General features: G+C 35.6%; 9 protein-coding genes, 1 non-coding gene and 14 pseudogenes across 15 annotated transcripts; 21 read left to right on the plus strand and 3 right to left on the minus strand.

The window, feature by feature from the left end:
* Positions 1-822: 822 nt before the first annotated feature.
* Positions 823-3,052, minus strand: LOC132607473 (heat stress transcription factor B-3-like). Its single transcript, XM_060321449.1, has 2 exons — positions 2,514-3,052; positions 823-1,366 (listed from the first exon to the last, which is right to left on the minus strand). The coding sequence occupies exons 1-2, from the start codon at positions 2,757-2,759 to the stop codon at positions 887-889; spliced, it is 726 nt and encodes a 241-aa protein (XP_060177432.1). The 5' UTR covers positions 2,760-3,052; the 3' UTR covers positions 823-886.
* A 4,129-nt stretch (positions 3,053-7,181) lies between these two features.
* On the plus strand, positions 7,182-7,368 carry LOC132608569 (small nucleolar RNA U3; annotated as a pseudogene).
* Positions 7,369-8,889: 1,521 nt separating this feature from the next.
* Positions 8,890-9,104, plus strand: LOC132608552 (small nucleolar RNA U3). The gene has a single exon (XR_009570460.1). It is a non-coding gene; the product is annotated as a small nucleolar RNA U3 (small nucleolar RNA).
* A 12,964-nt stretch (positions 9,105-22,068) lies between these two features.
* LOC132608567 (small nucleolar RNA U3) lies at positions 22,069-22,266 on the plus strand (annotated as a pseudogene).
* Positions 22,267-22,394: 128 nt separating this feature from the next.
* LOC132608565 (small nucleolar RNA U3) lies at positions 22,395-22,589 on the plus strand (annotated as a pseudogene).
* A 128-nt stretch (positions 22,590-22,717) lies between these two features.
* Positions 22,718-22,915, plus strand: LOC132608571 (small nucleolar RNA U3; annotated as a pseudogene).
* A 128-nt stretch (positions 22,916-23,043) lies between these two features.
* Positions 23,044-23,241, plus strand: LOC132608572 (small nucleolar RNA U3; annotated as a pseudogene).
* A 128-nt stretch (positions 23,242-23,369) lies between these two features.
* Positions 23,370-23,564, plus strand: LOC132608560 (small nucleolar RNA U3; annotated as a pseudogene).
* A 128-nt stretch (positions 23,565-23,692) lies between these two features.
* On the plus strand, positions 23,693-23,887 carry LOC132608561 (small nucleolar RNA U3; annotated as a pseudogene).
* A 128-nt stretch (positions 23,888-24,015) lies between these two features.
* LOC132608566 (small nucleolar RNA U3) lies at positions 24,016-24,210 on the plus strand (annotated as a pseudogene).
* A 128-nt stretch (positions 24,211-24,338) lies between these two features.
* LOC132608568 (small nucleolar RNA U3) lies at positions 24,339-24,536 on the plus strand (annotated as a pseudogene).
* A 128-nt stretch (positions 24,537-24,664) lies between these two features.
* LOC132608562 (small nucleolar RNA U3) lies at positions 24,665-24,859 on the plus strand (annotated as a pseudogene).
* Positions 24,860-24,987: 128 nt separating this feature from the next.
* LOC132608563 (small nucleolar RNA U3) lies at positions 24,988-25,182 on the plus strand (annotated as a pseudogene).
* Positions 25,183-25,310: 128 nt separating this feature from the next.
* LOC132608564 (small nucleolar RNA U3) lies at positions 25,311-25,508 on the plus strand (annotated as a pseudogene).
* A 136-nt stretch (positions 25,509-25,644) lies between these two features.
* On the plus strand, positions 25,645-25,831 carry LOC132608570 (small nucleolar RNA U3; annotated as a pseudogene).
* An 18,589-nt stretch (positions 25,832-44,420) lies between these two features.
* On the plus strand, positions 44,421-48,766 carry LOC132607474 (transcription initiation factor IIB-2-like). 2 transcript variants are annotated; one of them, XM_060321450.1, is made up of 7 exons: positions 44,421-44,894; positions 46,248-46,272; positions 46,859-46,988; positions 47,067-47,197; positions 47,301-47,389; positions 47,979-48,058; positions 48,282-48,766. In XM_060321450.1, exons 1-7 carry the CDS (start codon positions 44,551-44,553, stop codon positions 48,422-48,424), a joined length of 942 nt encoding a protein of 313 aa, XP_060177433.1. In that variant the 5' UTR covers positions 44,421-44,550; the 3' UTR covers positions 48,425-48,766. The 2 variants fall into 2 exon arrangements, with proteins under 2 accessions (XP_060177433.1, XP_060177434.1); XM_060321451.1 differs by having other exon boundaries at positions 48,285-48,766.
* Positions 48,767-50,931: 2,165 nt separating this feature from the next.
* Positions 50,932-58,226, plus strand: LOC132607475 (transcription initiation factor IIB-2). 2 transcript variants are annotated; one of them, XM_060321453.1, is made up of 8 exons: positions 50,932-51,221; positions 51,673-51,961; positions 54,719-54,743; positions 55,480-55,609; positions 55,697-55,827; positions 56,217-56,305; positions 57,417-57,493; positions 57,783-57,841. In XM_060321453.1, the coding sequence occupies exons 1-8, from the start codon at positions 51,161-51,163 to the stop codon at positions 57,809-57,811; spliced, it is 831 nt and encodes a 276-aa protein (XP_060177436.1). In that variant the 5' UTR covers positions 50,932-51,160; the 3' UTR covers positions 57,812-57,841. The 2 variants fall into 2 exon arrangements, with proteins under 2 accessions (XP_060177436.1, XP_060177435.1); XM_060321452.1 differs by having other exon boundaries at positions 50,941-51,221; positions 57,830-58,226.
* A 3,795-nt stretch (positions 58,227-62,021) lies between these two features.
* Positions 62,022-63,661, plus strand: LOC132607476 (zeatin O-glucosyltransferase-like). Its single transcript, XM_060321454.1, has one exon. The coding sequence runs from the start codon at positions 62,098-62,100 to the stop codon at positions 63,520-63,522; it is 1,425 nt and encodes a 474-aa protein (XP_060177437.1). The 5' UTR covers positions 62,022-62,097; the 3' UTR covers positions 63,523-63,661.
* Positions 63,662-64,266: 605 nt separating this feature from the next.
* Positions 64,267-65,061, plus strand: LOC132608362 (zeatin O-xylosyltransferase-like). The gene is made up of 3 exons (XM_060322393.1): positions 64,267-64,679; positions 64,787-64,879; positions 64,929-65,061. The coding sequence occupies exons 1-3, from the start codon at positions 64,267-64,269 to the stop codon at positions 65,059-65,061; spliced, it is 639 nt and encodes a 212-aa protein (XP_060178376.1).
* A 2,061-nt stretch (positions 65,062-67,122) lies between these two features.
* LOC132607477 (zeatin O-glucosyltransferase-like) lies at positions 67,123-74,261 on the plus strand (annotated as a pseudogene).
* Positions 74,262-85,378: 11,117 nt separating this feature from the next.
* Positions 85,379-87,748, minus strand: LOC132608363 (uncharacterized). Its single transcript, XM_060322394.1, has one exon. It carries the CDS (start codon positions 87,746-87,748, stop codon positions 85,379-85,381), a length of 2,370 nt encoding a protein of 789 aa, XP_060178377.1.
* A 14,041-nt stretch (positions 87,749-101,789) lies between these two features.
* LOC132607479 (zeatin O-glucosyltransferase-like) lies at positions 101,790-112,014 on the plus strand. 2 transcript variants are annotated; one of them, XM_060321455.1, is made up of 2 exons: positions 101,790-102,603; positions 103,372-104,460. In XM_060321455.1, exons 1-2 carry the CDS (start codon positions 102,072-102,074, stop codon positions 104,232-104,234), a joined length of 1,395 nt encoding a protein of 464 aa, XP_060177438.1. In that variant the 5' UTR covers positions 101,790-102,071; the 3' UTR covers positions 104,235-104,460. The 2 variants fall into 2 exon arrangements, with proteins under 2 accessions (XP_060177438.1, XP_060177439.1); XM_060321456.1 differs by lacking the exon at positions 103,372-104,460 and adding an exon at positions 110,984-112,014 and having other exon boundaries at positions 101,880-102,603.
* Positions 112,015-122,047: 10,033 nt separating this feature from the next.
* LOC132607480 (uncharacterized) lies at positions 122,048-129,988 on the minus strand. Of its 2 annotated transcripts, none has more exons than XM_060321458.1 (5): positions 129,883-129,988; positions 124,231-124,354; positions 124,007-124,138; positions 123,019-123,414; positions 122,048-122,348 (listed from the first exon to the last, which is right to left on the minus strand). In XM_060321458.1, exons 2-5 carry the CDS (start codon positions 124,350-124,352, stop codon positions 122,210-122,212), a joined length of 789 nt encoding a protein of 262 aa, XP_060177441.1. In that variant the 5' UTR covers positions 124,353-124,354; positions 129,883-129,988; the 3' UTR covers positions 122,048-122,209. The 2 variants fall into 2 exon arrangements, with proteins under 2 accessions (XP_060177441.1, XP_060177440.1); XM_060321457.1 differs by having other exon boundaries at positions 124,225-124,354; positions 129,883-129,987.
* An 8,250-nt stretch (positions 129,989-138,238) lies between these two features.
* LOC132607481 (putative calcium-transporting ATPase 11, plasma membrane-type) lies at positions 138,239-143,641 on the plus strand. 2 transcript variants are annotated; one of them, XM_060321460.1, is made up of 5 exons: positions 138,239-138,730; positions 139,545-141,531; positions 141,618-141,776; positions 142,240-142,411; positions 142,505-143,641. In XM_060321460.1, exons 2-5 carry the CDS (start codon positions 139,591-139,593, stop codon positions 143,104-143,106), a joined length of 2,874 nt encoding a protein of 957 aa, XP_060177443.1. In that variant the 5' UTR covers positions 138,239-138,730; positions 139,545-139,590; the 3' UTR covers positions 143,107-143,641. The 2 variants fall into 2 exon arrangements, with proteins under 2 accessions (XP_060177443.1, XP_060177444.1); XM_060321461.1 differs by lacking the exon at positions 138,239-138,730 and adding an exon at positions 138,817-139,457.
* The last annotated feature ends 538 nt before the right edge of the window (positions 143,642-144,179 follow it).

Consider the following 144,179-nt stretch of genomic DNA (forward strand, 5'->3'; position numbering starts at 1 on the left):
ATCCAAGGGGGAGTGTTATGAAATATATTATGAATGTCCAATACACAAATATAATTCTTCTCCTCCACCATCTTAATGGTTCCTCCATTTTCTCATATATTGAATGCATATGTAACACTATAAATAGAGGCATAAGTTTTCATATGAAATATACTTGTAACACATTTTAGAAGAATAGTAAAAATCTCTCCTCTTTTGTCATTCTATTTCTATGGTTTTCATCCTTTAATATTGTGACTCTTTTAGCTTCATTTTATAACAGATTTAACTTTTAATTAACTCTACTACTTAAGGTCCTGTATTAAGATTTTGACCCTCTTCAGTTCTAAAATTCATGTTCCGTGAGTTTAACTTTTTAAGGTAATATATCATAAAGACATAGAGTGTAACTTAAATACATCCATGACCATAAAAGTAGATTTATAGTCTCGAAATTGTAGGGATCTAGTAGCTCAGTTGGTTGGCTACTTGAACTTTCACCTTATTGGTGAGGGTTCGAATTCCCACGTTGTAATCTCTTTCCCTTATCCCCTATGTAATAATAATAATAAAAAAAAACTCAAAAATAAGACAGATAATTACTATACTTAATTATTACATTACATAAATATGACATTGACATTATAGGTGTATATAAGTTAAACTCATAATTCATTTTTTTTTTAAAGTAAAGAAGAAAGACTTGCAATTAAATTACATACAATTCTTTGTTTTCAATCTAATGGTGATGTTAGGACTAACTTATGTCCAATTCACCAGAAATATCGAATAATTCTGTCATCTTAAGATTTGACTAATGAAATTAAAGAAAATCACAATACATATTTTTAATACTCGAACTCTATTATTCCTTTCCTTTCCTTTTGTTACCCTCTTTTTTCCTGTTTCATTTGCATAGTTGGGAGAGAAAAACACTCACCATTTCATTAAATTCAACTCTTTTTCTCTTCCTTTCCGTCTCTTCTTCAACTTCTAGCCTCACCCCAAACAACATTGGCCTCTTACCTTTTTGCCCTTCCTTTTCTTCTTCTTCCTCTGAATTTTCAGCCAACATGGCCACTATATCAATAAGTTCTTTGCATTTCTTATTCATTAATGAAAGCTCAGAGCTTAATACTCCATTTTCCATTTTTAGCCTTTTGTTCTCATCAACAAGGCTATTGTACTCTGATGATGATGAAGAAGAAGTTGATGATGATGACCTTTGATCTTCATCTGTACTTTCTTTCTTATTATTTTTATTATTAGGTTGTTGTTTGTTTGTCCATGCTTTCTTCCGACGAATATCACATAGTAAATCCTTGTCTCCCTTGCGAAATAAGTCGTTGCTAAATTCCCACCGGCTTGTTGCAATTTTGCGAAAACCCTAATCATATGAAATAGTTTAGAATTTAATAAAGGAGTTGCAAGAATTATATTCAACCAAAAGACATGGTTGATCTGGACTAAGAAACGCATCATTATATGTTATTTGTCTTTTTTTTCTTTTTTTTTTTCTTCCCATCCGGTGTTCGGTACCCGCATTGGGGCCCGACTAATCCGGATTTGTGCCGGGTAGTCCCACATTGGGGGGCAAAGCACTCCGTAACAAGAGTGACTCCATACCCAAGGGGGCTCGAACTCGAGACCTCTTGGTTAAGGATGGAGTAGTACAACCACTACACCACAACCCTTGTTGGTATGTTATTTGTCTTAGACTTGGTGCACGGGGTGAAAAACTTAAAAGTTTTGATAAATGTACCTAAAGAGTTACTACTAATTGTGAGAAATTTTTCATGTCTGAAAAATTGCACACTAGTTAATCTTCGTATAATATGAGAAATGAGATGACTTATATATCCGTCATTATTTGTTAAAAGATATATATAGTAGTACTATTTTGTTGTCTTCCATGCATAATGAATGATGTTGCTATTGTTGTTCTTTTGATTAAGACAACCATACTATGTACGTAACGGTGAAACTACAATTACCATCCATATAATTGAAATCTAAAGACATTCATTAGAATTTGTGATGTATAAGTTAGGCATTATTAGTACTTTCAAGTTTCAAGTGTGCTCCTTGACGATTAAGGAAAATTGTATTATATCAAGTAACTTAAAGAATATGTACACTTAAGTCTCCTTAAAATGTAGGATAATTTGTAATAAAAAATAAGATATAACCAGATGGTATACACATTTCTTACACTGACGATATATATAACCTATAAATCTACCTATTTGCTATTCAGAGGTAGATGGAGCACTATAACTTGGGGTTCAATTGAACCCCAAATTTTTGATGCGGGGTATAAATTTATGTGTAAAAATTTAATAAAATTACAATAAATAGTAACTATGAATCCATAACTTTAAAATATAATGATTCAATGCTAAAAAATTTAAAAGGTTAAACCTCTAGAGATTAAATCCTAGATCCGCTCTGTTGCTATTGTTAGACGTGCACAACAATACTATTACTTTAATAAAACGACTTGATTGTATAGAGAGATAAGAAGGAAAACATACATAGGTATTGAGCTGCCGGACAAAGCTGGAAAAGTTGCTATGTTTGAAGAGCGTTGGAAGCAAATCTCTGGCAAACTCTGCGGGCTGCCTGACTATAAACGCCGATCCATCGGCGTTCCAAGAAATGACATCGTCCGTCTCCGGATCCTCCACCAACATGTAAGTTTTCAGCAAGAAAGGTGCTGTTGATGCCTTCCTCACATACTCTAACAAAGTCCTTTCACTTTGATCCTCTAACTCCCCCATTAAGAAATATAACCAAAAAAAAAAAGAGGCTAGAAAATAGATTGAACCCTTTTCTATTTTTGGGATTTCAAATGCTTAAATAAAAAGGAGAAAAGGTGACTAATTATGATGTAGTGGAGAAGAGAAGAAGGGCAGTTAAGAAACCCCAATCCCAGCAGTAGAAACCTAATACAAATCCGAAGTTCATGAGAAATGCAAGAGAGATTTTGGGGACATGAGTTGTGAAAGAGGAAGCAATATTTTCTTGAAACCTATGTTGTATGCTTACCTCTTCTTATATAGTAGTTGTAGAAGGACAACTATAGGAAGAAAACTTCTTTTCATATACTATGGCATTTATGTCGATGTAATTTGAATATATACGAAATTTTAAAAAGAAAAGAAGACGGCTGAAGCATGTAATTTTATATATGGCATAATTTAATTTTATGGCTATAATTAAGACTTTTGAAATTTATCGATTTAACATGTTATAATAGTTGTGTAGTTATAAAACTTGTCATTAAGGATAAAATGGAGAGCTCAAGTTATGTTTCTAAATTTAAAAAAGTGTCAATCTTTCTGAAACGGACTAATAAGAAAATTGTAATCTTACTTTTTAAACTGAGGGAATATTTGATATGTACTCTTTTTGGGTTCATATATCTGAATATTAAGGTTCTTGTACGCTCCTAATTAAGAAAAATCGTTAGTAATTAAAAACATGAATTATTGAAGGAATTCCCACCGAAATCTATGCGAAAATAGCCAGTCAAAAAAGTGTCTGAACATCCTTTAGAACTCCAAATAAATTTATGAGAAATTAGTATATGAAGGAGTTTAACTTATTGTCTTTCTGCCGGAAATTCCGTTATTCATTGTGAATGTTTAATAAACTTAATCATAAGAATATTTTTCTAATTACCCTTTATTCATTTTCAAATTTCTCATTTGATTAACACTCTGCGAATTAAAATAATAGGAATTAATTTGAGAAAGAAGATGTTTAAGAATATTTATTAGAACGTCAAATACTCGGAATCAAATTGAGTCGACTAATTATACTAGACGCTGTATATGTCAAAATACGTGTAGAATATACAGAAAGAGATGTAAAATATGTCAACTTAAAGTAGAGACAAGAAGTTAAGCTGAGGTTGTTTCAAATTGTAAATACATGTGTTGATCATGATCATGTGCATCTTCTAGACGAACTATATATCAAATTAATTAGTCCTCTTCTAGAGAATGTGTTTTATTTCTTATTTTGTTAGCTTTGGTGGAATTTGGTGACCATATCCTAGAAAAATTATAAAATAAAATCAGTGTTTCAATTATTAATTCATCTTATTAATGCGACGAGGAGGTTTTCAAATTCTACATGATCATGCTAAAGCTAGTATTTGTGATGTGACAAGAATTGATCAACTCAAACTCAATGATAAATGTGAAAGTGCGGGAGTAATATTTTACTTTTCTTCTTCTTCTTTCATTTTTTTTTAATAATCTTTTTTTGGGAGAAATTGATTAAGAATTTAAGCGCTTCTAGATGAGCATCCATCTAGATATATCCACAAAATTAGCCTGGTCTAGATAAATAAACTTATGATATGGTTTCCTATTAGTCCGTTTAAAAAAAAATTATTAGAAAATAACTAATATTAAGTTTACACTTCCTTTTTATCTTTAATGTTAAGTTTTTAGAGTCACACAAATTCTTTATGACATACTTAAAGCCATAAGTTTCAAAAAATTTACAGCCACATAAATATTTTAAAACGTTTAAACTCACTTTTTTTGTGTAAAAAAAAAAAACTATATCAATCTAAATCATGTCACATAAATTGAAAATAATTAAGTAATAATCTAATTGCGTGTAGGGCCTCTATGAACATTTCTTCCCAGACAAGGAAGAAAATGAATGTCAAAGGTATGAATATGATTGGTGGCAATCAATTTAGCACAGTAAAGGTAAGTGCTATTATTATAAGTATATAGTATATACTTTTACAAGATTGACCAGTCAACACTAGGAAAAAGAAGCAAAAACACTTTTAACGTCCGTGTAGATATCGATGGCTGAAGTCATTCACTATATTTTGTCTGCTACTGACAATTGGTATTGCCTTTATATCAGAAAAAAAGAGAGATAGGCAAAGTCATTACTGTATTTATATTGAGTGTGATAAAAAATTGATATTAAATTAAATTCATTGTCTCAAAATTCTTCTGAGAGCTAATTATCCACTTACTTGAAACCGAGACCTTATTGTTTCAAAATTCTTTTGGGTATTACCGGGAATTTTGTATTTCTACTCATACAAGTTTTCCTTAACTAATTTTTGCTTAGCCTAACTAAGGAAATTAAAGTGTAATCATGCAGAAGAACCAACTGTTGTTTGTACTGGATAATTAAAGGGGTCCAAAAATTCATTCATTGTACTTGGACATATTGGAAGCTTCTATTATAGTTCAACCAGCTGATTCAGCTTGAACCCCACCTCATAAAACAGTACAGATACTAACCCTTTAAGTTCCTCCTTTCTAATCATTCGATAGTTCATTAATCATTATATCGTAAAGAAATGGATCATGGGCCTAACTCAACCTCAAAAGCTAGCTTATGAGGGGAGGATTGCCCAAGTCCATATAAAGAGACCACCCATCTCATTAACCACCGATGAGGGACTTTTTTTCATTCTTCAACACCCCACCTCACATCCAGGGCTGGACATCTGGAGCGTGGGCAATTTAATTTGGGGCCTAACATCTGGTGAGATGGGTCCTGCTCTGATACCATGTAAAGAAATGGATCATGGGCCTAACTCAACCTCAAAAGCTAGCTTTTGAGGTTAGAAAGCCCGGTGCACTCCCGCTATGCGCGGTGTCATTAATCATTATATATTGAAAATATAACTAATGAGGACATCATATAATCCTCCTGTTTGCTGTTTCTTCGTTTTGTATTTCCTCATTTCCAATTTATGTATATAATTTGAACCCGCATGAAATTTAAGAGAAAATAAAGATTTATAAAATTATCTCTAAAACATAATATTTGGAGTAGGGCCAGAGTTAGAATATCGGCTACGAGTTTAAGTAGCTTTAGTTTAGTCCCTGTTTTTATTTTAAAATTCTATGAATGTGTACAAATTATTAATTTAAAACCCACTAACTTAAAAAGATTAGAATTCAAAACCCATAACTTTCGCAACTTCTGAATTTGATATATCTTAACATTTATTTGGCTATAAAAGCTTCCATTAAAGTCAAAATGAGAAATGCAAAGTTAATACTTTCCGAATTTAAAAGTATACTATTTTTTTTTTTTAACGGATTAAAAAAACATTATCACGTAAATTGAAACGGAGAGTTCCGACCCTTACCTCTTTCACCGATCACGACCTTTCACTTATCCATTTGAACACTTTCTTTGAAAGAGACGTTCATGTGTGAATGGAGTTCATGGATTATAGCTTCTTATCTGGACAAAGAAGTTCTAGAAATAGAGAAACTAAGACCATTTTGTCCCATCACTTCTCAATTTCAAATACATCGTGCCTCAATTCCTTCATGATTTTTCTTGTCGTATTGAAGCAACATCCAGAATGATACGTCCTATATACACGTCATATACGAGTTTTAAGTACTCCCTTTGTCTTAATTTATGTGATATCATTTGGATCTCGAAAGTTAGATTTTCTTAATTTTGATTGTGAATCAGACAGAATCGGACATATATAGAAGCTTTAAGTTTTTTAAAATAAAATTCATACATTTGAAATTACGTAAAAAAAAAACTATAAATCACAATAATTAACAATTGAAAATATTTAAAAGGCATATGAAAAATTGTGGTGGAAAAAAAAACTAGTTTGACTCTCGAAATCCGAAAGGTGCCACATAAATTGGGATGGAGAAATAATATTCATTAGCAGTCAAAATTTTATAGGCCATCCGGTCATTTTTAATGTTGTAGCAGATATTTTAAGTCCGATACTTTGAGGAGATTTACTTATAAATTAGCAGTATATTCTTTGTATGATATGATTGTGCAATAACATATTTAAACGGACGGTGCATAAAATTTAAGTTCTATTAGATACATATTACGTTATTAGAATTACTAGTAGTTATTGGCCGGAGTGACAGATAATAAAAAGTACTATCACAAGAACTGAATACTTTTTTCACTTTATCCCGAAGGCTAAACTTCCAACTTCCAGACAAATATATTCTTCTTCTTTCAGGAAAGCGTTGAGTTGCATGTTTTGCTCAGAAGTGTAGAGAAAGAAAGACTTAATCAAAAGTACATATTGTTTCAATATTATTCACGCATCTAACACATAGTAAAAGAATAACAAAGGCTGTCCAGTTGTACCACATCAGTGAAACAACACAAAGGAAAAGTCTTTTTAATATTGAGCAGTGATAGTACTCGTCACGACCTTACTTGAACAGGATCTGTTCTATAGGCTCGTTACCACCTTATCCTTGAGTTCTAAGGAGACTAGAAATCAAGTCTAGTAGAGCGTGATTAACAGCTTTCATGGCCTTCGGGTCATAGTGCCGTAGATGATCGTAGCTCCTAACTTGGTGCTGGGGATGAGTGTTGCCATGGCGGTAGAGTTCAGAGTGTCGAGTCATTTTTCTTTGCAACTTATATGGTTACAAGTTCACAATGTACAACCGACAAAACGCAACAAATGAACTTTTATATTTGGGAGTAGGGGCAGAGTTAGAATATCAGCTACGAGTTCAAGTAGCTTTAGTTTAATCTCTGTTTTTGTATTAAAATCCCATGAATATGTACAAATTATTAACTTAAAACTCACTAGCTTAAAAATTTAGAATTCAGAACTCATAACTTTCAAATCCTTGCTCCGTCTCTGTAATTCTTAGATTATAAAACTTTCATTCTTGTGAGCTTGATATATCTTACCATTTATTTGGCTATAAAAGCTTATCATTAAAGGGAAAATGAGAAATACAAAGTTGATTGTTTTTAAATTTAAAAATATATTACTGTATTCTTTTCTGAACGTATTACAAAAAGTGTGTCACATAAATTGAAATGGAGAGTAAGTGGCTTTCGACCCTTAGCTCTTTCACCAATCACGGCCTTTTTCTTTTTTCCATTTGAACACTTTCTTTGAAAGAGACGTGCACGTGTGAATGGAGTTCATGGATTATGGCTTCTTATCTACACAAAGAAGTTCTAGAAATAGAGAAATTAAGACCATTTTGTCCCATCACTTCACAATTTCAAATACATCGTGCCTCAATTCCTTCATGATTTTTCTTGTCGTATTGAAGCAACATCCAGAATGATACGTTCTATATACAAATCATATACGAGTTTTAAGTACTTCCTTTGTCTTAATTTATGTGATATCATTTGGATCTCGAAAGTTAGATTTTCTTATTTTGATCGTGAATCGAACATATATTGAAGCTTTAAGTTTTTAAAATAAAATTCATACATTTGAAATTACGTTAAAAAAAAAAACTATAAATCACAATAATTAACAATTGAAAATATTTAAAAGGCATATGAAAAACTGTGGTGGAAAAAAAACTAGTTTGACTCTCGAAATCCGAAAGGTACCATATAAATTGGGATGGAGGAATCATATTCATTAACAGTCAAAAGTTTATAGGCCATCTGGTCATTTTTACATGTTGTAGTAGATATTTTAAGTTCCATACTTTGAGGAGATTTACTTATAAATTAGTAATATATCCTTTGTATGATGTGATTGTGTAATAACATATTTACACGGACGGTGCATAAAATTTAAGTTCTATTAGATACATATTAATATTAAGTTGTTAGAATTACTAGTAGTTATTGGGCAGAGTGATAGATAATAAAAATTACTGTCACAAGAACTGGATACCTACTTCACTTTATCCCGAAGGCTAAACTTCCGGACAAATATATTCTTCTTCTTTCAGGAAAGCGTTGAGTTGCATGTTTTGCTCAGAAGTGTAGAGAAAGAAAGACTTAATCAAAAGTACATATTGTTTCAATATTATTCACGCATCTAACACATAGTAAAAGAATAACAAAGGCTGTCCAGTTGTACCACATCGGTGAAACAACAGAAAGGAAAAGTCTTTTTAATATTGAGCAGTGATAGAACCAGACACGACCTTACTTGAACAGGATCTGTTCTATAGGCTCGTACCACTGTATCCTCTCTTCTAAAGAGTCAGGGAACTAAGTCTAGTTGTGATGAATCATGGCCATTGGACCAGAGCGTGATTAACAGATTCAATGGCTTGTCGGGTCATGGGGACGTGTATGATCGTTCTTAGCACCTAACTTGGTGCTGGGATGGTCTAATGGTTGTCTGATAGACTCTTCGATTTTTTTTTTGCCCCATTTTTTCTTACGTGATTAACAGATTCAATGGCTTGTCGGGTCATGGGGACGTGTATGATCGTTCTTAGCACCTAACTTGGTGCTGGGATGGTCTAATGGTTGTCTGATAGACTCTTCGATTTTTTTTTTGCCCCATTTTTTCTTACGTGATTAACAGATTCAATGGCTCGTCGGGTCATGGGGACGTGGATGATCGTTCTTAGCACCTAACTTGGTGCTGGGATGGTCTAATGGTTGTTTGATAGACTCTTCGATTTTTTTTTGCCCCATTTTTTCTTACGTCATGGGGACGTGGATGATCGTTCTTAGCACCTAACTTGGTGCTGGGATGGTCTAATGGTTATTTGATAGACTCTTCGATTTTTTTTTGCCCCATTTTTTCTTACGTGAATAACAGATTCAATGGCTCATCGGGTCATGGGGACGTGGATGATCGTTCTTAGCACCTAACTTGGTGCTGCGATGGTCTAATGGTTGTTTGATAGACTCTTCGATTTTTTTTTGCCCCATTTTTTCTTACGTCATGGGGACGTGGATGATCGTTCTTAGCACCTAACTTGGTGCTGGGATGGTCTAATGGTTGTTTGATAGACTCTTCGATTTTTTTTTGCCCCATTTTTTCTTACGTGATTAACAGATTCAATGGCTCATCGGGTCATGGGGACGTGGATGATCGTTCTTAGCACCTAACTTGGTGCTGGGATGGTCTAATGGTTGTCTGATAGACTCTTCGATTTTTTTTTGCCCCATTTTTTCTTACGTGATTAACAGATTCAATGGCTCGTCGGGTCATGGGGACGTGGATGATCGTTCTTAGCACCTAACTTGGTGCTGGGATGGTCTAATGGTTGTTTGATAGACTCTTCGATTTTTTTTTGCCCCATTTTTTCTTACGTCATGGGGACGTGGATGATCGTTCTTAGCACCTAACTTGGTGTTGGGATGGTCTAATGGTTGTTTGATAGACTCTTCGATTTTTTTTTGCCCCATTTTTTCTTACGTGATTAACAGATTCAATGGCTCATCGGGTCATGGGGACGTGGATGATCGTTCTTAGCACCTAACTTGGTGCTGGGATGGTCTAATGGTTGTCTGATAGACTCTTCGATTTTTTTTTGCCCCATTTTTTCTTACGTGATTAACAGATTCAATGGCTCGTCGGGTCATGGGGACGTGGATGATCGTTCTTAGCACCTAACTTGGTGCTGGGATGGTCTAATGGTTGTTTGATAGACTCTTCGATTTTTTTTTGCCCCATTTTTTCTTACGTGATTAACAGATTCAATGGCTCGTCGGGTCATGGGGACGTGGATGATCGTTCTTAGCACCTAACTTGGTGTTGGGATGGTCTAATGGTTGTTTGATAGACTCTTCGATTTTTTTTTGCCCCATTTTTTCTTACGTCATGGGGACGTGGATGATCGTTCTTAGCACCTAACTTGGTGCTGGGATGGTCTAATGGTTGTTTGATAGACTCTTCGATTTTTTTTTGCCCCATTTTTTCTTACGTGATTAACAGATTCAATGGCTCATCGGGTCATGGGGACGTGGATGATCGTTCGTAGCACCTAACTTGGTGCTGGGATGGTCTAATGGTTGTCTGATAGACACTTCGATTTTTTTTTGCCCCATTTTTTCTTACGTGATTAACAGATTCAATGGCTCGTCGGGTCATGGGGACGTGGATGATCGTTCTTAGCACCTAACTTGGTGCTGGGATGGTCTAATGGTTGTTTGATAGACTCTTCGATTTTTTTTTGCCCCATTTTTTCTTACGTGATTAACAGATTCAATGGCTCGTCGGGTCATGGGGACGTGTATGATCGTTCTTAGCACCTAACTTGGTGCTGGGATGGTCTAATGGTTGTCTGATAGACTCTTCGATTTTTTTTTGCCCCATTTTTTCTTACGTGATTAACAGATTCAATGGCTCGTCGGGTCATGGGGACGTGGATGATCGTTCTTAGCACCTAACTTGGTGCTGGGATGGTCTAATGGTTGTTTGATAGACTCTTCGATTTTTTTTTGCCCCATTTTTTCTTACGTCATGGGGACGTGGATGATCGTTCTTAGCACCTAACTTGGTGCTGGGATGGTCTAATGGTTGTTTGATAGACTCTTCGATTTTTTTTTGCCCCATTTTTTCTTACGTGATTAACAGATTCAATGGCTCGTCGGGTCATGGGGACGTGGATGATCGTTCTTAGCACCTAACTTGGTGCTGGGATGGTCTAATGGTTGTTTGATAGACTCTTCGATTTTTTTTTTGCCCCATTTTTTCTTACGTGATTAACAGATTCAATGGCTCGTCGGGTCATGGGGACGTGGATGATCGTTCTTAGCACCTAACTTGGTGCTGGGATGGTCTAATGGTTGTTTGATAGACTCTTCGATTTTTTTTTGCCCCATTTTTTCTTACGTCATGGGGACGTGGATGATCGTTCTTAGCACCTAACTTGGTGCTGGGATGGTCTAATGGTTGTTTGATAGACTCTTCGATTTTTTTTTGCCCCATTTTTTCTTACGTGAATAACAGATTCAATGGCTCATCGGGTCATGGGGACGTGGATGATCGTTCTTAGCACCTAAATTGGTGCTGGGATGGTCTAATGGTTGTTTGATAGACTCTTCGATGTTTTTTTGCCCCATTTTTTCTTACGTCATGGGGACGTGGATGATCGTTCTTAGCACCTAACTTGGTGCTGGGATGGTCTAATGGTTGTTTGATAGACTCTTCGATTTTTTTTTGCCCCATTTTTTCTTACGTGATTAACAGATTCAATGGCTCATCGGGTCATGGGGACGTGGATGATCGTTCTTAGCACCTAACTTGGTGCTGGGATGGTCTAATGGTTGTCTGATAGACTCTTCGATTTTTTTTTGCCCCATTTTTTCTTACGTGATTAACAGATTCAATGGCTCGTCGGGTCATGGGGACGTGGATGATCGTTCTTAGCACCTAACTTGGTGCTGGGATGGTCTAATGGTTGTTTGATAGACTCTTCGATTTTTTTTTGCCCCATTTTTTCTTACGTCATGGGGACGTGGATGATCGTTCTTAGCACCTAACTTGGTGCTGGGATGGTCTAATGGTTGTTTGATAGACTCTTCGATTTTTTTTTGCCCCATTTTTTCTTACGTGATTAACAGATTCAATGGCTCATCGGGTCATGGGGACGTGGATGATCGTTCTTAGCACCTAACTTGGTGCTGGGATGGTCTAATGGTTGTCTGATAGACTCTTCGATTTTTTTTTGCCCCATTTTTTCTTACGTGATTAACAGATTCAATGGCTCGTCGGGTCATGGGGACGTGGATGATCGTTCTTAGCACCTAACTTGGTGCTGGGATGGTCTAATGGTTGTTTGATAGACTCTTCGATTTTTTTTTGCCCCATTTTTTCTTATGTGATTAACAGATTCAATGGCTCGTCGGGTCATGGGGACGTGGATGATCGTTCTTAGCACCTAACTTGGTGTTGGGATGGTCTAATGGTTGTTTGATAGACTCTTCGATTTTTTTTTGCCCCATTTTTTCTTACGTCATGGGGACGTGGATGATCGTTCTTAGCACCTAACTTGGTGCTGGGATGGTCTAATGGTTGTTTGATAGACTCTTCGATTTTTTTTTGCCCCATTTTTTCTTACGTGATTAACAGATTCAATGGCTCATCGGGTCATGGGGACGTGGATGATCGTTCTTAGCACCTAACTTGGTGCTGGGATGGTCTAATGGTTGTCTGATAGACACTTCGATTTTTTATTGCCCCATTTTTTCTTACGTGATTAACAGATTCAATGGCTCGTCGGGTCATGGGGACGTGGATGATCGTTCTTAGCACCTAACTTGGTGCTGGGATGGTCTAATGGTTGTTTGATAGACTCTTCGATTTTTTTTTGCCCCATTTTTTCTTACGTGATTAACAGATTCAATGGCTCGTCGGGTCATGGGGACGTGTATGATCGTTCTTAGCACCTAACTTGGTGCTGGGATGGTCTAATGGTTGTCTGATAGACTCTTCGATTTTTTTTTGCCCCATTTTTTCTTACGTGATTAACAGATTCAATGGCTCGTCGGGTCATGGGGACGTGGATGATCGTTCTTAGCACCTAACTTGGTGCTGGGATGGTCTAATGGTTGTTTGATAGACTCTTCGATTTTTTTTTGCCCCATTTTTTCTTACGTCATGGGGACGTGGATGATCGTTCTTAGCACCTAACTTGGTGCTGGGATGGTCTAATGGTTGTTTGATAGACTCTTCGATTTTTTTTTGCCCCATTTTTTCTTACGTGATTAACAGATTCAATGGCTCATCGGGTCATGGGGACGTGGATGATCGTTCTTAGCACCTAACTTGGTGCTGGGATGGTCTAATGGTTGTCTGATAGACACTTCGATTTTTTTTTGCCCCATTTTTTCTTACGTGATTAACAGATTCAATGGCTCATCGGGTCATGGGGACGTGGATGATCGTTCTTAGCACCTAACTTGGTGCTGGGATGGTCTAATGGTTGTTTGATAGACTCTTCGATTTTTTTTTGCCCCATTTTTTCTTACGTGATTAACAGATTCAATGGCTCGTCGGGTCATGGGGACGTGTATGATCGTTCTTAGCACCTAACTTGGTGCTGGGATGGTCTAATGGTTGTTTGATAGACTCTTCGATTTTTTTTTGCCCCATTTTTTCTTACGTCATGGGGACGTGGATTATCGTTCTTAGCACCTAACTTGGTGCTGGGATGGTCTAATGGTTGTTTGATAGACTCTTCGATTTTTTTTTGCCCCATTTTTTCTTACGTGATTAACAGATTCAATGGCTCATCGGGTCATGGGGACGTGGATGATCGTTCTTAGCACCTAACTTGGTGCTGGGATGGTCTAATGGTTGTTTGATAGAATCTTCGATTTTTTTTTGCCCCATTTTTTCTTACGTGATTAACAGATTCAATGGCTCGTCGGGTCATGGGGACGTGTATGATCGTTCTTAGCACCTAACTTGGTGTTGGGATGGTCTAATGGTTGTTTGATAGACTCTTCGATTTTTTTTTGCCCCATTTTTTCTTACGTCATGGGGACGTGGATGATCGTTCTTAGCACCTAACTTGGTGCTGGGATGGTCTAATGGTTGTTTGATAGACTCTTCGATTTTTTTTTGCCCCATTTTTTCTTACGTGATTAACAGATTCAATGGCTCATCGGGTCATGGGGACGTGGATGATCGTTCTTAGCACCTAACTTGGTGCTGGGATGGTCTAATGGTTGTCTGATAGACACTTCGATTTTTTATTGCCCCATTTTTTCTTACGTGATTAACAGATTCAATGGCTCGTCGGGTCATGGGGACGTGGATGATCGTTCTTAGCACCTAACTTGGTGCTGGGATGGTCTAATGGTTGTTTGATAGACTCTTCGATTTTTTTTTGCCCCATTTTTTCTTACGTGATTAACAGATTCAATGGCTCGTCGGGTCATGGGGACGTGTATGATCGTTCTTAGCACCTAACTTGGTGCTGGGATGGTCTAATGGTTGTCTGATAGACTCTTCGATTTTTTTTTGCCCCATTTTTTCTTACGTGATTAACAGATTCAATGGCTCGTCGGGTCATGGGGACGTGGATGATCGTTCTTAGCACCTAACTTGGTGCTGCGATGGTCTAATGGTTGTTTGATAGACTCTTCGATTTTTTTTTGCCCCATTTTTTCTTACGTCATGGGGACGTGGATGATCGTTCTTAGCACCTAACTTGGTGCTGGGATGGTCTAATGGTTGTTTGATAGACTCTTCGATTTTTTTTTGCCCCATTTTTTCTTACGTGATTAACAGATTCAATGGCTCATCGGGTCATGGGGACGTGGATGATCGTTCTTAGCACCTAACTTGGTGCTGGGATGGTCTAATGGTTGTTTGATAGACTCTTCGATTTTTTTTTGCCCCATTTTTTCTTACGTGAATAACAGATTCAATGGCTCATCGGGTCATGGGGACGTGGATGATCGTTCTTAGCACCTAAATTGGTGCTGGGATGGTCTAATGGTTGTTTGATAGACTCTTCGATGTTTTTTTGCCCCATTTTTTCTTACGTCATGGGGACGTGGATGATCGTTCTTAGCACCTAACTTGGTGCTGGGATGGTCTAATGGTTGTTTGATAGACTCTTCGATTTTTTTTTGCCCCATTTTTTCTTACGTGATTAACAGATTCAATGGCTCATCGGGTCATGGGGACGTGGATGATCGTTCTTAGCACCTAACTTGGTGCTGGGATGGTCTAATGGTTGTCTGATAGACTCTTCGATTTTTTTTTGCCCCATTTTTTCTTACGTGATTAACAGATTCAATGGCTCGTCGGGTCATGGGGACGTGGATGATCGTTCTTAGCACCTAACTTGGTGCTGGGATGGTCTAATGGTTGTTTGATAGACTCTTCGATTTTTTTTTGCCCCATTTTTTCTTACGTCATGGGGACGTGGATGATCGTTCTTAGCACCTAACTTGGTGCTGGGATGGTCTAATGGTTGTTTGATAGACTCTTCGATTTTTTTTTGCCCCATTTTTTCTTACGTGATTAACAGATTCAATGGCTCATCGGGTCATGGGGACGTGGATGATCGTTCTTAGCACCTAACTTGGTGCTGGGATGGTCTAATGGTTGTCTGATAGACTCTTCGATTTTTTTTTGCCCCATTTTTTCTTACGTGATTAACAGATTCAATGGCTCGTCGGGTCATGGGGACGTGGATGATCGTTCTTAGCACCTAACTTGGTGCTGGGATGGTCTAATGGTTGTTTGATAGACTCTTCGATTTTTTTTTGCCCCATTTTTTCTTATGTGATTAACAGATTCAATGGCTCGTCGGGTCATGGGGACGTGGATGATCGTTCTTAGCACCTAACTTGGTGTTGGGATGGTCTAATGGTTGTTTGATAGACTCTTCGATTTTTTTTTGCCCCATTTTTTCTTACGTCATGGGGACGTGGATGATCGTTCTTAGCACCTAACTTGGTGCTGGGATGGTCTAATGGTTGTTTGATAGACTCTTCGATTTTTTTTTGCCCCATTTTTTCTTACGTGATTAACAGATTCAATGGCTCATCGGGTCATAGGGACGTGGATGATCGTTCTTAGCACCTAACTTGGTGCTGGGATGGTCTAATGGTTGTCTGATAGACACTTCGATTTTTTATTGCCCCATTTTTTCTTACGTGATTAACAGATTCAATGGCTCGTCGGGTCATGGGGACGTGGATGATCGTTCTTAGCACCTAACTTGGTGCTGGGATGGTCTAATGGTTGTTTGATAGACTCTTCGATTTTTTTTTGCCCCATTTTTTCTTACGTGATTAACAGATTCAATGGCTCGTCGGGTCATGGGGACGTGTATGATCGTTCTTAGCACCTAACTTGGTGCTGGGATGGTCTAATGGTTGTCTGATAGACTCTTCGATTTTTTTTTGCCCCATTTTTTCTTACGTGATTAACAGATTCAATGGCTCGTCGGGTCATGGGGACGTGGATGATCGTTCTTAGCACCTAACTTGGTGCTGGGATGGTCTAATGGTTGTTTGATAGACTCTTCGATTTTTTTTTGCCCCATTTTTTCTTACGTCATGGGGACGTGGATGATCGTTCTTAGCACCTAACTTGGTGCTGGGATGGTCTAATGGTTGTTTGATAGACTCTTCGATTTTTTTTTGCCCCATTTTTTCTTACGTGATTAACAGATTCAATGGCTCATCGGGTCATGGGGACGTGGATGATCGTTCTTAGCACCTAACTTGGTGCTGGGATGGTCTAATGGTTGTCTGATAGACACTTCGATTTTTTTTTGCCCCATTTTTTCTTACGTGATTAACAGATTCAATGGCTCATCGGGTCATGGGGACGTGGATGATCGTTCTTAGCACCTAACTTGGTGCTGGGATGGTCTAATGGTTGTTTGATAGACTCTTCGATTTTTTTTTGCCCCATTTTTTCTTACGTGATTAACAGATTCAATGGCTCGTCGGGTCATGGGGACGTGTATGATCGTTCTTAGCACCTAACTTGGTGCTGGGATGGTCTAATGGTTGTCTGATAGACTCTTCGATTTTTTTTTGCCCCATTTTTTCTTACGTGATTAACAGATTCAATGGCTCGTCGGGTCATGGGGACGTGGATGATCGTTCTTAGCACCTAACTTGGTGCTGGGATGGTCTAATGGTTGTTTGATAGACTCTTCGATTTTTTTTTGCCCCATTTTTTCTTACGTCATGGGGACGTGGATGATCGTTCTTAGCACCTAACTTGGTGCTGGGATGGTCTAATGGTTGTTTGATAGACTCTTCGATTTTTTTTTGCCCCATTTTTTCTTACGTCATGGGGACGTGGATGATCGTTCTTAGCACCTAACTTGGTGCTGGGATGGTCTAATGGTTGTTTGATAGACTCTTCGATTTTTTTTTGCCCCATTTTTTCTTACGTGATTAACAGATTCAATGGCTCATCGGGTCATGGGGACGTGGATGATCGTTCTTAGCACCTAACTTGGTGCTGGGATGGTCTAATGGTTGTCTGATAGACACTTCGATTTTTTTTTGCCCCATTTTTTCTTACGTGATTAACAGATTCAATGGCTCGTCGGGTCATGGGGACGTGGATGATCGTTCTTAGCACCTAACTTGGTGCTGGGATGGTCTAATGGTTGTTTGATAGACTCTTCGATTTTTTTTTGCCCCATTTTTTCTTACGTGATTAACAGATTCAATGGCTCGTCGGGTCATGGGGACGTGGATGATCGTTCTTAGCACCTAACTTGGTGCTGGGATGGTCTAATGGTTGTCTGATAGACACTTCGATTTTTTTTTGCCCCATTTTTTCTTACGTGATTAACAGATTCAATGGCTCATCGGGTCATGGGGACGTGGATGATCGTTCTTAGCACCTAACTTGGTGCTGGGATGGTCTAATGGTTGTTTGATAGACTCTTCGATTTTTTTTTGCCCCATTTTTTCTTACGTGATTAACAGATTCAATGGCTCGTCGGGTCATGGGGACGTGTATGATCGTTCTTAGCACCTAACTTGGTGCTGGGATGGTCTAATGGTTGTCTGATAGACTCTTCGATTTTTTTTTGCCCCATTTTTTCTTACGTGATTAACAGATTCAATGGCTCGTCGGGTCATGGGGACGTGGATGATCGTTCTTAGCACCTAACTTGGTGCTGGGATGGTCTAATGGTTGTTTGATAGACTCTTCGATTTTTTTTTGCCCCATTTTTTCTTACGTCATGGGGACGTGGATGATCGTTCTTAGCACCTAACTTGGTGCTGGGATGGTCTAATGGTTGTTTGATAGACTCTTCGATTTTTTTTTGCCCCATTTTTTCTTACGTCATGGGGACGTGGATGATCGTTCTTAGCACCTAACTTGGTGCTGGGATGGTCTAATGGTTGTTTGATAGACTCTTCGATTTTTTTTTGCCCCATTTTTTCTTACGTGATTAACAGATTCAATGGCTCATCGGGTCATGGGGACGTGGATGATCGTTCTTAGCACCTAACTTGGTGCTGGGATGGTCTAATGGTTGTCTGATAGACACTTCGATTTTTTTTTGCCCCATTTTTTCTTACGTGATTAACAGATTCAATGGCTCGTCGGGTCATGGGGACGTGGATGATCGTTCTTAGCACCTAACTTGGTGCTGGGATGGTCTAATGGTTGTTTGATAGACTCTTCGATTTTTTTTTGCCCCATTTTTTCTTACGTGATTAACAGATTCAATGGCTCGTCGGGTCATGGGGACGTGTATGATCGTTCTTAGCACCTAACTTGGTGCTGGGATGGTCTAATGGTTGTCTGATAGACTCTTCGATTTTTTTTTGCCCCATTGTTTCTTACGTGATTAACAGATTCAATGGCTCGTCGGGTCATGGGGACGTGGATGATCGTTCTTAGCACCTAACTTGGTGCTGGGATGGTCTAATGGTTGTTTGATAGACTCTTCGATTTTTTTTTGCCCCATTTTTTCTTACGTCATGGGGACGTGGATGATCGTTCTTAGCACCTAACTTGGTGCTGGGATGGTCTAATGGTTGTTTGATAGACTCTTCGATTTTTTTTTGCCCCATTTTTTCTTACGTGATTAACAGATTCAATGGCTCATCGGGTCATGGGGACGTGGATGATCGTTCTTAGCACCTAACTTGGTGCTGGGATGGTCTAATGGTTGTCTGATAGACTCTTCGATTTTTTTTTGCCCCATTTTTTCTTACGTGATTAACAGATTCAATGGCTCGTCGGGTCATGGGGACGTGGATGATCGTTCTTAGCACCTAACTTGCTGCTGGGATGGTCTAATGGTTGTTTGATAGACTCTTCGATTTTTTTTTGCCCCATTTTTTCTTACGTCATGGGGACGTGGATGATCGTTCTTAGCACCTAACTTGGTGCTGGGATGGTCTAATGGTTGTTTGATAGACTCTTCGATTTTTTTTTGCCCCATTTTTTCTTACGTGATTAACAGATTCAATGGCTCATCGGGTCATGGGGACGTGGATGATCGTTCTTAGCACCTAACTTGGTGCTGGGATGGTCTAATGGTTGTCTGATAGACTCTTCGATTTTTTTTTGCCCCATTTTTTCTTACGTGATTAACAGATTCAATGGCTCGTCGGGTCATGGGGACGTGGATGATCGTTCTTAGCACCTAACTTGGTGCTGGGATGGTCTAATGGTTGTTTGATAGACTCTTCGATTTTTTTTTGCCCCATTTTTCTTACGTGATTAACAGATTCAATGGCTCGTCGGGTCATGGGGACGTGGATGATCGTTCTTAGCACCTAACTTGGTGCTGGGATGGTCTAATGGTTGTTTGATAGACTCTTCGATTTTTTTTTGCCCCATTTTTTCTTACGTCATGGGGACGTGGATGATCGTTCTTAGCACCTAACTTGGTGCTGGGATGGTCTAATGGTTGTTTGATAGACTCTTCGATTTTTTTTTGCCCCATTTTTTCTTACGTGATTAACAGATTCAATGGCTCATCGGGTCATGGGGACGTGGATGATCGTTCTTAGCACCTAACTTGGTGCTGGGATGGTGTAATGGTTGTCTGATAGACTCTTCGATTTTTTTTTGCCCCATTTTTTCTTACGTGATTAACAGATTCAATGGCTCGTCGGGTCATGGGGACGTGGATGATCGTTCTTAGCACCTAACTTGGTGCTGGGATGGTCTAATGGTTGTTTGATAGACTCTTCGATTTTTTTTGCCCCATTTTTTCTTACGTGATTAACAGATTCAATGGCTCATCGGGTCATGGGGACGTGGATGATCGTTCTTAGCACCTAACTTGGTGCTGGGATGGTCTAATGGTTGTCTGATAGACTCTTCGATTTTTTTTTGCCCCATTTTTTCTTACGTGATTAACAGATTCAATGGCTCGTCGGGTCATGGGGACGTGGATGATCGTTCTTAGCACCTAACTTGGTGCTGGGATGGTCTAATGGTTGTTTGATAAACTCTTCGATTTTTTTTTGCCCCATTTTTTCTTACGTCATGGGGACGTGGATGATCGTTCTTAGCACCTAACTTGGTGCTGGGATGGTCTAATGGTTGTTTGATAGACTCTTCGATTTTTTTTTGCCCCATTTTTTCTTACGTGATTAACAGATTCAATGGCTCATCGGGTCATGGGGACGTGGATGATCGTTCTTAGCACCTAACTTGGTGCTGGGATGGTGTAATGGTTGTCTGATAGACTCTTCAATTTTTTTTTGCCCCATTTTTTCTTACGTGATTAACAGATTCAATGGCTCGTCGGGTCATGGGGACGTGGATGATCGTTCTTAGCACCTAACTTGGTGCTGGGATGGTCTAATGGTTGTTTGATAGACTCTTCGATTTTTTTTTGCCCCATTTTTTCTTACGTGATTAACATATTCAATGGCTCATCGGGTCATGGAGACGTGGATGATCGTTCTTAGCACCTAACTTGGTGCTGGGATGGTCTAATGGTTGTCTGATAGACTCTTCGGTTTTTTTTTGCCCCATTTTTTCTTACGTGATTAACAGATTCAATGGCTCGTCGGGTCATGGGGACGTGGATGATCGTTCTTAGCACCTAACTTGGTGCTGGGATGGTCTAATGGTTGTTTGATAGACTCTTCGATTTTTTTTGCCCCATTTTTTCTTACGTGATTAACAGATTCAATGGCTCATCGGGTCATGGGGACGTGGATGATCGTTCTTAGCACCTAACTTGGTGCTGGGATGGTCTAATGGTTGTCTGATAGACTCTTCGATTTTTTTTTGCCCCATTTTTTCTTACGTGATTAACAGATTCAATGGCTCGTCGGGTCATGGGGACGTGGATGATCGTTCTTAGCACCTAACTTGGTGCTGGGATGGTCTAATGGTTGTTTGATAGACTCTTCGATATTTTTTTGCCCCATTTTTTATTACGTGATTAATAGATTCAATGGCTCATCGGGTCATGGGGACGTGGATGATCGTTCTTAGCACCTAACTTGGTGCTGGGATGGTCTAATGGTTGTCTGATAGACTCTTCGATTTTTTTTTTGCCCCATTTTTTCTTACGTGATTAACAGATTCAATGGCTCATCGGGTCATGGGGATGTGGATGATCGTTCTTAGCACCTAACTTGGTGCTGGGATGGTCTAATGGTTGTCTGATAGACTCTTCGATTTTTTTTTGCCCTATTTTTTCTTACGTGATTAACAGATTCAATGGCTCATCGGGTCATGGGGACGTGGATGATCGTTCTTAGCACCTAACTTGGTGCTGGGATGGTCTAATGGTTGTCTGATAGACTCTTCGATTTTTTTTTGCCCCATTTTTTCTTACTTGCTGGAGCCCTCTGGGAAGATTCACCATTGATGAGTGTTGCCATGGCTGTAGAGTTCAGAGTGCCGAGACACTTTTCTTTGCAACTTATATGGTTACAAGTTCACACTGTACAACCGATAAAAGGCTTGAGTTCTAAGGAGACAGGGAACTAAGTCTAGTTGATGAATCATGGCCATTGGACCAGAGCGTGATTAACAGCTTCCATGATGGCTCATTGGGTCATGGGGACGTGGATGATCGTTCTTAGCACCTAACTTGGTGCTGGGATGGTCTAATGGTTGTCTGATAGAATCTTCGATTTTTTTTGCCCCATTTTTTCTTACTTGCTGGAGCCCTCTGGGAAGATTCACCATTGATGAGTGTTGCCATGGCTGTAGAGTTCAGAGTGCCGAGACACTTTTCTTTGCAACTTATATGGTTACAAGTTCACACTGTACAACCGACAAAAGGCTTGAGTTCTAAGGAGACAGGGAACTAAGTCTAGTTGATGAATCATGGCCATTGGACCAGAGCGTGATTAACAGCTTCCATGGCTCATCGGGTCATGGGGACGTGGATGATAGTTCTTAGCACCTAACTTGGTGCTGGGATGGTCTAATGGTTGTCTGATAGACTCTTCGATTTTTTTTGCCCCATTTTTTTTTACTTGCTGGAGCCCTCTGGGAAGATTCACCATTGATGAGTGTTGCCATGGCTGTAGAGTTCAGAGTGCCGAGACACTTTTCTTTGCAACTTATATGGTTACAAGTTCACACTGTACAACCGATAAAAGGCTTGAGTTCTAAGGAGACAGGGAACTAAGTCTAGTTGATGAATCATGGCCATTGGTCCAGAGCGTGATTAACAGCTTCCATGATGGCTCATTGGGTCATGGGGACGTGGATGATCGTTCTTAGCACCTAACTTGGTGCTGGGATGGTCTAATGGTTGTCTGATAGAATCTTCGATTTTTTTTGCCCCATTTTTTTTTACTTGCTGGAGCCCTCTGGGAAGATTCACCATTGATGAGTGTTGCCATGGCTGTAGAGTTCAGAGTGCCGAGACACTTTTCTTTGCAACTTATATGGTTACAAGTTCACACTGTACAACCGATAAAAGGCTTGAGTTCTAAGGAGACAGGGAACTAAGTCTAGTTGATGAATCATGGCCATTGGTCCAGAGCGTGATTAACAGCTTCCATGATGGCTCATTGGGTCATGGGGACGTGGATGATCGTTCTTAGCACCTAACTTGGTGCTGGGATGGTCTAATGGTTGTCTGATAGAATCTTCGATTTTTTTTGCCCCATTTTTTCTTACTTGCTGGAGCCCTCTGGGAAGATTCACCATTGATGAGTGTTGCCATGGCTGTAGAGTTCAGAGTGCCGAGACACTTTTCTTTGCAACTTATATGGTTACAAGTTCACACTGTACAACCGACAAAAGGCTTGAGTTCTAAGGAGACAGGGAACTAAGTCTAGTTGATGAATCATGGCCATTGGACCAGAGCGTGATTAACAGCTTCCATGGCTCATCGGGTCATGGGGACGTGGATGATCGTTCTTAGCACCTAACTTGGTGCTGGGATGGTCTAATGGTTGTCTGATAGACTCTTCGATTTTTTTTGCCCCATTTTTTTTTACTTGCTGGAGCCCTCTGGGAAGATTCACCATTGATGAGTGTTGCCATGGCTGTAGAGTTCAGAGTGCCGAGACACTTTTCTTTGCAACTTATATGGTTACAAGTTCACACTGTACAACCGACAAAAGGCTTGAGTTCTAAGGAGACAGGGAACTAAGTCTAGTTGATGAATCATGGCCATTGGACCAGAGCGTGATTAACAGCTTCCATGGCTCATCGGGTCATGGGGACGTGGATGATCGTTCTTAGCACCTAACTTGGTGCTGGGATGGTCTAATGGTTGTCTGATAGACTCTTCGATTTTTTTTGCCCCATTTTTTCTTACTTGCTGGAGCCCTCTGGGAAGATTCACCATTGATGAGTGTTGCCATGGCTGTAGAGTTCAGAGTGCCGAGACACTTTTCTTTGCAACTTATATGGTTACAAGTTCACACTGTACAACCGACAAAAGGCTTGAGTTCTAAGGAGACAGGGAACTAAGTCTAGTTGATGAATCATGGCCATTGGACCAGAGCGTGATTAACAGCTTCCATGGCTCATCGGGTCATGGGGACGTGGATGATCGTTCTTAGCACCTAACTTGGTGCTGGGATAGTCTAATGGTTGTCTGATAGACTCTTCGATTTTTTTTGCCCCATTTTTTTTTACTTGCTGGAGCCCTCTGGGAAGATTCACCATTGATGAGTGTTGCCATGGCTGTAGAGTTCAGAGTGCCGAGACACTTTTCTTTGCAACTTATATGGTTACAAGTTCACACTGTACAACCGATAAAAGGCTTGAGTTCTAAGGAGACAGGGAACTAAGTCTAGTTGATGAATCATGGCCATTGGACCAGAGCGTGATTAACAGCTTCCATGATGGCTCATTGGGTCATGGGGACGTGGATGATCGTTCTTAGCACCTAACTTGGTGCTGGGATGGTCTAATGGTTGTCTGATAGAATCTTCGATTTTTTTTGCCCCATTTTTTCTTACTTGCTGGAGCCCTCTGGGAAGATTCACCATTGATGAGTGTTGCCATGGCTGTAGAGTTCAGAGTGCCGAGACACTTTTCTTTGCAACTTATATGGTTACAAGTTCACACTGTACAACCGACAAAAGGCTTGAGTTCTAAGGAGACAGGGAACTAAGTCTAGTTGATGAATCATGGCCATTGGACCAGAGCGTGATTAACAGCTTCCATGGCTCATCGGGTCATGGGGACGTGGATGATCGTTCTTAGCACCTAACTTGGTGCTGGGATGGTCTAATGGTTGTCTGATAGACTCTTCGATTTTTTTTGCCCCATTTTTTTTTACTTGCTGGAGCCCTCTGGGAAGATTCACCATTGATGAGTGTTGCCATGGCTGTAGAGTTCAGAGTGCCGAGACACTTTTCTTTGCAACTTATATGGTTACAAGTTCACACTGTACAACCGACAAAAGGCTTGAGTTCTAAGGAGACAGGGAACTAAGTCTAGTTGATGAATCATGGCCATTGGACCAGAGCGTGATTAACAGCTTCCATGGCTCATCGGGTCATGGGGACGTGGATGATCGTTCTTAGCACCTAACTTGGTGCTGGGATGGTCTAATGGTTGTCTGATAGACTCTTCGATTTTTTTTGCCCCATTTTTTCTTACTTGCTGGAGCCCTCTGGGAAGATTCACCATTGATGAGTGTTGCCATGGCTGTAGAGTTCAGAGTGCCGAGACACTTTTCTTTGCAACTTATATGGTTACAAGTTCACACTGTACAACCGATAAAAGGCTTGAGTTCTAAGGAGACAGGGAACTAAGTCTAGTTGATGAATCATGGCCATTGGACCAGAGCGTGATTAACAGATTCCATGATGGCTCATTGGGTCATGGGGACGTGGATGATCGTTCTTAGCACCTAACTTGGTGCTGGGATGGTCTAATGGTTGTCTGATAGACTCTTCGATTTTTTTTGCCCCATTTTTTCTTACTTGCTGGAGCCCTCAGGGAAGATTCACCATTGATGAGTGTTGCCATGGCTGTTGAGTTCAGAGTGGCGAGACACTTTTCTTTGCAACTTATATGGTTAAAAGTTCACACTGTACAACCGACAAAAGGCTTGAGTTCTAAGGAGACAGGGAACTAAGTCTAGTTAATGAATCATGGCCATTGGACCAGAGCATGATTAACAACTTCCATGGCTCATCGGGTCATGGGGACGTGGATGATCGTTCTTAGCACCTAACTTGGTGCTGGGATGGTCTAATGGTTGTCTGATAGACTCTTCGATTTTTTTTGCCCCATTTTTTTTTACTTGCTGGAGCCCTCAGGGAAGATTCACCATTGATGAGTGTTGCCATGACTGTAGAGTTCAGAGTGCCGAGACACTTTTCTTTGCAACTTATATGGTTACAAGTTCACACTGTACAACCGACAAAAGGCAACAAATGAACTTTTATCCTTCCAAAATAGACTATGCTCTTATTCAGAGTTTGGGATAATAAATAGAAACTTTTGAACTTGAGCACCAATCGTGGCCATTGGACCAGAGCGTGATTAACAGCTTCCATGGCTCATCGGGTCATGGGGACGTGGAAGATCGTTCTTAGCACCTAACTTGGTGCTGGGATGGTCTAATGGTTGTCTGATAGACTCTTCGATTTTTTTTGCCCCATTTTTTCTTACTTGCTGGAGCCCTCTGGGAAGATTCACCATTGATGAGTGTTGCCATGGCTGTAGAGTTCAGAGTGCCGAGACACTTTTCTTTGCAACTTATATGGTTACAAGTTCACACTGTACAACCGACAAAAGGCAACAAATGAACTTTTATCCTTCCAAAATAGACTATGCTCTTATTCAGAGTTTGGGATAATAAATAGAAACTTTTGAACTTGAGCACCAATCGTGGCCATTGGACCAGAGTGTGATTAACAGCTTCCATGGCTCATCGGGTCATGGGGCCGTGGATGATCGTTCTTAGCACCTAACTTGGTGTTGGGATGGTCTAATGGTTGTCTAATAGACTCTTCGATTTTTTTTTGCCCCATTTTTTCTTACTTGCTGGAGCCCTCTGGGAAGATTCACCATTGATGAGTGTTGCCATGGCTGTAGAGTTCAGAGTGCCGAGACACTTTTCTTTGCAACTTATATGGTTACAAGTTTACAATGTACAACAGCTTCCATGGCCATCGGGTCATGGGGTCGTAGATGATCGTTCTTAGCACCTAACTTGGTGCTGGGATGGTCTAATGGTTGTCTGATAGACTCTTCGATTTTGTTTTGCCCCATTTTTTTTTACTTGCTGGAGCCCTCTGGGAAGATTCACCATTGATGAGTGTTGCCATGGCTGTAGAGTTTAGAGTGCCGAGACACTTTTCTTTGCAACTTATATGGTTACAAGTTCACACTGTACAACCGACAAAAGGCAACAAATGAACTTGTATCCTTCCAAAATAGACTATGCTCTTATTCAGAGTTTGGGATAATAAATAGAAACTTTTGAACTTGAGCACCAATCGGGTTGACATTTAAATAAGATACACGGATTTAAAAAATTGCATATGTAATAATGTTATCAACTATCAACCACAAATGTTCTGAATCAGAATGTTAAAAAGAAGGATTAGCGGTTAATTGAGATTCCGTTTGACTAATTTCAAACAAAGTGTAAATGAAGGGAGGCATTACAGACTAGCTACAAGAAAAGCAAAGCTTCATAGACTCGGTCAAGTCGCTTATAGAATGCTGATTAGTATTTTCCACTTAATAAGTAAAGGGCAGAGGAAAGTGAGGCTTAGCAAGCTTTATAAGGCCGATCACTCCGTAAGTCGCTGAAAAAGAAACCTCAAAGAACTTCCGTTCATTCATTATTAAGTCAAGGTCTCAGGTCTCCGAGTTAGCCCTCGCTTTTTTCGAAGAATCCTGTATCCATGGCATATGGCTTGGAGGTTCCCTTTCCGCTCCATTAGAAAAGAGATCAAATGCAACGCCCTTTGGCCGTTTAGCTCCTCAGGGCGTATAGCTCACATCCAAATATTTGATTGGGGAACGAGGCAACTCCCTTTATGGGTTTGAGCTCCATTCTGTGAGGAGATAAACGGGTGAATGGCGTTGCATTTGACCTCTTTTCTCAATGGAGTTAAAAACTAAAGGTGGGTTGGAACTTATTCATTGCAATTTTAAGTGTTAAACATTACATCAAAAACTGGAAACATACATATCAATCTCTATCTAGAAAGGTAAACTTCCAATTTTAAAAAAAAAAATTGTTTTTGCAAGCAGTTATCAAACTACTGGGTTGCATTTAACACCAGCTTTCTTCCATTTTTCACCCTTGAGCATATCCCAATTAATCTTCTAATCTTCAATAATCAAGTAAAAAAAAAAACGTTATTGCAAGACTCAGACTTAATTTATTGCACCCCTTCAAAAGCATTGATTTGAAAAAGAAAGAAAAAGGAGCACGGAAAATTTTACAAAGGTGCTAGCTAACCAAGGTAAACACAGCCGAGATTATAGTTTCAAGTTAATGATTGTAATTTCAACATTATTTTGTGTCTTTATCCCACATCGGTGAAATAACACAATAGAAAGTCTTTTTAACGTTGAGCAATGAGGCCACATTCCAAGACCTTCCTTGAATAGATCCGTTGCTGGGATGGTCTAATGATGCTCTGACAGACTCCTCAAACTGTTTTGCGGTATTTTTTACTTCTTCGTTGTTGGTTGGTCTAATGGCTTTCCGTGAAGATAAAGCTCTTGGAGCTATAATAAGCACCATTTGAAACAGCTCAAAATAATGTTTTGCACCATCAAGGAAACAATGAACGATATTTTCATTTATTGTTGATTATCAATAATTTTATTTGTTGATTATCTGTAATTTTATTAGTCAACCATATGATTATTAGTCATTTTTTCTTGCATGTTAGCCATCCAAAAGCTTAATAGGTACATATTTTACCTCTCCAGAGTAAAAAGTTCTGGACATGTAACTTTTCCTGTCCCTTTTCGTCTGGAGTACTTGTGCAGAAGGTGCACCACCATAATCGGGCTTGAAGCTCTCATCTTACCATCAAGTCGAGGTTGATGTTATTAGAGTTTGTTTTGAAGCTAACAAATTAAAAGCTCGTACAAAGAAGATTTATAAGGGAGAAGACGCACACTTTAACTCTGCGAACATCTTTTTGCACGCCTCATCTATCTTGAACTAATAATGTGAGGAGAAGAGGCACCGTTTCATCACTAAACTATTCAAAATAATTAGGTTGAATATGGTTGTAAACATGTGAAAAGCAAAAAATCAGCTCCCCTTTTTAGATAAATAAGCCATTGGTAATCATCAAAAAAATTAATTTATTCATCGATTCTAATCTATCTATCTATATTATTTTCAAAGAATGAATATAAATGTTGGTTGACCAAAATAGCCTTCAAATATTGAACGATTTTATAACCTTAATAAACTCTAATCCTATTTCTTATTAAACTACCTAACAGAACTAAGGATTATCCTATTACCACTAACATTACTAATCCTAAGCATATTAATGTCGTTAATTATAAGGTTAACATTATTGATATATCCTAAATACCAAAAGCTTCTTCTCCTTCTTATAGTGCACAATCAAAGGGAAGCAAGTATTGATGGTCCAATCTGCCAATATTCCATATGCTCACAAGAGTCTTCCTTACCACTACCAGTGGCGGATCCAGAATTTTCACTTAGGGTGTTCGGAAAAATAACTGGATCTAAATATACACTGTAATACATGTTCAGGGTGTTCAAAAGTTAATATATGTACATGAACACAGAAAATTTACCCTAAATATATACTGTAATTTTTTATCCAGGGTGTTCGGGTGAACACCCTGGCCTCTTACTGCATCCGCCCCTGACCACTACTAGAAAAACGAGAATTAGCGATGGACAAATTTTATAGTTAAACAACAAAATTTATAGCTAATCCTATTTAGCGATAGATTATCAAAAAATATTCTAATAGCTATGAGCAATTTAGAGGCGGATTAGCAACATAGTTCATAGCAAATTTCAGGTCAATTAGAGGTTATGTTGGATAGTATTGTTAATGTTAGGTTTTGACTATTAGAGGTTACGTTGAACAATGTCAATTAATTGTTTGGAAAATAAATTCTATTCACTATTTTCTAAAATTTTAGTCAATATATTAAGTTAGTTGTTTAATTAAACGAAGACCTGCTGACCATGTGGTGCGAGAACTCATTCAGGACATTTGTTTTAGAGGAAGGCTAAAGGATAAGCTCGTGAGGAAACATGGATAGTATGAACTTCTATCCTTGAGATGATGTTGAATTGATGCTATGATTATTTTGTGCATTACTTTGTTAGATGGAGAACTGTTGACCAGAAAGAGTGAGATGCATATATATAGGAAGAGTGCTGAGGCTGGGTGTGTCCAGTAACAGTGCATTGTTATGTTTTCCTTGCTTCGTTTTTTTTTTTTTTTTTTTTAGCTGTAACTATCTACTCTTTCATAATAACATCCGTTTATTGGCCAAAAAAAATTATAAAAAGGAATTATGATGACCGATGAGCTAATTAATGTGTCATCGAATACACCTTCGTCCTCTAAATTCGTCTTTCCCCACTAAAAGATGAAAGATATCATTTTGAGTTCGATTGAAAGAATTATTTGGATAAAAGTAATTTTATAATTTATTTAAATAAATTAAACTTATATGAGGCTGTAGAGAATATATTAATAGAGAAACTAAAACTTTTATACCTTTAATCAAGAAAGTAAAATAAATAAATAAAGAAAAAGACCCTAAAGTACGTTCATAATCTATATATCTGTATCGGCACATAAACATAATGTTGACATGATATTAGTATCATTTTAAAAAACTGAATTATTACTTAAAATAGATGATAAATGAATTATTCGTTCTGTGATAGCTAGTAAGTAATTGGTTCATTCTGAAATATTGCTAGCACTTTACTCACAAAAGGATATGCAATTGTGGAGGGGGGGGGGGGGGGGGGGGGGAACTATTTAATATTGATCATTTGAATATTTACGTGCTATTATTAACGTGTGAGGCACGTTTATAGAGACTGATATTATTATAAAAGCATGAATATAAATGTTGATTGACCAAAATATTATTTGAATATTGAACGACTCTTATATCCTTACTATTTAATTAATTTGAAGAACAATATAGAAGAAAAGGTCATAACTGGAATAATACACATTAGGTTTAAAATTGTATCCTATTAGTATTAGGAACTTAACTCATGGTAGACATTAGGATTAAAAATTGTAGTAGACAAGAAAAACTCGCGATAATCCGATAAAAAATGAATCACGGCAATAAGCTAGCTCTAATCCAATTTTTTCTTTTACATACTTAAACCCAAAAACCTAAATTAACGTTAACATATATTCCTTTGATTATAAAATGTTCAGTTAGAACTTAGAAGCATGTGCCATGAACTTTTGTCTTTAAATTCAAGATTGAAATCTAACTCTTATTAAGATATGAAAACAAAAATGTTACTTCCTCTGTTTCAATTTACCTGCAACTTTTCATTTAAAGTCAATTTGTTTAATCTTTGTAACTAAATTGAATTAGATCAACTCAATATTTTAATAGTAAAATTTAGCTATTTAAAAACTATATGAAAAGTACTATAAGTTGCATTTCTTCTCATGCCAACATGATGAGTAATACATTTTAAAACCTTGATCAAAGTTTTCAAAGTTTGAATCTCGAAAAGCAAAAAGTGTCACATAAATCGGGATAAAGGAAATATAATGTTACCAACGCTTTGCTCATGTTATTCATCTATATAAACCGGTCATCTGAATTTTGAAAAAATTAAATTAGTTGATTTTATAACTTTAGCAATACGTATATATACAATATACAAATTCTGACGAAATATCATTCTTTAGTGTACTATTGAAAAAGGCAAAATTAGCAAAATCTTATCGCATCGAACAATGTAAACAATACCATGCTCACTCAGTATTTCATCACATGCTCAACAAATGGTGAAGAATTCCTAGAGGATTATGTTTGGACATGGACAAAAAGAAAAGAAAAAAAGATCTGTAATTGGTCAAATTGTTACCACTAAGGAATTTAATTTCACGTTCAAAGCTTCTTTTCATTAATATATTTTGATAATTTCATCTATTTATCCTCTTTTCTTGAATAATGCAGCAAATCCTAGTAAAGGTTAAAGATATTACTTAAGATTATTGTTGTATCATGTCGGAACCATTTTCATTTGAAGACTTACTCACTGTTAATGGAAGAACGTGTGACACATTCAAGAAAGCTGCAAAAGAAAGAGAATTATAAGAATCAAATAATAGTATATCTGAATGCTTATGATAGACAGTTCTTTTCCAAATGTCATTAGCTCTCCGAAATTTATTTGCAAATAATTGGTCCATTGTAATCCAATGGATGATAGAAAATTATGAGATACATACTACAATATGTCAGATGACTTTAGAAGGATACATGACAGTTCACCAGATACCCAATTGCAATGCACGCTGAAGAGTATAAATTATTTCCTAGAGAGCATCGGTAGAAGTGCTGAAAAATCCGATTTGCCTAAACTTGATCAGTTATCGAGATAATAATGTTATATCATAATATAGAGAAATTATTGAAGAAAAGGCCATACAAGTACCTCAGGAAGTTTTTAATGCACAATCAAAGCTCCTGAATAAGAGTAAGTTTTCAAGACTATATTGCAAAGAAACGACTCTGGTAGAGCGGATCGTTATTTGTAGATAGCTCTGGAGGAGCTCGGAAAATATCCATATATCTTGCATTACTTGCTAATCTCATATCAAAAGGCATGATAGTGTTAGCAACATCAAAAAGTGGTATAGCAACATCAACAAGTGGTGTAGCGACAACAATTTTACCAAAAGATCGTACGACTCACTCTAGATTCGACATACTTCTTCAAACAATAGAAACAACAATCACAGATATGTCAAAGCAGAGTGGTGGGTGCAAAATTGATAAGAAATGCAAATTTGATATTATATGAGATGAAGCGCCCATGGAAAAGTGACAGACAATCGAAATAGTTGACATGCGTTTTAGAGATAACCATTTGGTGGAAAAGTAGTAACTTCTAGAGATGATTTCCATAAAATACCACCAATAGTTCCAAAATCGACGAGAGTGGGGACTATAAACACTAGCTTGGTAAATTCATACCTATGACCTCAAATAAAAAAAATTCAGCTAACAAGAAATATGAGAGCACGAACAGACCTAGCATTCAGGGATTTCTTACTTCATGCCAAAAATGGAAAAGATCATGCAACAAAAGAGGATTTGATCCTTCTTCCAAACCAATTGGGTGGGAAGTCCAATAGTGATGGTAGTGGTGAAATCACTTAATAAGGAAATATTTTCATCATTAAATGAAAATGAAAGTTGTGCAAAGTACATGACATAAAAAGCTATCTTAGCTATCAAAAATGAATATGTTGGTAGATTAAATGAGATGTCGATTGGCAAGATCCTAGGTCAAAAGCAAAACGTTTCTCAGTTGTGACTTAGTAGAAGATGATGTCAACAATTATTATCAGGAAGAATATGTAAATACTTTAAAACCAAGTGACCTTCACCTCAAAAGTCTATTGTCAAGTTTATTATTTCTTATGTATGTTAGAGACATCTATATATATAATAGACAAAGTTAGAATTGATCTTCCCTGACATACATGTTGGTTTTGGAAGAAATGTGTTCATCATGCTACTAAGAAATTAGATCCGTCAACTGGCTTGTGCAATGGTGCAAAAAAGGTATATAGACGTTTTGGTAATAACATTATACATGCAAAATCATGACGGATCAATGCGTTTCCAAGCATCTGTTTGTCCCTAAAATTCAACTTTCACCTCCAGAAAATGAAGAATATCTTTTTAAAATTTTCCAATTTTTATAGCATGCCTGTGCTTTGTAATGACAATGACTAAACCACGAGGCCAAACAATCCCAAATGTTGGACTATATTTGTCATATCAAGTTTTCGTACATGGACAACTTTCAAAAGGAATATTAGTGTCAATAGCTATGGTCATGATGGAGCAACCAAAGCGTCCAAATGGGAATACACCCACACAAAAAAAAAAAAAAAAAAAAAAAAAAAAGCATTGTTTATAGAGAAGTCTTAGGTAATGTATGCTCATTGGTCACATTGCATATTACAAAACTATAAGCTCAAAACAATATTATCTACCTTAACTAACTTGATCATTTTTATAAGCTGATAATAATATTATCTACCTTAACTAACTTGATCATTTTTACAAGTTCAAATGATGTTCAATCATTTTGAATCAAATATTATGCTAAAGTAATAACTTTGATTTCATGCACGTTAGATGATTTTGCATTTTTTTTTTTACTGTTTATATGTATTTTTTAATAAATTAAACTTAATGTGCCTTTGTATTAATAATTGACTGAACCATTACGTGATGTTATTAACATGCAACGCACGTTCATAGGAACTAGTTAAACAAAAAAATCCCAAATTCAAATGAATCAGGTAAGTACATCAGTTTTAATAGTTGGTTTGGACTAGCCCAACGAAAAAGGCAGAGGTCCAGTCCAACTCAATAGGATGAGATCTTACTCCAATAGCCTCTTGAAAATGGGCAATTCGCACGAATGCCCCTCATTCAGGGTGGTCTTTAATTTTTGTCCCTCAAATTGTTGGTCTTTAAATTTTGCCCTTCGCGTAGAAACCCTTAGGTTCTGGGTTCGAATCCCGGTTGCGGCATAAAAATAAAAAATAATTTCGCAAGGCGAGGCTTGAGGAAAGTTATGCTGGATCCGGCATAAGCACCTTAAGACATAACTTTCCGGATCCGGCATAACTTTATGCCATAATTTCACAAAGCAAGGCTTGGGGAAAGTTATGTCGGATCTGGCATAAGCGCCGGATCTGGCATAAATTTTATGCCTTAAGGCAATTTATAAGGCAAACTTTTATGCTTTAATTTATGCCTTAAGGCAACCTCTGCCGGAGACAGCATAAGTTGCCTTAAGGCAACATATGTCGAATCTGGCATAACTTTAATTATGCCTTAAGGCAATTTATGCCGCATAAGACATATTTTTCTCAAAGTCTTGCCTTGCGAAATTATTTTTATTTTTATGCCTGAGCACGAGTTCAAACCCAGAACCTCAGTATTTTCGGCCACCTTTTCAAGCGAAGGGCAAAACTTAAAGACCACCAATTTGAGGGGCAAAATTTAGAGACCACCCCAAAAGAAGGGCAATCCGCGCAAAAAAAATGCTTGAAAATTGCAGCATTTTGGTTCTATTAAACAATTTTTATTTTTCTCTTATATGTATGGGTAAAAAACTTCTTTATATTAATGCAATTTACTGAATGCAACAGAATATTGCTCTTGTTTAGAAGAGTTACATTTGGTTACAAGTTACTTAACTTATTAGGATAAAGAATATCTATATTTTGTCGATACCTAAAACTTGGAACTCTAGTCTTTTAGATTTGTTTTCCAAAACACTACTGTATGCGGGTATGAACACCTGAGCGTACTTAGGAACGGCGAGTTCGGAGACTTTAGGTCTTGAAATATAAAGAGAAAGCATGCTCAGGGGACTCCAAGCGTAGGCGAGAAGTTTTCGCGGTCACAAGAATCTCAAACGGATCTAGATAGCTGCCTCCCACTCCCAACAACTCCCATCACATCATATCATATCAGTTGTCATCGAGCAGAGTGCCACTATGCATAGAGTCCAAGCTGCGTCGCTCGATTGATGTCACCTAGGGCAGTAACATACCAAGGGTTGGTCTATATAAATGAAGCTTAGGAGAGAAGAAAGCATGATCACTCTTTTGTACCCAAGTTCTCACTTCTTGTATTATTATTTGACTAAGAAATATACTTACTCTCGGAGATCTGATCATTATTGTGATTTTCTTACTTTCCATTTACTCTGTTAACTTAGATAAATATTATTACCTGTATCCCTTATAAGAAAAACAACCAAACCCGAGCTCGTTCGAGAGAGTCTCCAGATTGAATACGACCTACTTATTTTTAAACCCGTAAAAACAAATCTCTAACTTCATTTTTTGGTAGCTAACGATTTTACCGGAAAACAGTTTGGCGTCGCCTGTGGGGATAGACAGTTGTAGAATTGTCTCGATCTGTAGCTGATTTTCTTGAAACTGGACATTATGTGATCCTAATTTCACGGCTAGCGTCCGGAAGTGACATTCCCGGTTGGGATAAGGCAAGATAAGCTCAAACACCAAAACGCCGAAATTTAAGAAATTTAAGTTTGAACTTTCTCATTTCCAATTTATGTATATAGTTTGAACCCGCTTGAAATTTAAGTAAAAATAAAGATTTATAAAATTATCTGTAAAGCACATATCATAATATTTGGGAGTAGGGACAGAGTTAGAGTATCGACTACGAGTTCAAGTAGCTTTAGTTTAATCCCTGTTTTTGTATTAAAATCCCATGAATATGTACAAATTATTAACTTAAAATTCACTAGCTTAAAAAATTTCAGAACCCATAACTTTCAAATCCTTGCTCCGCCTCTATAATTCTTAGATTATAAAACTTTCGTTCTTGTGAGCTTGATATATCCTACCATTTGTTTGGCTATAAAAGCTTATCATTAAAGGGAAAATGAGAAATACAAAGTTGATTGTTTTTAAATTTAAAAATATATTACTGTATTCTTTTCTGAACGTATTACAAAAAGTGTGTCGCATGAATTATTTACTAAAATTGTGTCGCATAAATTGAAATGGAGAGTAAGTGGGGCTTCCGAGACCCGTAGCTCTTTCACCAATCACGACCTTTTCCTTTTTCCATTTGAACACTTTCTTTGAAAGAGACGTGCAATAATCTGCATATGATGTGATTGTGTAATAACATATTTACGCGGAAGGTGCATAAAATTTAAGTTCTATTAGATACATATTAAGTTATTAGAATTACTAGTAGTTATTGGGTGGAGAGATAGATAATAAAAAGTACTCTCACAAGAACTGGATACTTTTTTCACTTTATCCCGAAGGCTAAACTTCCAACTTCCAGACAAATATATTCTTCTTCTTTCAGGAAAGCGCTGAGCTGCATGTTTTGCTCAGAAGTGTAGATAAAGAAGGACATAATCAAAAGTACATATTGTTTCAATATTATGAACGCATCTAACACATAGTAAAAGAATAATAAGGGCTGTCCAGTTGTACCACATCGGTGAAACAACACAAAGGAAAAGTCTTTTTAATATTGAGCAGTGATAAAGCTAGGGTTTGTTCTATAGGCTTGTACCACTATATCCTGGAGTTCTAAGGAGACAGACCAGAGCGTGATTAACAGCTTCCTGGCCTTCGGGTCAGGGTGTCGTAGATGATCGTTCTAAGCACCTAACCTGGTGTTGGGATGGTCTAATGCTGGAGCCCTCTGGAAGACTCACCATTGATGAGTGTTGCCATGGTTGTAGAGTTCAGAGTGCCGAGACACTTTTCTTTGCAACTTATATGGTTACAAGTTCACAATGTACAACCGACAAAAGGCATAGAGGGCGCAAGATTCACCACTGATGAGTGTTGCCATGATTGTAGAACTTTTATCCTTCCAAAATAGACTATGTTTCTTATTCAGATTTTAGGATAATAAATAGAAACTTTTGAACTTGAGCACCAATTGGGTTGACATTTAAATAAGATATACGGATTTAAAAAATTGCATATGTAATAATGTTATCAACTATCAACCACAAATGTTCTGAATCAGAATGTTAAAAAGAAGGATTAGCGGTTAATTGAGATTCTGTTTGACTAATTTCAAACAAAGTGTAAATGAAGGGAGGCATTGCAAGCCTACTACAAGAAAAGCAACGCTTCATAGACTCGGTCAAGTCGCTTATAGAATGTTGATTAGTATTTTCCACTTAATAAGTAAAGGGGAGAGGAAAGCAAGGCTTAGCAAGCTTTATAAGGCCGATCATGCCATAAGTCGCTGGCAAAGAAAACTCAAAGAACTTCCGTTTATTCATTATTAAGTCAAGGTCTCAGGTCTCCGAGTTAGCCCGTGCTTTTTTCGAAGAATCCCGTATCCATTGCATACGGCTCGGAAGTTCCCTTTCCGCTCCATTGAGAAAAGAGGTCAAATGCAACGCCCTTTGCCCGTTTAGCTCCTCAGGTGTATAGCTCACATCCAAATATTTGATTGGTGAACAGGGAAACTCCCTTTATGGGTGTGAGCTATACTCCGTGAGGAGATAAACGGGCAAATGGCGTTGCATTTGACCTCTTTTCTCAATGGAGTTAAAAACTGAAGGTGTGTTGGAGCTTATTCATTGCAATTTTAAGTGTTAAACGTTAAATCAAAAACTGAAAACATATATCCATCTATATCTATAAAGGAAAACTTCCAACTTTAAAAAAATATATTTTGTTTTTGCAGGAATTTATCAAACTACTGGGCTGCATTTAACACCACCTTTCTTCCATTTTTCTCCCTTGAGCATATCCCAATTAATCTTCTAATCTTCAATAATCAAGTAAAAAAAAAAAAACGTTATTGCAAGACTCAGAGTTAATTTATTGCACCCCTTCAAAAGCATTGATTTGCAAAAGAAAGAAAACGGAGCACGGAAAAATTTACAAAGGTGCTAGTTAACCAAGGTAAACGCAGCCGAGATTATAATTTCAAGTTAATGATTGTAAAGCTGTTGGAGCTATAATATTCACCATTTGAAACAGCTCAAAATAATGGTTAGCACCATCAAGGAAACAAATAATATTTTCATTTGTTGTTGATTATCTATGATTTTATTTGCTGATAATCTATAATTTTATTAGTCAACCATATGATTATTAGTCAATTTTTCGTACACGTTAGACATCCAAACAAAAGCTTAATAGGTACATAATTTACCTCTCCGGAATAAAAAGTTTTGGACATGTAACTTTTCCTGTCCCTCTTCGTCTGGAGTACTTGCGTAGAAGGTGCACCACTAGAATCGGGTTTGAAACTCTCATCTTGCCATCAAGTCGAGGTTGATGTTATTAGAGTTTGTTTGGAGCTAACAAATTAAAAGCTCGTACCAAGAAGATTTATAAGGGAGAAGATGCACACTTTAACTTTGCGAACATCTTTTGGCTCGCCTCATCTATCTTGAACTAATAATGTGAGGAGGAGAGGCAAAATTTTATCAATAAACTATTCAGAATAATTAGGTTGAATATGGTTGTCATGTGAAAATGCAAAAATCAGCTCCCTTTTTTTTTTAGATAAATAAGCCATTGGTAATCATCAAAAAATTTAATTTATTCATCGATTATAATTAAACAAAAAATCCCAAATTCAAATGAATCAGGTAAGTACATCAATTTTAGGCAAACTTACTCAAATGACTACCTTATTGTAGCTTCCTACCATTTGTAGCTATCCTTTTAAATATTACCATTTGTAGCTACATTTTGACAAAATAGTGTATGTTTTCACGTGTATTTATTGCCAACAAATACATGAAAATAAGGTAAAAAAAAAAAACATGATCCTTGATTTAGCCTTTAATGATGGACCTATTAATTAGATATTAATATATATATTTTTGATGTATTTTAGTGATTTTTCTTTGATGTATTTCAATGATTTTTTTTTTTGCCATAATGTATTTCCGTGTCTTTTTTTTTTTTTTTTATGTATTTCAGTGATTTTTTTTTATGTATTTTACTGATTTTTTTTTATGTATTTCAAATACATTATGTACATTCCAACTACTATGAAGCCAAATATATTCAAATTTTCGTGTATTTGAATGGATTTCAACATATACATTCAGATACAAGACCAAAAAATTCAAATACATGACAAATACATTCAAAAAATAATGTGTTTGGCTATTAACAAAATACACTAAAAAATGCACTCAAAAATACAAAGACAAATACATTAAAAAACAATCTCCAACACCACTAAAAGCCTAATCTGAGACACCACCACCACCAAAAACCCAAATCTGAGACACCACCACCACCAAAAAACCCTAATCTTTCCATCACCAACAAAACTCTAATCTCTCCACTTTTATGTCATCTTCTCCGTCGCCATTTCAAAATCAGTCCATCACCGCCGCCACCAACAATGCACACGGCCAGATCTGCAGAGTGAAGAGAGAGAGAGAGGGGTGTTAAATTTTACACCACAACAAAGATTGTCTTTTTCTTTCAGAACATAATGTGCAACAGAATCCCTTAAATATAATACATTGGAGCTGACTGCTTATGTGAAAGCTTTTTCTTTTTTGTTGTGTTTTTATAATATTATTTTACTTTGGTTTGCTAAGAGCAAGTTCCAACGTGTTTTCATTAGGGCATGAGGAACTACATAATTTCGTCTCATATATTCGTCTCATATATTGTCACATTAATGTTAAATAGAAATCGTAAGGGAGACGGAGAAGAGAGAGAGGGGCGGCGGAGAGAGAGAGGGGTGAGCACAGAGGAAGAGGGAGAAGAGAGAGGGGGGCGGTGCTGCCATGGTGGTGGTGGTTGAGAGAAGGGGAGAGAGATTTTTTAGGGTTTTGAGAAATGAAAAATCTGAAATGGATAGTGATTGAGAAAAAAAGAAAGATATATGTGTTTTGATATGTATTTTTTGATATAGCTACCATTTGTAATTTTAAAAAGTCAATTAGCTACTAAATATAATTAAATAAAAGGATAGTTAATATTAATAATTAGGTCTTAAAAGAAGCTACAATGAGTAAAAATTCCTCAATTTTAATAGGTGGTTTGGACTAGCCCAACAAAAAAGGCAGAGGCCCAGCCCAACTCAACTAGGACGAGATCTTACTCCAATAGCCTCTTGAAAATTGCAGCATTTTGGTTCTATTAAACAATTTTTATTTTTCTCTTATATATACGTGTAAAAAACTTCTATGTATTAATGCAATTTACTGAATGCAACAGATTATTGCTCTTTGTTTAGAAGAGTTAAATGTGGTTACAAGTTACTAAACTTATTAGGATAAAGAATCTATATTTTATTTTGTCGGTACCTAAAACTTGGGAACTCTATAGTTTTTTAGATTTGTTTTACAAAACACTACACTTCTTTGGGCGTGAAGTGATCATAAAGAAAATGAAGATACTATGTGAAACTAGTAATATGCCATGCATGTATCTATTTTATGTCATACGGGGAGTCAAAGTATTGCCTTTTCTTACAATTTCCTTCTACGATACTAGTTATAGATAGTGATTGATCAAATACAATTTATACAATCAGTATCAAATTCTATGGGTCAGCATTGTACACCAAATAGTTTAATTAATAAAGAAGTAAGGAAAACAAAAAAGATCGACAATCGGTGCAATATCGTTCATTTTCCACCTTGAATAGGTATTTGGCCCCATTTACGCTTGACTCAAATATTAGATGTCAACGGGTGATATAATCATCACCGATTTATGCAATATTTGCACTTACGATTTTTTTTTATCACAAACTTATTACCAATTTACTCGTTTAGTCATCTCTACTTATGCAATATTTAGGGGCTTTTCCTCCTTTTTAACACGTAACTAACAAAAAGAGTATGATCATGTTAGCATCGAGAAAATGTCACGATCCAAATCCATTGCATGTAGTTACCCGCTTTCAACCTCCACTATCAACGAGCTCATACGTGTGCGTACCATGTGAACTTGTATTATGTCTTATAAAATCCTTCATTTTTTTTCTCTCCCATTCCGATGTGAATTCTCACCTAAGGTATCATGTTCATCCCTTAGCTTCTTCAGAAAATTTCCAACCTAAATCTGTGAACCTTCCCCTCTCTCAACCCACCTTCCTTCATGGGTGTCAAATACACCCACACTTAAGGACTCATTGTCCTCCCGAAGTTTGCCCCGCCACCAAAATGAGGAAGCATGCCTCATAGATTTGTCCCTCGAGCTAACGCCATATTGAGCTCAGAAACACAGCGTACCATGTGTGAACTTGTATTATGTCTTATAAAGCTCTTCACTTTCCTCTCTCATTCGGATGTGTCGTTCGCCTAAGATATCATGCGTAACCCTTTTTCAAAAGCTTGACAATTCTTTTCTGTGACCTACTCTCGTATGCGGGCACTCCATCATGGGCGTCACAGAAAATCACTATAGTTTAAACTTGTAGCACTATGACTTAAATTATCTTATGGATTTTAGATTATTGTCAACTGATCTATGTGTTTATTTAGTCAGAATTGCTAATAAAGTAATGGTTCCCTAAAGCAATTAATCCAATTCAACTAATAGTTCTGGTGGGCCAACATTTTTAGCCCCACATCATGGGACTAGTTTATAGCAAGCCCAAGTCAAATAGGGCTGGCGGCCAATGGATCTAAAACACCAACCCTAAGGCCCACACAAACCACTCTTTCTCTGTCTCTTTTCTCTATTTATGTATTACTCCTATTATTTTTTTCTTTTTCATTTTTCTTTTTTTTTTCTTTCTGTTAATATCTGTATTTTAAAGCTTTAAAGCAACGTGATATTATTCTGTGGAACGCCGAGCTGTGTTCAATTGAATAAGTTACAGCTTGTATTAAAAGAAAAGTAACATGTTGTGTTGGCAATTAATTAAGGTTGTAAGTTACAAATACATAATTAATATAATTATAGTATGAGTTTCAAAATTGTACATTTCTAATAGTTTTAATTCTTAATTTTAAATATTAAGATAATATTTGTATGTTTTATGCGTTTCTATATCATTTGAAAGAACCGAATAATAAAATTAGTAGACTGTCATTTAAAAAGATATTCGTTAAAAAATTGAAATATACTGTAAACTGCATAAAAGATCGAGTAAGACAAGGATTATTCCTTCTCTTATTGCCACTTATGAAAACCAATTATTTGTTAGAACCTCAAATTACACCCTTTCTTTTATTCTCATGTTTGATAAGGGAAATTGCTATGAAGCTTCTTTTTGTACATACTAACTATAGGGTTTTTTCCTTAAAACAATTTCATTCTTGTAATCGTGAATATTGCATACGCATTGCAGCCATAAATTTGTCGGGAATCATATTTTATGTAGTTTTCAGTTCCATGCTTTGGGACAATAAAATGGATATATGAAAATGGAAGAACATAAAGTTTTACCATTTGAATAAAAGAAAATGATCTTAAACAAATTTCTTGAGTGCAATTTTTACAATTTTTTTATTTTGTGTATAAAAATATAAATTTCTTATAAATAGACGTACTAAAAACGTATTTATAAATTAAAGAACCTACAAAACTAATTGACCCGTAAAAATTGATTATAATACCGACATGAGATTTCTAATAGTCTAATAAAAGACTATCACAGCTTTGATGTTATATGGCACGTTTCAATTGTTTAAAATCAATTTGGCAACAACTTTTCATTTATCAAATTTTTATGTCCTTATATAGTGCGTTTCAATTGTCGAAATTGTCAAGTAAATGACCTTCCATTATTTGATTTATCAGATTTTGATGTCTTGATGGTATATTTTCACTTGTAGATAATATTTGAGATTAATCAAACGGCATCCTTCCATTATTCGATTCATCAAATTTTGATAATTTTACTATATTTGTCAAATGTTGAAAATAATCAAGCAACAAACTTTCATGCTCTGATTCATCAACCAAATTTTGATACCTTTATTCTATGTTTAAATTTATGAAAATTAATCAAGTAACAACGTTCCCATCCTTGGTGTAGTACCATTATATGCTGATTTGAAAAATACCAAAGAGACAAATTACTATTCCTCCTATTCTTAGAGTAGAGATTGTAAACAAAAAAAATGGACAAGTGAAAAAAAAAAAAGTTACTACTAATAATTTTGAATGCCCAATAAACATAAGAACTAAGGAGAGATCCATTTTAATTTCTTGCTTTAAACCAAATAATGGACTATTAAACTTATAATTTAGTGATATCGATGATAACTCAAGTTTTGTGCACCAATAATGTTATATTTTTGGTTTCGACCACGGATGGTATTCAAATTAATTTATGCGCATTTAATTGTTTAATCAGATACTGGCTATTTTATTTGAGATATCTTTTATCGAATATTTGCTACCTTCCATCAGGACAAAATATTGAATAACTTCGTTCTCCAAAATTTAAACTATTACATATAAATTGTTAGTTTCATCAGATTAAGTTAATCTACAACAACATATACCTCATCATCAGCGTTCCTAACAAATTTAATAATATTACCTAACAAAGATTTTAACAACCTATTAGTGTAAGTTAAAATACATTAGCAATGTAAAAGTTCAATAATAAATTTTCTTTTTCTTTCCCCTTCTTTTAAGGAAATTTCATCAGACCTCAGCTACCTTCTCCTAAATATCTTTTATTGAATACTGGCTACCTTCCGTCACAACAGATACAAATAACTCAGTTCATCAAAACGCAAACTTTTACCTATAAATTTGTTATTTCATCAGCTTAATTTAATGTACAACAACATATACCTCATCAACGTTCCTAACAAATTTAATATTGGCAAGACAACCCAATCTTACCCTGTATTTCTGCAAGAGGCTATTTTCACGGCTTAAATTCGTAACCTCCTGATCACATGACAACAACTTTGTCATTTACTCCAAAGCTTCCCATTCAACAAATTTAATATTATTACCTAAAAAAGATATTTGCAATATGTAAATATCTTTAATAAATTCCTTTTTTCCCATTCTTTCAAACAAAAAAATAAAGCAGTAGGCCCTACCGAATACACACTTTTACCGACCCGCATTCAGAATTTAGGTCTATATATAACCCTTTGACCCCTTAATCACTCCTATCTTTGGAGAGAGAGAGAGAGAAAAGCGAAAACCCACAAAAAACACCATTGTAATTCGTAACTACTCCTCTTCTCTCTCTCTTCCGATCCTTAATCGGGTCGGGTCGGGTCGAGAATGGATACGTACTGTTCGGACTGTAAGCGTAATACGGAGGTTGTATTCGACCACGCGGCAGGTGATACGGTATGTTCGGAGTGTGGGTTAGTGTTGGAATCGCGGTCGATTGATGAGACATCTGAGTGGCGTACATTTGCTGATGAATCGGGTGGTGATGACCCGAATCGTGTTGGTGGACCCGTTAACCCGTTGTTAGCAGATGCGGGTCTAAGTACTGTGATATCAAAAGGACCAAATGGGAGCAATGGTGATGGTTCTTTAGCTAGGTTGCAGAATCGGGGTGGTGATCCTGATAGAGCTATTGTTTTGGCTTTTAAAGCTATTGCTACCATGGCTGATAGGTACCATTACCTGTTAGTTATGAATTTGTTTAGATATTTTTTTATGTCTGTGCAATTTAGAGGACTTGTACTTTAATTAATGGATAGATATTGCCTACTGAAATGAATTGGGGTAACGTCTGCGTACATCCTACCCTCTCCTCAGACTCCACTTGTGGGATTAAATTGGTTAGTGAAATAGATTGGGATCGAATGGATCAGATTGGATATGGAGGATTTATAAGTAGTTTTTGATTGAGGTGTAATAATTGTAGTAGGAGGGGGAGGGGGGTTAGGAGATGAAAATGAGGTTATTAGTATGATCGTTGATCGGATTTCAGGGCTTGTGTGATGTTGGCTATTGGGATCAAATGGGGAGACTTTTTTTTTTTTTTTTTTTTTTTTTTTTTTTAAGGTTATGAGTTTTCGGATTTTAGTTTGTGTAGATATTTGTATGTCAGTACTTTTGTAGATATTTGTATGCTGAGGTGGTCTATCGGAAACAACCTTTCTACCCCCCACAAAGGTAGGAGTAAGGTCTGCGTACATCCTACCGTCCTCAGACCCCACTTTGTGAGATTACATTGGGTGTGTGTTGTTGTTGCGAGTCAAAGTGTGAAATTTGGAGAAGCTCTACAAAAGTTAGTGGGTTGAGAAATGAATTGGGATCGAGTGGATCCGATATAGCTGATAACTAGCTTCTGATCGAGGTGAAGTAGTAGAAGGAGGAAAGGTTTAGTGGGGAAAAAAGGGGTGGTGGTTAGAACATGAAAATGAGCTTATTTTTGTGATCATTGATTGGATTTCAGGGCTTGTATGATATTGGCTATTGGGAACAAATAGGTTTATCTTAGAGAATCTGGTAATGAAATTGAATATGTAAGAATATGGTTGTTTTAAAGAGTAGAAGTGAATGAGAGGGTTAGAAGATGAAAAAAAGAGAGCTTATTTTTATGGTTATCAAGCCTATCTCAGGGCTTGTGTGATAGGGGATCAAATAGGTTAATCTTAGAGAATCAGATAATGAAATTGAATATGTAAGAAAATGGCTACTTTGAAGAGTAAAACCATATCGGTTTTCTTCCTTCCTCCATTATGCTTTTTGGAGGGAAAACATTTGTGGGATGATATGTGGGTTTACAATTTGATTGGTTTGGTGCTGTAATTATGCAAATTAGTCCATCTGCTTTTGTCCTTCCCATGCTTCTTGAGATGGCATTGAGTTAACCTTTTGTTATGACTATATGTGACGTGATAATCCTGGTTTAAGGGACAAGTTATTGAGATTGTTGTAGCATTTCTTTTAATTCTTGAAAGCTTGGAAATTTTGTATGCATTGATTGAGCTGAGTTTTTTTCTCTCTGTGTTTTGCAGGTTGAGCCTTGTTTCCACTATAAGGGTATGTTCGTTAGTATTCTCTTAAATTTATTGGGCATCACATAACTATCTGACTACTTTCTGGCTTCTCTTGCACCTTTTCAGTTGAAGCATACGACAGTGCCTTTTTTTTTTTTTGACAAGAACGACAGTGCGACTTTCTTTTCATTGGCATCTTCATAATTTCATTATATGCGTTTTTAAATCTTTTGAAGTGTTTTCTTTTTGTTTTCTAGAGTCTTCTGCTGCTTAGTGCTGCTGTCTATTTGTCCATCTTATTTTGCTTTAGTAAACAGAAACATTAGTCTTCTCTGCCTAAGTAGGTTGTGTGTCTGTGAAAGCGCCAAAGTTTGATAGTCCTTATTGCTGCAGAGATATTCCCTTGATATGTCAAGGAATGTCATCTGATATAATCCTTTTTCCATTTTTTATGGTTGAATACCGCAGCGAGTATTTTGATATAGCCCTTTTCTCCTCTTATTGGGATTAGTCTTAGTTCTTCCATATTGAGTTATGTTGCTAGGTAAAGTTTTTTGCACTAATTGGAACACCAAGTCTTCTATCTCTTTTGTTGTTTTGAGATGTGTGTCTTCTTTGATCTCGTGCAGGATCGAGCAAGTGAGATATATAAAAGGCTGGAAGACCAGAAGTGTACAAGAGGCAGGAGTCTTGACGCTCTGGTCGCTGCTTGTATCTACATTGCTTGTCGCCAAGAAAGCAAACCACGGACTGTAAAAGGTGTGGCAATGTTATCTGATCCTGTAGATTAACGGTTTAGTCTTCTGTGTGAACTCTAAACCTTTGGGTGTTGATTAGAAATATGCTCAATTGCCAATGGAGCTAGTAAGAAGGAAATTGGCCGAGCGAAAGAATTCATTGTCAAACAATTGAAGGTTGAAATGGGAGAATCAATGGAGATGGGAACTATACACGCTGGGGACTATCTGGTGAGTGAACCAAATATTGAGGTTTCCGCCTCTTTGGGGGGGAATAAATGTGATATGATTATGCCTTTATGCTATCCTGACATGAACCATTCTTGATCTTCAGAGACGTTTTTGTTCTAACCTCGGTATGAATCATGAAGAAATTAAGGTAGTCCAAGAAACTGTTCAGAAGGCAGAGGAGTTTGATATAAGGTACATATTTTTGTTATAGTGTATGTTTATTTATGTTCTTAATATGGGTGAGCCTATACCTTGGCCACAGAATAATCCAGAGGCTGGTAAAAGTCGTTAGTTTGAGGATGTGCATGTAAACTCTCTGAGGAAACCATTTGATTCTTGCAGGGGCTTGAATGCTCTTCTTTCATATTGAGAAATTTGATTTTGGCAATTATTCAATTCTGGAACTTTGGAGGAGTTTTGAATTTTTGAAAAAAATAAAATAACAGAAGTTGAGTCAATGGATATAGTGGGTGAAGATCTTTTGTTAGCCAGGGTACCTTCTTGCTTGAACATCTTCCCTGCGACCCTCTAAGAAAAAGTTGGACAGACGACACTGGCTTGATTCTAATGGGTAATATATGCAAGTCTCACTCAAGAGATTTTTGTGGACATTTCACAACTAGATTCTAGTTTCTCTCCTAGAGTTCTAACCAGTAAATGAATTGCTAAAAGGGAACAGAAGTGGGAAATGGTCGTTATCACTCAGATCACTAGCAACGAAGTTTATTATGCACATCAGGTTGGTGGATTAGATCCTTAGTAGTTATTCCCCTTTTTGCAGGAGGAGTCCTATATCAATTGCTGCTGCAATAATATACATGGTAACTCAACTTTCAGATTCGAAGAAACCCGTTTTGCGAGGTAAGAACACCTACCTTCCTCTTTTTGCAATCTTGAGCCAAAGAGGCAATATATTCTATACATTCATGCAGTGCCTAGGTAGCTGCATGATGCTATATTTCTAGTTCTCCAGCTACTGGGTTATTGCATAAGTGAATTCTTCATGTGGGCTTGCGTAGCTGCTTTTAAATCTTGGGTTGTATATGCTAGTTCCGTATATGCGTCTGACAGTTTGTGCATGCAGCAGATATCTCAATGGCAACCACAGTTGCAGAAGGGACTATCAAGAATGCGTACAAGGATCTTTATCCTCATGCTTCCAAAATAATACCAGAATGGTATGTCAAAGATAAGGACCTTAAGAACCTGTGCAGTCCAAAGGCATAGGAGTAACTAAGTCGTTGAGCTATATGAATCTGCTATAGGGCCTCGAGTCTGTAAGAAGTCAAATTGAGAAAACATCAGCTGACGGAGTTTTGGCTACCCGTCTTCTGGATTCATATAAAGGCACCGTAGGTCATGTAGGCCCGGAGTAAACCAAAATTTATTTTCCATCTTTCTTACCCAACACAGATAGGCTATTCCATTTTTTGAATGTTATTGAGCAATCACAGATTCCATAGGCCATCTTTCGAGTTTTTTTTTTATGGCTAAACATAGTCATGCGAAGCGAAATATTCTCTTCTTCAACAAGATAATTCATTTGGTGAGAAACTTTCTTTTTCGAAACTATGTTGCTGTTCTTCGTTTCTTGTATTGAAATGTTTTCATTGGTGACATACTTGACCAATATGCTCTTATAAAGATTGAATTGATTCCTTATTAAAAGAGGGTAATATTAGCTGAGACTGAGATGGTTGGTATTTCAATATAATCGACCTTATGAAAAGGGCTAAGAACACCGCTCACTCTGATGGATAATACCCAAAAAGAGATTGATGTGACACGTTTCAAAACAAAATACTGCATCGAGCAATCTTGAGTTATTTAGTGACAAGTTCATTGGACTTGAAATACCCGCGGATATGCTATTACGTAGTTACTCCATATGTTTGGCTTTTATAGTTTTACTCCATATGTTTGGCTTTTATAGTTATCTGTCATTCTTACATGACATTAGCACAAATTTTGATTGATACTATTCCGCTAATATAGAGGAAAAATTGAGCAACATTAATTTTTTGAAGCTATGTTAAATATCGGACTGAAACGATCCTATTTATTTACTTTTGAAATACAAATAGAACAAAAGCATATTGACATTATTATAGCAATAAGTTAAACATGGAGGTCAATTATTTTGCTTGTAATATAATGTCTCCCGGCGGCCACACGCACTGATAGTGTCTTGTTATCTTTGTGAAGCAAATATTAGCAAATATCTTATCCATTTTCCCTTATCACCTTTTTTTATGATCAAAGCTTTCTCTCTAATATCTTATCCATTTGCTTGCGTCTTTTGGCACAACATATTAATGGCAACTGGCATATATGCACAACTAGGCTATAGCCCATCTCTTTTTTGTTCCTTCAAACTCACTTTTTGTTTCCTTACCATACAATCATTCTTTTCTTGGCTTCCCATCCTTTGTCTTGTTTATGTGGAAAAGACACTGTACTGTTTTTTAAGTTATAAATAAAACTAAAGAGATAATAAAAAGAAGGAAGCAGGAAAATGACTTATCAGAAAACTACTATCCTTTTAATTTTTTTAAGTTAAGGGTAGTTGCTTCCTTGATGATTTCATCTATTACTCTCTTTTTATTTTTTAGGAAGCAGGAAAATGACTTATCGAAGAAGAAAGTTACTAGAAAAATGACAGGAGACAAGCTTTTTATCAAGTAAGGAAAAGAAAAAATAAAATATGCTCATAACTATAAAAACAGTTCTACCAAGAGAGTGAACAGAGTTACCCCTATCTGCGCTAGTGAAGGTGGCAACTTATTTAGTTTAATGAAGTTTTTGAACTAAAAAGGATAGAATGATTTTCGATATTGAATTCAACTTAGCATATACCTAGAACTTAATTACAAGCCTTGACTCAAAAACATTCTCATTTCGATTGACTTATCAGACCACAAAGATATTTGCCATATTTTTATCAATTTTGTTGTGGTCTTAATGCAATAATAAAGTTGCTCCTCTGATGATATACAAGTCACGAGTTTAAGTCCTAAAAGTAATCTCATGGTAGAAATGTAATGAGCAAGCGAGAGATAATATAAGCCCTTTATTAATATTATACCAAAGTTTCCAAAATGTATCTTAAGCTGTTAGAGCAAACATTTGTCAAAAGTTGTATGTATACACAGGAGGTGATAAAACGCTATGTATAGCATTTCATATATATACTTTCCAACAATATAGTCAAAATTAGAATTTCGTTGACGAATCTGTACGATACAAACAAATATGATCACATTCATTACTTTTAAGTCGAACCACAAACACACCTTATACATGTATATATGTTGTTATATAAAATTAAGGTAGAATATATGAATAACCTCTTAAATTTGTGAGTAAATTTCACCTGGACAATCAAATTACGATTTATTCCAATTGAGCGACTGAATACATAATAAAGTGTTCATCCTATACACTTCCACCTCAAATTTTTGGAAATTAAAGCTTTTGCTTGCGCGTGTTCTCAAGCGCCTATAACATGGATAAGTTAACTACATAAAATATGTCACTACACCTCTTTTAATTATATACATCAACATCAATTGGAACATGCTTGAGATTTTACAACTTATTGAAGCTAATTTGTATAGTTAAATGAGGTAATATATTTTAAGTGGTTAACTTATCTACACACGCAAAAAATGCAGCAATTTCTTTCTTTTGCCAAATTAAAAAAAAAAAAAGAAGCACAAGACCCGCATGACTTTCCTACTCTGACACCCTTTCCCCCGCCACTTCCTTCGCCCAACTATATATTCCTCTTTTCTTCACAATAACTGAATGATAAATTCCTTCATTTTACATCCAATATCACAACTAACCACATTTCTAATTCCATATTTGTGGTAAAAAAAAATATACATTTTTTACAGAAAAAAATAATTCTTCAAAGAATTACTCCCACAACTTATACTACTATTGCACATTTTCTTGATTATGGATGCATACTGTTCAGACTGTAAAAAGAGCACAGAAGTTGTATTTGATCATTCAGCAGGTGATATGATATATTTTTTTAAAGTGAATATTGAACCACTGTTTTTTTTCTCTTGATGCCATGCTTTTTACCTTGATATTTGTGTCACATAACTGTCTTTTCTTTCGAGCCGAGTGTTTATTGAAAATAACCTCTCCTCTCCACCCGTGAGGCTTGCGTACATCTTTACCTTCCCAGACCCCACTTATGGGACCACTGGATCAGGGGCGGAGCTAGGTAGTGTTGAGGGATTCATCCACCCCTTCGGCGGAAAATTATATTATTTTTATGTATATATAGTAGATATCGAACCCCTTGACTTCTTCGTGTATTTATTTCTTCATATTCTTGAACCCTCTTGATGAAAATTCTGGCTCCGCCACTGCACTGGATATGTTGTTGTATTGGACCATTAAGGTATTTAGCAGTGGCCTTTTTTATTAATACTAAGAAAAGAACCTTAAACATGCAGGTGATATGGTATGTTCAGAGTGTGGATTAGTTTTGGAATCACATTCAATTGATGAAACATCTGAATGGAGAACATTTGCTAATGAGTCAGGTGATAATGATCCGGTTCGAGTTGGTGGACCTACTAATCCTTTGCTATCTGATGGTGGTTTATCTACTGTGATCTCTAAACCAAATGGAACTACTAGTGATTTCTTGACATCGTCTTTAGGACGATGGCAGAATCGTGGGTCGAATGCTGATCGATCTCTTATCTTGGCTTTTAAAGCCATTGGTGTCATGTCTGATAGGTACTACCTTACAATGTTCCTTCACTTCATTTTCTGTGTTCTGTGTTCTGTTTTTTTTTTTTTTTTTTTTTTGGTTTTTGGTGTAAGGGGTGGATTTTTGATATGGGTTTTCTCTGATTTTTCTGGGAATGTGGGATAAGGGGTGAAGGAAAAACCTGTCCGTATGCTATATTTGCACCGAATTAACTAAGTAACATTTGGACAGAGATTTGGTTGAAACTTGAAAAAAAAGAGTTTTTGAAGTTGTGTTGAAAAATAGTTTTTGAAAGTTGAAGTTGTGTCTGGACATGCAATTTACTGAGAAAAAAAAAATTGAAGTTTGGTGATGAAAGAAAACATTTTCACCGAACTATACATATGATATACTTATTGTATACATATAATATACATAGGAAGTGTATATGTATTGTATATTTTGACTAGCCCTCGTAATTAATTTGGGTCGACGGGCCAGAAATGAAAAAAAAAAAAAAAAACCTCTTTTTTGTTTTGTTTTTTTGGTGTAAAGGGTGGATTTTTTGGGGTTCTTCTGATTTTTTGTGGGAATGTGACTATCTGTATTTGCACCAAATTATCTAATTTTTCCTTAGGAGTCACTAGTTAACAGAGGAAGTATATTTGTTAATCATGGTTATGTGATTTAAGTTATAAAAGATGTCCTGTATTTATTGGCTTTCAAAACTATTGGTGTCATGTCTGATAGGTACCTTGCAGTCTTCCTTCTCTTTATTTTTGGGCAAGTTACACATTTGGCCCAAAATAATTACATTCACTAGCCAAATATACAAAAATATTACTACTGCACTATTAGGTAACAAAATTGTATATTTTATGTATATTATACATTAATATACAAAAGATATACAATTTCCGGCTATAATTTTGGTAGGTGGCTATTTATGTCAATTTCTCTTTATTTTTTTAATGTTTTGGTGTAAAGGGTGGATTTTGTTATGGGAAAATCATTATTTTTCGAGGCGAATGTGGGATAAGGGGTGAAGGAGTAACTTATCCATACTTTGTATTTGGAGTCATAAATTAATGAGAGAAAGTATATTTATTAGTCATGGTTATGTGAATTAAGTTATAAAAGATGTCATGTATGTATTGGCTAGTTGCAAACACCTAATGCAGGTGAGCTAGGTGAGTGGAAATTTGTTGGAGTAAAGTTACTGATTGAGTTGGTGTTCTTTTCCCTCTCTATTGCTTGTCTTGGTTTAAGTTTCTGCCTGGGAACTCAAGTGCTGAGCTGGGAGCAGTAATTGTTGACTGTCTTGGTAAAAATTGTATTTCCTCGATTGATTACTGTTGAAAATGGTGATGATAGCATAGTTAGTGTGAGCAAAGGTTGCATCTTTACTGGTTTCTCAACCTTATTGTTTTGCTACAAGTGGCTTAAGTTGTGGTACAGTGTGAATATTATAGGCTGAGGTGCTTATTTCCTTTTCTTTATTGGCCTTAGTAGAAGGGTAAGCATATGTGTAGAGTGTGCATTTATTGATCTTCTTGATGAGGTGAATGTTCATAGTGGTATATGCAATGTACTCTTGATTGCTTGAAAAATCCTTAAGGTTGACTATGGTTGTTAGCTAGGACTACCATGCCAAGTTAGCAAAAGCATGAAAATTGCAAAATTTGCATTAGTTCAGGCTGGATCATTATTGAGCAATTTACAAAGTGAAACTATAGACAAGATAATGACAGCCAGATGAAATGAAAATGAAATGTATTAAACAAAAGGGTTAGCATTTTGATTCCGAAATACTGGTAATTGAAGAAGCAAATACTGTACTTTTCAGTTGAAAGTGGAAATTGAAGTGTTAGCTTAGGACCTTTTTTTGTAGTGACTTGGGTTTTTATGCATGTGCCGTATATTCGCCTTGGTTTGAAAGTGATCTGTTTTTTGTTTTTTTGATGCCACATTGTAGTGTAGGAATTACAGATGTTTAGTCCAAAGTCATTGCATTGGCTTACAATAGTGTTATGGTCTATTAAAATAAGAAAAAAAGTTTTAGATTCATCTCTTTTAGACAAACAATTAAACTTTTTTATGCTATGGAAAAATTAGTTTAGATACCTCTGATAAGGCAAGATGCATGTGTAACCAATGAACTACAAAAAGAAAATAATTGGCTAGCTACAACAATTTTGTGATTAAAAGATTGAAGGCCTTTGAGACTTTCATATTATTGGAAAAAAAAAAACGAAAAAGATTGAAGGCCTTTGCTTGGTTTTGGAATTGTCAAGAGCTCGCATGGCTCAAGTCATACAGTGTCTCCTATCCTTACACTATTGGGGAAATTTCTGTCCACGCCTTAATGTATTGTTGCATTGCCTTATGTGGCTGGAAGCATCATCCATTTTTCACCTGAAAACTTGTTTCGGTGCACCCAGAACAATGACCATAGAGGACATGATTTTCTTGTGATTCTGTTTTTCTAGCCATTCTATTCTTCTAGGTAACTACTTTAGTCGATATAATGGATTACAGCATTCACTTTTTGCTGTCAAGTAATTGAGTAGGTCGGGAATTTCAAATTATTCTTTTCACAGTGCTCTTGGTTGTAGTATTCTTTCTATATAGGTGTTTGTTACAGTCTCTTTCTGTTACGTTATCCTATTAGAACCAAATGAACTTTTAATGTGAAACGTGTAATATCTGTTTTCAGTATGCGTGTGGTATGGTTCCTTATTCTGTTGACTTAAGCTGAACTAGTATTCGAAGAGATATGGCTGATGCAATTATATCTGTTTCAGGTTGGGCCTGGTTGCAACCATAAAGGTATGTTTCTCCTCCTGATACTCATTTTCAATCAACGACATTCTGATGTCAGGAAGTATGTACAGATACATGTAAATGTGCTAAAAAGTGGACAATTGCTTTTTCTTTCCAATTTTATTCAATTAGTATGAGGATTCATGCTCTCTCTTTTAAATAAGACTGCCTGATTCATTACCACACAGCTGGATAAGCAGTATTCGATAATGTTAATGTGTGTAGTGTGCAACCTCCTGGGCCCCCTCTATGTGCACCATTGATGAAAGAGGAGAACCTCTCCTTAATGAGTTTTTTTTTAATTTGCTAATATATATGTGGAGGTTCTCCTTTTACTAGCTACTGATTCATTTGGCCAGAGATAAAATATTGGAAGCTGTTTGTGTATCTTTTCAGAAATTTTTGCTTGTGACCTGAATGGTATTGTATGTTCGTCTAGAACTTGGAGCTTATTTTTGGTCCTGTGACTTTGTATTTGATATTCTGCCTGACTTCTCATGGTAGGAATTGACAATTTTTGTTAGTGTACTTCACAGTACTGTTTTCTCAACATTATTAGGATATTCTCTTTTAACATCTAAAAAAACAGGAACAGCCCAAGTAATCCATGTAATTTTTCTTTTGAAAGATGAACTTGAAGATGTTGCTATACTTCATGTAAAGTAATTTGATAGTTGACACTAAAAGCCACAAATAATTTTTGTTCAGTATATCATTATAATGGTTTACATTCTGTTCAAAGGACCGAGCTAATGAGATATACAAGAAGGTAGAAGATCAAAAATCTAGTAGAGGTAGGAACCAGGATGCTATATTGGCTGCTTGCCTATATATTGCTTGTCGACAAGAAGACAAGCCTCGTACTGTGAAGGGTACAGCCTAAGACTTTTTGTCATTTCGGTGTCCTGATTTAACTTCCAATATGAATGAGCTTTCTTGAAACTGTGGATTGGAAATAGAAATTTGCTCTGTTGCGAATGGAGCTACAAAGAAGGAAATTGGCCGAGCAAAGGAATACATAGTGAAACAACTAGAGCTCGAGATGGGTCAATCAGTGGAAATGGGAACTATACATGCTGGAGATTTCATGGTGAGGTTTATTGTTTTAAAAGAAGGGAAAAAGACACTATTCTCCTTCTAACTACTACTGCCTCCGGATCAAAAAAAGAGTCCACTTAGCCATTTGCACACCCCTTAAGAAAATACTAACTTCTAGATAAAAATAGGTAATTTGACTAAACTACCCCTAATTAAATAGGCATAGGGATTTGATCATATACCACTTAATTGGGGCAAATATGGAAAAATAAGGTTAATTCTTTCTTGATTTGCTGAGTGGACTCTTTTTTTGATCCAAGAAAAAAAGGTTAAGTGGACTCTTTTTTTGATCTGGAGGGAGTATTTTTCTAAATTGAATTTCCTTCAGAACTTTTGTTGTTTCTCATAACTCGGTTACTGACACATGCTTTTAAACTTTAGCGACGCTTTTGTTCAAATCTTGGGATGACAAATCAAACAGTTAAAGCCGCTCAAGAAGCAGTCAAAAAATCAGAAGAGTTTGACATAAGGTAGATCTGCTTGTATTTATGTTGATCCACAGAGGCTTATTTCAGATTTATTAAGTGTTCAAACTAAAATGCTTCACTAAAGTTGATCTCAGCTGTTCCAAATAGTGGAACATATATTTTCAAATTAGTGGGTGAATGAGGGAAGTAATCTGAAGACATGTGTCTTACCCTGCTAACTGTTTGATATCCCCTTTACAATATAAAAAGTGGGAATACTGGGGGAAATGTTATTGGTATAGTCTTCTCGGAGTCATTCTCCAATACCGATTTGACAAACGTTGAAATTATTATTATTGGAAAAGATGTACCATCGGTGTACTTTATAAGTGATTTGATTTGGTTAAACTAAGCCATGCATTATTTTTCCTTTGGGTGGTTTGGGCGAGAAGAAGAGAGGGCGGGGGGGGGGGGGGGGGGGTTGGAGGTGTTCATATAATTTTGTTGCAGTTAATTCGGTGAATGCAATAAGGTCAGAAATACTAAATATCATCAATATGATTGTGCTCTAGAATTTGGAGGCTCTTGCCGCATTGTGGACTTAGGTTAATTCTTTATCTTGGAGTTCTTTTTAGTCAAATTCTGTTGTGTAATTTCGTGAGTAGACATCTAAAGGGTCAAGAATGAGACAATTGGTTCCTTTTCTGAAGCAAAATGCCTTGTTGCTAAGATATGAATTCACAGACTTTTTTTGCGATTGATTGTTGCATGAAGCATGACATTGGATCTTGAAGTATTAAGTAAAGAATTCCTGGTGTAACTTTTATTAAGAAGTCCAGGCTTACAGAATGATTCTTCTTCCTGAGTACCAATTCTGAGACCTATGTTAGTAAGGATTCATATAGCTGAACTCAACTAGCTTGAGACTGAGGCATGGTTTTTATTATGTAGCTTCTTACAAATTACTGAATTTTTTTTTATTCTTCCACTAAAATGAGGAATTTTATGCATCTGTTTTTTCTTCTTGAGATAAATTATCACTTAACACTGCTTGACAGCTTTCACAGTGCTGGTCATGGTACTTGTTCCAGTTTCCTAAATGCTTGAACAATCTGTTGATACCAACAGGATAGATCAAATTTTTTTACTCCTCTATATGAATTCATTATTGCAGGAGAAGTCCCATTTCTATTGCCGCAGCAGTTATCTACATAGTCACTCAGCTTTCGGATGAAAAGAAGCCAGTTAAAGGTAATGAGAGACTATGATTATTCTCTTTATCCTTTATCCTGGCATGAATAATTAGAAACCAATTCCCTCCTTGATAAGAATTGCATAAAAGAATAGCTAAGATATATACAGGAAAACCTCAGTGAGACGAGATTCCCTTCGTATTTCTAGTGCTGAATGTTATCCTCAAATCCTATACATCTTTCTGTTGCTACATTATCCTAGACACTCTAGATTATCTTATGTTCTCTATGATGATTTGAATTGAACATTGGAGGTGAACACCACTCATTTGTATTATGAAGCATAGGCATATTGAGTACCCGATATGTCATGTAAAAAACTACATGAATGCAGATGTGTCACTTGCAACTGGAGTTGCTGAAGGTACGATCCGGAATTCATTCAAGGATCTATACCCACATCTCTCAAAGATTATACCAAATTGGTATGCACAGGGTCAGGACCTAAAAAACCTCAGCAGTCCTTGATGTGTTAAGCTAACCATGTCAAAGAAGTGACTAACTCTTTATAAATGGCTTCAAGAATATTCTGTATCTAACTGGAGGGGAGCTTCTTATATCCCAAACATGTGGGCTAACACACATTAAATTATTAGCTCTCATTCAACAGATAAGTGATCTTTATGTTAAAATTGCAAGTTGTAAATGCTTTTTCTTAACTGGCACTCTTTCTTCATAGATGTGTTTTTCTGGACTGAGATTGACATGAAAATGTAGTTTCCAAACTCTAACTCATCACTTGTTCATCATCTTTTTTAAACCAACTAAGCATCTTATTGAATTTGTTGAGTTGAATACTAGATAAATTCGTCACATTTTACTTTGGGGAATAGATCTGTATCTACAACATTTATTAGAAGTTATTGGATTCACTCAAAAGAATGAAACATAAACTGTCCAGTCAACCAGTCATGCTGTGTGATTTTTTAATAATGATTCGTATTTTTTGCTCAACCATAAGAAGGCATGAAATCAATTTATCATGTTCCCTATAACCTATTTTCAAATGTTTCTACTTCAAAAAAAAAAATATTGTGACATGAAATTATGGAACTTGTTATCTCTAACATATTATCATTTATGAATATTCACCACACTATTTCAATCAGAACATGACTGAATTATGCTTAATCATGTAACGAGTTCTTGAAAGTATAAGAACCACTTTTTGGTGATCATATATCCCATCAATACCTAAAGATATTGTTTTAAGGAACAAATTTGAGACATTTTAGAAAAGAATATTTTCTTTTAAAATTATGCTAATGCCATAACCATAAGATACTCACATATGAAATCTTCTTTTTTTTTCTTTTAATAACCGTGGTGCTTGGAGTCAACTTGAACAATTTCATGAGGCATCTGTTATCTTCCACCAGCACAAATATCAATTTTTTTTTTTTTAATCAAGACTTAAAGACAGATAGAAAAGAAGTATAAGAGCTCGTTTGGATTGGCTTATAAGTTGCTTATAAGCTGTTTCAGCTTTTTTGAGTGTTTGACTGGCCAGCTTAAAGTCATTTTGTGCTTAATTGAGCCCATTTGACTTAGCTTATCTAAAACAGCTTATAAGCTGAAAACAACTTATAAGCCAAAAAAATAAGTTAGACTACCCAACTTATTTTTTTAGCTTATAAGCTGCAAACAGCTTATAGGCATAAGCCCATCCAAACAGACTCTAAGTGTTTCTTCTTGAGTACATCCAGCTGTTGCCCCTCTATGTGTCACTTGTCCTTTTATTCATTGTATTATTCGTAATGGTTCTTTTTCCAACACCATTAATTTTCTTTTCATCAGCATAAAGGACAGTAAACCATTGAGAATTCCAGAATAAACAATTAATCCAAATAAGGAAATGTTGTTAAATCAGAATTAGTCTACTCAATGAGTGACAAAACTTAAAACAATTGATGGGGTCTTAAATTAATTGGCGGTGGCCTGGCCATAAATGACGCTATTCGTGGAAGACAACTATCACATGAAACAAAAGCCAACTATCATTATAGTACATGATACTTGATTTTTCCAATGTGAAAAAAAAATATGATACAAGTGGACCAATAATTATATAGGACATGATCAAAATTCCTGTTTCTAAAGGCTAAATAATCAGAAGTCTATCAAAAATCCCAATTAACAACAAAAACTTAGCCAGACAATATTTATCTACGGGTTCTATGCCATTTCGCTTGTATATATACGTACACCAGCAATTCACTATTAAAAAACTAATATTAATTGAGTGGGAAAAAAAACAATTATGTAAAACAAGAAGATTACTCCGCCTCACCAACCACCCCCACCCCCACCCCCCACCCCCCAAAAAAAAATCCCAACACACAACACACACAGAGAAAAAGAGAATTGAAGAATGAAAAGTGAAAAATGTACCCGCAGGCCGCAACACTAAACCAAACAATTAACCTTAGTTAGAATCAACGAGTCTCAGTAAAAATGTATATCACTTAACCAATGGTTAAACATTAAAAGTGTATATGCAATATATATATATATATATATATCTTACATTTATTAATTTGGTGTGTACACCTAGTAATTTTAAGTTTTTTTAATCATGAAACACATAATTAAAGAGAGTTTTGTGGATCTCCCACAAAACTTTATCTTCAAATTTTGAATCATATCGTTGAAAATGGATCATATGTGCAGTTGAAAAGGACGAGCTAAACATTATCAACTCCAATGATTTATGTTCATTTATGGGTGCATTAGAGCATTAATCTCTTGTTTAACTTGAGATAATTCTGTATGACTTAGTTGGTCTCAAAAGTCAAAAAACAAATAATTGGTGAGAACATCTAGACGTTTTTTTTGTGAAAATATCTAGATGATGCACGGGTGTCTTATACCATCAAATAATGGAGAAAGCTACGACAACTGTTCAATATGACAAAATAATAAACATGCAGTTTATTTTGACTGCTCGTGGACCATAGTTTGCTACCATAGGGTGTGTTTGGTACCGAGGAAAATGTTTTTTAGAAAATATTTTTGGATTTCTCATACTGGGTTGGTTGAAAATCTTTCTGCCAAATTTTTAAAATTCATTTTCTTTACAAAAATAAGCTCCTCAAAAGTGATGAAAATAATTTTTTATAAATGAAAGTAGGGAAAATAAATTTAATAAATGACATTCCACACTCCACACTTATTGTCTCATCCTCACCCTCTAATACACACCCCCGCCAAATCCCTACCACGGTACCACCCCAGCACCCCTACTCCCACTTTCACCACATATTGTTTGCCTACATTATATACAAATATTTTTGAGATAATATTTTCTGCTTATTTAAGAAACATCAGAAAATAAATAAAAAATCACTTATTTTCTAGAAAAACATTTTTCCTCCTACCAAACACACCCTTAGTATTTTGTCTTAAGGTAGAAGATTCCAAAGATAGCTATACTAAAGGCCACAAAAATAATAATGATACTGCTTTGATTCCCAGGCTTGTCACGTGGGAACTTAGACCTGTAAATCCCAATAATATACGTTTGACTTTTACTTATCACTTTTAGCATATTAAAAAAAGATAATTTTTTTCCTGTTTTATCCATAATATTAATTATTCACTTTAAATCATTTTTCAAATCTAATAAAAATATGCATTAATTAATATGAGTACATTGGTAAATTATGCACTTTATTTATTATTTCTTAAGGAGTGTGTAAAATTAAAAGTTGACAAGTAAAAATGAACTTAGAGTATTTGACTAAGAACATAGTCATAAATAACATAACACTTGTGTTTTAATGATGACCACTGTGAAGAGCCTGCCGCACAAGTATGATATGTAGTTTATAGGTTCTGAAGTTTATTATATGTACATATTCAGTGAACTTCCCAATAAATATACATAATTTGGATCAAAGTTTACTTTGGATCAAAGTTTACTTTTCATGCTAGCTCCGCCCGGCAACAATATGAGGAAAAAGTTTGTAATCAATTCAATATTGACTCTTCAGTCTCCTTTAGCACAAAACTCAGACTGAAAATAAAGAAGCTACAGGCCAAATATATAGTATTTGAATTGTGAACATACAACACCTTTTTACTACATATATTCATAGCATAGAGAATTGAGGATATAACTCTTAACTGATATATTTTGCATCAACATATCAAATAAGAGAAGCTAAACTATTTAGATATCCTAATTAGCAATACATGTATTTCATGAACCATTAATGACAGTTTTTAGCAGCCCACCAGAAAGTACTAGTTGTCATTGGAAATTTGGAATCATGTACTCCCTCCGTTTTAATTTATATGAACTCATTTGACTGGACACGACATTTAACAAAGAGGGAAAACTTTTAAAACTTGTGGTTCAAAATAAGCATTGAAAATTTGTGTGGCTGTAAATTATTCATAAAGTGAATTTATTTTTAAATTAGGAAAGAAGTCATTCGTTTTGGTACGGATTAAAAAGAAAATAGGTTCAAACAAATTGAACCAGAGGGAGTATTATAAATAATCCTTATAAGAGCATATATGTTTCACCAACATATAAATCAAGACACTTCAGAAGCTGCAGATACTCATAAAACTGCATTTTTTTCTAGACATTTCCCAATGGCTGAGAACTACACAACAAAAAGCAATGGCCAAAAAAGTGTTCAAGCTGCACAAGTGGCTGTGGTTATGGTGCCCCTTTCAGCACAAGGCCATCTCAACCAGCTTCTCCACCTCTCGAGGCTGATCACCTCGTGTAATATCCCAGTACACTATGTTGGAGCAACCACTCATATTCGCCAGGCTAAGTTTCGCGTCCATGGTTTTGACCCTGTCACAGTTAAAAACCTCCATTTTCATGAATTCCCTACACCACCTTTTGAAAATCCCCCTCCAAATCCTAATGCTTCTAATAAATTTCCTAACCACTTAATCCCTTCATTTTATGCAACAATCCATCTCCGTGAGCCAGTGTGCTCTCTTGTACGCCAACTCTTAGGCGCGAACAATCGGAGAGTGATTGTTATTTATGATTCTATGATGACTTGGGTAGTAGAGGATGTACCGGCAATTCCAAATGCTGAGTGCTACCGTTTTAATAGTGTCTCAGCTTTCCATACGTTTTCAATGATCTGGGACACTAAAGGAAAGCCTTCTCAACCTGGAACTGAAATATTCGAGGACATTCCATCAGTCGAAAACGTTGCTTCTCCAGAGTTATGGGAATTGTGGAGTAAACAAGTATCCCTTGAAGGGAAAATTAGCTCTGGAGAACTTTACAACTCATCCAGAGTAATAGAAGGTTTATACCTTGATTTAGCAGCCAAAGAAATTAATGGCTTAAACCTATGGGCTATTGGTCCATTCAATCCGTTGTTGCTGACTGAGCATAACAAAGACTCAAATAAACGTCACCAAACCTTGGATTGGCTTGACAAACAAGAACCAGACTCTGTGATATATGTGTCTTTTGGAACATCTACTTCATTATTGACTGAAGAAATTGAACAACTCGCCATTGGGTTAGAGAAAAGTCTGCAAAAGTTCATTTGGGTTATCAGAGATGCTGACAAAGGAGATGTTTTTGCAGGTGAAGAAAGGAGAGCTCAGGTGCCTAAAGGTTATGAAGAAAGAATAAAAGGAAGAGGAATTATTGTAAGAGATTGGGCACCTCAGTTGGAAATTTTGGCACATCCTTCCACAGGTGGTTTTATGAGTCATTGTGGATGGAATTCATGCATGGAAAGTATTTCCATGGGAGTTCCTATAGCAGCCTGGCCAATGCATTCAGATCAACCAAGGAACTCCCAGCTGGTAACTAAGTTCCTAAAAATTGGCCTAATTGTGAGGCATTGGGCACGTCGAGATGAATTGGTTACATCAGAAATAGTTGAAAATGCTGTAAGAACTTTGATGGCTTCATCTGATGGAGATGAGATGAGGAAGAGAGCATCAGAGTTAAGTGTTGCTATCAAAAAAACAGTCACGGATGGGGGAGGTAACGGTGTGGAGATGGATTCTTTTATCGCTCACATTACTCGATAATTTTCTCTTTTAAATTGGACAATTGGTTGCACCAGTTGTTGTTGGTTTTATTGTGAGAAAACAACGGAACTGATTGTGACTACTTAAAGTAATATATTTTGCAGCATAATGTCAAATAAGAGATGTTAAACTTTCTCGATATCTTTTTAGCTACAGTACATGTACATGAACCATTAACAATTAAGCTTCTTAGCAGCCGGCCGGCTAATACTAGTTGTTGTTGGATTCATGCATTAGACATAATCCTTATAAGAGCATCTATGTTTTTCACCTACATATAACTCAAGGCACTCCATAAACTGCAGATACTCATCAAACAGCAAAATTTCTGAACATTTCCCAATGGCCCCCACGAAAAGCGATGGCAATAACGGTGTTCATGATGCAAAAGTGGCTGTAGTTATGGTGCCACTTCCAGCACAAGGCCATCTTAACCAACTACTCCACCTCTCTAGGCTTATCTCCTCGTATAATATCCCAGTACACTACGTAGGAGCAACCACTCATATTCGCCAGGCTAAGTTTCGTGTCCATGGATTCGACCCTCTTGCAGCTACAAAACCTACATTTTCATGAATTCCCTCTCCGGTTTTTGAAAATCCCCCTCCAAATCCTAATGCTTATAATAAATTTCCTAACCAATTAGTTCCTTCATTTTATGCAACAATCCATCTCCGTGAGCCAGTGTGCTCTCTTGTACGCCAACTCTTAGACGCGAATCATCAGAGAGTGATTTATGATTCAATGAAGACTTGGGTAGTACAGGATGTGCCAGACATCCTAAATGCTGAGTGCTACTTTTTTAATAGTATCTCAGCTTTCCATATGTATTCGTCGTTCTGGGAAATCAAAGGTAAGCCTTTCCAAGCAGGAACTGAATTGTACGAGGACATCCCATCACTCGAAGGCTGCTCTACTCCAGAGATATGGGAATTGTGGACGAAACAGGAATCCCTCATGGGGAAATTTAGGTCCGGAGAACTTCACAATTCATCCAGAGTAATAGAAAGTTTATACCTTGATTTAGTAGCCAAAGAAAATGATGGACGTAACCTATGGGCTCTTGGTCAATTCAGTCCATTGTTGCCTGAACAGAACAAAGACTCAAATAAAACCATCAAACCCTGTATTGGTTTGACAAACAAGAAACAAACTCGGTAATAAATGCGTCTTTTGGAACAACTACTTCCTTGTCTAATGGAGAAATCGAACAACTCGCTGTCGGGTTGGAGAAAAGTCTGTAAAAGTTCATTTGGGTCCTCAGAGATGCTGACAAAGGAAATGTTTTTGCAGGTGAAGAAAGGAGAGCTCAGCTGCCTGAAGGTTCTGAAGAAAGAAAAAAGGAAGAGGAATTATTGTAAGAGATTGGGCACCTCAGTTGGAAATTTTGGCACATCCTTCCACAGGTGGTTTTATGAGTCATTGTGGATGGAATTCGTGCATGGAAAGCATTTCCATGGGAGTTCCTATAGCAGCCTGGCAAATTCATTCAGATCAGCCAAAGAATTCTCAGCTAGTAATAAAGTTTCTGAAAATTAGGCTAAATGTGAGACATTGGACACGTTAAGATGAATTGATTACATCAGAAATAGTTGAAAATGCTGTGATAACTTTGATGGCTTCACCTGATTGAGATGAGATGAGGAAGAGAGCATCAGAATTAAGTGTAGCTGTCAAACAATCAGTGATGGATGGGGGAGTTAATGGTGGGGAGATGGATTCTTTCATCGCACACATTACTCGATAACTTTCTCTTGAATTGAACAATTGGTTGCACACTTCCATCTAATTAGCATAAGTGGTACAACATATGAGACTATGAGCCTGTTTGGATGGGCTTAAAAAAAAGCAGTTTATAAGCTGAAAACAGCTTATAAGCCAAAAAAAAAAAAAGTTGGGGTAGTCCAACTTTTTTTTTTTGGGTCAGCTTATAATCTGCTTTAGATAAGCTAAGCCAAACGGGCTCAATTAATTTTTTGGACTTATTTTAAGCACAAAATGGCTTTAAGCTGGCCAGCCAAACACTCAAAAAGGCTGAAAACGGCTTATAGGCAACTTATAAGTCAATCCAAACGGGCTCTATATCGATGCTCTATCATCATCCGATTGGGTTTGGTGTCCACCAAACTGGCCCCTCTATCCGCACCATGGAATGTATGATGACGGATAAAGACCTTTCCTTTATGAGTTCTTTGTATTTGCTAATATAAAAGTGGAGGTCCTCCTTTACTAGAAACTAGTTCATTATGCTAGAGAAATAAAATATTCGAAGCTGTTTGTGTATTCTTTCAAGAACTTTTTACTTGTGACCTGAATGATACTGTATGTTCTTCCAGGACTTTTGGAGCTTGTCTTTGATTCTGTGACCTTGTATTTGACATTCTGCAAAACTTCACATGTTGGTAGGAGTAGACACTCTTTTTAATTTTAAGTGTACTTTACAATATTTTCTCAACATTAATAGAATACTCTTTCTTGCATCTAGACAAATAAGGAAGAAATCCAGTACTCTATGTAGCTTTTCTTTTAGAATATGAATAAGCTTTCTTGAAAGACTCTGGATTTAAAATTGAAATTTACTCTGTTGCAAAAGGAGCTGTAAAGGAAATTGACCGAGCAATGGAACACATAGTGAAACAACTAGAGCTTGAGATGGGTCAACCAGTGGAAATGGGAAATATACATGCTCGGGATTTTATGGCAAGGTCTATTGTTTAAAAGGAGGGGAAAAAGACACTATTTTACTTCTAACCATTGTTGTTCTGAATTGAGTTTCCCTTAAAAATCATAACTTGTGCTGTTTCTAATAACTTGATAACTATACTAACTTTTAACCTTTAGCAACGCTTTTTTTGAAATCTTGGGGTGACAAATTAAACAGTTAAAGCGGCCCATAAAGCTGTCAAAAAATCAGAAGAGTTTGACATAAGGTAGCTCTGCTTGTATCTATTTTGATCTGCAGATGCTTATTTCAGATTCATTATGCGTAAAAACTAAATGCTACCTGTGACTAAAGGTCCTCGCATTTGTTCCAAATAGAGGAGAACATTAATTTTCAAATTAGTGGGTGACTAATGAAAGTCTTCAATATTTTGACCAAGTAAGATTGCTAAGAATTTTTGAATCTTTTGTGCCTTACATGCTAAAAACTAGCTAAATTACCGGAAAAGATAAATCCGCAGAGGTGGAACATATTAAATGGTAAATAGATACGTAACAATGGTTAGTGTTAGCTTTTGGTATAAAAAGACAATATAACTATATAGCAGAATCATGAACCTTTGAAGCAGCAATGAAGGTGTATGAATTTTGTTTTCACCTCATGTCATATTTACAATATGAACCTGGTCTTCATTTTATATGATATCTCGTCTGGTTAACTTCCTGGGAAAAAAACTTTTGTTAGACTGATTTTTTTTATTTTTTTATTATTTGGAAATGAAACTTCTAATTTTGGCAATTGAGCACAAATTATCCTTTTTTAAGTGCCTGCACATACTGGGTACTAAAAAAGAATGGAAGGGGAAATTGCTCTTGTGACTATTCAATCTCTATTCGCCAAGTGAAATGCTGAATACAGATCATCCCGACTTCAGTTTCTCCTTGTTCTACCAGAGTTAAACAATATTCCACTGTTGGTATTGGGGATGTGAATGACATGGATTATGCAGTGTGGAAGGCTACTGATAATGGTCGATATTCAAATAAATCTGCTTGGACCATTATTAGAAGTCTTAGACAAAAAGCACCTTTGATTACTAAAATCTGGCACAATGCAGTTCCCTTCAAGATCTCTTTCCTTAGTTGGAGATTGTTACACAACAAATTACCTTTCAAAGATGTTGTGGCTAAATTCGGTAAACAAGGCTTTAAAGACTGTATATGTTGCATCTCACCACAAGATGAAACACCTCAGCATGCTTTTATTGAAGGAAAGGTTGCTCATCACCTGTGGAACAAAATTGGTGCCCCTTTGGGCTTTAAACATCACAATATTCCTTTCAGAGGTTTACTTGAAGAATGGTGGAATAGGAAAGCCAAAAACAAGGTCCACAAATTTTGTTACGTCCCGTATTTTTATACATTGGAACAACCCGGATTAACTATGATAATTTAAGGCCAAGATTATTCCGGGATTTGAAGTCGGGACTTTTGACCATTTGATTTTAATTTGAGATATAAGTCATGTATGAAATTGATGGCATTGAACACTTAGGGAAAATTGGGACTACAATTCATAAAATTGGAATTAAAATGTTGTGCAAAAAAAAAAAAAAATTTCCTTGGTGGCCATGTAAATGGGAATTGGTCCCACACATTGTGTGGCCAATTTTAATTGGTCCACCCCATGTGTGGGCCATGGACACTTGGACAATATTCATATAAGCACAAAAGATGACCAAGTAGTCATCTTTTCTACCATTCCATCAAAAAAAAAAAAAAAGAGCAAGAAGTTGAAGAACAACTTCAACCACACGGCCAAGAACAAAAAAAAACCAAATCCAATTCAAGCCATCCCAAAATTATTTCTTTGGTGTAAACCCACTATTTTGAGGTCCCTAAGTAGTGTGGAAGTGTTGTTGGGGCGATCAAATCATCCGTTTGGCAAGATCACAAACCCTAACTATTTGTGGGATTGAAGAAGAAAGGTAAGAATTTCTCTTGTTTTATGAGTTGTGAGTGTTATATGCTTGTTGCAGTATGTTAATATGGGTGAAATTTGTGAGATATGGTGGGTTTGAAGTTAGCCGTGTAAATGGGTATTTTGATTGGGTGTTGAATAAATTCCTTGCAGCGAGTTAAATTGTTGTAGTGTGTAGGATGGCTAAGAATCATCAATATATGTATATGTGTAGTGATAGATGAATATGAGTCATGCTATATGCCAAAGAACACTAATGTCGCTTAGCGTTTTAATGGTTGTTGTGATGACTTTTATGTTGGAAATGAGAGTTTAATGTCCCAAAATGATATGGTGAATTGTTGCGGACTGATTTGAGGCTTATTGTGCGTTTGACGTAATTTGTATATTTATGAGAATTATATCGTTACATTGTGGATTGTTGACACAAATCATGAATAGAAGTTGAGAAGTGTGGCATAGGGGGCTGCTCTCGGTTTGGGGCTGTTTTCGGCCACATTGGATTAAATTATTGGATTGTTGGAAAAATTATGTAAACTGTTTAGAAAGTTCTTGAATGTTGTTGGTAAGAATTCGGGTTGACAATTGAATGTATGAGCTATATTGTGGCTTGAATGTAAGCCGTTGAAACGAATAGTTGGAAAGTTGTTGAATGATGTAAAAGAAAGTTACTATTGTTATTTTGCCTTTCGAATTGATTATCGATGTTGCTAGGTTGGTTGTTGTTGTTGTTGTTGTTGTTGTTGATTTTGAGCGAGTTAAATTCTCGGGATGGCCTATTTATAGGGGAAATGCTGCCGAATTTTCTGTAAAATTTAATGAATAGTTGGAATGAATGGCTTAAGTGCCCTTAGCTAATGTTTGGTATTCGTTGGCGTATTTGTAGACCTTGGGGAGCCCGAGGCGTAGATTTGGATTAGCTTTAGATTGGTTCGCTTGGAGTGCGTACGAGGTATGTAAAGTAACCTTTCTTTTGGCATGCCTTAGTTAAAGTAGGCCATGATGCGAGCCTCTAGGAAACTCTATTCTCGCAAATCCGAGCTTGTCTATGATTCGTATTTGTTTCCTTGGTATTCTTGGGCGCATATGCCATAACATTGATCCTTTTATCCTCGGAGTTTATGATTTGTAAAGATTTCATGAAAGTTGATTTTAGGTTTCAAAGCTTGTTCTTTAGCGATTTCAAAAGTTCAAACGCCCATAACTTCCTCAGAAAAGCTCGGATTGCTTTGAAATTTTCGTAGGAGTTTGTATGATATAAAATGAGTATGTTTTTTTCATAGGCGGGCTCAGTTCGGGTCTATACTCGTCCGTGGGTCCCGCGACGCCCTTTATGTAATTTCGGTAACTTCGGGAAGAAAATGTTGTAATTATTGTTCCGATTTCAAATATGACTATTTTACTTATCTTTGGATTTATGATAATGATTTTATGCATATGATTCCTCACTACTCCGCTCGTGCCCTATGATATCGTTCGCCGGTTCCCGGGCCGGTTCGGTTGTCGTGCGTATTATGATACATTCCGGTGTTATGCTGTGTTTATGGTTCACCGAGCTCCTCGCTCGAGGGCCGGGTTCCACATATGTTTGGCGTTATGCTGTGATTGGCGTTATGCTGTGTTGTGATGTGTGCCGGGGATTCGGAGATTTGAAACTTTCTGGTGTTATGCTGTGTTATGGCGCCATCGACAGGCGGGCGACCATATTTTCCTGTGCCCTATGCATAATTTATACTTTGGAAATAAACATTTTGATATTTTTGGGATATGTATTATTTTCCATACTTCTGATTCAATTACTGTTCAAGACTTATTTCTGTACCTTCTGCTTTGCATACTCAGTACATATTTCGTACTGACCCCCTCCTCCGGGGGCTGCGTTTCATGCCCGCAGGTACAGACGCACAGCTTGGTGATCCACCTGTTTAGGACACCCCCTTCTGCTATTCGGAGTGCTCCTCTCATCCCGGAGCTTATATTTTTGGTATATATACTTATTAGTGCATTTATACATATTCGTTCATGGGTACGGCGGGGCCCTGTCCTGTCATATGATTCTGTCGGTCTGTTTAGAGGTCTGTGGACATGTTTGTGGGTTAGGGTCTTTCTGTATGAATGTATGTACATGTCGTTTGGGCGATCCCATACGCCGAGGCGGCCGGTCCGCATATGTTGTTTGGGCGACCCTATACGCCGAGGCGGCCGGTCCGCATATGTTTATATATTGCTTGGTTAGCCCTGTGTGGCTTTCGTTGGTATTTTCTGCGTGCAGGGTATATTGGATAGTCCGTAAAACAAAGGAAACTCTGCCGAAATTTTTCTGGAAATTACCTAAATTTGAAATAAAGCCTTGTCGGCTTCCGCCATATACTAGAATGAGTTGATAGAATTTGAGATAATATTTAATAGATGGGTTCGGGTGCCCAGATCGGGCACTAGTCACGGCCTACGGGGTTGGGTCGTGACAAATTTACTATGCAGATTGCTCCAATGATGATATTGTGGGAGATATGGAAAGCTTGGAGTTCTTGCAGATTTGGGGAACAAAAGAAGTTTGATTTATACAAGATGGAAATGCAAATCACCTGGAACATGAAAGCTGCAATAACTGTTGCATATCCCAACATCAATGTAGAAGGCAACTGGTGTAACTGTTGTGACATGATTGAAAAACTTAGCCCTGTGGTAAAATGCATCCCTGTATGTTGGAGAAAACCAGAGATGGGATGGTTTAAACTTAACACTGATGGTAGTTTTGTGGATATTCCTAACCGTGCCGGTATAGGTGGCATTCTAAGAAATGAGGAAGGGGATCTAATAATGGCTTTTTCTATCTCTGTGGATTGTGAGAGTCACAATATTGCAGAAGCATTGGCTGCTGAGCATGGCATTAGATGGTGCATGAATCATGGCTTTGATAATGTGCAAATTGAGCTAGACTCCCAACTCATAGTCAAGATGTTGCTCAACAAAGATACAGACAACTTGAAGCTCAAGCAGATCATCAACACCACAAATGGCTTTCTTAAAGATGCAACTGTGCAAATTTCTCACTGTTACAGAGAGGCTAACATGGCGGCTGATTTCCTTGCTAAAATGGCTTCAACAAGTAGAAGGAGGACCTTATATCTTTCTCAAAGGGATTTACCAAGAGAAGTCAAGGGGCTAATTCAACTTGATAAGCAACAACTTCCTACTTTTAGAAGAAGATTTGAAAAATGTAACTTCTTTGTAAGCTAGAATATCTTGATAGCTAGGGAGGATTCTGTTCATTTGGCTATCTCCTCCCTTTTAGATTGTTTTTACAATCTCTTTTGTAGACTAGAGGCAAGGTTCCATGTCCCCCTCTAGTCATTGTAAATTATCTTTACTTATATAATACATGGTAGGGGTCAAGCCAAACCCCCCACACCATAGGTTCACAACCTAATGGTGATGGCTTAATATAAAAAAAAAAAAAAAAAAAAAACAATATTCCACTTCAATGCTTTACGTGTTTTTTTCTTTGAGTACATTAGGGCATTAAACTCTTGTATTAACTTGAGATAATTCTGTATGACTGAGTTGGTGTTTCGAAAATTTTAAAAGCAAAAGAGAATGAGACTGCAGTTAGGATCCTATTAAATCTGGTAATGAATTGGGTATATCTGCTAAGTCTGCAGAAAAAGCAAATTACTGGTCAGAACAACTAGATGAGGCCTGGTGTCTGTTCAAATAATGAAGCAAGCTACTGCAACTGTCCAACATGCAGAATACTCCTAGTATTTTGTCCTCAATAGAAGAATCTGAAGTTGTGGGGTTTATAAGGACCACAAAACTAATATTGATATTGCTTTGAGGCACAGACTTGTCATGTGATTCTTAGACTTGAAATTAACATATTTGCTTCTTACAATGATGAGGAGGAGGATGTAAATTCGACTGAGATCACAATGACAACTATCTCTTTTACTTAGGTGGGGTTTGCATTTTTTTCCTTCCAATTATATTTTTATGGAGGGTTGGCCTAGCTGCCTTTGCTGATGTTTTTTTCTCCATCGTCTTATATAAAACTCAACCAGTTCTGTAGTTTTATTGAGAGGAAACAAACGAACTGATTGTGACTACTTTAAGTAATATATTTTGCAGCAACATGTTAAATAAGAGATGTTAAACTTTTTCGATATCTTTTTAGCTACAGTACATGTTTTGCATGAACCATTAACAATTAAGCATCTTAGCAGCCGGCCGGCTAATACAAGTTGTTGTTGGATTCATGCATTAGACATAATCCTTATACGACATCTATGTTTTTCACCTACATCTAACTCAAGGCACTCAGAAACTGCAGATACTCATCAAATTGCAAAATTTCTAAACATTTCCTAATGGCTGAGAACTACCCCACGAAAAGCGATGGCAAAAAGGGTGTTCAAGATGCACAAGTGGCTGGGATTATGGTGCCACTTCCAGCACAAGGCCATCACAACCAGCTACTCCACCTCTCTAGGCTTATCTCCTCGTATAATATCCCAGTACACTATGTTGGAGCAACCACTCATATTCGCCAGGCTAAGTTTCGTATCCATGGTTTTGACCCTCTTACAGCTAAAAACCTACATTTTCATGAATTTCCTACACCGCTTTTTGAAAATCCCCCTCCAGATCCAAATGCTTCTCATAAATTTCCTAACCAATTGATCCCTTCATTTTATGCAACAATCCATCTCCGTGAGCCAGTATGCTCTCTTGTACACCAACTCTTAGGCGCGAATAATCGGAGAGTGATTGTTATTTATGATTCTACAATGACTTGGGTAGTAGAGGATGTGCCATCAATTCTAAATGCTGAGTGCTACTGTTTTAATAGTCTGTCAGCTATCCATACGTATTCATATTTATGGGAAATCAAAGGAAAGCCTTTTCAAACTGGAACTGAACTATACGAGGACATTCCATCAGTAAACGAAAGCTGCTCTACTCCAGAGATGTGGGAATGGTGGAGAAAGCAAGAACACCTTATGGGTAAAATAAGCTCTGGAGAACTTTACAATTCATCCAGAGTAATAGAAGGTTTATACCTTGATTTGGTCGCCAACGAAAATGATGGCCTAAACCTATGGGCTATTGGTCCATTCAATCCGTTGTTGATGATTGAGCAGAACAAAGACTCAAATAAACGCCACCAAACCCTGGGTTGGCTTGACAAACAAGAAATAGACTCAGTGATATATGTGTCTTTTGGAACAACTACTTCCTTGTCTGATGAAGAAATCGAAGAACTCGCCATTGGGTTAGAGAAAAGCATGCAAAAGTTCATTTGGGTTCTCAGAGATGCTGACAAAGGTGACATTTTTGCAGGTGAAGACAGAAGAGCTCAGCTGCCTGAAGGTTATGAAGAGAGAATAAAAGGAACAGGAATTATTGTAAGAGATTGGGCACCTCAGTTGGAAATTTTGCACATCCTTCCACAGGTGGTTTTATGAGTCATTGTGGATGGAATTCATGCATGGAAAGTATTTCCATGGGAGTTCCTATAGCAGCCTGGCCAATGCATTCAGATCAACCAAGGAACTCCCAGCTGGTAGCTAAGTTCCTAAAAATTGGCCTAATTGTGAGGCATTGGGCACGTCGAGATGAATTGGTTACATCAGAAATAGTTGAAAATGCTGTAAGAACTTTGATGGCTTCACCCGAGGGAAATGAGATGAGGAAGAGAGCATCAGAATTAAGTAATGCTGTCAAACAATCAGTGATGGATGGGGGTGTAAACCGTGCAGAGATGGATTCTTTTATCACTCGCAATAATTTATTTCCATCTAGTTTAATTTTGTGGATGGTCATCGAACTAAGAATTTATTGCTGATAGTGTGGCTTTGATAAAGCCATCAATGAAATTTTTGGTAACTCAATCATATTTAAAGGTCCCTAATCTATTTTTTTTTGTTCTATGTTCTAACCAAAATCATAGTTTATACTTCAACAATCATCTCTCTCTCTCTCTCTCTCTCTCTCTCTCTCTCTCTCTCTCTCTTTGATGGTGTCAGATGGAGTGAGGACTAATAAATTTTCTTCTTTAAATTTATAGAGTTTATTAGCAGAACAACAAACTACAGCAACATAGCAGGGGACTAGGGGACTAGGTCAATATCCCTGTGAATCAAATAAGTGAGAAATGAGACATGGCTCCGTGCTTCTAAACATTGACTTTTGTAGATCCAAAATAAACAACTGATAGTGTGATATCTAGTAAAGGTTACTCCTTGTTTCATTTTTCTACGAGATCCAACTTGATATGTTTTCTTCTTCCTCATCAAAGAGTCCAAGTTGGCAAGTTCAAATCTTGGCACATCTTTTTTTTCTTTTGTTGATTTCTCGGTCTTCTATGCGACTAGCCAAGTAGTCATATTCATTCAGTATGTCATCAAGTCATCCGCATAAGAGAAATCAATGTCGTTAAACTCCTCTTCAGTTCCATATCTCAGGTTATTCCTGTTGACATGACTAGGAAGGAAAGAGGGGGCAAAGGCATTTACGGAAGATCTAGATGAGTCAGGCTTGAATATTTCAATGCCATTAGATATTCTAAGCAAGAACCTGGACTAAAGGAGGATCATTATCCAGCAGTAATATTTCTATCCTATTGGCCTCAATGCTGCTGTTACTTTTCTTCGTAATGCTTATCTATAGTATTTTTGCCATGGCTTCTTTACTTTCGTCAATTCTTATCTGACCCTTTTTGTCATATTTTTTTCTTGAGCCGGGGTCTTTCGGAAACAGCCTCTCTAGCTCCCAAGGTAGAGGTAAGGTCTGAGTACACTCTACCCTCTTCAGACCCCACTTGTGGGATTACATTAGGTATGTTGTTGTGGTTGTTGTTGTTGTGCTCCATATCTACCAACTGTTCCTCATATACCAAACACATCGTATACAAGATTGAACTCAATTAAACTAATTAATGCGGTTATTCTTTAATAAATTAACAAGTAACTGTGAATGTGATTAAAAATTTTAAGTCTAAAAGGCAGCCATAGGGGAGGATTCTTGTACCTGAACAACTGCAGGGGAGGGTGGTTGAGCTCGAGTATCCAGAATTGTCTCCTTTTAAGATTGTTCTGCAACCAATTTGACAATCTGGGAAATCAATCCTTAACTCACTACACCATTTTCTCCTTGGCTTCATCCATTTGTTTGTTTTTTCTTCTTTCTTTCTCTGTTTCCCTATAAACTCTCCAATTAGGAGCACAAGCAGGGGCGGAGGGAGGAAGAGCCAAGGGGTTCATCAGAACCCTCTTCGGCAGAAAATTACACTGTTTATACATGATTAAAATTATTTTTTATGTATATACAGTAGAAGTTGAACCCTCTTTGGCTTTTTCGTGTGTTTATTTTTTCATATTTTGAAACCTCCGTGCAAATCCTGGCCTGCCACTGAGCACAAGTGCTCTTTCTTATAATTTTTCCTTTCACTGGCATTTCATCAAGTACATTGAGTGCTTGTCATTCTTAGTGATCGTGTTCGTTATTTTTTGTTCAGATTTGTAATTTTTTGTTCAGATTTTTGCAATCCTGATCTCTATGGCCTTGCAAGCAACAATTGAAGAAAAAGAGTAAACATTTAAGAGTTCCAATGCATGGGGAAGAAAGATTTATCATGTTTAATTACATTAAATTATCTTCTAAAAGAAAGATTTAAACTTGATGGTTCAACTTAGCATTGAGTTTATTGTATTATTAAGATTGTGATGAGTTCAAAATTTAACATTTCATTGAAATTGTACTAGCATTTCCACCTATATATGCTATTACATGTCAAAAATACTGAATTGGGTTGATACTTGATCGTTTAGCCATTACACAATTACAGAACATGGATTTAAGGAGTTAAGGACATAAACATTTATCCAGTGATAGTATATAAGTCCATGCAAAAAGATGAAAAACATACACAGACTTTGTTATAAATATTTAATATTTAAATTTACTCAATAGGAAGAGAAATGGGTACATGTATGCCCCTATTTCGGGTGGTCTTTAGTTTTTGCCTCTCAAATTTGTGGTCTTTAATTTTTGTCCTTCAACATTTTTGACGCGGCACAATTTAGATTTCGCAAGGCATAGTTTGTGTTTAATCGGTATATGTATCTTAACATCCGCACAAATTATGTCAGACAAGACAAAACTTTCAACACTCAACATAATTTGAAAAACGACATAATTTTAGATTTCGCAAGACATAGTTTAAGTTTAACTTGGGGATATGTATCATAATATCCATAAAATTTGTGTCGAACAAGGAAAAACTTTCAACACTCAACATAATCTGAAAAAATACAACAAAACTTATGTCACATAACTTAATTCCTATAGAATTTATGCTGAGCGAGGCAAAAGTACAATTTTCAAATATAAAAATGTTACAGAAATTATGCTTTACGAAGTAGGTCTGAATATTTCCATTTAATAAGAGCGGGTGCAAAAATTAGACACCACAAATAGGACGGACAAAAATTAAAGACCTGCGTTGAAGGCCAATCCGCGCAACAAAATGCTAAACGTCTTGCATGGCCCATTAAGATGTGGGCTCAAAGCTAGTAAATCGCTGGCCCGGCCCAATCAACAGTTTTGCGGCCCCAAGAATCCGGTTGAGTTAGAAGAAATTGCACGTTTTGTCCATCAAATGGGATTACCTTGTGTGATTTTATGATGCACAAATATACTCTTATGCTCTGCAAAAAAATTCTTGGTTACGAGGGACGAAAATTAAAGACCAACACAAAATAGTTTAAGTGCCAATGACCTGTTATTTATGTAATAGGTATCGCCTTTTAGTCCACCATTTAGATCTTGTCCTTATTTTTAAAAGTTAGCAAATATAATTTTTGAAACTCGTAAAACATTAGTTATCTAACGTCTACAAAAAGGTCCATAAATTTTTAAAAAAAAACCCCTCTATTAAATAATTATCTTAAAAAGAACAACCAATGAAAATTTCACCAAGAATCCTTGTTTCTTAGTTCTCGAATAAGAAGAGAAAAATTAGAAAAGACTGGGGGAAAAGGTAGGAATAAAGAAAAGGGAGTTTAATAATGATTCATGTTATAAAATAATAAAGCAAAGAACAAGAATATTTGTAGAGAAAGAGAGGAGAATTCTTATTTCTCTTGTTAGGGATTGATTTACAATGAAGGAGAACATTTATATTTATAGGGGAAAAGTGACTTGATCCCAAAGTCACTAACCCTAATATTTCTCCTAAAGATAGACATTCATAATAATAAATAATATTTATAACACTCCCCCTTGGATGTCTATTTGATAGATAATGTGCCTCGTTAAAACCTTACTAGAAAAAACTCAGTGGGAAAAATTCTAGTGAAGGAAAAAGAGTACACATTGCTAATAATATGTCATTTGGTTGCCTCATTAAAAATCTTACAAGGAAAAACCCAGTGGGACAAAAACCTTGAAAGGGAAAAAGAGTACAACGCATATTAACTCACCCTGATGAGAACTTCAATGCAAAAACTTGAATCTTCACATCTCAATCTTGTGCACCATCTTCTCGAAAGTTGCAATTGGTAGAGACTTGGTGAATAAATCAGTCATATTATCGCTCGAGAAAATCTCTTGCATGTTGATATCACCATTCTTCTGGAGCTCGTGTGTGAAGACCAACTTTGGTGAAACTTTCCTTGTGCTTTAATGAATCCTCTCTTTAGTTGGGCTATGTATGCTACTGCATCTTCAGTCTTTGAATAGAGTTGCATTGGTATATAATATTATTGAAATCACTCCAAGTGCATTCCTGACTTGCTTTATAAACAGATGTTACCTTTATATGATTTGATTGTCATGTAGAACAACATCGTATGACTATAATCCCTCATAGTCATAGCAAAATATATAAATACATTAATTGCATGTTATGAGCTCAAATTGTAATAGTGTAATTAGCTTAGCTGGACAAATCAGTTAAAACAGTTAGAACTAATGGATGTAGCTTAGCTGGACAAATCAGTTAGAATCAGTTAGAAGTCCAGTCAGTTAGAATCAGTTAGAAGTCCAGAAAATCAGTTAGAAGTAGTTAGTTACATATCCAAAAAAACAGTTACAAGTCTGTAACTGCATTTGCTACCTAACTCAACTATATAGATCTACTTCTCCATTGTGTAAGGCATGTTTTGGATGATCAATGAAAGAATAACTCAATTCTAGTCTATTCTCATTCTCTTCCTATTTTTCCAATTGCTCTAGAGTGAATCTGTTCAAGAGGGATTAATTCCCCCTCTTTAGGATCATTCAAATTGTTATCTAGCTGTGTAAATTTCCAGTTCACATCATTGGTATCAGAGCCTCGATCTTCTGATCTGTAAAATGGGAGACCACAACACTCGAATGCAAGAACTGAGAAGGGAAGTTGATTCTTTGAAAGGTTCAATAGAAGGAGTTGTCAGTTCTGTTGCAGAAATGCAACAAGCTGTAGACACTAAGATGGCACAAGCAATGGAGGAAATCAAGAAGTTGTTAGTGGGAAACAGAAATGGCCCAGCTCAAATTGAAGTAGATAGGAATGGAGTACAAGAGGAAGACAACTATAGAGCAAACAGAAGACCTCATGTGGAAATCAATGAGGCTGAGTATAGAGGGCAAGCTAGACTTAGAGATCAACTCAGAAACCATAGATACCAGATGGAATTCCCAAGTTTTGATGGCACTAAGTTGAAATAATGGTTATACAAGTGTGAGCAGTTCTTTGAAGTAAGTGAAATTCCTGATGATGCAAAGGTAAAGATTGCTTCCTGTAGGTTGGAAGGCAAGGCATTACAGTGGCATCAAGTATATATGAAACAAAGGCTAACAAGGGATTGGCCAAGATGGGGAGAGTACATCAAGTGCCTGTACTCTAGGTTTGGTACTGAACTTTTTGATGATCCCATGGGAGACTTCAAGGATTTAAGGCAAGTAAATTCTGTTTAGGAGTATGTTGATATCTTTGATGAATTACTTACTAGAGTTGATCTTTCTGAAGATTATATAGTTAGTTGCTTTGTGAGAGGGTTGAAACCTGAAATTGGGATGACAGTTAAGATGTTAGGGCCAAGGAGTTTGGCTAAGGCCATTAGCTTGGCAAGGATCCAAGAACAGACACTAGACATTCAACAACAAGTTTTCTTCCAAAATTTTAATCTGTCAACCTCCAGAAATACCACTAGATTTACACCATATTTTCAACCTCACAATCAACCTTACTCCAAGCCATATAACCCTCCTAAATCAACCCATGTCCCTAGACCAATACACACCACTACCCAAAACACTAACAGTACCAACAATCCCAAACCAGCTTTTAGAAATCCAAAACTACTTACTCCTGCTGAGATGGAAGAAAGGAGGAGTAAAGGTCTGTGTTACAACTGTGATGAGAAATACTCATTTGGCCATATATGCAAGAAGAAGAGACAGTTATTCTCAATGGAAGTGGAGGATTATGAGGAATCAAATGAAGGAGGAGATGAGGTGATGATGGATCCAGGTGACTTATTGGCTGTCATGGCTCAAGGATTAGAAACAAACTCTGAGGGTGCTATCTTACCTCATGTATCCATGCATGCCATGACTGGTACTCATGATTTTATAACCAAGAGGGTAACAGTATCTGTAAGGGGAAAAGCCATTAAAGTCTTGATTGACACTGGAAGCACTCATAACTTCCTAGACTACAACACTGCTAAAAGGCTGGGGTGCAGTCTGACAGCTATAACCCCTTTTAATGTGTCCATAGCTGATGGTAGTAAAGCCCCAAGTTCATATGTGTGCAAAAAGGTAGAATGGAAAATGCAAGGTGTTTGCTTTGAATCTGATATGCTAATACTACCCATTGGTGGGTGCAATATGGTCCTTGGAATTCAATGGCTGATCACACTAGGGGATATCATGTGGAACTTCAAGAAACTCAAAATGGAATTTTGCATGAATGGAAGGAAAGTTTCACTAAGAGGAGCACAACCACCTGCAACCAAAATGATTCCAGCAGGACAAATGCACAAGCTGTTTGCTCAACCTGCTGAACTCTGCATGATCTCAGTAGGAATGCTTATTGAAGAAGGACAAGGGGATGGAATCAGTCTATGTGCCATGGAAGGCGAGGATGTTGCAGAAGCACAACAGCAGGACTTGACAAATGTTTTGGACAAGTATTCAGACTTGTTTGAAACTCCAACTGAACTGCCTCCTGCTAGAGGGCATGACCATAAGATCATCCTCAAGGAAGGTACTTCTCCAATCAATATAAGGCCTTATAGATATCCTGCTGTCCAAAAGAATGAAATTGAAAAAATGATTGATGAAATGATAAGTTCTGGGGTAATCAGAAACAGTACTAGCCCTTATTCTTCACCTATTGTCATGGTGAAGAAAAAAGATGGATCATGGAGGATGTGTGTAGATTATAGGGAGTTGAACAAATTCACAGTAAAGGACAAATTCCCAATACCAGTTATTGAGGAATTATTAGATGAGCTATATGGAGCTAGATTCTTTTCAAAACTTGACCTCAGATCTGGTTATCACCAGATCAGAATGTTTGAGCCTGATATCCCTAAAACAGCCTTTAGAACACACCATGGTCACTATGAATTCCTAGTCATGCCTTTTGGCCTTACAAATTCCCCATCTACCTTTCAAAGCCTGATGAACCAAATTTTCCACCCCTACCTCAGAAAATTCATTCTTGTGTTTTTTGATGATATACTTATCTATAGCTCCACTTGGTCTGATCACTTGTTGCATTTGGAAGAGACATTCAAAATCCTAAGAAGCAATGTTTTGTTTGTGAAGAAGAGCAAATGTGACTTTGGAGTTCTTAAGATTGACTACTTAGGTCATGTGATTTCTGAGGGAGTAGTGGCAATGGATCAGCACAAACTAGATGCTGTGTCCCAATGGCCTGAACCAAAAACACTAAAGGGACTTAGGGGATTCTTGGGATTAACTGGTTACTATAGGAGGTTTATCCAAGGATATGGAGTCATTGCTAGGCCCTTACATGATTTGCTCAAGAAGGCCAACTTTAACTGGAATCAGGAGGCCACTATTGCCTTTGAGAAGCTTAAAAGGGCACTCACATCTGCACCTGTGCTTACTCTCCCTGATTTCTCTAAGGAATTCACAATTGAAACTGATGCATCAGGTCATGGCATTGGTGCTGTACTGGCACAAGACCATAAACCAATTGCTTACTTTAGCAAAGGGTTGTCTAACAGAAACATGGCACTTTCTGTCTATGAAAGAGAGCTGCTGGCCTTGGTTACTGCTGTTCAAAGGTGGAGGCCCTATTTGCTTGGTAGGCACTTTACTATCAGGACTGACCACCATAGTCTCAAGTATTTACTTGAGCAGAGAATATCCACACCAAGCCAACAAAAATGGTTGATCAAACTACTTGGGTATGACTACTCTATCATGTATAAGAAAGGTAAGGAGAATGTGGCTGCAGATGCCTTATCAAGGCAACCTGAGGAGGTTCAACTATTCAGCATCTCAGGTGTGCAATTTCCTTTAATAGATGAGGTTAAGCAATCTTGGTATCAGGATACCAAACTTCAGAAACTGATTCATGACATACAATCTAATGCACCTCACAAACCTTACTATCAGTTCACTGCTGGTGTGCTCAGCAGGAAGGGCAAGATGATGGTTGGGTTGGATGCTACCTTGAGGAAGAAATTGTTGCTGCATTTTCATGCAAGTGCTTCTGGTGGTCATTCTGGCATTTCTGCCACCCTACATAGACTCAAACATGAGTTCTACTGGAAAAAGATGAAGCAGGATGTGTACACATTTGTGAGAGAATGTGACACTTGCCAAAGGTGCAAGGGGGAGAATGTTCCATATCCTGGCTTGCTACAGCCCTTGCCAATTCCTGAAAGGGTGTGGCAAGATATTTCCATGGACTTCATAGAAGGGTTACCTAAAGCTGCTGGTAAAGAGGCTATCTATGTGGTGGTAGACAGACTCAGCAAAGCAGCACACTTTTTGGCTCTTAAACATCCATATACTGCATTGGATGTTGCACAACTTTTCATGGATGGTGTATTCAAACTTCATGGTATGCCTAAGACTATTGTCTCCAATAGAGATCCTGTTTTTATCAGCAAATTTTGGAAGGAGTTATTCAAATTACAGAAGGTTTCCTTACTCACATCCAGTGCCTACCACCCTCAAACTGATGGCCAAACTGTGGTGGTGAACTGGTGTTTGGAGAGTTATTTGAGGTGCATGACTTTTGATAAACCCAAGGAGTGGCCTAGCTGGTTAGGCCTTGCTGAGTATTGGTATAACACTTCCCATCACTCTGCTATTAACATGTCCCCTTATGAAGCAGTTTATGGTCAAAAACCACCCCCCTTACTACCCTACCTCCCTTTGGACTCTCAGCTGGACATGGTTGATAGAAGTCTACAGGCAAGGGAAGCTACCCTCAGGAAACTCAAATTTCACTTGGCGCAGGCTCAAAACAGGATGAAGATGCAGGCTGACAAGCACAGGACTGAGAGGTCTTTTGAGATTGGTGATTGGGTCTTTGTAAAGTTGCAGCCTTACAGGCAACTCTCTCTCAAAGATCACTCCTTTCAGAAGCTGTCATCTAAGTTCTTTGGCCCTTTCCAGGTTACTGCTGCAGTAGGACCTGTTGCCTATACCTTGGCTCTACCTAGGGGGTCAAAAATTCACCCAACCTTCCATGTCTCTCAGCTCAAGAAGAAGATAGGCTCCTACATGGCATCTACCACACTACCAGAGGTTCACTCAGACTCTGGTCACATTTTGCTGACCCCTGCAGCTATTCTTGACAGGAGATTGGCTCAAAAGAGGGGAAGGGCAATCACTCAAGTATTGGTGCAGTGGTTGAACTGTGCTGAAGAGGACAGTACATGGGAGGATCTCCAGGATTTCACCAAGAGGTTTCCTCATTTTCATCCTTGAGGACAAGGATGCTTGAAGGGGAGGGTATTGTTATGAGCTCAAATTGTAATAGTGTAATTAACTTAGCTGGACAAATCAGTTAAAACCGTTAGAACTAATGGATGTAGCTTAGCTGGACAAATCAGTTAGAATCAGTTAGAAGTCCAGTCAGTTAGAATCAGTTAGAAGTCCAGAAAATCAGTTAGAAGTAGTTAGTTACAGATCCAAAAAACAGTTACAAGTCTGTAACTGCATTGCTACCTAACTCAACTATATAGATCTACTTCTCCATTGTGTAAGGCATGTTTTGGATGATCAATGAAAGAATAACTCAATTCTAGTCTATTCTCATTCTCTTCCTATTTTTCCAATTGCTCTAGAGTGAATCTGTTCAAGAGGGATTAATTCCCCCTCTTTAGGATCATTCAAATTGTTATCTAGCTGTGTAAATTTCCAGTTCACATCATTGCATAAAGATATGGCACTTCAGGACCAAAAATTTTTGCAAGTTTCTCATTTCAACTTCTTTCAACAAATAATATATTGCTTTTGAAAACTCTTCAAGAGTTTCAATAATATTCAAGTAATCAACTTGCACCAACCATATGACAGATTTTGATTTTCACAGAGACGTAAAGATAAATAGAGTCATTTGTGCCCTTAGTCAGTAAATATTCATTAAGGTGATAAAATCGCGTTCACCTTGCTTAACTTAATTCATATAAGAATTATGAACAAATTTCTACAACTTGTATATGCTTCAGGCATTTCAAATTCTTCAGGAATTTTCATATAATTTTGTCAAGTAATTCATATAGGTTGTGACAACATCTATTTCTATTTAAATATGTGACATCTTCGGGTGTCTGGACAGCAGGTCCAATAAGCTTTACGCGTACCAAGATGCGTCATTTCACTTGATAATAATTTCTACGTTAGCACACTTTAATAGAAATAGAATTTAGATCCTCACAATCTTTTACAATATTGCGCTATATTGTACCAAAGATATCGTCGATGATACATCATTTGTATCGGTTCGCAATGTGACATAACTTATTAAGATCTCATCACTTCTATTATTTTTAGGTACCTAAACCTGTCATGAGGTCATGAAGTGTTATGTCGTAGGCTCTTCAAGAGCATTGCCTCCTTATAATGATCGTTAATTATTTGCTCCTCTTTCTTTTCAATGATTATTGCATTTGGAACCGGTTAGTCTACCACGCTTCATGCATGCTGTAGACTCTGTCCTTTAGAGACATGAATTTAATAGGAGCATTTTGCAGTTGAAATTAGAAATTAATTTTGGGTCAGCAAATGCTTCTAGCATTTGAGTTGTTACTTTTTGAATGAGAATCATACTAATGATAATTCATAACATATTTCTCAGTTGCTTATTCTCTCCCCCTTATGTTAGAAAAACTAACATATACCCCATCTTCTTTGGGGGAATCCATCTCTGTGCATGATGGTAGATTAATTAATCATATACCACACATAAAAAATTGTTAGATGGAAATATCTGGTTCCTAACCCTGAACCAATTGTGAGGGGAGAATATATCATAATTTATTGGTCTGAAGCATATAAGTGTTGTTGTATGCAATATATCATATTTCAAATCAGCACATGAAGCTTTGTTCTCATAAGCAATGGTTTAGCTATTTATCGGAGGCATTCAGTGCAAAACCAGCTTGGATATAAACCAGCATTATCAAGATGGATTGTCATGATTACATAATCTGAAAATTATGCTCTTAACTCAGTTATTTTGAGCAAGTAATTTTGTAAATGTCAAACTCAGAGGCGGATCCAGGATTTTAACTTTAGGGGTTCAAGATTTAAAATTTTAGGACAGGCCTCAAGGTACCATACAATAATAACCTAACCAAACAAAGAACATTGATATTCAAAAATTTTAAAAGTAACAATCCACCTTACACTCAAAACCATAGAAATACTTTTCAAACTCCCTCACCCCGCTATACCCAAAAATTTACATTTCAATACTGTAGACATTGAAACAGTTAAGTACTGGATACAAGCAAATAATTCTATACTTTAGTTTAAATAAAGTGGTTTGAGATATTCTCTAAAACGCATAAATCTCATTAAGTTTTATTCAGTTGTTTCCTTACTTTTCAGGTGTACAAGTGTTATAGTGAAAGCACGAAAAAGTAAAATATTTGTTGAAGAGCCAGGTTAAATCAAATCATATGACCACTATCAACATGCAAAAGAGATACATATATTTAGTAAATATCACCATTACAATTGTCCCCGACGACTTGTCATGTTTTGAAAACGATCAATGATCGCATCATTTGGTACACTTTCAAATACTTCATCTTCTATATAACAAACTAAACAATCATTTAGAAATTGATCACCAACTCTGCTTCGCAAGTCATTTTTGATGTATTTCATTGAAGAAAAAGCTCTTTCTACTGTTGCAGTAGCCACAGGCAATATCAAGCTTAACTTCACAAGCAAATAAACAAGTCTCCAAGTCTTGTGCAGATTTGTTTCAACTAATGTTTCTGAAAGATCTCGAATTCCTTTCAAATTAGAGAAATCACTATCTTCTCTCACAAAGAGAATATAGTTGTCAAGCTCGTAACTGAGATCTTCAAGCTTGGAAACACTAAACTCATCACGATAAAGTGTACCAAGTTTCATAATTTTGTCTTTATCATAATTTGCAAAAGAATTATCCGGACTCAAACTAGCCATACCTAAAAGCAAATCACTATTCACTGCATCAAAACGACTATTAAGCTCCGCAAGTTGCAAATCAATAACAGCATTAAAGACTTCTACATGCAAATGATGAGAATATGTGACACTTGAACTCTTGCGCTTTGACTTTCCAATATGATAGTTCTTATCCATTTCAGGAATTAGAATATCATGCTTCACACAAAATGAAGAGACATCTTCAATCAAAGATTCCCATTTAGACTCTCTTATCGATTGCAGTTGCCTCTTGGCAAAACCAACAAGCTTCATAGCATTCACAATATCTTGATCTTTTCTTTGCAAAGTCATATTCAAATCATTTGTAATTGCCAACACTTTCAACATCATTTTCAACATATGCACAAACTCAAAAGATCTTATATCATTCACTAGACTTTTTGCCATGGATCTCTCTAGATAAGTTGTACCCTCACTTGCAATTACTTCAAGCATATGAACAATTGATGAGAATAATGCAATAAAATTACGCACTGTTTTAAAGTGAGATCCCCAACGGGTGTCACCGGGCCTTTGAAGCCCAAGTTCTTGATTTAGTCCACTTCCCGTATAAACTTCACCAAGCACTAGTAATTCCTCTAGTTTTTTTGCTTGATCTTCTCGAAGAATCTCCCTGCGCTTAAAAGAACCTCCAACAATATTCAAGACATTAGTAACAATATCAAAAAATTGATCTACATCATAGTGCTTCTTTGCAACAGCTACAAGAGTCAATTGCAACTGATGAGCAAAGCAATGTATGCAATAAGCTGAAGGAGTGTCTTCCAAAACTAGAGTTTTAAGACCATTGATTTTTCCTTGCATGTTACTAGCTCCATCATAACCTTGTCCCCGTATTTGAGATGGACTTAATGAATGCTCTAAAAGCAAAGAATAGATAGCATCTTTCAATGCTATTGCACTTGTATCTTTAACATGAACAACACTAAGGAATCGTTCAATAAGTGTGCCTTCTTTGTTGACATATCTAAGAACAAGAGCCATTTGTTCCTTATGAGAAACATCCTTAGATTCATCAACCAATATGCCAAAGTAATCTCCATTTAAATCTTCAATAATTGCTTTCAATGTTTCTTTTGCACAAGCATTCACGATCTCCTTTTGGATACTTGGAGCAATCATCATGTTATTTTGTGGAGCATTTTCTAGTACAACTTTGTTCACTTCATCATGCCTATTTGCATACCATTTTAAAAGTTCTAGAAAATTTCCCCTTTTTGTAGAAGTTTCACCTTCATCGTGGCCCCGGAAAGGCATTCCTTGTTTCAAAAGAAATCTTGTCACATCAACTGAAGCATTCAACCGAACTTGATAATTATTTTTATCTTTCTCATTATGCTTGTCAAAAGAAGTTACAATCGATTGTTCTTGATTCTTTAAGTCTCTCATCCTCTTGAAACACCGATTGTGAAGACTATTCACATCACCAATATGTCTATTAAGCCTTTCTATACCTTTATTCCAAGCTCTAAAACCATGTTTTGTAAAAGAATCTCCAACTCTTCCATGTTCATTTTTAAACAAGTAGCAACATAAACAAAAGCCCGCATCAAGTTTAACACTATATTCTAACCATTCAGAATATGAAGTACCAAACCAGTCAGGATTAAATTGACGCATGAGTCCACCAAATTCTCTCTTTGGGAATATATGATCACGAGGTTGGCATGGTCCTTTTTGAATATAATGTCTCCTTATTCGGTCACGTTCATTATAAGAATATTGTGAGATTTGCTTTCTTTCACCAGGATCAGGTTTAGGAAGATTCAAATCCAACACTTTATCTTTGTCATGAACAACTGGACACGAAGAAGAATTCGGCACAGGAGAGCTTAAACCAGAACTTGAAGGAGTTTGAATAACCTGGTAAAATCTCTTCATTATAGCGACTCTCGCTAAAAGAATCCTAAAATCACAAAACAAAAATCACTTCACATTGCATATATTAAATTTAATTTAATTAAACCAAGTATTAGTGGGTGGTGTACTTGAATTCTCTTTTTCCATTTTCTGGTTCTGGTTGTGAGATTAACCCAAAAAATATTTGATTAACTAACCCCAAAAAGCTGCATTCTCAAAAAGAAAAAAAAATATTATCCCAAATAGAATGCCTAAAAGCTTATAGTGTTGCATATGTTTTCAAAATTTATCCCATAAATGAACAATATTGCAGTACAATAAGAAATGAAAAGACATTAATAATAGATTTTGAGCTTTTAGGAGCATACCAGTAAATCAAAGAAGAGTTTGCTTGAAGCTTCTGACTTGGAACCAAGCTGAAAGAAGAGAAGACACACTTGTTTCAGTTGTTTGATTTTTTGATGTGGAGATTATAAAATTCAAGAAGCACTGAAAAAAAATATTGATTTGTTGGAACCCTAACTTTTGTACTGATGTTGAAAAGCCTTCTCAAAAGTGAGAAGTTTTTTGTTTCTTTAAAGAATGTGAAAATCAAGAAAACAGAAAAGAACATTCAGGTTCTTTTATGAGTATTTGAAAAGGAGAAAAAAAATCTCCTATAAGAAAATGAAGTACAAAAAAAAGGAATAAAAAGTATGGAGCGGGTCCTATTATTTTAAGAGCATACACGTGCCTATTAAATGGAAAAGGACAATATAAGTCCTGCATCAAAGAAAGCATATTTGATATAAAAAACATGGTCAAGGAGAATTGAACTTGGATCTCCAAGCATGGATAAGCCCAACCACTGAACCCCCAGCCTCTTTTAGTTTGGGGTTCAACACTAAATGTATATGTATATTTCGGATATTTAACACAGTATATTTACGATTTACGTCAAAAGTTTGGGGTTCAATTGAACCCCACTCAAACACATTACATCCGCCCCTGGTCAAACTGCAGGTTGACAATAAACGCACATGTGACCATTTCATTGATGCATCTATTTAAGATATCACATAACAGGTGAACGGGCCCGTATTCACCTTTTATATTTTTTTCAGAATTTGGGGAATTCAATCCCAACATTTGCTAGTATAATCAATTTTTCATAAGAACAAGCAACAAATGTTTTTTTTGAAGAATCTTCTAGTTCTTCAATATATGTCAAATACTCAATTTTCACATCATATTTGAATCGGGATGGCCAAACCGCTCATGTTGACTAATAAAATTATTTATACTAGTAAACTTCAGGTTTACCATACCATGTGCTATATGTTTTAGTAAACTTCTGGTTTAGTATGACATGATTTTTTTTTTTTTTTTGCACCAATAAACTTCTAGTTTACCATGTGATTCATCATGCTTATATTTGTGTAGTACAATTTGGAGAATAAAGAGGGTAACCATTCATATACATATTTCTTACCCACTATAATTTTCAAGATATTTAATCCTCCAATCATTTATAGCTTCAATATAATAGCCATTTACTTTAGTAAACTTTGGGTTTACTACAACTTGTGTTTCGATCATAACAACTTTGTATATTACAATCTAGAACGAATTACATAATAGTATATAACCTCTTCAGGAGCCTTTAATTTATTCTCCATAATCACATATTGTTTGGACACTACTAGTGTCATAATCTTCTAGATAAATAGTTAGCTCTTCTGGAGCCCTTAATTGATTTTGTACTATTAAATATTACCCTGACATTACTGGTGTCATGACAAAAGAAAAATTACAACCAAACAGGCATTATAAAGACATTCTTAAATTCATAAATGACAAAAATAAACATAAAGTTATACAATATTTGATGCTTCTGTCATCAACTTCTATGGTAAATATCTTCTTCAGAAAGAAAACCCATCTTGGTCAAACTAAATAACAATATGGTAAGAAACAATAAATTGAGAAGTACTATTAGGATACAATAACTTATCTTTCAAATTTTAAAAGTTTTGTATACACACAATAATTTTCGCACGTATCCAAGAGTTAATATGACAATGTTGATTTAATGAAAGCAGATAATGCTGTTGTAATCAATTGCCATATCCATTATATGACTATTCAATGATTTTAATCCACTTAGCATTACATTGTCACACCAACAAGAAAAGTATCATATCATAAATTTGCAATGAACATTCACTGCTCCTTTTTTTTCTTCATAAAAGAAAGTATGTGAAAAAAAAATGGGCAATGGACACCACTGACCGTGGAACCGTTCACTTCTCAGATTAATATATCTAATGTCCATATGGTGGTTTTATGTACCCTCCAGAAACATATCTATATTCTTTTATTTAGTAAACAAGCAAATCAACACCAATATTAAACATTATCTAATCAAAAGGGAATAATTATATGTTTATTAAGAACTAACTAAAACAATATGATTAGATCTAGACCAATTAATACTAATTGAAAGACTAGTACTCATGTACGAGAGGGGCAGTATTGCGGTATTTCTTCATTCACTTCCGGGAATGAAACTTGGTCATTTAGATGCGTTTTATATACAACTTTCAATAGCTCATTATTTTTCTCAATTATTTGATCTCTTCTGGAGATGAGTCGTTATAACGTCACAACCAAACACACATCCGTATTTATAAGCTTTACTACATGCTATCACATTCACTTCAGGGAATGAATTTGTATTTGTAAGATTTATCAAAATTTTCCATTCTTCGAGAATGAAACATCCATAATCATTTGAACGTGTCTTAATCATGTCAAATTATAATAGTTTAAAACTTCTTTCAAGATATTGTTACTTCAGGAGCAACTCGAAACATACATATGATGTAAAGAATTTTTCTCTAACACAACTTCAATTGTAGCCACTACAATGCATAGGAAATATTACCACTTCATATAGGCGGCATAAGTGAATTTAATCATAAAGAGACTTAAGAAATATTGTCACTTCTGGTGATTCTTATATTTCTTGTAAATTCTCATTCTTAGCCATTAAAGAATATGGAATTAATATCACAATCCCTCTTAACGATATTGTTTTTCGGGAACAACTTTGAGACATAAATAATCAAACGAACCATTTAGATTCCATAGATCAAACGAATCCAACGTAATAATTTTACTATTAGTAGCAAAAGAAAAAGCTAAGGTACTATAAGGATTAGGGAAAATACATAAACCCCCTCCCCTCCAACGTATAGCCAAATTAATTATGACGCACCCAACCTTTGCGGGCGACCTATTACCCCCCAGTCTTAATTTTTCAGTATTTTAGTACCATTTTCGACTGACGTGGCAAAAAAAAAATATGGCTAGTGAAAGCAGTAAAAATATTTTTTATATTTTAATAAAATTTTATTTTTAAAGTTTATTTATATTTTATCCGCTCACCCACCCCACCCTCCCTCTCTTCCACATTTCAATTATTAAATGCAATTTATTTTTCTCTTTCTTCTTCTTTCTCCTCAACCACCGCCGCCGCCGCACCGCAGCAGAAGTAGCAACATCAGCAACAACACCAATATGAAAATGGGTCTGACCCATTAAAACATAATGCCATTTCGGTGGAGGAGATATTTTGGTGTTTGATTTGCCTTCAAATGAATGTGTGTGTTAATGGATGAAGAAAATGGGTTGAATGTGTGTGTATTAATGGAGGAAGAAAATGGATTAAAGAAAATGGGTTTTAATGGAGGAAGAAAATGGGTTGAATGTGTGTGTGTTAATGGAGGAAGAAAATGAGTTGAAGAAAATGGGTTGAATGTGTGTTGTTAATGGAGGAAGAAAATGAGTTGAATGTGTGTGTGTGTGTTAATGGAGGAAGAAAATGGGTTAAATGTGTGTGTGCTAATGGAGGAAGAAAATGGGTTGATGGATTTCTTGAAATGAAGAAGAAGAAGAAGAAGAAGAAGGAGGGTTTAGTGATAAAGAAGAAGAGTTTAGTGATGAAGAAGACAAAATTAATGGTTTAATGATTAATTAGAGGTTAATTAGTGTAAATATAATTAATAAAAGAAAAATGAAATGAAAAAAAAAAAAAGTGGCAGTGATGTGGCACCAGCGAGGCACCAATGTGGGGGAGAGTGTGCAACACTCTCCACTGTGCAATTGGGCTTCAATTTTTTTTTGCCACGTCAGTCAAAAAATGATACAAAAATACAGAAAAATTAAGACTAGGGGGGGGGGGTAATAGGTCGCCCACAAAAGTTGGGTGCGTCATAATTAATCTGGCTATACGTTGGGGGATTTTTATGTATTTTCCCATAAGGATTATAAACAATTGATCTTATGCCACATATTCACGGATCTCACCACTGTAAACAACATTAGTAGAGAAAATTACTTACCTACATCTAGAGGAACTTAGCACCAATTTAATTTCTTTCAAACAGCGAAAGCAAACTTTTCATCTGTTTCCAGTGAGGCTACGTGTGGTTCAAACATATACCACCACAAATTCAATTTTGACAAAGTTAATAATTATCAAGTAAGAAATATACTTAGCTTGCACTCATGTCAAGCTCTAAATGATATAGCTCTCCCATATCTGTATTATGGTACTCGATCACAATTCAGCAAATTCTCGAAATGAGTTTAATCTTGAAAATCTCTAAGAATTCTATCTGAAATAGAAAATTAAACTTAAAATGATAGAGTCTCGTACTGATAACGTGTTATAAAATAATAAAGCAAAGAACAAGAATATTTGTAGAGAAAGAGAGAAGAGGGGAGAATTCTTATTTCTCTTGTTAGGGATTGATTTACAATGAAGGAGAACTCTATATTTATAGGAGAAAAGTGACTTGATCCCAAAATCACTAACCCTAATATTTCTCCTAATGATAGACATCCATAATAATAAATAATATTTATAACAATTCACTTATTATAGCCAGAGGTAGTTTCAATTAATTCTCATTTTAGTTTAGATTTTTGTCCCCTCCCCTCTCGATGTAAATATATATCCTTTCACAATATTTACATCAAATTAATAAATACAAAACACATATATTGTACCCTCTCTGTTTGAAAATACTTGTCATGTTTTGCATCGCGAGAATAATTTGACTAATCTTCGACGCTAGATTAGATTAATTTAATATTCTACAATTAAAATTTAGATACTAAAAAACTATACAAAAAGTACTATAATTATGTTCAATATGGTGAAATAATGCATCTTAAATTATTAATCAAAGCACATGTAGTTTGACTCTCGAAAAAATATGACAACTATCTTGAAACGACGGGAATAGTAAATCGGATGAGTAATACCCAGATATGAAATCTATTTATTAGATCCGACATTTTACATTTATATCCAATTACATTATGAAAAATGAGGTGAATATACATATGTATAAGCATAATTAAATTAAAAAAAAAATTCAAATATATGTCATATATTTATTGATTTGATGTAATAAGTTGTGGGAATAAAAACTTTTGGGTCCTATTTTTTAATGGTATCTTATCTGTTATCAGAAATCAAATGCCAACGACTTTTAGTTTTGTGTTTTAAAAGATAACTTTATCTCCAGACCATTTAATATCAGCCAAACACTTTGCTACGCAAGTACATTGCGTTCCAATAATTCTTGTACTAATAATATTGTGGATGCCATTGAATAATACTATATAAACCTTTTGACATGCCTTCTAGAAAATTAGCCCTGTATCCGAAAATAGCCAAAAACCCTTCCAATTCAGGAAAAAGGTTCCCATAACTGTTGGACTCTTGAATTAATAATTTATCTTTCTATGCTTGGCGTTATTGATATATATTTTAGTTATTATTCATTAAATTTGTACAACTACTCATATGACCATGTATAGCTAGTTTATAACTTCTTGTTCGATCGCTTTATTATTCGAACTATATTCTAATTAAAAATAAATGGAATATTTTCTATCTGTTGAGACCTTTTTACTTTGGACCCTCCATTAATATATTAGCCCCTTCCAATAAAGTACAGTATATCAGAGCATATTTTTTTGTTTCCTATTCGGTACGTGCATTGAAGTTCGATTATATCGGATACGCGTCGCATAGGGCTTATTCGAAAGAAGTATTTCCTATCAAGAATTTTTCATATCCAGAATTCGAACTCAAAATCTCAATCAAGGGAGGAGCAACCCATCAGAACTTAGTCAATTGCCAACTTCAATTCGTTTTTTTTTTCTTTTTTTCATATATAGAACAGAATATAAAACTGGAAAAGACGTAAGTTGGCAATAAGATTCTGAAGATTTATTTATATATAGTCCAGAAGTACTTTCGCTGGGAGTGGTATCTGGGTCCCTAAGATATAGCCTGCAAAATGTATAGAATGAAGTCATTAATGCAATTATTTGCGTGCAATTTGCACGATTGCCTTCTTCGGGTGGTCTTTAATTTCTGCCACTCAAATTGCTGGTTTTTAATTTTTGGCCTTCGCCTAAAATATTTTAAGGTTTTGGATTCAAACAATTATAAATATAAAAATAAATTCGTACAGGAAGGCTTGACAAAAAATCTGCCTTATGTAGCTGACTTTGCCTTAAGGCATAACTAAAAGTCTGCCGAATACGGTAGACTTTACTTTATAAGATAGACTTTTAGCTATGCCATAAAGCACTGTCTGTTGCATAAGGCAGACTTTAGTTATGCCTTAAAGCAAACTCTGTTGTATAAGACAGATTTTTTGCAAAGTCTTGTTTTGCGATTTTTTTTTTTACTGAGCAGATGTTCGAACTCAAACCTCGGAGTATTTTTGGCCACCTTTTTAAGCCAAGGACAAAAATTAAAGACCAACAATTTGACAGGAAAAAATTAAAGACCAGTGCCTTTGAAGGCAAATCAGTGCAAAAAATTGATTATTTGCGGCTCATTCGCACACATGTCTTTATTCGGGGGTGGTCTTTAAATTTTGTCCTTCAAATTGATGGCCTTTAATTTTTGTCCTTTGGCACTTTAAGTGGCCAAAAATATCCTTGAGATTTTGGGATCGAACCCCAGCATGTATAAAAAATAAAATTTCACAAGGCAAAATTTAATAGCAAATTAAGTATATTCAGGCAAAAGTTAGGCCTTACTTTTGTAGAATCCCAACAGAGGAAAAAAAATCGTAAGGCAAGTTATGCCTCAAGGCATAGTTTCTATATAGAGATTATATCTCCGACATAACTTTTGCCTTAGGCATAACTTAAAATTACAGAAGTTATATCTTATAAGGCCTAACTTGGAACTATAGCATAATTAAGATTCGTAAAATCTTGCCTCGTAATTTTTTTTTTTAATTGAGTCGGAGTTCAAACCCAGAATCTCAAATTATTTTCGATAATTTTTTTAGACGAAGAACAAAAATTAAAGAGCAGCGCGTTTGAAGGGGAATCCGCACAAAAAACAATGATTATTTGCAGTATCAGAAAATTGATTGGACATCCCAAGAACAATTTGGTGTTGCCTTTCCAACCGCTCATGATTTTAATTTCTGGCAAAAATATTTCGAAAACTCTTTTTTCTTAAAACCGAACAGAATAATAATGGTGTTTGGTTCAAGAGACTAACGTCTTACATATATTTTTTAATTAATAGCTTAGTAAATTTCATTTAGACATTTAGATTACTGTATACTTTGAGTAGAAGCACCTTAACACATGATAAAGTATACTTATAGATACTTCTAGCTCAAATTTTGAAAAAGTTTTTGCATGTACTTTCAAACGCCTATGACATATATAATTTAATCACTTAAAATATGTTATTTTTTTTAATTATACACACCAGCCTCGACAAACCGTAAAACCGCAGCCTAATATTGTTTTTTTAAAGATGACAATATTAACATAATATCGGAGGGATCCAATGATAAGCAAAAGTATTACTCCCTTTGTCTTAAAAAGATTGTCACTTTTTGCTTTTTGAGAGTCAAATTTTTAATTTTGACTGTGTGATTTAATTAGAATCTTTTATTTTTTTGAAATAAAATTTACATATTTGAAAACTACTTAAAAAGTACTTAAAATATTCAAAAGACGGATGAAAAAATTACGATAAAAAAATAACTTGTTTGACTCTTGAAAAACAAAAATTGGTAATCTTTTTGGGACGGACGTAAGTATAATTTGTCCTTACTTTTTGGCTCTCTTAAGTCTTTTTAGTTAGCTTATCAACTACTCCTAGTTAATCCATTTTGTTCCCTAAAACATTAATGCTGATTCTAGATCCCCCTTTGGTGCAGTGATAACTTGCGTCGTTCAAAATAAACAAAATAATTTCTACCCCTTACTTTAGTTGCTAAGATAATCTTTACATAATAAAAAGTCGGCAAAGAGTTAAATAAATAGACTTGAGAGTTAAATAAATAGACTTGCTAAAAAGAATCCAATATACAGTACAACAACTTTATGGTTTTCCCCCTTTTCGGGATGGAAAATATGGAGGGAGAGGGGAAAAGAACAAATAGTGATAAAGTGGAGTCTTTTTACGACTTACCAAAGGGACTCAATTGCATGCAAATTATCAAAATTATTATAGAATAACAAATACATCTTTCTTAATAAAATTTTTGGTTTCGAGCAAAGGCGAATTTAAAATTTAATTTTATAAATCGTTTACATTTGGAATCTTGCAGTAACTTATTTAATATTTCTCTCTTTTTAATTTATGTGAACTTATTTTTTTATTAGTCCGTATAGAAAAGAATGTTCTCTTTTTATATTTGAGAATAATTTACCTTTATGTAATAATCTATAGTCACACAAAATATATATAACTTATTTAATATTACAAATTTAAAAATCTTCTGTTTTTTTTTTTTAATGCCGTGCCCACTCTTATTAAAACCGAGAGAATATAATATATCAATTGATGCTTCAATAGAGTTATATATAATTATCCTTTAAGCTTTTCAATTCCGTAACTGTTGCAGCTAACTGGCAAGAAAACTAAAGGATCAAAGATAAGTGGTACATAAAATATTTCGGCGGCCGACACAATTGGGGGATTCCGACAATTGGAGACATTATTCCTTCAAGCACGCAGTACTTAAAAAGGTATAATCCATTGAACAAGGACAACCTATGCATCACTTTAGAATTGTTTCTCGAGAACACTGGGACTAGTAAATTTTACAGGTGCACACTTCACTTGTCAAATCGTTACACGTAGTTTATACACTCGTGATTTGATAATTTAGAAAGAAAAAAAAATATTAAAACTTGTACTCGCATGATCGGTCTCAATTTAAGTGTCTTATTTTTTATTTTAATTTATTTCGAAAATAGTGTCTCTTTTTTATATTCAGTGAGTTAACAATTCAATCATTATACATGACAAGTTTAAAATCATAAAATTCAAAAAACATTTTAGTACATTACACACATCTTTAATTTATAATTAGAAGATTGAAAAATCTTCCTATATTTCTCAAATTCCGTGTCCAATCAAACTAAATTCACTTAAATTAGATCGGAGTAGATTTTCACAAAAAGTTGCTTTTTCTTCTTTAAGAAGTTAATGAGTTTAGTATTACATCGAAGAAGCTTTTCCTAGGAGGAGGTTTCAATGATCACATCATGGTGACTTCCAGGGGATATGACGATATGCATGAAGACTTAGATATCTTGGATATAGAAACAAAAGAGGTACATTCATGTTGGATTTTTCTAAAGTTTTTGACGTGGTGAAAATTAACTCGAGTTTCAAGAAGAAGAAAGAGCACTTGATCACCTTCCAGAGTACTGTGGCCAAGATCCAAATTGATTATCTACTCTTTAGGAAGTACGATATAGGTTTATGCACAGATTATAAGGTTATCTTGAGTGAGAATCTCACGACTCAATATAGGTTCTGAGTGATGGACTTAGGGATTAAGAGGAGAAAGAAGGTTGTGTATGATCAACCAAAGATCCACTAAGGAGCCTTGACTAGGGACAAGGCCCAGGAGTTAGGGGAGAACTTCCTGCCATTGGGGGCCTGGAGGAGTAACGATGACGCGAGTAGTATGTGACCCACATCGGCGACTTGCATTAAGAAAGATGCTAGAGAGGGGTTAGGGCTCTAAAAAGGTTACTCTAGTGGACATAAAAAGGAACGGTGGAGGAATGAAGAGGTCTAAGGAAAAGAGGAAGTCAAGAAAGCAGTATATGTGAAGCTAGTGGAGAGCAAAGACGGGGAGGAGAAGTGGATGAACATAAAGTGGTATAAGAAGGCAAAAAATAAGGCGAAGTTAGCGATTACGGCCGACAAAGACTGCAACGTTTGGACGTTTGTGTAAAGAACTTGAGGACAAAAGGGGGACAAGAAGCTATATAGGCTAGCCAAGGTGAATATAGGAAGACGTGTGATCTGGACCAGGTGAAGTGCATCAAAGACGAAAAAACATAGTATTGGCAGACGAGGCATATATAAGACGTAAGTGGCTGACATACTGCGATAAACTTTTCAACAAAGAGGGGACACAAGCATTCTGTTGGGTGATTTGATGCACTCTGAAAGTCGTCAAGATTTTAAATATTGCAGACGTGTAAAGTTTGTCTAAGTGGAGGGGGCAATGTGTAAGATGAACAAGGGAAGATCGACTGAGTCAAATGAAATTCCAATGGAATTTTAGAAGAACGCCGGCAAGACAGACTTGGGGTGGATTATTAGGTTGTTTAATGTCATTTTCGGACGGGGAAGATGCCTGAATAATCAAGTTGGAGTACGATGATTCCGTTGTATAAGAACAAGGGTGATAATCAAAACTGCAACAATTATAGGGATATCAAGCTGCTAAGCCACACTAAGAAAGTTTGGGAGAAAGTGATGGAAGCGAGAGCGGGGAAGAGTGTGTCTAGTAGAGTGGGGAATAGTGTGTCTATTTTCGAGAACTAGTTCGGATTCATGCCGAGGCGATCGACTACAGAAGTCATTCACCTTGTAAGAAAGTTGGTAGTGCAGTAAAGGGAGAGAAAGACAGAATTGCATATGGTGTTCATAGATTTAGAAAAAGCATATGACAGTCCCAATGAGGGTTCTATGGTGATGTTTGGAGGCTAGGGGTTTTCTTATTGCATAAACTAGGATGTTACAGACATGGATGATAGTGCTAAGACTCAGTTTAGGATGGTGGGAGGAGAGATTCAAAATACTTTTCAGCCGTGATGGGATTTCACTAGGGATCCATTCTTAGCCCATTTTATTTGCAGTGATGATAGGTGTACTGATGCGACACATTCAAGGAGAGGTGTCATGGTGCATGTTATTTGCATATTACATTGTACTAATTGATGAGATGCAAGGCTAGAGGTTTGGAGGCAAATCCTAGAGTCAAAAGATTTACAGTTGAACGTGACTAAAACTGAATACTTGAAGTGCAAGTTAAGTAACATGACTCATGAAACGAACGTAGATATGAGGCTTGACATACAGGTTATCCCCAAGAGAAGTAGTTTTAAGTAACTGATATCAGTAATCTAAGGTAATGGGGAGATTGGCGAGGATGTCACACATCGTATTGGGGCGAGGTGGATGAAATGAAGGTTCACATCCAGTGTTATGTGTGATAAGAATGTGCAGCTAACACTTAAAGGTAAGTTCTACAGAGTGTTGGTTAGATTGACTGTGTAATATGAGGCGGAGTGTTGGCCATTCAAGAACTCCTTGTATAGAAGATGAGAGTGACATAGATGAGGATACTAACGGATGTGTAGGCATACCAGGTGAGATAAAATTAGGAATGGAAATATTCGAGATAATGTGGGAGTGGCCCCAGTAGACGACAAGAGGCAGAAGTGAAGCTAAGATAGTTCGGATATGTGAAGAGGAGATGTGCAGATGCCCTGATTAGGAGGTATGAAGGATTGGCTGTAGTGCGCTTGAAGAGAGATAGAGGTATATGCAAGAAAGTATTAGGGTGAAGTGATTAGGCAAGACATGACACAACTTCAGCTCACCAAGGGCATGACCCTTGATCGGAGGGTGTGGGGGTCGAAAACTGTGGTAGAAAGTTAGTTGGTAGCCGACGTATTTCTTTTACATCCTCGGAGTATTAGTACTGCTTTTGTATTTAATTATTCTTAGATTTCATTTACTACCTATTGTTTCTTTAGCCTCGGTTATTTTATTATCTTGTTGTTTCTGTTGCTTGCTATTGCCTCTTTTTCATCTTTCTTTGAGTCAATGATCTATCGAAAATAGCATCTCTACCTTCTCAACGGAGTAAAATCTGTGTTATTGCGTATACATTATCCTTCCTAAATCCCACTCATGAAATCGCACGTTATTGTTGTTGTTGTTATAGCTTGGTTCACTGGTTTGAATGAGATAATGAAGAGAGACGAATTAGAATAAACAAAAGGAATCAGCTTGTTTCTTTTTTAATTGAAGATGTGGTCCGCTGACACTTCATGTATGTGCTTTTAACAATTTTCAAATGAAACTCATCAACTTATGCCGACAAAGATCGATATTCTTGAAATTAACTGGGTTAGGAGGAGGAATTAATGTTGACAAGTCATACAATTACTGTAGTATAGAGCATGCACGCATACACATTTAATCTTCTCTTTATCTTCTCTTTAGAATCCCTCGCATGCTAGCTAAGGCAATAAAAAAAACACGATAAGTGATAAAAATGTGTTCTCTTGTAATAAAGTTGGATTTTATATGAGATCGTCACAGAAATACAACACAGTTTCACAAAGCATGCCAAGGTTCTTGGGTCGAGCCTTATCGTCAATTATTATCAGAAAAATAAGGGAAAAGGATCAAAAATACCTCTCTACTTTGAAAAAAAGACTAAAAGTATTCTCCGAATTTATGTTGGGACAAAAATACTCCTCTCATCCTTAAACTTTTCAACTCTACCCCAGTTTTGACGGAAATTATCCCTCAAAATAACCTGAAATCATTTTTTAAATGTGCTCCATCATTTAAATCCGTCCCAACTAAATAATAACCTCTAAGATCCCCTTATTCCCCCAGTTCCCTCAAACTTCAAACCTACATATTGGGGGAATAAGGGGATCTTATGGGTTATTATTTAGTTAGGTCGGTTTAAATGATGAAATGGGTTTAAAAAAAGATTTCGAGTTATTTTGTGGGATAATTTCCGTTAAGACGGGAGTATATTTGAAAACTTTTAGGATGAGAGAGATATTTTTGATCCAAAATAAATTCGGGGATATTTTTAGCTTTTTTTTCCAACGTAAAGGGTATTTTTTACCCTTTTTCCAAAAAAACAACAGGCGTTTGGTCCATAAAAAAAGATATTCGATTGTCATTCAAATATTTGTTCACAATTTGTTCATTTAAAGCTAGGAACGTGGCTTCTTCTAGTACCCCTAGCTAGGGTCAACCCTTCCATGGTAAATGTTTGTTGTCACCTCAATTAAAAGAACTTTTCATATTAACTGAGATGGCGACTCGTTTGACTTGCTAACTACTTGATTGGCATGACTACTTTATGTCATCATTTAGAGGATCGAATGGCTTTCCAGATTCGCACATTAAAGTTCTAGTTACGAGTTATAAATAATTGTAATTTTTTATTTAATATATAAATAAATTATTCAGAATTTGATAATTTTTAAAAGAATTCATAGCTCATAAATTCAAAATTCTGAATTGACACTTAGGTTGTTACTTAATTAGTTTTGCCCCAAAAAAAGTTGCTAGTGGGGGTTACATGAAAAGAATTCTTGTTGTCTTCTATACAAAAAATGCTTAATGAGTAACTTTTATATACAAGGCAATATAAATCAAATGGGTTATGACAGAATTTTTCGAATCCATAAAGTTCGATCTTTGAATCCACCTCTGCTACTACATAAATTGATGTGTAAAAGAATTTACACTTTTATATGTGTCACCTAGAAAATAATTATAGGAGTTGCGCATAATAATCGACAATTGTGTCATAAAAATAAAGCTAACTAGATAATTACGTGCATATATGTTACAAATAGATTAAATGACATAGATAATATAAAATTTATTTACGTACACGTTCGTTTGTCATATATAAGTTAAATCCTATCATTGCTATCTTGTCCAGTGTAGGTTCTACTATGTACTGTATATATCACGGCACTACCACTCTTTTTGTTCTATCTATCTAAAATAGAGTACTCTATCCTCATTCCTCTCATATGCGGTTGTTCCATCAATATATCCAAAAGTTAGGTTTTGATACTATTTTTTGTTAAACGGACAAAGAAGAAAAGACTAAGAAGATATCATAAACAGCATCAAATTGAACTTCCTCGGGGTCAAATATTATAAATACGTACACGCACACACTCACAAGCAATACTAGCAAATTATAGCATCATCTTCAATATGACAACAAAATATGAAGTTGTTGTTGTTATTGTGCCATTTCCAGCTCAAGGTCACCTCAATCAGCTCCTTCATCTCTCTTCTCTCATTTCTTCTTACAATATTCCAGTACATTATGTTAGTACAAAAACTCATACTCGTCAAGCCAAAATTCGAGCTTATGGTTTATCTAATTCCAATAATATTCATTTCCATGAATTTTCAACACCTTCATTTCAATCACCTCCACCAAACCCTAATTCCAATATCAAATTTCCTTCACACCTTCAACCTTCATTTGAATCATCGTATCATCTTAGAAACCCTGTGTCTTCACTTCTACGATCTTTATCGTCAACAGCACGTCGAGTTGTTGTTGTTCATGATTCTTTAATGGCTTATGTTGTTCAAGATTTCACTTCATTACCAAATGCTGAGTCCTATAACTTTCATAGTGTATCCGCTTTTACTATCTTCTTGTTTCTATGGGAAGCTATGGGAAAGCCTTTCCCTATTGAGGCTGAAATGCTAGAAAACCTACCATCTCTTGAAGGTGGATCTCTTATTTTTAATATCTCTCTCTCTCTTTTTTTTTTTTTTTTTTTTTTTTGTTGTTGTTGTTGTTGTTGTTTAAAGTTAGTGTAGAGATTCTTTTATAGTACTAGGTCACGGTCTGCCTATCATAGTAATTATATGTATTATTTTCAATATTACAAATTTCATATTTCATGGGGTTATCAGTAGGGTGAAAAAATTAGCTTAGGAAAATCGGGCCAGCCCAAATTTTTAACCCGCCCATTTACAACTTAATTAGCTCATGTTGACTCGTCTAACTTCAGCTCATCTAAAAGTTAGGCTGATTTGGGCTAAATGTGCAGTCCACTCATCAAAATCCTTGTCAAATTAGTTAATAATTTTTTTTTTTGTTTGATATGTTATTTAAAGTTGTAACAAGAAAAAAAGTTTCATTAGTTTTATTTGATAATTAATAAATTATAAGAAAACAAACAAAGAAATTAAAACTTGATAAGAGTTAGGTAGGTTGGCCTATATACTACCCATTGTATAGCCATCTTATTTCAATCCTACTAACTTTTGGGCATGCAGGGTTGGATACTGACCCATTTATTGATTCTGCCTGTTTTGATTTGTCCAAATTCAGTCTCAACTGCCTATTGCCACCCCTAGATATTTGTAGATATCTTTTGGATGATCAAGTAGTTGTAAAAAGTTTTTTACGCTGCCAGTATATACAAAATTAAACTCTTTCTTATTAACAATCTCTTATATATTTTTTTTTTTTTGTGCTGTAATCTTGAAGGTTGTTTCACGTCAGAGTTCATGGATTTCATGGCTGCTCAAAGGAAATACTCAAAACCTGATTCTGGAAATATTTACAACACAAGCAGAGTTATCGAAGGAAAATTTATTAATTTACTTGAAAAAGAACCAATAAAAAGAAACAAGAGACAATGGGCTATAGGTCCATTCAATCCAGTGATGACTACTCGTTATTCAAGCAACAATTTATCAATCTGTCAACGTCACAAATGTTTGGTATGGCTTGATAAACAATCTCCAAAATCAGTCATCTTTATTTCATTTGGAACAACAACTTCACTAAAAGATGAACAAATCAAAGAGCTTTGTATAGGGTTAGAAGAAAGTGGCATAAAGTTCATTTGGGCATTGAGAGATGCTGATAAAGGAGATATTTTCTCAGGAGAAGTGAGAAAAATTGAACTTCCAAAAGTGTATGAAGAGAGGATAATAATAAAAAATAAGGGAATTATAATAAGAGATTGGGCACCACAATTGGAGATTTTAGGACATTTATCAATTGGTGCATTTATGAGCCATTGTGGATGGAATTCATGCATGGAAAGTTTATCTATGGGAGTTCCTATTATTGCATGGCCCATGCATTCTGACCAACCAAGAAATAGCGTTTTAATAACCAAGTTTTTAAGAGTTGGAATTATTGTGAATAATTGGGAACGTAGAAATGAAGTGGTGAAATCACATATTATTAAAAAAGTAATTGTGACACTTATGGTGAATAATGCACGAAATGAAATTCGTCGGAGAGCGGCGGAATTAGGAGTGGCTATTCGGAGATCGGTGGTGGAAGGCGGCCAGACGAGGAAGGAATTGGAGTCTTTCATTGCTCATATCACTAGATAAACATAATGTGGCAAATAGGCGGATTGGATCAAATTAAAGCAGCTAATGGATTATGACCTCATATAGAGGTTGTTTGTGTCAAATACCGAGTTATGATTCAACCCGTCTAAGATGTCTCAATCTCATCTCCTTTTTTTATGTATTTTGCTTTTTGAAAAGAATAAAATGAGAAGTGAAAGCTAATGTAATTTTTGGCTTACGTTCCTCAAATTTGCATAATTCGCAATCTCCAAATTTGACATTATATATTTGAGTTTATGTTATATATTTGCATAATTGTATAAAGCTTTATGATGATGAAAGTGTTCCCATGGAGGCACGGACAAGTTGTCCTAACTGCGTGAAAAATGAGGATTTGGATAGCCGTATTCCGTGTATCGTTTGTGGGACGTCGACATTCCAAGGGTTTGTTGATATGTTTTGTTTGTTTCAAAAATCTAAAGCATATATATATTGAGTTGCACATGTGATTTGTTGTAGTGAATAATAACAAATACATGTTGAACTTATTGTAGTGAATAATAACAAATACTTGGAGTTCAACACTAAGCGATGGCTGAGTCAGAATTTTCACTAATAAAAAAAAATAAGCACATGAAGAAGGCAAGGGAATTGAACGGGTAGTGTGTGTTTATATGTATACATAAAAAATACGCAGAGTAATTGGTCGATGAAAGAGCGTCAATTGACTCCCCTTCAATAAAGATAGCTCCATCATAGCTCCATCACTGTCAGCAAGATGACCTTATATTTTGTATAAAGATATGAGTCACTACAATAAAAAATGAGATAATTACGAACTTCGTTACTAAACTGGCATTTAATAGCACGTAGCTAATAAATTTTATTGTTTATTCATCGTTAAATTTCTTGTTGCTTAACTGCAAAATTTGTTTGTTGCACGATAATTTTTGTATTTTGTGTAGTGAGCGAATTTGGACTTTTTTACAAAATAAATATATTTGTCTAAGGTCTTTGTCTTGAGATGTTGAAAGTGTCTACTTCCTGTTCCATGGACGGTGGATTGTCATTACTGAGAGAAAAATAAGGACTTGGATGGGTAATATATTGCAGTTACCTGACATCGAAGGAAAAAAAATGAGAAACCAAAAAAAGAAATAGTAATATACTAATTTGGACATAGACTCGTTGAATCAATTTAAAATTGTGACATAATTAATTAATTGATGTATTTCTCTTGTGATCAAATGCTCCTGTTTTTCCCGGCTACCATGTTGATGTTAATTGTGTGTAACTATCGCGTTTAGAGCTTAGTTAGCTGTCAAACAGAGCCTACTTTTAGTTACGGTTAACCCCCATTCTATTGCAAATATTAATAACGACATTGATATCACAACTGAAACAAAGAAAAAAGGAATTTGACAACAAAAAGCTTTCATACGTTAATTGCTTATTTAATGTCTTATGTCTATCATGGGATTCTTGTCCCAAGATTTTGCGCAACAAACCGTGGGTGCTTCACGTGGTCAACACCAAAAATTCCGATGAAGCACGTGAAATTTATAAGAAGGGTATCTAATGACATTATTAATTATATAAGTAGCCCATTTTAGACTAGTTCATTTTCATTTCCATTATTAGCATCTTTACATTTAGCGTCTACCAAAATAGAAATGTATTCGTCGTTTTGTTCTTCTTTTCATTTTAGTTGAAGTCTTCAAATTTTCGTGAAAAGTATAAAAAAAATTAAAATCAAGCCAAATACAACTAAACTGTAAGGTAGAGGTAAGTATTGTGTACACACTATCTTTACCATATCCTAAACGGTAAGGTAGAGAGGTAAATACAAGTAAACTGTAACTTCGTCAATCTCCAAGTAGCATACGCTAATGCGAATATGCGCGAGTCAATTTTTTTTTTTTTTTTTACAATAAACATTACTTATTATTTATAATCAGAAGTGTAGTTATCCGTCTCATCAAAGAAAGTTTTACACGGTTGACGCGCTATTCAAATCCGTACTATGAATATATTATGAATTCTATAAAACGTAATTTGTTGGGCCTGGATAAATTATTTATGCACATTTAATGAATTATTTTACACAAATGTAATATTTTGGCCAAAGTTATTGAGTTTTATTGAACCTGTGCTAGAACTTTAGCTCCATCAATGATTATGAACCATATCTCATGCTCTATAATATTCTCAAACAAGAGTCTCTAGCATTAGAACGTTAATTATGACGAATATATTGATGGGACCGTTTAATTACAAATACAGCTGATTGTGAATATTTTTCCTATTAATTTTTTATTTCTTTCCGGTCCTTAATACAACATGGAATTGAGATTTTGCTCAAATCTAAATCAATTAACTATTGGAAAGGTTGCGCTGAAAGCACAATGTAATGTGGATGTTGGCAATTGACATGTTGCCAGCTACGGTTGTTATTTAAGACACTTGGTAGGCGTTTGGACATGCGGTTTGAAACCATGAGATGAATCAGCGTTTGGACATGCATTTCATGGTTTGAAATCCTAAATCATTCAAAAAGTCATGATTTGGGATTTCAAATCATGATTTCAAATATTTTAAATATAAAATTTGACCATAAATTTATATTTTGTAAAAAGAGACTCATAAGTTGGTAGATATTTTTAACAATTACTCTCACCAGCCATTTACCAACCTCATTAACTTCCACCAGCCTTTATTTATGTCTATCAACCTCTGTACTATTCATGTTAAATTTTCGTTTTTATTGAACTAAAGTTTGATCAATTGATGTTATATTTTTTAGAAAGACTTTCTAGTAGCTTATTAATTTTGTTATGAACTATGACTTTTCATTTGATAAGATTGCATAAGAATGGGAAAGTTTTGATAGTTTTCACAACTTCTGGGGTTTTTATGTCTATACGAGAAGATACAACTTAAGATATCCAAATTCATGTCCAAACATGATTTGAAACCACGACTTCAAACCATGTCCGAACCGCTCCTCGTTATGCTAGATTTAAAATTTTAATTATGGTCCCATGATAAAACTAGATTGATTTGATCAGTATTGGTCAGATCCGATCATATCTGTGAATTGTATGAGTAAACCGATTCAAATTATAGCGTCTAATCTGAAATAATAGGAAAAAAGAAACTTTTTAACCGTTTAATTAATATTTGGAATTCAGTGACTCGATTAATTTTGATTAGATCTTGTTAGGCAGAGGCGGAACCCGAATTTGAAACTCATGTATTTGTGTTTGGTACTTTAGTACTTTTGAATTATTGAGTTCTAAATTAATAATCTGTACATATTAAATAAATTATTAATATAAATACGAGATTTGAACCAAAATTACTAAGTTTTGTCAAATCCGGTTATATTTCTACACTTCAGCTCCACCCCTAGTGTTAGGCTCTTAAAACACTCCCTATTAGAAAATTTTCCATTCTCTAGATTCAAACTTGAGATTGCGGATTAGTTTTTCTCTCCCTAGAGTGGTCTTCTCTCCCTAGAGTGGTCCAACTTTCAGACAATGAACTAGTCATTTAAAACATGATTCCTTTTATCCTCATTCACATTCTTGACCACCTCGTAAAGACCAAGTCGCCATTTAAGATACATTGAATATTGCAATTTGCAAGTGTTGGGTCATGAGTCTAATACTTTAACGTCCATGTTTCTTACTTTATACTTTCTCCGGATAAAAAAAAAAAGTGTTTACTTAATCATTTATACAATTTTTAAGAAAATATTAACTTTTAGATAAAAATAGGTGATTTGACTAAACTGCCCTTAATTAAATAAGTATTGAAATTTGTTCACATAACACTTAATAGAGGCAAATTTAAAAAAATCAAGTTAATTCTTTCTTGATTTGATAAGTGGACATTCTTTTTTACTCAAAAAATAAATAAATACGTGAACACTTTTTTTGATCCGAGAGTACTAATTTGCTAAAAGGTGATTAATTTACGAGGTCGGCATATCACATGCAAATTCTTCAAACGTATGCATACAATAAATACTAACCTTAAAGCTGTTATCCAACTTCACTTAATTTGATATTCTCGAAATTATGGGCTAATCTTCGCATTTATTAAGGGAAAGTCACACAAATACAAACTTTTTAAATAGGTATTTAAAGAAGTTACAACTACTTTTAAAAAAATTACGTAAATACAATTTATACTAATTTTTAACCTTTTTATTACATTTTGTACTATCTTTCATATCCCTTAAATATCTCTATGAAATGCATTAAAATGGAAAACTTGACTTTCTTAAAATTTCTAAGCATAATACATAAACAGACCCTTAAACTTGGTCTCGACTGGCAAGTATGTCCTCCAACTTTGGGTGTGCACAATGACACCTCAACTTGTCTAGACTGTTGAACATGTGAACACAAATGCTGACGTGACATTGATGTGGCACATAAATTTTGGAGGGCCACGTCAATACGACGTAAGCATTTGTGTTTACGTGTTCAATTTTATACAAGTTGATGTGCCTACTTGTGCACACCCAAAGTTGGAGGGCATACTTGCCAGCTAAGGCCAAGTTTAAGGGTCTGTTTATGTATTATGCCAAAATTCTAAAGAAGTCCCACTCAAATAGGAATCTCAATTAATAACTGACACTCCATCCCATAAAACATGGCTTCCTTTCTGCAATCACATATTTATTCTTCAATTTTTTTTTCTCTTCCATAAATAGAAAAATTAACTCAATGTAAATTTAAATGTGTATATTTTATATAATATATTGTATATTATATAAAATATACACATTTAAATTTATCTGATTTTTATGAAAAAAATTAACTCAATGTAAATTCATATGATTATTGCATTTTGCTTGCTCAACTTATCTAAGATATGAATACAATAATGTATGTGCTCTATTATACTGTATATTATATAAAATATACACATTTAAATTTATCTAATTTTTATGAAAAAAATTAACTCAATGCAAATTCATATGATTATTGTATTCTGCTTGGTCAATTTATCTAAGATATGAATACAATAATATATAACACTTTTGTGTAATATACATAAAAATAATATTATATTTAGTATATGATAGTTAATATACATAACAAATCATATTATATATAGTATATAATAGTGAAATATATGTAATAGATAAGTAAAATTATATACATAGTTGTTCAAAGAATTGTAGTATAATATATATCATATAATCAATATTTAAACTATTTGCTGAGTATGTAATGGAAACTTTTTGAAAAGTAATTAATGTGTTTTAATAAATATTTAATTTTGTATCACTAATATAGGAAATTCCTTATTTTTAGCCCTTTATTTATAGCACTATTCTTGAATTATGGTATAAAATCATATATACCCTATATACATATCAGGTATATATTGTAGATTATGTAATATGATAAATACTTGTAGATTATGAAATATGCTACTCATTTGCTAGTATTGATGTAACTTCCCCTATTAATTAATCTCCAAAGACTTGGGGTACCTTTTTCACGCTTGTGAGGTGCGCCAGGCCTAAGTTGTAGTACTTACAACACCTAAACGGTGCGCGAAGGTTCAAGTCTATCTTGACGGACCTTCCCCTGAGGAAATTGAGTTAATTTATACGAGTTAATGATTTACGTATCAAATACAACAACAATTTTATTGTTTCTCAATACTAAACAAATTGAAATAAGCTATATGAACTCCCACTGATCATGTTTCTCCATTTAAATCCTAATTATTAATCGACTGATATAATAGGCATTGTAATTCCAAGAACTTTACATATTGAAGTAAAGGAACATGTATTACACCTGAAAGATGACCTTCCCCCTTAAATTCACCATCCCACCAAGCTCCCCACTAATAGTTAATTAAGTGACGCACGAAAGTCCAAGTAACAAGCTACAGTATTGATGGACCTTTGCCTAAAAACATTGAATTAATATATAGCATGTGAGCGAATGATCCACGTATCAAATAAATCATAAATTATAGGCAGACTTAATAGGCAATGCAATTCCATGAACTTTGTTGAATTAAAAGGAACATGTGTCACACATTAAAAATGACTTTACCCCCTTCCCCACTCCCCACCCCACCCCATCCAAACCACAAATCCAAATTTCCCATTGATCATCCTATAAATATGAAGCTTCCCTAGTCCAAAAGACCTCAATCCACATACTGTTCCAACACAATGGCCCCTAGTTGCAACCATAAGCAAAACCATGTCCAAAATGGTCATCAATTGCCACAAGAAGTTGTAGTTGTGGTAGTTCCATTTCCAGCTCACGGTCACTTGAATCAACTTCTTCATTTTTCTCGTCTAATCTCATCATATAATATACCAGTCCATTATGTTACCACCACAACTCATAGTCGTCAAGTCAATTTCAGAGTTCATGGTTTTAAATCAACAAACAATATTCATTTTCACGAATTTTCAACCCCAGTTTCTAACTCTCCTCCTATTAACCCAAATTCCATAACCAAATACCCTTCACATCTTCAACTTGCTTCCCAAATTTCCACTAACCTTCGCAAGCCTGTTGCTAATATTTTAGACTCTCTTTCACATAAAAACCGGAGAATTATTATCATCTATGACTCGTTAATGGGATCCGTTGTTCAAGATTATCTCGACATTCCAAATGCAGAAGCCTACACTTTCCATAGTGTTTCGGCTTTTACTATATTTATGTACGTGTGGGAAAATATGGGAAGGCCTTTTGCTATCGACACGGAGATGATAAAAGACCTACCTTCAAATGAAGGTTGTTTCAGCCCTGAGTTTGAGAAATTTGTCAAATCCGAACATGAGTATAGTAAGTTTAGTTCTGGCAAGATTTACAACACGTCAAGAGTTTTTGAAGGTCCTTTTCTTGATTATCTTTCCAAGGAACAAATCAGTAAAGGCAAACAACAGTGGGCTCTTGGCCCATTTAATCCAGTTTCCATCTCAGGGTCCATCCAACAAAGACACAAGTCATTGACTTGGTTAGACAAACAAGGACCAAAGTCAGTGATTTTTGTGTCATTTGGAACCACAACCTCATTCTCTGATGAACAGATCAAGGAAATTGCAATTGGGTTGGAACAAAGCCAACAAAAGTTCATTTGGGTATTGAGAGATGCGGATAAAGAGAACGTTTTCTCAAAAGATTTCACAAAAAAAATTGAATTGCCAAAAGGGTTCGAAGAGAGAGTGAAAGAAAGAGGAATAGTGGTAAGAGACTGGGCCCCTCAATTAGAAATCTTGGCCCATACTTCAACCGGAGGGTTTTTGAGTCACTGCGGATGGAATTCTTGCATGGAGAGTATTTCGATGGGAGTTCCATTAGCCGCGTGGCCAATGCATTCAGATCAGCCCAGGAACACGGTACTCATAACGAAAATACTAAAAGTAGGGTCAGTTATTAAGGATTGGGCTCGACGAGACGAGTTGGTGAAGTCCAGTAAGATTGAAAAAGTTGTGAGAATTTTAATGGCATCACAAGAAGGAGAAGAGATGAGAAAGAGGGCAGAAGAGTTGAGTGTTGGTGTGAACAAAGCAGTGGGAGAAGGTGGTGTCACAAAAGATGGGTTTGATTCTTTCATTGCTCATATTACTAGAGGAATTTGATATATTTTCATCATATTTTCATGATCATCACTGATATAAATCAGATAGTTTTGTTCTAACATGAATTTGTTGTGATTTTAGTCGCGTATCCAGGATTTTCTATTTCAGTGGTGTTAATATATTTGAAGAAAGCGTCAATTTTATTTGTACAACCAATATTATCTACTAAAATATTTCGATGAAGCGGTGCATGTTCAGTGATACCGCTTAGGGCAAGGTATATTGAAGAAGTGCCATGAATAAATCATTATGCTAACAAGCGGTGTCATTTTATATATTTACACTCAATATTTTCATTTTACTTATCATTTATATATACATATCAAGTAAAATACTTCTACGAACTGGTGTTCTGTGACACTATTTGGGACAAGGTACTATATCCATCCATGTGTTTGGCGTGATGGGCAAGGGTTCAAAGTTTGAAAAGTCTCTTATAAAAATGTATGGTATAAGCTATGAAGCATATAATAGATCTAATGTGGTCCTGATCTTCCCTAAACCTGAAACCATGCCGACAACGGAAGCTTAGTGTACCGAGCTATTCCTACGTTGTTATCTTGAAAAATCTTCTAGCATTTGAAACATATACGTTCAAGGAGGTAGCTAGCTATATCCTTTGATCATGTACGCAGACATGGCTATGTATAATGCCACATCAGTCGTCTATGAACAATGTTATGAAACTCCATGATTACAATGAAATTTTTTTGCTATGCCAAATTAATTAGATTTAGCAAAAATTTTAAGCAAGTTCATAAGATCTACATTATTATTCAACATTACTCTTCCCTAAATAAATATCATTTCATTCTATAGTGTATATAAAAAAGATGATACTGCGTAGAAAACTAGGTAAAGATACCTTAGCATGTGAGAAGATCCCAACTAGCGGATCATTGACTTGAAATTATTTCTTATTACAATAAGTTAAAAATATGACAATGCTACGTTGGAACTTTAATTTCTAATACACTTTTAAAATATAGGAAAAATGCAGCCTTTTAATTTCGTAACTTAAATTTCGTACAAGATTTTGTGGATACCTTTTTCTTTAATCAAAAGAAAATGTAGTGTATAAAATATTTTTCGTAAGCAACATATATAGATCCCATACAATATGGTAATCATCTTTCACATAATTTAGCTAGTGTAAGATCTCAATATTCCAAACATATAAACAGGTAGTTGCAGATTTTAATCAACTGAAGTATATCCTAGTTGCAAATTTTCAAAAAGAAAAAATCTGGTGCATTTATGGCAGAGTAAGTTTTATGTATTGTAAATATATTTATAGCTTCAATCTACTTATAAGATAATTATGGTAAAACCTTACTCGAGCTTGATGTTTACATCAACTCGTTAAATGCATGACACATATTTGCACATGCACTTCTAAATTTTACGTACTAAATTGTTGTTGTTTGGTGTAGATAAGTTTTGACCGCATTGAACTTTATAACATTGCTAGCCCAATAAAAATGATAATTAACTTAGCTAGGAGTATATAATAAGTTAAAGTACATTAATCTGTGAATGAAATTGCACCTTTCTCTCATGGAGCTTCGGGTTCAATAAAACTTAATTAGTTAGAAGGCGTTTGGCCATGAAAACCAAATATTTTTCACTTTATTTGGTATTTTGGAGTTGGAGTTGGAGTTGGAGTTGAAGCTAGAGCTGAAGATGGAGTTGTGTTTGTGTCACGACCCAAATTTGACACTCAGGCCGTGACCGGGCGCCTGACGAGCTTCTACCCATAAGGCGAACCCTCTAAGCAAATCATGCGAAAATTAATGAATAAAATGAATAATACGCAAAGTCTCATAATATAAAGAAAAGTGCGGAAGCGAAATACAAATACTGAGTCTTGCCCATAAACCCCATAAAAATGTCTAAGTCATGGAACTGCTAGTCTAAATATAAAAGTACAAGACGTAGCTCGGAATACTACTAAGTCAACTAAAGAAGAAGAGGCCGCCATGATCTAATGGTGGCTCACCTCTACTAAACTGGACTGAACAAAGCTGGAATGAATCAAGTATCGGCTACCTGGTCACCGTTAACCACACCTGCACACATACAGCATCAACAAGTGTGAGTCTAAAAGACCCAGCAAGATCATCGACACTCTCAGCTTACCCTTGGGGCAAGTCTTTGAAATCCGTGATAATGCATAAAAGCAATTACACAGTACAAGTATATTAAATATATACAAACACTGAAGCTAAAGCTAAAATCATGAAGCACAACCAAGCAAAACATGAAATACTCTAAATCTGAATCTATGCTCACGGGACATAGTACGTATTTATCTATGTCTTACCCCATTTTCCGGAGAGGGCATTATTTACCCCCATCTTATCCGGACGAGCAATACATGAAATACACTGAATTTGAATGTATGCTCACGGGACATAGTACGTATTTGTCTATGTCTTACCCCGTCTTCCGGAGAGGGCATTATTTACCCCCCATCTTACCCGGACGAGCAATAGACGCACTACACTGAATCTGAATCTATGCTCACGGGACATAGTACGTATTTGTCTATGTCTTACCCCGTCTTCCGGAGAGGGCATTATTTACCCCCATCTTACCCGGGTTACTTAAAATTCTAGCATCTATCTCTCACCGAACATCAATGGGACCTGTGGAAGTATGCCCCTCTGAAGCTATGATAAGTGGAACATACATCCAATCAATACCACTTCTAAACTTTACATTTATATAAATAGTATCTATTTAAGCGAAATTACACTAAAGGACTCATACGGTCATTACTTTAGAAACTTGGAAATTATCCAATTTAGATCATGCTTGCCCACTCACACGAACTAAATGGTTTAAATGCGTACATACAACACAAACCATATGCTTTTTATGAAAAGCAAGTAAACTAAGAGTTTAAGCCTCACTTGCCTTATAACCGGAACGCAACTCTCTTGAAGTGTCAAATCTTCAAACAATCTCCAATAGCCTCAATCTATACAATACCATAAATAAATATTCCAAATTAGCCTAGGAAAACTAATCCTATAATTTTAGGTTTAGAACTAAATCTCAACATTCTATACCTTGATTTCATGATTCTTTTAAAAAGTGGAAATTGTATCACAATACCATTAATAAACAATTTTGTAAATATATATACATGTTGTAGTCTCAAAATAAATATAGTGATTATAACGTGGAACTTCAGGCTTGAAAACTTTTGTTTTCCTTCACATTATTTTACACGCTGAAGAAAACCAAAAAAAAAAAAAAACATTCAAACATTCTAATTGATCTTTGAAGTTTACCATAGTTTAAGTAAAATATATAGTTTCTTTATGTACGGATAACACAGGTATTGCCAAAGACAATTGCATTGAAAATTTAATATTAAAGAATAGAAGGTATAGAAAGAAAGAAAGTAAGAAATAAAGAAACCCAACACAAAAGGAAAAAAAAATTGCACTAAACAAAATATTTGTGCACGTGATGTGCACAAAAAGCAAATTTTTCTTTTACCCTTTTGAAATCAATTTTATAGCCAAATTCTACAATTCTTCATCCTTGCAATGTGGTTCCCTCTAGTGTAGTCACTACTCCCCAATAAAATCTTGCCACCATTAACATAATAGTACAACATCCAGCAACAGAATTCTTAAATACTAAAGTTGAAGTACTGTGTACCTGATTTTCTCCTAATTGTGGAAACTTCACGTTATGCTAGCAACTGCTAAATGCTCTGCTCGTTCTCCCTTTTTTTTTTTCTCCTCTCTAGGTTAGAGGCAAGTTAATACTTTCCTTCTATTTCCCTCTTCCCCTTAGGAAATATAACGTGGCCAGAACTAGAGTAATGGGCCTAACCCACTTATTCACTTAACTGCCTTTTCATAAAATATATTCTATAAATTATATATACAACTAAATATATCTACATCATATTATATGAATATATTTCATAATTATCTGCTTTGATACAAGACCGCTAAAATTAAATAAACTATGAATAAGGAAGTAATTCAAGACACTTGGAAAAATATCGGATTGTTACATTCTCCCTCCCTTAAAATAATGTTCGTCCTCGAACGTAGGAAAAACTCTTCGCGTGGTCAAAGAGCAACACATTAACAACCTTAACTGTCTCAACCAGTCGCTTAGGCCTATTGGAATTTGGGCAGAGTTTCCCCTATAATTATGACTAATGTCACTTATATAACTGGTATAAAACCACTAATAGCAACACCAACAAACATCATAAATAAATCAACATATACTAAGGAGTTCCGAGCGACTCCATATCATCAATCACATGCAAAATGGGGCACCAGGCGACCCCGTACCATCATGCAAAATTACAAATAAAAATATAACACCAATGTAACTCAAATAAGTCAACACATAAATGCGAATATATAAATGCATTATCTATTAGTTTAATCCTCGTGAAAACACATAAAGAGTATACCTGTAACCAATGCACATATGCATTGGAGCTTCTTCTCTTGACATGACTCAAGAGAAAAGCTCGGGATATCTGTCTCGAATGTTCTGCTCTGCCTTCCCAGTAGTTTCCTCACTCGGATGGTTCTTCCATAAGACTTTTACAGAAGGAATACTCTTGGATCTCAGCTGGCGAACCTGCCTGTCCAAAATAGCTATTAGGGTCTCCTCATAGGCTAACTTTTGATCAAGCTGAACTATCTCATGGTCAATAACCTGAACAATATGGCTCGGGTCTCTAGAGTATTTTCGGAGCATAGAAACATGAAAAACTGAATGAACTACTGCTAAGGACGGCGGTAAAGCCAATCTATACGCAACTGCTCTTATCCGCTTTAGGATCTCGAAAGGACCAATATATCTCGGGCTTAACTTGCCCTTCTTGCCAAATCTCATGACATCCTTCATGGGCGATACTTTCAACAATACCAAATCACCCTCCATGAACTCAATATCACGGACTCTCTTGTCCGAATAGGATTTTTGCCTGTTTTGAGCTGTCTTGAGCCGATCTTGGATTACCTTTACCTTGTCCAAAGCTTGCTGAACCATCTCTGGACCCAAAAGCTTCCTCTCACCTGGTTCGAACCAACCAACTGGAGAACGACACCGCCTACCGTACAAAGTCTCATATGGGGCCATCTCAATACTAGACTGGTAGCTGTTATCAGAGGCGAACTCTACCAAAAGCAACTGCTCATCCCAATGACCTCCAAAATCAATGGCACATGTTCTCATCATATCCTCCAAGATCTGAATGACCCGCTCTGACTGACCATCTGTCTGTGGGTGAAATGTTGTACTGGTCTCAACCGTAGTACCCAAAGCCTTCTGAAAAGACCGCCAAAACTGAGCCGTAAACTACGACCTTTTGTCAGAAATAATAAAAATAGGAACCCCGTGCAACTGGACTATCTCATGGATATAGATCTGTGCTAACTGCTCTGCTGTGAATGTAGTCTGAACCGGTGGGAAATGTGCGGATTTGGTAAGTCTTTCTGCAATCACTCAAACTGAATCAATTTCTTCTAAGTTACCTGGTAACTATACCATAAAGCTAACGCTGAAACTTCATAGATCTCGAACAAAAGAAATCATTCCCCTATCATACTTGACACCCCTAATTGGTAAAGAACAAATAAGATCTCATGAAATAACCCTCCTTAAGATATTGGGTCAAATTCCTGATTAGCTTTGATTCGAAATTTTTAGAGCCACCATCCTCTATCGTCTGTGAAAAAGGCATATCATTATGCACTTCATTACCATTTTTTTTTGCGGCTATCCCTACTATTACAAATTGCAAATAAACCACAATTATTGCTAAAACGTTGCTAGTACTAAAGATGGATCTGCTAATTTTGAAACTATTACTCGTGTCACCAATAAAAGAGAGACTTACCGAATATGGGATATTTGATTCACATGTCTTTCCCATCTTCGGAGCATTAGTCTCGTGGCTACCCACCTATCGTGGTTCGCAGACTGTTCGGTTTACCCGAAAACACTGCTAAATATAATCTACTACTGATAAATAACTGCTTATGGGACATGGAATATTTGATCCACATGTCTTACCCCATTTGCTGTGCATTGACGCCTTGCGTGACCCACCTTGCGTGGTGCATCTGTCACATGTCTTACCTAGATTATAACAAAATGCTGCCAATGAGCATAATAAGTCACGACTACTGAACATAAATTTCACATATCGTACCTTCGCTGAAAATATCGTAAGGACAGTGTAAGAACACCGTGTATCAACCCAGATCTTTGACGTTATCTCTAAGATGACCTCTTTCTCTAGGACCAACCGTAAACTCTACAGATTAATGAAGAATCTGCATGACTTTTTAGTACAAATAGGTACGCCACCACTCTATATACCAAATTGTCTTGGTCAATTCTCAAATCTGGGTGTTGTAGTTCTCCTCATGCCTCTTCATCAATTTAGAAGTTTATGCTATTCCATTACCTTTAAATTATTATTTTTAGCCGAAAATACCTTCAGCTATAAAGTAAGATGTCGAGCATGACTTAGTGTATCAGGACATAGTTGCCGCTTCAATTTGAGTAAGATGTGGGGTATAGGATGTTTTTCCCTCATCAACAAGATGAAAAGTCGAGTTATAGAGAATATTCGCTGCATTTAGAGGTAGTGAAGTGACCGATGTCGAGCATGAATTGTTTTTCCATTGATTAATATGTTTTATGCTTTGCATAGCAAAAGTCCAAGAAAGATAGTCAAAATGTTGATAATTTGTATTATATCCGACGAAGAAAAAGGAAATCGAGTCGTATGACGAGTTGTTATAGCTTAAGCATAAGGGGGGGTGAGTGTAAAGCAGTGTAAGGCTTTCCTTAGGCGAATCCCACATTGGTTTAGGCGAATCCCACATCGTTTGGGGAGGAGAACGAAGAGTGCTTTATAAGTGCTTAGATACCTCTCCCTTGTAGACGCGTTTTAAAACCGTGAGGGGCGAAGGCCCCAAAGCGGACAATTTCTACAAGTGGTGGCCTGGGCTGTTACAGTTGGTATCAGAGCCGGTGTCGGGCCGGTGGTGGGGCAAACCCAGTTGTGGGGCAAACCACAGCGAGGACGCTGAGTCCCAAGGGAAGGTGAGTGTAAGGCTTGCCTTAGGCGAATCCTACATTGGTTTAGGCGAATCCCACATCGGTTGGGGAGGAGAACGAAGAGTGCTTTATAAGTGCTTGGATACCTCTCCCTTGTAGATGCGTTTTAAAACCGTGAGGGGCGAAGGCCCAAAATCGGACAATTTCTACAAGCGGTGGCCTGGGCTGTTACAGTTTGGTTATAGTTTTTGCAAAGAATATTTGGTGGTTTAAAATTGAAAGTGAAAAATATGGGGAAAAAAAGTTGGTTGTTTTTCAAATTCAACATAAAGTGAAAAAAGTAAAAAAAATATTTCAAAAAAAAGTGAATAATTCTCATAGACAAACGGGCCGTTAGTTATGTTTATCTAATATTCAGAACTCGGTAATTTAAAATTCTAATTTGGTACGAAAGTTATGAACGAATTTAATGCAGTTGCCCCATATATGGGCCATACTGCCTCTATAATGATTAGACCCCTACCTTTGGAAAAGCCAAAAGGCTTTCAATGGCTGATTTAAAAGGTTTCTGATACACTTGCCAAATTCGGCTGTGACACCTAAAATAGAATCCATACAGTTATGAACAGATCATTACTTTGGAAAAGCCAAAAGGCCACAACGGCAGCTTTTAAAAGGTTTCTCCTACAGTTTCTAAATTTAGCTTTGATATCAAAAATAGAATTCATATATTCATCATCATACCTTTTCTGTTTCGCTTATCCTTAATTCCTTATTGGCCATTTTCACATTAAATCCTATTCAGATTTAAATTTTATACACTAGTTGTAAGAATATTTTTTACCCCTATTACAGCATTGATAATTGTCTGTAATAATAAGTAAGCTTAATAAATTAACAAATTAGGCATGAAACATGCATGCTTCAACAAGTTAATAAATCGCGCATTGAAGCTTAAGATTCATCACCAACTGCAACAATTTGGTGCTTCCAATTGATGAATGACCCTAATATAATACTATGACAATACTAGATTCGTCGGATAAGAGAGAGAGCATAGAATGTAATAAGGTGTCTACACAATTAGCCTTACAAGTTGTAAACAAAAATTTCTTTCAATGGAGTCATTTCGATTAGCCTTGTCAGTTGTTATTAAGACAATAAAGATCATTATTTTCCCAATTATTGTTGATTAAATAGGAGTATATTCTTATTTTATTGATTCAAGCACATGCTCACTATTCTAATATAATACTTGTAGTATATAATTAGCTAAAATATTTCACCATCCAAAGTTCCTCTTTAGACAATTTAAAACCACTCCTTAAAGTTTCGTCACATTTGTGCTTTATGTCATGATGTATTTCTGCAGTCTTTTTCTTTTCATTTCTCTCTGTACTTGTAAATTTCAAGTCTTCATGTTTTTAATATTTGTTTAATTTGTAGTTGCGTATAATTCAATTACAAGCCCAACGAGCTCCTCATGCAAATTGCATTCCATATTTAAATACTTTGCTTTCTTGGTGCATGAATTTGGGATTTTGAGGCATGTATGAATGGTTTTCCTGGTCAGCATAAGTAGTTGTGTGACCACAATATATTTAACTTTAAAATGTAAAACGTTGTTCTAGCTTCTGCTTCTTTTTTTAATTTTTTTCCATTATATATGGGGATCAGTGGAAATGACAGGGAAAGGGGAAAGGGATTGTGGGAAATCAAATTCACACTGATTGTGTGAAATACTCATAGTACTACCACTAGATTATGGGTGTGTCTGGTATAAGGAATTTTTTTTTAATTAAAGATGTTTTTTCTAGAAAATAAGTACAATTTTTTATTTATACTCTGATATTTGGTTAAAAAGTAGAAAAATATTATCTTACTAGCATTTATACATAATTTAAGCAAATACTGTGGATTTGGAGATGGGGTGAGGGTGGAGGGGGATGGGAAGGGGAGGTTGATGCAGGTGCGCGAGGTGCGGTGAGGGGTTGGAGTGTCAGGGGATGGGGGTAAACAATCAGTATGGAATCCACTTATGGAACTTGTTTTCTTACTTCCATCGGGAAGTCATTTTTTCCTAGTTTAAGAAATTTATTTTCCTAAAAGAAATGTTTTTCAAAATATTTTGATCAATCAAACATAAAAAAAAAAAAAAAAAAAAAAAATTGAAAAAACACACACCCAAGTCATGATGTTAACGTAAACCTATCTTATTTACTATGAAATTTGTCAAATGATTCATAGTATCATTAAGATCGCTGTCTTTCTTTCTTGCATCCCATCAATGTCATCTCTAGTTGTTATCAGTACTGCAGCGATACCATACTTATCTGATCATATAAAAGATCTTGTTCGCAAGAACAAATTTTCATATTGTTTTAATTACTTCAATAATCAATAGCAAATTCAAAATTTATAAGTCAGTGGGTTGTTCTGCTCTTTATATGTAGGATTTTCGTTTTGGTCAATTCAATGGTTGTTTCTCCAACTGATTTTATTACCTCTACTGCTGAAATTCGTTTTTAATTCAATCCACAAATTTGGAACACACCAAGTACTACATACAAACTTCATTTTCGAACTGTTAAAAAGGTTGCTTGTCAATTCATGCTTGCACAGCTAATAAAGACTACTACTATACTATGTTGATTGCCTTTTATCCCATGGTAATCCAATTAATGATCATGAACTTGCTCGTACTGGAGATCTTATCTTAGATTCATTCGTGATTATACTAAAGCCAGATCACCAGAAAGACACGAAGAAGAATGGATTGTGCTCCATAATTTGTCAATGAAAATGGAATTCATCCCTGAAAACAATAACCAATTAACCATGTAAAGACTAATCAATGGGAACCTCACTGTTAATAGAAGTTTCAGAAGTTGGGAAGGCTGATGAAATTAGTTTCCTTACTCAAGGATTGACAAACTGTCAACAGACTGATGCAAAGGAGCTAAAAGAGATAGAGCAGTCTATCAACCTTCAGCTTTTACAAGAAAATAAAATACTGTTATAACTCATCTTAACAGATAGATCAGTTTTAACTAAGTAAATTTCACCCTTGTAACACGTACAGTTGGCATCTAACACATCTATCAACCTTAAGCTTTTACAAGAACTGAAGGTAAATAAGACAAGACTTGTCATAAGAAGAGAAATGAGTCCCTGTTTCATTAGTCAGATATAATTATCATCTAAATAATGTGTTGCAATTACACATTGGTGAAACATCAATCCACAAACTTAAAATTCATAATTGTACCATAGCTCTTTTAAGCAAATGCCAAGATTTGTATCTTGCTCGAAGGGATCATGGGAGAATAGGAAGCTCAACTTTGTTGAATGAGAAAAAGCTCACACGCCCATGCTCAACAAGACAGAATTTCAACGGAATACCATGAGAATGTCTCTCGAGATCTTCAATCTCTTTTTTGGAAGGTGGATACTCACTGCACAAGAAAAGAGTGGAGGGAATTAGATAGTCCAAGGGTAAGGGATGAAGTGGAAAATATTAATGGTGTATTTGGTATGGAGTAAAACATTTTCCAGAAAATATTTTTCAATTTTTCCATGTTTGGTTGGTCAAAATGTTTTGAAAAACATTTTCTCTAGGAAAACAAAACAAGTTCCTTATAAAGATGAGCAAAATGACTTTCTTAGTGCAAGTAAGGAAACAAGTTCCATAAGTGACAATCCAAGTTCATCATCTCCTCCCACCCACCCAACCCTTGATCATCCCACCCCCGAACCCCATCCCACTCCCATAGTGATTTGCTAGACTACATATAGATCTCTTGGGATAATATACTTTTGCTTGCTTACCAAAAACTAGAAAATAAGTAAGAAACTCACTTGTTTTGCAAGATAACATTTTCCAATGAGACCATTTTCCTTCATACCAAACACACTCCGAAGCAACTACTTTTTTCCAGAATACTATCCAATCTGGTAATCCATCTTAGTATTAAAAATTCAGCAATGCTCACCCATAGAAATGCTAAACTAGTTATTTCAAGTCCCCTATAATCAGCTAAATAAATACTAGAAGGCAATGATTCAACAAATTTTAGTAAGCACTAGGCACCATAATATAATGAATGCATTGACAAGGTACCGTACCTAGCAAGACAAAGTACAAAACAGGGATCACCAGAAGCAGACTTTCTGAATCTGCTATTAGGAGGGTAAACGTCAAAGGCCAGTCTCAAGCCAGCAATTTGCATATTACTAAACATTTCAGAGATGATAACATTGTTTCTTGATTCTTCATCTCCACTTTGAGCAGTCTCCGGCAGGTCTTGGTTAATAACACAATTTACTTTTGACCTTCTCACTGACCAAGGAATACCGTGACGCCCGACTATATAACCAAGGGATTTCAAGTGCTTATAAGCTTCATAATATTCCAAGGAACATCCATTTTTTCCTTCTGCAACCTTGTTGTATATGTGTTCCAGAGAAAGGGGCGTGTCATCTTTACTGAAGAGATGTAGAGCCCCAATTTCGGCAAGATATCTACATGAAACATAAAATTTTCATATCAATTCCAAATACAAATAAACGTGTCAGATGAAAAAATACTCGCCTTTAAATACTTGTTATCAATCTCTTCATACAATTTCCATTTGGTTTTACTCTCTTTTTTCATCCAGACTCATTTTTCTAACATGTTGAAGCAGCAGGCAAGTGTGCAACTAAAGTTCACAAGCATAACCAGAGGGGTAATGAGAATATCATAGGAGTATCAGAAATCTATACCAAAATCAGCTCCCAGAATCACTGATGAGGAAAGGATCAACAGAAATGTATGCCAATTTATTAGCTGAATTATACAATGTTCCATTTTGCAAACATAAAAACAAGAGAAATAGTACCTCTTTTGAGGTCCTGTTAAGATACTAAATGAGTATTTTCATTTTTTTCTCGGCCAAACAGATCTAAAATTTGAATTCTGACCAAGTATGCTGAAAACACCCCAGTTCTTATGCTGAAAACACCCCAGTTCTTATTTTTTCATGGCTTATTCTCAAGTTACATGTAATCAAAGTCAGTAGTATTTAACTCTTCAACTATAGGAGATAACAAAAAGAGAATTTTCATCACCTACAAAATCTCTTCAATGAAGCAATATATCTTGCCATTACGAACTATCCCAGTAGTTGTCCACAATCCACCCTTTCTCTCCACGACCTCAGCCATTCCTAATGGATCAAGCCATCGTGATCTTGAAATATCTTTCCTGAAGAAAAAGATGCTTGCCTATTCACAATCCTAAATATTTTGCAAAATTATTTTTAATAATTTATCTACATAATGAGATGAAACCTGAACTGCAACTTGGGTATATCACTGGATGCATATGCACAGCAAGGGTCATCATCATCAGGATCCTCACCATAGCCGTCAGAATCACTAGTTCCTTCTGAAAAACTTGTCCACTTATCAGCTTCCATAGCTGGAAGGAATAGCAAAGTACCAGAAAAATTAAAAGTTTAGCCATCTTAGCGAGTAGAGACGCTAAAAGTTGATTATTAAAGGAGAAGCTAATTGTAAGTTCAATTCATTACAAGCTAATTGTAAGTTCAATCATTACAATGTAAAAAACTGCACTAATGTCATGAATTAACAAGTAAAAGTTATACCGAAAATATGGCACATTTGATGATTGAGCGTATTCACTAAGAAATAAAAAGTTATTTACTTCAACAATAGATTGCGAAATTTGAAATGAAGTAATATGTTTAAATTTCTTTTAATCAAATAAATAATATATAAATATGTAACACGGCTAAGAAATCGATATTGGGCAAAGAGGTAAGGATTGTCCAAGATAAATAACTCATTACTATAATCAATCAAGAAAATAGGTTTGCTAGAACACATAAACTTGAATCAACAGTATACCAAATGAAAAAGACGTGTGCTAGAACACATAAAGTTATACCTAAAGTTAGCAGCAAACAAAAATAGAAATAAGAAGAGTTCTTCAATCCACAATTACTTCAAAGAACATAACTTATTAACATACAATACCTAAAGTTAGCAGCTTGGAGAACAATTACCGTATTCAAACAAGAAACCTAATGCAACACAGAAACAACTGTGAATGGCAAAGACTGTATTGTACTAAAGTTTGCAAAGCCCTCAACTCTAAAGGCAAGAAGAAAAAAGGTAAAATCAAGAAACTGAATATATAACTGCAGAAAATGCAGAACTTCAAACATATGATCAACAAAGGCTAAAAACTAGAAATGGGTATCGAAATTTGTAAGGAATACAGAGGAAATTAACCCATCAACATATTCTTTTTCGAAAGTCCAATTTCAGATTTGAAAACCAAACATATAGAGAAAAGAATAGCTTAACCTAAGAAGCAACAGATTTGTCACCCCTAATTTTCAACTCTTTAAGGACTCGATAATCACTACTTATTTACTTCACCTATAAAAAAGGGAAAAGGTATAATATACCCCTCAACTTTGCGATTTACAGCAAACGAAAACCTTGCTAAAAAAATTGTGGTACAAATATACCCTTTTGCTGACATAATATTTTTAAAAAACATTTATCCTGTTTTAAATTTAAGAATGTGACGTGGCTTTAAAAGAATAAGTCTACCCATTTTTTTAGTAGACTTATTTCTTTAAAATCACGTGGTAATTTTCTTTCCTAGTGGTTGGGTCTGGGTCCTTCAAATAAATGGGTAAACTTATTTTTTTTAAAGTCACAGATATGTTTTTTTAAACGAAGCAGACAAAACACAAGGAAAAAAGTTGTCATGTGGCTTTAAAAAAGTAAGTCTACTAAAAATGCCACATGACACTTTTTAATTCAAAAATAAGCTAAAGGATTTTTTATAACAAAAATTGCCAGCAAAAAGGGTATATTTGCACCATTTGTGTAACGACAGAGGAATATATGAACCACTTTTTTAACGAGTATATCTGCTTTATATCGCAAAGTAAAGGGGTATATTTGCACCTCTGTCCAAAAAAAAAAAAAGATCTAGATGCCATTTTACTCTGTTAAATTGATGTTTTGAAAAATTGGTAAAAAGCCAATTTATAACTAGTTTTACTTTGTTTGACGTGTGACAACACTTGTAACACTAGTTTTACTTTGTTTGACGTGTGACAACACTTGTAACCTCTTTGGCCAAGCTTTTAAGAGGTTAAAAGTGCAAAGTGCTTATTTTAAAAAGGTGAGGTGTTTGGCCAAGCTGTTGGGAGAAAATAAGTGATTTCAGCTGTAAGCTGCCTTAACTCAAATAGTTATTTGAGCCAGAACGAAAGAGATGGCGTCCAAACGTTCCCTAGCCCGGGTAATTCAGAATGGAAAAACTTCACAGTACATTAGAGACCTGGTTCCCCGAACTCAACAACAACAACATACCCAGTTGAATCCCACAGTGTGGGGTCTGCGGAGGGTAAAGTGTACACAGACCTTACCCCCACCTTGGAAGATAGGGAGGCTGTTTCCGAAAGACCCTCGGCTCAAAAGAAAACAAGGGAAAAGAGTCAGATACAGACAAGCAAATCAAAGCAATGCGAAAATGAGAAATAACAAGAGCAAAGAAGTCATGATAAAACCTGGTTCCCCGAACTCTTGCAACCAAAAAAAAAAAAAAAAAAAACAAGAGAGATCACTTGCACAAACAAGGCAGTTCACCCCACTCAACTGCTTACCAGTCGAGCGTGGGACAGCACTTCTTGCTCTAATTCTCAGGCAGAGGCCCTGTATTTCAGCAGTATATTACACCAGTTATCAGTACTGATTCTAGATCCAGACCTAGTAAATCTTAAGCAGCCTAAACTCACTTTTCCAATATGCAAGATCATTGGAACAACAACTAAGTTGTCATTGACTGTAAGATTACTATTGCCTACTCATGGCCTAAACTGACTGGAGAATAATGTAAGCTCCATTTTCTATCAAAAACAAATTTACTTGAACAAAATACTATTTAACTTTCAGAGCAACCTAAACCAATTTTCAACTTTATAGGTCCATTGGAACAAATGCTCAGTAGTGGACTTGTGATAATCAATCAACTAAGAGCCGGCATTGCCATTTAACAGACACACAAGCAGGAACATCCAAATATAGGATGTGTCCTCTCATTTTCCTTTCGTCTTGTAAAGTCAAAGTCTCTTCTCCCGAGTATTGTTTCACTTCCTGCCAATTCTTAAAGAGGAAGAATCCTACGAGCACGAGATATAAGCCTACTAATAGATTCAAGACCCTAGGGCTCAATCCTGAACTAGTTAAGGTAAACTTTGCTTCGTTTTATTATTGAATTGCACCTAAAGTCTCTACTTGTACTGCTATAAAAAGTGAAAGACACAAAAATGCTCTACCTCTCTTCTCTTGCATACCCTTTTTCTGCCTATAATAAGCATTTTATTTCTTTGAAATCTCCTCAATCATATTAAGTTGTGATTTGTAATTTCATTTGTCCAAAGAAATTGAAGCACAAAATTCCTCTTTTTCTAGCAGAACAGAGACACTCACACTTGAGAGATCTGAGCCATTCACAACCTACAACCTAAAATATGCCTAATTTCGACAGGAAACCTAACGATGAAAAAATTAGATAAGGTGAACAATTAGGGATATGGAAAACAAATAAACTAAGAAAACAGATAAAAACAAAATCAAAGAATGAGGAAGATATATAGAAATACCTTAGATCTGTGGTATGGGGAGAGTGTGAGGGAGAAGTTTTGTTTGTGTTCCAAGTCCAACGGATCGGACTTACCTCAAAAGTTGGGCCTAAGTCGTTAATACTTAATACAATGATGCCGATATTAGTAATACATGGTATATTTATCATATATAAATGTATTAGTTTATGCATAAATTATTTTCTTGGATATTGGTTTGTTTTTTCGCACATTAAGTTATTCGAGAATTATAGTTCTGGGATTATAATTTTTGGACAAATTTATTTTATTTAAGAGGTTCAAGATTAAATTTTCAATTAAATCTATACTTTGCTTGATTGAAAGTATAAATTTAATATCAAACTTATTCTTGAATATCCCACCTTACTTCATAAACTATACGACACTTGAGTGTAACAGTCTACAAGCTGCTGATGGTTGAACTCAAAAGGAGATTGCTCCGAAGCATAACTCAAGAAAATCCCACCAAATCGAAATAAAAGGAGAAAGTTAAGGGTGATAACGAGGCGAACTCTTGATTAAACTATCGAGACCTCTGTTGAGTTAATTAAACTTCAAGCGAACAAAATCATAATGCCTCAAATATTGAACAAAAATAAACAATTTATGAACAGTTGAACTTGGACAATCACAAGCGAAATACAGTTAAGGTAGAGAGAAATTGACAAAATATCCTCCTTTTTTTGTTGCTAATTAAGGTTTAGCTAGCTCTTCAAAATTATTTATACGATATACACTTTTTGATGCGAAAAGAAAATTTTGATTAAAATATCTCTAGTCAAAAAATGAAAAAGAAGTCCATGAAATTTCTATTGGTTTAAACTAATAAATAACTAAACTCTACGAATCATTCGTGAAGTTTGAAAATCCAGCAAATTTTCATATTTAGATTATGAAACTTTGAACCCCATGGATTGTTGTTCGCACAATTTGAATTGATAAATTTAAGATTTGAACTCCATGAATCATTCATGGAGTTTGAAACTCCATCAAATTTTCTAACTTAAAATGTGAAAGTTTAAATTTCATGAATCATTCCTGGAGGTCGAACTAATAAAGATTTAAATTCAATGAATGATTCATGGAGTTTGAAATTATATATAACAGATGTTTGAGCTAAAACACAAGATCTATGAAATGTGAAACTCTAGCAAATAAATGAGCTTCAGCATACTGTGTTGGAGTTAATTCCACTCGTTAAATTATCGAATTCCAACACCACGTTTTAGCTAAAGATATTTTTTGTTCATGTATTAATTTTGTCTTTAAATGGACTATTTCTCCCTTACATTTCAGAATGCGGATACATACTATTACTCCATAAGAATTTGGAAGCGGGGGCGGACCTAAGAGGGGTTCGCATAAGTAAATATCATATTAAAGAGACGAAGGATTGACCTGCGAGGCTGGGCCACCATAACTCCGCCGCTTCTGCATTTACCGCCAGTTTCATGGTCGCACAGCTATTTTTTACAGCTTTAAAGTTGCTGCTACTTTTTTTTTTTCCAAATCTTTCCTCCTTTACATCTTTCAAATTAGGTCTCAATTAGTTCTTCCCGTTTTTGTTTTCTTCATCCCTTTTTTATTATCTTTCTCTCCTACTCTAGTGTTAACTATGTTTTTTTTTTTCCATTCAGAATGAGTAGTTAACTATGTTTTGGTAGCATATATGTGTGGAAACTTGAAAGTTTTCTTGAATCTTTCGTTTGATCCAGTGTATAACGGTTTCTTAATCCTTGTTAATTGTGTCATTTAATGCTAAGATGAAAACTGAAATGGAGGTATCAATCGGTGTGTCCTCTTTCTTTTTTAGTATTTTTTCTTACCTTTGTTGTAGGGGTGGGCGTTCGGTTTTATCAAACTTCGGTGGACACCAAACACCGAACCAAACTAGTTCGGTTCGGTTTTATCGAATTCATGCTTTTTTCTACTAACTAATGGCTAAAGAAATTCCAAGTCTAAACATAATGGCACGAAATGTAATTACTAAAGGACTGATTTTACTTAATCTTGAAATAATAATGGAGGTAAACTAATTACTAAATGGCGCATGGTTTACAAGAAAGAAAATAAGGAAGAAATCACTGTAAATGAACTATCATCAGCATTCACATACATATCCTAAACAACACAAAACTTAATCTCACATAAACTTCAACTAAGCAACATAAGCTAATCTACACGAAAAAAAATAAAAAAAAAAGGAACTGAAAACATAGAGGAAATTTACTAAAACTTATGATAAGCAGCTAATAATACAAAATCATAATGGACAGAAATAAAAATAAAAATACGGAACCTGTTGCGGAGCAGTCGAAAAGCAAGCGAATACAGAGAGAAGTTTAGGGATTTAGGGCAGCGTTTGGTTGCTGGTTTTGTGAAAAAAAATGAAAGGGGAATTGGGTGTTTAAAAGCTTTGTGGGCCGGGTTATTTTGTATTTGGGCTGGACAAGTTTTGGTCAGTATAGAGGGCCTAGTCTAGGAGTGTAAATGGCTATGATTGAAATTTACGGAAAAAGCCAATCGAAACAAATCTTTAAAAAGATTGAGATAAATTAATCGTTCAATTAATTAATTAAGCTTCTTCAACTTAACAAAGTAAAATATCTATTTTGCAAATACAGACTAATTAAAGCAAATAAGTCATAAATGACTTTAATTTGACAATTTTAAATAAATACTAAATTAAACACTTATTTTGAACACAATTAATACTTAAATATATATATATATATATATATATATATATATATATATATATATATATATATATATATATATATTAAGATATTTTGTCAAGTAAAAATGGCAAAATAGCACCAAAATAGTTTAGAAAATATTTTTTGACTATCTAAAATAGCTATTTCACTTTGTTTGAAAATTCAAGAAGTTTGACTAATTAATTTAAAATGTGGAGGGCCAAAATTGGGTGTCAACAATGGCCAAACTCCTTACACGTCGAGCATCTTCAAGAGTATGTCCTATCCGAAACATCCATTTGATTGGGAATCTGAGTTCTTGCGTTAACACAATTTACTGATATACTCCTTATTAGCAATCATTGAAAATGGCCTATTTGGCTAGTAAGCCTAATCACCAAATGGGTAGAAACTATCGGCATATGCTATAAGATAACTTCTAACGCTATATTCCGATGCCACATAATTTTGCTCTTAACTGTTTCGCAAAGAGAACAATCGGATGAAAATACGTTGTCTCGGGGTAGAATTTGGTCAACATGGTTACGTCAAACTAAGATCCAAGTGGAATTCGGACTGTGAGATGTCCAATGAAGATGAATCCCCGTGGTCCTATTAATATTTTTTTATAATAAAGCAGATAGGTTGGGTCATAATGACGACCCCAAGGGTACTTGGGGGTTTGCAACTATATAAGTAGCCTTTCGTTTGTTATTAAACTACAACATATTCAATCTCTAGTAGAAAAAATATAGATTGGTCAGTATTCCTTCCAAGTGATTCGAAAAGCAGTGGTGATGAAAGCTCAAATCATAGCAGTTATTTCGGTGAATCGAGTTATCTTGATAATAATGAATTCAAGATAGATGATTTGAAACCCCACCTTCTTATAGAGCGTAATGATGATTTTTGCAATGTGAAATATTTAGATCCACGAGAATATTATTACGGTTACGCCGAGAATGGGCATATCGGCATGCCGAATCAGGACGTCTTGTTCGTGACTTGAAAACTCTCAACTTTCAAATCCCACCAAGGTTCTCAATGACCATGCCTCGAACTGATCCACATTCTTGCAAGGTTTCCGTACAAAGAATTAAAAAAGAAAACAACAAAATGCTAGCAAGACGTTGTAGATTTTACATGCTAAAGTTGTCCGAAGAACAAGCATCATCAACGGGTAGAGAACTAACATCTACAGAAAGAAGATATGTCTTAAGAAACTCAAAATATTGTTCTGAGGACGATATTGAAAACTTCTATTCTGATTATGATTAGGGGTTATATTTTGGTTCACTTGCTTAGTTTTTGGGTCATTTTAAGTTAAGGACTCATGATTTCGTTTGTATTTTTAATTTATGACGAAGTCATCAATTTGAAGAAAATTAGTATGTTTTTAATTTGCTTTGATTATTATAGTCTATTATAAATTTGTATAAGCTTCTTAGAGTTAATAATATATAAAAAGTTCAACAATTCACGATTTTAAAGAAAACACAAATAAATTAGCACATATAAGGTGTCGATTACATAATACATTAAAACGTACAACTAGTAAAAACAAAATACATAAAAATAACAAACAAAAAAAATACATAGAAATAATAAACTTAATAAACAAAATACATAAAAATAATAAACAACAACAAGGTAGCACAAATAATCTTCCAAAATTTCAGTTTTTCTTTCAAAGCATTTTCTCCTGTCGAGTGTCTCTAAGGTTAGCCTTGAAAAAACTTTATTTCTTTGAATTCTTTTAGTAAGACCTCCAAAAGGTCAATTTTTTCTTGAGCTTCCATAAGCTTAAACTGCAAATCAAACTTCACGGTATCTCTAGTGATACGTGAGGTCACGGTATCTGTATCAACATGAGGCTTTTTAAATTTCGTCGCCGCCGTTTTATCCATGAAAATGCTATCTTCCCATCGAAAGTGTTTGCAACCATTCATATTCTAGAAACATTACAAGAAAATTAGTTTTTGAAAGTAAAATATGTAGATAATGTGAAAAAAATTAAACCCTAAAAACTTGTAAAAACACTTATTTCGGGCACTTTACAACGCCAAAAACGACGACCCAGATTATCTTGGGTCCTTGATGTTCTTAGTTTACAATAATAACCACATTCACAAACATCGGATTTTATAGCAAAGTTTAACTTTTTAGAGCTTTGAGACATGATTTTCGGGGGGCTAAAGTATGTTGAAAGAGTGGAAATGAAGGAGGTGAATAGTGACTTGAAAATGGTGAAGTGTCAGGGTTTATATTAACACTTATTGCGCATGAATTTCCTATGCAAAAGGACCTAACAACGCCGTTAACTGTTAAGTCTTTTTGCGCAGGAAAAAAGTAGTCTTGTAACTTTTGTTTTTAGTGGATATTTTGATTCACTTGCTTAGTTTTTGGGTCATATAAGTTCCGGACTAGAGTTCATGTTTCCTTCCATGAGTCATGGATAATAACTTTTTAATTAAAAAAATATTTAAATATAAACTATGCACCGAATTCAAAAGTATTAGTTAATGTGGTTATAATTGGGTACAAAACTCTCAATGAGGTTAGGAGTTCAAATTTTATATTTATCGGTGTCATTTTTTGCATTTTAGTTAAATACCTTAATTTTTCTTTTTTTGCTTGGTTTAATCTTTTAAATTCTCAAGTCTAAGTTTGATAAACCTATTTAATCTTTTGTCACCATATTTAATTCTAACTTATAAGTCAAAAGTATAAGCCAAAAGTCGTAAGCCCATTCAAATTTATGTCATGAATTCATTTTTTTTTTTTAAATGATACACTCATCTTCTTAATATTTTGACGTTATTAACAGACCGGGTCCATTGGGGGCTAAATTGACGTTAATGCGCGTGATCCGCTGCGTTCCAACGAAAATGCACTCACATTGTGCGCTGGCAAAAGGAAACGGAAGCCAAGTCGACAGAAAGAAGTTTGAATATGGCAGCCCACTTTTCACTTACTCCTATTCTGCTTTAATTTGGAATTTCCAGAATCTATAGGCTAGCTCTTCCGCATTTAAAGGAACATTGATCAATCTACTAACAACAATGGTCTTTTTCTTATACAGATTTAACAGTACCAGTACAGGAGCCTGCCTGCTTATTGAGTTCTTGTTTTGTTGGTGTCAGGGCATAATAAATGGGACAGTAGGTTCCACACTCCGATGGGAATCGCGTTTACTTCAAATCCGTCTTTTCAGTGGCGTTTTCGAGGCGAGCCCCGTAGCGGGACGTACCAAAAACTCTCTGAGGCTCAAAAGAAAGACGTAGATCTGTAGGGCATAAATTCAAGAATTTGAGGCGTAAGTTCCGGGCGCAAAAGCGTAAGCCCCGGGGGTAAAGGCTTATGCCTAGGGCATTAAATTTAATTTTTATTGTTTTCAAAGTATTTTTGCTATGGATCATGATTTTTTGTTATTGGTGTAATGATATTTATACTTTATGTTATCATGTTTTCATATTGTAGTGATTTTTCTTAAAATATATAAATAAAGAAAACAACTCTCATAGAAAATAGCACTGCCATAAATAGTTTTTTTAGATGATTATGTCTGAAATTGATATGATAGAGATTTCATTACACTATGTTTCTAAAACAACTTCATTCATTTTTTGTCATTGCTCTTATACTTTTGCCCTTCTCCTTCTTTAAATATATAAATAAAAATTAATGCAAATATTAGTTGAGGGTGGAAAAGACTAATAGATTTAGAGATTGATGATGAAGTGCATGAAGATTTCATTTTAAAGATTATATAGGCTATTATCATTTTTTGTGTTGTTATCTTTCTCAAATAATAATTATAATAATTCTTTTTATATTATTGGTGATTTATTTGAATCTATTTGCAGAGTTTTAATAAAAAAATTTAAATTTACTTATTTTTTAGTAATAAAATTATAAAATTGAAGATACATGAGACATATGCCCTATAGATCCATGGGACTTAGGCCTCGTGTCTCGAGGCTTACGTCTCGTCACGTCCTGTGTAAAACGCCTCGCCTCATGCCCCCGCCTTTTAAAACATTGCTTCAAATTAATGCGTAACACATGTTCATTAGACACACTTCCTCCATTTATTTTACTTGTCATGGTTTTCTTTTATACGTGAAAATATTAGTACTAGCTAAAAAGATAATTTGATTAAAGTATCCATATTTATTCTTTGATCTTAATTTAATTCTACTATTTTTTTTCACCACATTAATCTCTCTCATATTTATTGAGTGAGGATAAAGATGGAGAAAAATACTTAATCATATTTTAATTTTCTAAAACGATAACTATTTTGGACCATTTATTTTTAGAAAGGGCGACAAAGAAAATAGACCGGAGAGAGTACTTACATATTACTCCTTCCGTCCCAAAATAAGTGTCACTTTAGCAAAAAAAATTATCCCAAAATAAGTGTCACATTAGAAATTCAAAACAAAATTGGCAAGTGTTTCCTACTACACCCCTCAATTCTAAAAAACACATATAATAGACGGAAGTATATATATTTTTTTTAATAAACTCTACATTGTATTTATTAATTTTTGCTAAGATGACACTTATTTTAGAACGAAGGGAATATATTTTAGTCTTATAATTAAACCTTATCTATCATGTAATTATGGTGAAATTAATATGATATGATATGATATAAATCTACGGTGTACTTCACCAGAGGAAGCAAGTTAATGACTAGATATGCAGCTAAGAATACGTGCTTTGTAAGTGTGGTGCAGTGTGCCTAGATGTTAGTATACCAATAAGGACGGTGGTAAATGCAAAATTTTCACTAAAGCGATTCATCGCCTACAATATACAAAAGCCAACCTTATAATATACAATAAGGTTTTTTTGCCACACTATTTTAGTTATAATGGTCTAAATGGGATAAATTTATATGACTATTTAGGTCAAATTTAATAATTTATGCTTACTTAATATCATTTTTATATTTTCTTCTCAAAGTTTATCTTAATTTAAAATTGTACAATAGAGGTTATAGCGGTTTTTACATAAATGTGGGCAAATTTGAATCAAATTGATGTGGCAATTTAGCAACTCTCTTATATATATAGTGTGTGATTTTTCAAATTCTGATGAACGATTCTACTCCTCTACTCCTCTATCCGCTCCCCAAATGTAAACAAGATGATACTTACTCTTTTCCGTCTCAAATTATTATTTATCGTGATTATTAAAAATAGTTATCTCAAAATATATGTCGTTTTAGAAGTTCAAGGTACAATTAATTTTTTTCCCCTCATTTTACCCGTAGTAGAATTTTATCATTAATAGAGATTATATGTAAATAAAGTAAATCTTTAATGGAAAGAGGTTATAACTTAGACATAAATAAGGGTAAAATTAGGCAAATATCCCTCCTAATTAATACTCCATCCGTCTCATATTACTTGTCCACTTTCTTTTTTTAAAAGTCAAACTATATAAACTTTGACCAACATTTTGGGATATATTTTTTTCGCCATATTAATATGAGAAGAATTGCAACTTGTAGTACTTTGTGTGTAGTTTTTTAATATCTAAATTATAATTTTAGAACATTGAATTGATCTAATCCAATTTAGCTTTGAAGAATAGTCAACTTGACTCTCGAAAAGCGAAACTGGACAACTAATTTGGGATAGAGGGAGTATTTTTTAAGAGACATATAAAATAAAAAAGTGACAGATAATTTGGGGTGAAGGGAGTAATTATTATGAAAATCTCCATTTCTCTCATAGAGGGTTACTTCCATTGTGTGAATTGGTAGAAAGAGGTGACAATTCCAAGAGTTCCACAAAAATATTGGTACGTAGCAATCAATCACGACTTACAGAAATTGTTAAAAAACGTGCTCATTTAGTAAATTTAAATTAAGTTTGAATAAATAGTTTACTAGTGTGAATAGATAAAGAGCATATGACTAATGAAAAGAAACGGCGATAATAATGACGATGCCATTAATAATTACATGACTATTATTAGTGTTCAGTACTGCTTTCCTCATGCATGTTCTTTAAATTTTTTGGTCTTAATAATTAGATGGCGTTTTCTTGTTTGACTTTTCAGTCTGAGATCTGAGGATATATATTTCATACTTATTATTTCATAATTCTTGGTCCCTTTCTCTTTGTTGGATCAACTTCACGATTAGCTAGCTCGACAGTTGGACGTGAGGGCCATGTTGTAAGAGCTTTTAATTTGCACAGCTCAATAAGACAATAACAGATGTCTTGTATGATGACTCTTAACTTTATGAATGTTTCTATTTTTTGCTGCACTTTCTATTCGCAATGACTTCTTGTGGAAAAGTTCCCATTTATTCAAAAGTTGTGGTCTAATATTAAAAGTAAAAATCTTGCTCCATGCAGTAAGATTTTGAGTCCATTTCCTTTATAAAGGTATAAATAAAAAGATCATAATATCATGGGTTTAAAGTGATTTGTTGTCTATATATATACACACAATATATAAAGCAACAACTTTGGTTGAACCCGCTGCGGAGAGCTATTTATGCATGTCAGTGCCCTTAACATGAAGCCAAGGCAGCCATGCTAATGCTTGTGAGTGCATTAATTAAGTTAATTAAATGAATACTAGCTGGTCTGAATTGTGTATGATTGAGGCCTGGTCCTGGGAGCCATCCATTCAAGTCTTTCCGGTCCCTTTTTATTGTTCTTTGATCCAGTTTTCTAAATTCGTATGATATATGATATGATATGATATGACTTTCCAGTAGAAGTAAAACTAGTTCAATATACGATTAAGGGGAATCTAATAACTTTTGTTTTCTGCCTTATATATATTTTAAATTTTTTATTAAATATCTATACATATTTGATTACGAACCCATATAGTATTATTGTATATTAACTTGATATGACTGTGAAAATTTATGAACTTCAAATATTGAATACTTTCAAGCTCCCTAGCATGAGTTCAAATATTGAATACTTTCAAGCTCCCTAGCATGAGTTTATGTTAAGTATGAAAATATGACCAAGCTCATTTTTTCCCTATTCATGTGACTCCCCTACTCATCTATTTCTACCTACGTGGGTGCGCATTTGCTTTCTTTGTGAACATAAAATCGGATTAACATAAGGCTGCTGGCTATTGGAAACCAGTTTTTTAATTTCAGGCTCACGGTTGTTGGAAGAAATGATAAGTGAAGATTTATATTGTTGTATCTTTTCTCGGTCATGTATTTATTCGGTGTTTACGTTAAATCAATATAATTTATTCTAGTTAAATAATTTAATGAAGTAAGAATATATATAAATTAATTATGATTAAGTGATAGTTAGTGGCGGAGTCAAATTTTTTAGTAAGAGATGAAAAAATATAAAGAATTAAACACATGGGCGGAGCCACCTTAGGCGAAGGGTGGTCAAGTGCACACCCTTCGCCGGAAAATTATGCAGCGTATATAGGTTAAATGTTAACTATTATAGGTATATATTTAATTTTGCACCTCCTTAACACAAGTGAGAAGCAAATTTGCACACGCCAAATTCCTGGCTCCGCCATTGAATTTAAACACATGAAGAAAACAAGGGACTCAACATCTACTATATATACATAAAAATTAATTTTAATCTTGTAAATACAGTATAATTTTTTCTCCTTGCCCCTTACTGGCTCCACCCCTGGAATATTTCAACACACGTTATGTTTTTTAATGATTTGATATAAACATCTGACGATATATATATATATATATATTTTTTTTTTTAAAAAAATCTGTTTTGTTGTTTGACATATGCTTAAGCAGTGGGTATTGGGAATAGTTTTTCAAATAAAAGATCGGAATATTTTTTGTAAAAATTTTCTACTTATTTATTTATATGATAAGTTTTTGAATTCTTATTAAAAAAAATTGGCTTTATTTTAACCTGAATAAGTTGATCTGTACTTACTGTACTATTCTTTTATAGATTTGTTTTCACATCTCAGATCCCTTGTCGATTTTGTCATTAATGTGTTCGTTTTATGTTTTATTAAATACGGGCTCATGTGATTATGCCCGTCTGTACCGCTACACTGTCCAGTCAGCATAATATATAAGTTCTGCTGACCAAAAAAAAAAAGAGGTTAACTTTTCTGTTGGCCACATCTATATTTATATTCAGTTAACTGTTTGTCTCTACAATTTAAAGAATACAGTGGAATCAAGTTTTCAATTATTGAGATCACAATAAATGGTGTTTGGCTAAGCATGATTTAAAGTTTATGAATTCAAAATTTTAGTCTTTTTGAGTTACTGAATTCTAAATTAATATTAATGACGATATAAAGCTATTGGTTTTGGACAAATCCCCACTGAATTGGAGAGAAGACATAGAGAGATAATCAAGAAGAACAAAAATACCACAGTTTCAAATAACTGTTTCAGTTCAACTATATCCTAATGCTTCTCAAGATGTAATAGTGGCCTGTGTAAGTTTTTAAGTTTTTTTTTTTTTTTTTTGTCTTCATTATGTTTTCATATATTGTCTGTTGCTTTTCTGTTTTTGGTGTTAAAGAACGAGTGAAAGTAAATGGAAGCCATAGTTTGCTAGTCAGTATCATGAAGGACTGTGTGAATTGTGATTCTCTAATCTCATTTTCTTATTGAGTCATGCTTCTCTTTTATCATAAGTATTCAATTTCCAGGAAGAGTTGTGGCATAGAGCTCGTTTGGATTCGCTGATTAAAAATAGTACTCCCAAAGTTTCAATTTGTTTGTCTTACTTTGACTGATCATGAAGTTCAAGAAAGTAAAGAAGACTTTTGAATCTTGCCGTCTTAGACTAAAGATATGTATAATGTACCAGAATGTTCTTTACAATATTGTGGTCTTAAACATGTTATGTGGGATTTTAAAATTAAAGAGTTGTCAAATTAGTAAAAAGACTAAAAAGGAGAAGTAAGACAAATAAATTGAAATGGAGGGAGTAACACTTTTAGGTGCTGAAGTTGATTTTATATATAACCAGTTACAAGTTTGGATAGAAGTTCTGAATCCGATAATAAACAACTATGTGCTTGGTAAGAAGGTGTTGATAAACACTTTTATGTTTACCAAATGCGTAGATAAGTGAAAATAAGCTAGTTTGACCAGCTTATAAGCATAGCCAGACACCCTTTTACACAACGGAGCTCAAGTTCATGGATTGATTAATTAGTGAGTTTTATTTTCTAACTTCATTCAGGCATTCAAGCTTATACTATTTATTTCTGCTTTACTCATGTCATTTCTATCTTTCTCCAGCTGGTGAGTACAGTAAGCCTCCGGAGCTGGTGTGGGATATGTTATCATGGAGGCTGAACAGGAAAAATATTTTTCAGTAGAAGCACAAGTAGCAGGTTTCGGAATTCACCCTGATAAACTCGCGTCGATTGTTAGTTCGTATGACATTGAAACCTTAAAGAAACTTGGGAGAGTCGAAGGTGTCGCAAGTTGGCTGAGAGTCTCATTGACTATAGGAGTCAAAACCAGTGATGTACCTGCCAGACAAAATATATATGGATCGAACAAATACACCGAGAAGCCTTTTAAGAGTTTTTGGACCTTTCTCTGGGAAGCTATGCTGGATATAACTCTCAATATCCTCATGGTTTGTGCTGTTGTCTCTATTAGTGTTGGACTTGCCACAGAAGGGTGGCCAAAAGGAACGTATGACGGGCTAGGAATTTTACTTAGCATATTCTTGGTAGTCATTGTTACTGCAATTAGCGACTACAGACAGTCGTTGCAGTTCAGGGATTTGGATAAGGAGAAGAAAAAGATATTTATCCAGGTCACTAGAGATGGATCCAGGCAGAAGGTTTCTGTTTATGACTTGGTGGTTGGTGATGTAGTTCACTTATCTATCGGGGATCTGGTCCCTGCAGATGGAATATTCATATCTGGATACAGCTTGCTAATTGATCAGTCAAGCCTGTCTGGTGAGAGCGCGCCGATAAGCATATATGAAGGAAGACCTTTTCTTCTATCTGGAACAAAAGTGAAAGACGGCTCAGCTAAGATGTTAGTAACAACTGTTGGAATGAAAACTGAATGGGGTAAACTGATGGAGAGATTAGCAGATAGAGTAGAAGAGGAGACTCCTCTGCAAGTTAAGTTGAGTGGTGTTGCTACTGTTATTGGAAAGATAGGATTGGCATTTGCTCTGCTGACGTTTATGGTGTTGACTGTCAGATTTCTGATAGAGAAGGTACTTCACCATGAGCTCGCGAAATGGTCTTCCAGCGATGCACTGACTCTACTAAATTATTTTGTGACAGCAGTAACTATAATTGTTGTTGCGGTTCCAGAAGGACTGCCTCTGGCAGTGACATTGAGTCTTGCATTTGCAATGAAAAAGCTAATGGATAACAAGGCATTGGTGAGACATCTTTCTGCATGTGAGACAATGGGATCAGCTACTTGCATTTGCACAGATAAGACAGGAACACTAACAACAAACCAAATGGTAGTTAATAAGATATGGATTTGTGAAGAAGCTAAAAAGGTCGAAACTGATGCAGGTGGCAATGCAGTAACTTCGGATATATCAAAAAATGCATTAGGCTTTCTTTTGCAGGCAATATTTCACAATACAGGAGCAGAAGTAGTTAAGGATAAGGATGGAAAGAAGACGATTCTGGGAACACCAACAGAATCAGCAATATTAGAATATGGATTGCTTCTTGGTGGTAATATTTATGAGCAAAGGAAGGACTGTAAATTGCTAAAAGTTGAGCCTTTCAATTCAGAAAAGAAAAAGATGTCTGTGCTTATTGCTCTTCCGGATGGCAAAATCCGAGCTTTCTGCAAGGGTGCAGCTGAGATAATCTTTAAAACGTGTGACAGGTTTATTGATCTTAATGGTGAAATTGTTCATTTGACAGAAAATCGGACAAGAAATACCATGGATGTCATTAATGAATTCACCAGCGAAGCCTTGCGCACTCTTTGCTTGGCTTACAAAGACATTGAGGATGGTTATGAAAAAAATAGTATTCCTGATAGTGGCTACACACTGGTTGCTGTGGTCGGGATTAAAGATCCAGTTCGCCCTGCGGTTAAAAATGCAGTAAAAACTTGTTTAGCTGCTGGAATTACTGTGCGAATGGTCACTGGTGACAATATTAAGACAGCCAAAGCCATTGCTAAAGAATGCGGGATACTAACTGCTGATGGTTTGGCCATCGAAGGCCCAGAGTTTCGCAACAAAACTCCTGATGAAATGAGGCATATGATTCCTAGAATTCAGGTATGCTCTTGATTGTTTTATCTAACTCTTGCAGATCCACGTGGTGTAAATAAATTGTTCCTGAAATGCTACAATTTTGAATCCAGGTAATCGCTCGATCATCCCCAATGGACAAGCTTGTGCTGGTAAATAATCTAAGAGGTATGTTTAAAGAGATTGCGGCAGTTACTGGTGATGGCACAAATGACGCTCCTGCCCTCCACGAGGCAGATATTGGATTTGCTATGGGTATAGCAGGAACAGAGGTCTGTAAAGAATATGTTAATTTTCCATTTTCTTGTCTTACCGGTGATTGTTGTAGCACCAATAGCTCCAATGGTGGAGGCCAGGATTTTCCAGTTCTGTTCTGGAGTCTAAACAAAAAATAATTGCATGCTTTGATTTTTTTTCTTTTCTTTGTTTTTCCTATATCAAAATCCTTATAAGCATATGTGTTTAATAAATCACCTTATAGAAAATACATTAACAAATAGATTAACTTCCAACATATAGTTGGCTTTGGCTAGCAAAGTTCAAGTAACTCTTTCATGCATGTATCTTTTCTTTTTGTGGATCAACTTTTACTTGCATGTATATGCAGCTCCACCATGCACTATTCAATAGCCCCCATGCATTTTAGTTTTTTAAAGTTATTTCCTTAGAACTTCCCGTGATATAGACAGCTTTAAGCTGTTCGTGACATCTCTTTTTTCTTAAATACATTATCAGGTTGCCAAAGAAAGTGCTGATGTTATAATACTTGATGACAACTTTAGCACAATTGTGAACGTGGCTAAATGGGGTCGTTCTGTGTATATAAATATTCAAAAGTTTGTGCAGTTCCAACTGACAGTCTGTATTGTGGCTCTGATGATCAATTTTATTTCCGCATGCATTTCAGGTATTCAATGTTCTGTAAGAGTTTGAAAAAAATGAGAAAATTTTTAGTTCCTAAATTGATAACTGATATTTACCTGTTGCTATAACATGACAGGATCCGCTCCTTTTACTGTGGTTCAGCTTCTGTGGGTCAACCTTATTATGGACACTTTAGGTGCAATTGCCTTGGCCACAGAATCGCCTCATGAAGGACTAATGAGCAGGCCTCCTGTTGGAAGGGAAGTGAGTTTGATTTCCAAGACGATGTGGAGAAATATAATCGGACAAAGTATCTTCCAACTGGCTATACTTTTAGTTTTCAACTTCGCTGGAAAGCAGATTCTGAGTCTTGAAGGTTCAGACGCCACCATCGTTCTCAGTACTTTCATTTTCAACACATTTGTGTTCTGTCAGGTATTCAATGAAATAAACTGCCGTGACATGGAGAAGATAAATGTTTTCCGTGGCATTTTTGGCAGCTGGATATTCCTAGGTGTCATAATTTCCACATTTGTTTTCCAAATTGTCATCGTTGAGTTCATAGGTACATTTGCAAGCACTACGCCTCTCAGCTGGGAACTATGGCTGCTCAGTGTCTTAATTGGTGCTGCAAGCCTGCTTGTTGCAATAATTTTGAAGTTGATACCTATTGAACAGAGGAATACCAAGCACCATGATGGTTATGATCTACTGCCAAATGGCCCAGACCTTGCCTAAGAGAACAGGAGAGCCAATGGATAATAGGACGTCACATGATATGGAACGGAATGGCTCTTTTTCCTATTCAAAGATCAGCCTCCTGACTGTGTTTTTACATCGAGAATTATTTGCATATGAAGAGATATCAAAGGGGCTTCTGCTTTCCAAACAGATCCTTCTACACCTATATATGGTTCAATTGGTCCAGGTTCGAGTACTGTGAGACCTGGTTTTGATGGTGAGAAACGGAAAACAAACAACCAATGGAAAGAAAATACGAGCTGAAGACTTTAACAAAAGCTCATACACCATTCAACCTCCAAGAACTAGTTCAAAGGTTTTTGTTTGATATTTAATCATTTTTTGTAGTTGCCTAGTTGGTGCTTGAGATGTTGTTGGAAATTCATTTCTTGTTAGAACCTAATTTTGTCGCGATACAGGGTTTTTCAATAGGAAAAAGAAAAGCTTCTTTTTGTTTGTGAAGACAAGTTGCTCGAGTGCAGATTTTGAACCTTCAAATTTATGTTACTGGGGATTGCATTTTCACCTCTAATATCTCCAACTCGTCACCAAATAAAGAACCTTTCCTGTGCCAGAAGGTTCGGCATTGACACAGCCGTAGTTTCGAATCTTGCCACCTTTCTGGTGGTTATGGATGATGGGGAATAACAAACAGAAATTTGGAAATGAGCTTGAAATGTCAATATATGAGTTGTTTCATTTCATTGCATTCACATGCAACAAGAAACAACCACTAGCGTTTGGTGTTGTACTTGCATTTTGGTGTACTCTTCTTTCTTTCCTTGGTCTTTTGTTCAAAGCATCGAGGAACAAACCAAGATAGAAGGAATCCCTGATTGACAATAATCACAAGATACAATATATTTACTTGGTTAAGTGTCAATGCCAATAAATATTGAAAAAAACACAACTTTCATGGTTTGTTTAGGATATAAGACGGATAATTATTTCATTTTTTTTGGGGGGGTTGAATTGTTGCATGAATTTGCAAGTCATACAAATCATAAAGTGAGTTTCCCTTTTGTGGATGATTTTATATACATTTGCTTTGATTGTTTTATCCTAGCTAG

The sequence above is a fragment of the Lycium barbarum genome, chromosome 8 (genome assembly GCF_019175385.1).
Source record: "Lycium barbarum isolate Lr01 chromosome 8, ASM1917538v2, whole genome shotgun sequence".
In the NCBI taxonomy this organism is placed as follows: Eukaryota; Viridiplantae; Streptophyta; class Magnoliopsida; order Solanales; family Solanaceae; genus Lycium; species Lycium barbarum.

What these genes read in the sequence shown, in the direction of transcription:
- LOC132607473 (XM_060321449.1), bottom strand. Translation starts at nt 2,759, where the DNA reads ATGGGGGAGTTAGAGGATCAAAGTGAAAGGACTTTGTTAGAGTATGTG. An exon ending in TCCGGCAGCTCAATACCTAT is followed by an intron (nt 1,367 to 2,513) that starts GTATGTTTTCCT and finishes TCATATGATTAG; the next exon opens with GGTTTTCGCAAAATTGCAAC.
- LOC132607474 (XM_060321450.1), top strand. Translation starts at nt 44,551, where the DNA reads ATGGATACGTACTGTTCGGACTGTAAGCGTAATACGGAGGTTGTATTC. An exon ending in ATTGCTACCATGGCTGATAG is followed by an intron (nt 44,895 to 46,247) that starts GTACCATTACCT and finishes TGTGTTTTGCAG; the next exon opens with GTTGAGCCTTGTTTCCACTA. An exon ending in GCAGAGGAGTTTGATATAAG is followed by an intron (nt 47,390 to 47,978) that starts GTACATATTTTT and finishes CCCTTTTTGCAG; the next exon opens with GAGGAGTCCTATATCAATTG.
- LOC132607475 (XM_060321452.1), top strand. Translation starts at nt 51,161, where the DNA reads ATGGATGCATACTGTTCAGACTGTAAAAAGAGCACAGAAGTTGTATTT. An exon ending in ATTGGTGTCATGTCTGATAG is followed by an intron (nt 51,962 to 54,718) that starts GTACTACCTTAC and finishes TATCTGTTTCAG; the next exon opens with GTTGGGCCTGGTTGCAACCA. An exon ending in TGAAAAGAAGCCAGTTAAAG is followed by an intron (nt 57,494 to 57,829) that starts GTAATGAGAGAC and finishes ACATGAATGCAG; the next exon opens with ATGTGTCACTTGCAACTGGA.
- LOC132607476 (XM_060321454.1), top strand. Translation starts at nt 62,098, where the DNA reads ATGGCTGAGAACTACACAACAAAAAGCAATGGCCAAAAAAGTGTTCAA.
- LOC132608362 (XM_060322393.1), top strand. Translation starts at nt 64,267, where the DNA reads ATGAAGACTTGGGTAGTACAGGATGTGCCAGACATCCTAAATGCTGAG. An exon ending in ACAAACAAGAAACAAACTCG is followed by an intron (nt 64,680 to 64,786) that starts GTAATAAATGCG and finishes TTGGGTCCTCAG; the next exon opens with AGATGCTGACAAAGGAAATG. An exon ending in AAAAAGGAAGAGGAATTATT is followed by an intron (nt 64,880 to 64,928) that starts GTAAGAGATTGG and finishes ATCCTTCCACAG; the next exon opens with GTGGTTTTATGAGTCATTGT.
- LOC132608363 (XM_060322394.1), bottom strand. Translation starts at nt 87,748, where the DNA reads ATGAAGAGATTTTACCAGGTTATTCAAACTCCTTCAAGTTCTGGTTTA.
- LOC132607479 (XM_060321455.1), top strand. Translation starts at nt 102,072, where the DNA reads ATGACAACAAAATATGAAGTTGTTGTTGTTATTGTGCCATTTCCAGCT. An exon ending in AAACCTACCATCTCTTGAAG is followed by an intron (nt 102,604 to 103,371) that starts GTGGATCTCTTA and finishes GTAATCTTGAAG; the next exon opens with GTTGTTTCACGTCAGAGTTC.
- LOC132607480 (XM_060321457.1), bottom strand. Translation starts at nt 124,352, where the DNA reads ATGGAAGCTGATAAGTGGACAAGTTTTTCAGAAGGAACTAGTGATTCT. An exon ending in TGCTTCATTGAAGAGATTTT is followed by an intron (nt 123,415 to 124,006) that starts GTAGGTGATGAA and finishes TGTTTCATGTAG; the next exon opens with ATATCTTGCCGAAATTGGGG. An exon ending in TTTGTACTTTGTCTTGCTAG is followed by an intron (nt 122,349 to 123,018) that starts GTACGGTACCTT and finishes TTTCTTGTGCAG; the next exon opens with TGAGTATCCACCTTCCAAAA.
- LOC132607481 (XM_060321460.1), top strand. Translation starts at nt 139,591, where the DNA reads ATGGAGGCTGAACAGGAAAAATATTTTTCAGTAGAAGCACAAGTAGCA. An exon ending in TGGGTATAGCAGGAACAGAG is followed by an intron (nt 141,777 to 142,239) that starts GTCTGTAAAGAA and finishes ATACATTATCAG; the next exon opens with GTTGCCAAAGAAAGTGCTGA. An exon ending in TATTTCCGCATGCATTTCAG is followed by an intron (nt 142,412 to 142,504) that starts GTATTCAATGTT and finishes ATAACATGACAG; the next exon opens with GATCCGCTCCTTTTACTGTG.